Below are 142419 nucleotides of genomic sequence, written 5' to 3'. Positions count from 1 at the left end.
TTTATGAAAAAAATACTGGTTGCATCACATCATTGACCCAAATAATAATCAGGAATTATATCAAACATTCAACTATAATAAAAACAATTTTTGACTGGAATGGGACTTATAAAAAACCCTGACATTTTTGGAAATGATGTATAGAGGCTTTTTGCACTTAATGTCAAAGTGAAAACAAATCTCTGTACATTAACATATTTTATTGCATATTTCAATGCAGTGACTTCCATGGTTCAACACATATAATCAAACCATAACTACACTCATTACTTAAAATAAAAAGCAGGAGCTGAGTTTGGAAACAGGTCATATTTTATTGTTGCCATTTTGAAAATGTGCAGCTCTGACAGTGAATTTTCTCAACAGCTCTTGATTCCCTCGAAGGTTCTCTATCATTTTTCAAATCCTATGTTACAGTCAAAATCTAAACGCCTACAATATCAAATGTATAAAACAGCACGGTGTGACAGTACTTTTTTTTTTTACATGGTAAAAGAAAGAAATATAACAAATATATTACATTATGTTGATGATGAGAAGACAATGACCTAAATGTTCCTGTACAAATCAATTTTTAAAAATCGGACACGTACAAGGGCGGTAAAACTCAACAAGCTAAGTGAATGCACACATACATTCAGTAGTGCACATACACCCATTCACACACTGAAAACACACTGTACAGTAACAATAAACCTAAAATGATGTTCCGAGAAAAGATTAACGTGTTCAGTAAAATGTTTAGTTTAAAAATATAACAATTAGAAAATTAAAAGAACAAGGTTTTTAAAAAAATACACTTTAAAAACATGTTGACACTAGAAATATTTTCAGATGCCAAAGCAGTGGCTTAAATTAAATTCTGAGGGTCGCTCCTTTAAAAGGACCATTGCAGTCAAATCTGTTGACTTGTGTTGCCAGATCCAGACTGATCATCATCCTCCTTCACTCACAGCCCCGGCATGATGTAGGCAATGTTGTCCAACGTATTTGACTGAAATGAAGAGAGAGAAAAATGTTAGAAAGCTGCAATAAAAAGGATCAATGCAGAGTGTGTAATTTGGAAACTCTCACACAACGTTCAGAAATGCAAATACTATACCAGGACGTTTCGAGGACATCCGTTTAACTGTGGTATCTGTGCTGTGAGGCAAGTCAATGGGCCCAGCGCGCACAAGATGGAGTCCAGAAGCACAGACAAACTCCCAGACACCGCCACCATCCCCTAACACGAGAAAAACAGCCGTCATATGCTTTATTTTTCACTGCATATTAGTGAAACATCTTCAAATTAAACATCAAATACAAAATGTGGTGCACAAAACTTAAATGTCTGTACAGATGTTATAAAACAACAAACACATGGTCTGGAACTGTGTGCATGCATGCTAGTGGTAATTCACCTCTGTTTCCTGTAGCCGGTGACCAATCAGGGACAGGGACTCTCCTAGCAGCTGCAGGTGAGCTGCTGCGTCGATGGGATCCACCTCTGGGACCCGAGCTGGGGACAGGGACATGGTTCCGGGCGTTTTGTTGGGTGACACCATCCCTGTTCCTACTCCAACCACTTTGATGAGGAAACATGATTTAAAGACAACAGTAATGAGACTACTGAGGTGATAAATGCTTCTGAATCAGCTGAGTTAAGAGTCAAACGCACCTTTGCTTTTGGCCTCGCTGGAGCTCTTGTGTTTGACTGTGGTGGCTTCAGCTTTGTTCTGTTTGTGCTGCAGATACTGAGCCTTCTGCCTCCAAACCTGCACAGGAGAACAGGGAGAAAAACACAGGATGTTTAGTGCACGAATGCAACAGCAAGCATGACAGTGTTGTTCCATTAAACTGGATGGATTTCCATTTATTTTTCCAGAATCAGTTACAAATAAGGGAAAAAAACTTACTAGCTTGTCTTTTTCAGGCATCGCCTTCCACACCTCTGCCAACTTTTTGCTTAGTTCACCAAAGACTGCAGATTAGACATATAAAGATGTTTACAAGGGGTTTTATTAGGCTGCATCCACACTATGAGCTTTTGCTATGTATACGCCTAGCATCCGCGCTACTCCAGTGTTTCCAAAACTCTAAAACGAGGACTTTCGAAAACGCTGCTGATCCCGTTTGAGTTTGAAAACGATGCAGACACCCACCCCTGACTCATCAAGCCCTTGTCAAGTGACCAACAAATGACATCAGCCTTGACTCCCAGAGGTTAATTCAACATGGATAACAAATAACAGGTGTTGCTGACATTTTCATAGCTAGCAGCTGTGGTGCAGTTAAATTCTGCATTTTATAACGCTACTGTCTATATGTGCGTGAAGTAAGCTATTGTTTGAGCAATGTGAGACGATTCCCATGTCCAACAGTGTAATTTCTAATTTCTATAGTACATCAGTGTTCATGTGTTATGCATTATCAGGCGTGTTAGTATGGGTGGAGATCATTTTTGAAACGGTGCTAAAACACTAGTGTGGATGGAGATCGTTTTTGTTTTAAATCAGCATTTCAAAAATGAAAACTTATAAGTGTGGACGTAGTCATTACAAGGGAGTAATACTGTATGTCAGAATATGACCTACCTAGTCCTGGTTGTTCTGCATTTATATTGACCCTGTACTCCTTACAGAACACCTGATATGCTGTTGTTATATTCTTCTTCTTGGGCTGTGAGAGGATAAAGAAAAAAACAATTTTAAGTAAGAAACAATGAAGCACAATTGAGAAAAATGACATTTAGAAGCAAAAAGCTGCTGTTATCTAGCTGGTAAAATTAGTTATTGAAATTTCAGCACTCAAAAAATCTTTTATTTTGACAGTTTTGGAACTGTAAGAAACATGAGTGAACCGTATCTCACCTTATCTTTATTCTTCGTGTGCCTGTCCCGTTCTTTGTCCTCTTTCTTTTTCTTCTTCTCTGTCACTGTATCATTAGCTTGGTGGTGTGGAGGGATAGGCGCGCCCATGGCGTACATCGGACCAACAGCACTGTGAGTGACAGTGGGATGGGAGTGACTGTGGCCCTTCAATGAATCTGGTGATACAAGTCATACAAAGATAAAGAAAAGGTAATGATTTGTGGGGTTCAAAGTAGAGCTACAATGACTATTTTGATAATAGTAATTGTTAAGCTCCTTTTTTAAGCAAAAATTACAACATTTTGATGGTTTCAGGGTCTCGAATTTGCTGTTTCCTCATATTATCTTTGAGTTTTGGACTGTTTTTTTTAAATAAAATAAGACATATGATGATGTAACAGTGGACTCAAGGAAGAACATTTTTCACTGTTTTGATGTTTTATAAACCAAAACTTTTAATCAGAAGACTTATTGATAATAAAAAATAACCATCAGTTGCTGCCCTAAAAATATGTCTTTGTTTTGGTAGCATTTAAGTGTTTAGCGTTTAAAAACTGGTAACTCAAATGCTGCTACATAGATGCTCAAATTTTTGTAAAAAAAACAGACTTAGGTAAAGGATTAGTTCACAACAAACTTTGTATTTGTAAACATTTGTATTTTGTTCTTTAACACGTCGTAAACTCACCTCCAAGTCCTTTGCTGTGCTTCTTGTCCTTCCCACTCTTATCCTTGTCTCTGTCTTTCTCTTTGTCCTTTTTCTTCTTGCTTTTCTTGCTCTTCTTCTTCTTTTTCGACAAGTGCGTGTATGAATCATCTATAACCAGCTCACCTGCCTCCAGCTCTGCCCCAGACGAAGAGCTGTCATCTCCCATGCCACCTCCGTAATGACCTGTATAACATAGAACACAGAGATGGATATCAATAAATAAAACTAGTTGTAAATATTTAAAGAAGTATATTGGGACTAAATAGCATCACTTACATCCCTATGAACCTCAATTTAAGCTTTCTTACCTTCCACCTCCACCTCTTTCCCCACCACAGGCAGTGGATCTCGACTCTGCTGTGTTTTCTTCTTGGGTGACTTTGAGGGCTGCATGCGGTCTCTGTCCTTCTCTTTCTTTACACCTCCTTTGGATGAGTGAGGTGGGAAAGGGAAGCTCTCTCCTTCCTCTTTCTCCGGCGACATGATGAGCTTCATCTTTAGCCCGTCGGCCTCGCGCAGCGTTAAGGGCTCCTCTTTGGTGGCGCCGCCGTGGAACAGAGACGACTTTGAGGAAGAGGAGGAGTGCTTCTTGGAAGAAGACGACGACGAAGACACGGGACGGGAGTGAGACAAGGAGCTTTTGCTTCCGCCGCTGCTGCTCTCACGCTTGCGGTCCTTGGAGGAGTGCGAGGAGAAGGAGGGGTAGGAGGGTTTTTTGTGCAAATGGGGGTTGGGGTCCGAACCTGTGGCCAGGGGAGAGGTGATAGCCTGCAGGAGGCCCATCGCTGTATCTGTCGGGTGGGAGGATGAGGGGGAGGAGAGAGGTGGGGAGCGGTCTGCAGACTTGTGTTTCTTTTTATGGGGTGGTGGGCCTGTGCCATCATGGTCTAACACAGATAAGAGAAAAGAAAAAAGTAAATACACTTAAAGAATCATTTTTTATTCAAATACAAGCTTATTACAATGTATCCACCTCTCACCTCTGTAATAGTAGTCATCACTGTGTTTCTTCTTTTTTTTATGTGAGTCCCCTCCCAGCATGAAAAGCTCTGAATCCTGATTTGGAATGACACAGAAGCTCAAAACATTAAAATATGTAATAACACCATAACCAGCAGCATATATTACAAGCTCTCTGTACTAGTAACATATGATGTCATAATATTGTAGACAGATTACTTACCTTGGGCCGCTTCTTGGAAGACTTGCGGACCTGAGCAGCGATCTCTTCCTCCTCCCTGAGCAGATCCTTGTACGACCTCCTCTTCTCTCTCTGGCTGCGACCAGCTACAAGACCCCTGTCTCCCTCCATCCCCATATCTAAAATATGTGGAATGACTGTTATAATCCTATTTTAAGCACATATAATTGATAATTAACAGCCAATATGATGGGTCTCAGCACTAAAATGGATATTTCTGATAAGCATGTACAATAGGACCACAGTAGATCTTCACTACAAGCAGACATTACCCATTCCTCCTTTGCTCTTGATCTCCTCAAAAGCCATTGTTCCTCCTTTGTCAAAACGTTCACTTGTCACAGGATGTCGGTGACAACATTAAGGCAGGATACTGACCTATTAGGTGACACCAAGAAGGAAAATGTCAATGCAAGTTCCAAGTATGTCATATCTATCATCTATCATATCTATGCTAGCCCTCCAAAAAATGAAAGTGAGAGCAGTTAAGACAATAACAAAGTGGGAAGCTTTGCCATTTTGTTACACGAACCCGTCAAAAATATTTAGCTACACCTAAACAGCTATTTGGTTGCTAAAACTATTACTAATTACACCAACACTGAGCAGTCCAAGCAACACCAGAGCTGCATGTAACCAGGACATGCTCAAAAGTGGAGAAGTGGGTCAGTGATTAGCCGCTACTTGAGGAAAAATACCATTTGCGTGATATTACAGTCATTCTCTAGTCACTCACCGATATAAGAGCACAAAAAATTTGATAGCAAAACAAATTCCCGCCTACTTTCGTAAAGATACACAAACACACCCCCTCTCCATTCACTTTGATTCCCTAGCTTCCCCAACATTTTGAGCACTCGGGTCCGTCCTGACCGACTGAGCTCTCATCTTGCCGGTGAAAGCGGCTCAGGACAGTCCGAGGCTTTCACCCACAGCTAGGCCGCGGCTGCCTTAAGTGGACCATAAAACTATGGCGGACACGTATTTATACTATGCTCAAACACTAGGAGGTGAGGAAATAATATGTTTATTAAACTTTACTACCTCTATGTGGTTGTCCAATTTACGCGGGTCCCGTCGCCATCTTTTATTTTCGGCGAAGCAACAATACGTGTCCTGAGGAGGGAGGGGCTTGGGTGAAGCAGCCACTCAGCGCAGAGGAAAGTAGCCATATTAGCAACATATTCACTATAGACTATACAATGTGGCATACTGTTCAAAATTACAACTTATTTTATATTATTTATGTATATAATATATTCAAATGCAACACAAACAAAGATACCATGAAGTACCACAGAAATAGTACTAAAGCATTTGTTAATTAATGACTAATTGTACAATAAAACAATTGTACAATTTTACACATCAGTTAAATAATTCATAAGTAAATATGCTACATTTTTAAAAAGTGATATTTTAATGGCCTATAAAAATAGTAATTATAAAAAAGATACATAGGTAGACGGATAAACAATTCAATGTATTTATTCAGATATATTCATCTTCCAACAACAGTCAAATTCCATTTTTACAGTACAGTCCAAATCCAAAACAGAACATGCAATACAAGAGAAAAAAGGCAACGTGATACAAAGATGCTGTTGATAAGAGGAAAAAAAAAATACAACATGTGAAACAGCGTACTCATTTAATGAGAAATGTGTCTAATAGTTATCACAGAACTTGGCTAATAAAGGCAGGCAAAAATAGAACATGTCAGCAAATACACACAGCTATGACTCTCTCTCACACACACACACACACACACACACACACACACACACACACACAATAGAGAGCCGACGTCCAACTGCACATCTGGTCCACTACCTTTTTTTATTGTTATCTTTTTATGGAAAGCTTTAATGTGATACAAGATTTTTTTTCTTCATATTCTGAGCTAAATGGGCATCTACTGCAGTGGACAGTAAAATAAGAGCATCATTTTAACCAAGACATAAGTAATTTTGTAAGCACTGGACAACAACAGCTTCCCACTATTTGTTAAATGCAAGCACAATAATAACTGCGTAAAATAACAATGGTTACTTTACTCCAGTACCTTAGTATTGTGGACAGACATTTAGTTTCAGTTCCACGTTCTCTAGTCCGCTCAAGGCTAGTGGAGCAGAGGCTGGCTTGAGAGGGAGCAGGACTTCAGCTCTCTATATGCTTTATCTTCTACCTATCCCCCAAATTCTGTTTCTGTAGGCTGAGTGATGTAAAACTGGCCAATAAATCAGTCACTTCATCCACCTGAAAAAAAAGCAAAAATAAAACACAATCATGTATGAGATGGTGAAAGAAATATCCATCTAAAACAATCTCAGTTTAGTTACAGCATACATCTAAATTATGATGAATGTGAATCTGAGAGGCGTTCAGGCAGCATGTAGGTCTCACCTGCTCTTTGGTGCGTGTTTGCTGCAGCTGTGTGGAAATGTGCTCCAGCCTCTCTTTAGCTTCACTCTGGCCCATTAAGTTCAGATATTCCCTCAGCATTTGAATGATCTGTTAGGTAAAGATATAAAAAAAATGTAGGCGATAGTAAGCTGTGTAAATCACCTGCATCTATAAAGGAGAGAAGACGCTTTTCCATCCAGGACCATCAGGATCTATCTGTACCAAATCCCCAAATCATGACTCAAGCTGTGCAAGTTAACTCTTCCTCTACCTGTGTGACTTCCCCTCTCAGGGTTTCTAAGCTGCGCGAATCCCCCTCCTGCAGGATGTTCAGCTTGGAGCGAGCTAGATGCAGAGGGGTCCTGCCTGCTCGGTCGAGGGCGTCCACACGGGCTCCTGCACAGAAACAATAAGAACACAAATCTCTCAGTTACACTGTCTTATCAAATAGTTTTAATGAATACTCTATTACAAAGGAACAATGGAAAAATAACAAATGTACAGCTGGGAATTACTCAAATTATACACCAGTGCCACAGAAAATATTTGTTTCAGATTTGCTGGCAAGTGTCCAATTTAATCATACACTAGGACACTTAAAATTAGCACTGGTGGACAATTTATTATCCTTTCTAAATCAGTGCTCATCAATAGTTAAACTTGTGTTATTAAACTGTCATTTCCTGTTTAAAAGACTAATTATGTTGAAAATAGTTTTGAAATGGACAATGATTTATATGTTTTTCTTTTCATGTTCATATTTAGTAAGTATTAAGTTACTAAGTCACTTTATCTCCTAAGCACTACAGCTGTTTTCATATCCACCGTGTCTAGTATGTATCCATATCAGGACATCACAAAGAACATTATTGCTCTTGTATTATTAATAGTACATTATGATGTACTGCTATTGTTAGTAGGAATGTAATATTAGTGTTCCTGCAAGAAGGGGGGGGGGGCAAATAAAATGATTGAAAAAACAGACAGTGTGTTATTGCACATATATCATGGTAACTTATCTATCTTACGTACACCAACATCTATGTGCCAAAATGTAATTATTGTTCTAAATATGTACGAGAACAAGATGTTTTCTAGCCAACCTGAGTAGCTGTAAGAACATGCTGAAGCTTTAAGAAAAACAAACCTTTGATTTCTATCTTTCTATTTGAGTCTAAAATGTTCAAATAAAAAATAAACATACAAGATTACATTTGCTGCTGACTGAGAATACGCTTCACCTCCTCTTTAATGCACATCCAGTTGTGCATTATACCTTACATAAGCTCTTTCATGGGAACAGAAACCACACTGGAGATTGTCCTGCATAGAAAACGCTTAAAATGTGAAACTGTGAGTGACACGCACACACAAAGAATACAAAACCACTACGGTGTTCTCACCTCCTCTCAGCAATGTGGTGATTACAGGCACATGGTTGGTACAGGCCGCTGCAGAAAAACAGATTGTAATGAGCATGTTGCAACACAAAATACACGATTAAAGCTGTTTAACCTTATTACATGTAAAAAATATCACAAAAATCGGATGTTACGTTTATGTTACTCTGTAGTGTATCTGCTCATTTCAACAGTACTGAGCCTAATGCAGCTGCACAGATGTGTGTCACAATGAAACCAGAGTCATAGGCATGATTGACCACAGTGCTGCAGTCTTTACAGGTCACGGTTATTGTTCTGTCTTACCCAGATGGAGGGGGGTGTTCCCAAGACTGTCTCGCTGGTTGGGGTCAGCGCCGTAGCTCAGCAACAACTGCACTGCAAACATAAGGCAGGACATTGTTCTTGATGATCTTGAAAGCCTTGATTATTGCATTAAAATAGTAATTCCTGTTGATGAACTGTGTTCATTACTTTTATTCCGTGTGGGGGTAAAACTACAGGGTCGGTTTTGTTTAGTTTATTGTTCAAGGACATAACAGCAATACAATAACCATTAGTAACATACCAATGCTCTCATTGCCATTGCAGGAAGAAAAATGGAGGGCTGTTCTTCCTTTGTCATCTGCTGCACAGGGGTCTATGTCGTCTTGCAGGAGCTTTCGTACTGGAAGAACACAGGTTTATTAGCAAAGAAAAAACAGTCCCTCAAGTCATTTTCAATGTGTCACCTCACTGTTTGTACCTGTGTCGATGTCATTGCTGTTCGCCGCTTCCCTCAGTCTTTTTGCAGCTGTGGAGATAAGACATTCAAAGTAAAAGGTATGTAAATATTTTTGCTTCATAATTGGATGAACAGGATCAGATCGCACAGCCACCAGAGCAACAAACAAAGACTGCATTCAGAGAAATAGGTGGCTTTACAATTTACATTATGTAGGAACAGGAAATTATGACACAGATGTTATTAACCAGTCCCTACTGGTCAGGGTCAAATTATACCCATATTTGAATTTGAGAGCAGTAAAAACACCCTAACACTTTTTTCTTTTAGTCTCAAATTAGATGACTCTTCCTAATGTGATCCAGAATGTACATCTAACATGGAAATATTTCAACCTTTTGTTGCGTTCTTTAATTCAATTTAAATTAAATACTTATATTCCCCTATTTTATTAAAAATAAGACAATAATATATGGTGATTGTAAATGTTTTTTTCTCTATAAACAAAATGCATAAACACTAAAGAATCAACTCTCTGCTCTCTGAAAGTTTCATGAAGGATTTATCACACATTAATCTAAGATTGATGTAGGTATTTGTGGTTCAGTAATTTGGGGAAGTTGGTTATCATGACAGCCTAAATGTTAAATGTCGTCTTCTGTAGTGATTTATGATATTACATTGCGATACAACTGAGTCCTCACTTTGCCTGTTCAGTAATATTCAAATTACTGATGTGTTATCTAAAGGACTAACGTTTTGTTTACATACTGTATGGAAGCACGGGACTCCTAAACAGAAAATATCGTCATTTAAATATCAATATGAAATTATCGTTAAAAAAATATCGTCACATTATCGATACCGAGCCAGTAAATAAAAATATTATTAGATTTTAGCTTGTATTTTGTAGCTTAAATGTAGCCTAACTCAAACCTAGCTTAGTCTGTCTATTACACACACACACACACACACACACACACACACACACACACACACACACACACACACACACACACACACACATACAAACACACCCCTACCTTATTTACATGTCAAATGAACACACAATGTAACTGTATTGGTCACATTAGCTGTCTCTTACCATAAATATCTTTACCAATAGGACCGTGGTTCCGAGCAGCTTTGTGGTGCCGCCTGGCCCGGCTGCTCCCCGTCACCTTCCCCAGCTTGCTCGCCACACCACCGGCTGCCACCTCAGCTCTCCCCGGCTCCCACAACAAGTGCAGGTACCTCAGTTCTTTGTCGTCTCTCTGTCCGACTCGACCCAACACCACCTTGCCCTCCCCTATCCCACTTATTCCAAACCCGACAGCGGTGCCACCGTCGTCCATCCCGTCCACGTTATTACCGCCATGCACTCCGTCCTCCCGGGTCTCGTCTCCGGGCTCAGGCTCCACCATGTACTCCCCCTCCGAGCTGGAGCGGTCGTTATCCGAAGGTGTCGCAACGATTGGGCTCCACCCGTCCATACTTTATAGTGACATATGGAAGAAGTGTTTACACGCCACACGGTTCTTACTAGTCCTGTCGAGGCAAAAAGGAAATAAAGCAGTCGCTGATATCAGGTCTCAACTTTGCATTGGCTCCGTCTGGTGCCATCGCAAGACGCGTCAACACAGAAACCCCCCCATTAAATTCCTCGCATTCTGGCTAATAAGTAATTAAATAATAGTGGGTACCTTTCCTTCACAGCACCAAAATGTCCCCTATTTCACATTTTCCATTTCATCGAATAGCAACAGTAGTAAAAAGGCACACCCATTGTACAGTCACAACTTCAGAGCAGTAACCACCAATCAGATCCCGCGTTGTTAAATCGCTCCCGTCCAATAGGATTAAGGCAAGCAGGCAGCCAATCACACACGTGTAATGTAATAACCCTTCAAAACACATATTTATGTGGATAAATAAAGACAAATCTTTATTCACTCTTCAATGTGTGTTTGATTAGGTGTAAAATGTATAATGCATAATTATTTCCACCCTCCACCTTTACAGCTTCAAATACACAACCATTCACATCTGGATACATATGAAATATAACTATAATGTATATCAATATTCTGTGAGAAATCATAATAATAATCATAATATTAATAAGGGAGCTTTCAAGGGACTAGGTGACTCTCCAGTGATAAGCAGCAGGTAGTTGGGGTCCCCAAGAGTTCGGCAGATAATTCTGAGGGGCCATGAGATGATTAACAGAAGAGGAAAATTATACACAAAGTTTATTTTCAGACTTTCCTCTAATCTGCCGGATAGTTTATACATCTTCAGGGCCCATTAACATTATCAAACTAAAGCAAGGAAAATCACTCTTTGGTTGAAATAGTTCAGTGGTGACGAGGGTTTGCAAGTACAGACCTCACAAGCCAAAAAGGTTAGGAACCACTGATTTGCAGGATGGTATTCTGTCAAAGTATTTGGTCTTGTGGATGGAATTATTAATATATGGGTACTGGAGGTAGAAAGTATGAGGAACCTAAATGGTGCCATAGGCATAGCTTTAACACGCTAAGGTAAGACAATCAGAAATCAAGTTTCAATCCTGAAGACATGGAGGCTTCAGCTTGTGCCAGGTATTTGGAGAACGCATTGTCAGTCTCTGATGGGTCCGCATCCTGCTCAGTAGGCATGAGTCCCGTGCCGAGAGAGTACTGCCTCAGCAGACTGTTGTGAGTGACTCCCTGCTGCTTCAAGTATCCTTGGCGGCAAAACAGTGGCGGCTTGCGGTGGATAAGGGAGAAGCGGAAACATGATTCTAAAAGACGAGAGAAAACAGGAATAAGTCACAACAGCACTGGTAGGAGCGTGGCTCAGAAATGCAACATGCTTAGAAGTTTCATTTTTGATTGTGATTCAGTGTGAATGGAACTTTCAAGATGCAACTTCCCACACTACTACAAAAATATCATTAGCAAACTAATGGACGGTACCTTGACTTTCTTGGTTCTTCTGTTTGACCATTTTCCATGTCAAACTATTTCCACAATAGTCATTAGCAGAAATGTTGAAAAACCCAACACATGCATGGTCATCCTCACAGTTTTGTGGGAGGTTTTTTTCCTGCGTGGGAGTGCAGATGCCCCTGACTCTTCTGTTGGTTAGTTGCACCCTTTAAGGCTGGACAACTTTACTGTTTCCACCAGTATGAGCAGTTTAATGGCTTCACATTATTTCCAGATGTAACCAGCCTAAATAAAGAACACCTGTGTGGGTGTGTAGGATAGTTAAAACTATTTAATATATCAATTGTGAATGTCAGGTTTCTGTCAGTTTCTCTACTGACAGGAGCCACAGTTTACTGGAATGCCTCATCGCTACAATACATGTTGTGCTTTCAGTTAGGGGCATTTTCGGTATCCTGCTAGTGTCACTGAACACGTGAATGAGACAATAAACATTTTCAACTTTCTACAACAGGCAGAAAATCACACCCACACATTATATAAATTAATATGTAGGTTAAAGGAAGGTGACAAAAAGTCAACTGCAACATCCCAAGAAGTCCTATATTACTGTACTGATGAACTGCAGACATCACACATTTGTAAACGTTCAACATCATTGTCCTCAATTTGTTGCCACATGTTTTGCAAAGGGGGGTCATTAAAAATGTTAGTTTACCTGTGTTTATTTTCTATACAAAAAATAACATGGATTAAAAAATAATAATTATATATATAATTTAAATTATATTTATATTATATTTAATTTAAACATTTGTGTTAGTTATATTTTGTTAGTATTTGCAGGGAAAACACTTAAACAATTTCCCATTTTATTGATTACGATTATGCATATGTATTATGTCACTATTTGTTTCCTCACTTTCAATAACAGTTTTTAAGCCATGTTCATTGCATGAGGACCTTGTTTACTGTAAAAAATCTGAGCATTTTTTAGTGAAAAACTGAGAATGATGAGCCTCATATCTACAGTTTAAATGAAAGAACATATTTAATGTGGATAGGAGCAGATTGGCTGTCAATATGCTGCTTTACCTGCATAGAAAGCTCTGAGGTCAGTCTGGACACAGTGTTCCAGGAAGCGCCGCAGTGGCTGGATGTGTGATATGGGGCTTTCCCATTCTGCGAGAAAGTCCTCAACCATGTGATGAATTGCTTTGGGCCTAGGTAAAGGCCAACCACGGGGACGGAGCTTCATTTCTTCCTCTAGGAAAAAAAATGACTTGTGTTAACCATAATACAGAATTCATTACATGTTAAAACTGCAGTGACTCTTTTCCTAAAATGTACTTTAACCTTAGCATAGCAGCAGGATTCTTACTCACCAGTAGGAAGTGTTTCATAGTAGTACAAAACCGGGTGCAGAAAGTTGGATTTCCAAGCTTTGGTCCAGTCTGTTACTGCCCTGCCACGCCCCAAATAGTCAATCTTCTTCTTCCCGTACTGCATGACCAGAATGATCAGTCCATGTTTGGACACCTCATGGCCCGAGACAGAGGAGAACTGAGGCAAGGCCTGGAGTGGAAACTCTTCCACGTATTCACAGTGAGAGCTTTGAGTCAAGAACAGAACAAAGGATCAAAATATGATGAGCATGGAAATAATTCAACTGCAGCTTTGTTGTTAAGATTTGTTTGCTGGAAAAAGGTCAGGTAATGTCATTTCCAGCATAATATCAGTATGACAATAATGAAGAACAGCATAATATGTAATGAGTACAGAAAAGTGAGATTCATAGGATGAATAACCTGTTGTTACAATTCATCTAATTACAAAATAATTAGACTTTTTCTTTGTGAATATCAACCACTTTATTATTACCTGTAACATCACAATAACATCCGCTTACCCTCGAAGCAGTATGATGTCCCCAAGTATCTCAAACATTTGGTATGGCCCAGAGGCTTCGCCAATCCGCTTCAGAATCCAGGATTGCAGTTGTGTTGTCAACAGTTTTGTAGATGGCCACCGGTTGCTGTGGTAACGATGTTCAAGTACACGATGTACAGCTCGCACTGTGGTAAAGGATCCAAACAGCTCAGTTAAACATCATGTTGATTTTAAGTAGAATTGATGCAGCAAAAAGGACTGCCATACATGAATGCAAAACAGGTTACCTAATTCATCTTAATTCCAATTGTGACACATTTTTGTACTGTCAATTACATTGTGTGGTTAGAATCAGGCAATATAGACCAAGATGTGATGGCTGTGGCAGAAACAAGGCTGTGCATGAATAGTCAAATGCTCAAAATGTCACAAAATAAATATCTGTAGGACTTTCACCTGTGTAACGGAATCCATGGATGAACCCTCCAGCAGATGAGCGGTAGTCTCTGGAGTGGGCAGCAGTTCCCAGTACAAACAAACCAGGGGTGTCTTCACCTTCATACCATGGTGACAATGCTGGCAACCTCCCTCTTGCATTTGCACTGTTCGGTGGGCAGGCAGAGCTAGGAAGATTTAAAAAAACCTTTATATTATGAACAAAAAAAAACACAATTTTGAGTGTGTTTCTTGAGAGGATAGTAATGCATGTATACTGACACAATACAGTTAGACTACCATGTTACATGAATCTACTTACCTGTCAAATATGCTGTAGTTGAATCGGAATCCAAGGCATCGAATCACTCGGTCGTAGGGCTTTCGCATGGAGAAATTGTCAATGTGATACCCCGGCAGTTCTTCAGCTGTCACATCAGAACTGTTCTTTTCTTTCTCGTTCTGTATGTACTTATTTAAAGTCACATACAACTGTCCCTTCTTCTCGTTGCGATGTTTTTTTCCGCCTGATCTCCTGCTGCCTTTCTCCTTTCGTTTAACAATCACTATTTTCTCCAGCTGCGCTTCCAATAAGCCGTCAAGGGACTTCAGCTGGTAAGTGTCTATTAGTTCATTATTCACAGCTCTGACAAAACAAAAACAACAGGTAAATGTATGTTAATAATACTAAATACTGAAAAGTGCCAATGCAGAACAGTTGGTGAAGTTGATATGTGCAAAGTAGAACAGTATTTGAAATTATTATTTGATTTTTTTTTTTTTTTTTTTTTAAATATTCACATATTTAGACTGCTGTAACACCTGAACACTAGGGTCCAGTTTCTCAGACGGAGATCAAGACTAGTCCTACACAGACAAGAGTCTGTTTCATTGAGAAACAACTCTAATCTTGGACTACACTTAATCCCTGCCCAGGAAAATGGCCCACATGTTGCAATTGAGAGTAAATGAAAGCTAGCAAGCAGAGAGGTCTACACAGTTAGCTAAAAGTAATGGTTGGTTCATTTAAATAGAGTTACAAGTAAAAGATAAACAGTTATAGCATAAAATAAAAGTTAAACAGTTGAAATAGTTAGCTAAAAGTAAGTTAAATGGTTCAAATAGTTAGTTAAATTAAAGTTAAACAGTTGAAATTAGTTAGCTAAATGTAAATAATTAAACAGTTGAAATAATTAGTTAAATGTAAGTTAAACAGTTGAAATTAGTTAGCTAAATGTAAATAATTAAACAGTTGAAATAATTAGTTAAATGTAAGTTAAACAGTTGAAATAGTTAGCTAAAAGTAAGTAAAACAGTTGAAATAGTTAGCTAAAAGTTAAAGATCAACAGTTAAAATAATTGGCTAAAGGTAATAGATAAATTGTTAAAAATTCAAGTATGAATCCAAACTATACAATTGTATAAACAATGTTTGCATCAAAATCCACTGTTATAAAGTTCATAATGTTAACAACATCCAATTTAACATGAATTCAAATTAACACATGTGGAACATGATGGATGGTGTTGATAGGGCTGTTGAAGTACATCTAAAAAGAAGAGTGGTTGGAAACCACTGATGTAGATGTACAATTAACCCTAACCTTCATAGACAGAAAAGATAAGTAAAGAAAAAAACAAATGCTTAGTTTTACCTGAGGTCTCCCACATAATGTGTTTGCCAAGCCAGTCGAACAGGGCTGCGACTGACCATGTGGACATGACTTGCTCTTCCAAGGATGTTCTGAGCTGTTTCAAAAGCAGAGTTCCCCTTGCCCAGAATAAGTACGAACTGGTTCTTGTAGTCCTCTGGGTTGGTGGAGATGGACTCATAGCCCTCAACCAGGTCAGAGCCGACAAACTCTACCTCCTGAGGAACCCACAGACCTGTGGCTACCAGAAGGACACTGAGGGAGAGAGGACACCACCACAACATGATCTGCAATCCTTGAAAGTCTTTCATATGTAAAATATGCACCTCAGGTTGAGAATAATGCAAAATACCTGCATTTGTAGTCCATCCCATGTTGATCAGTCAGGATGTAACTCCTGCTGGTGGCTGACTGCATTGCCCTGATCCTTCCAATATCCACACCATACTGGACCCTGAGCCCGAGCTCCTTCACATACATGGACAGGTAGAGTGGGAAGGTATCAGCTGGCGGGTAAAACTCACTGCTGACTCGCTTGAACAGGAGGTCGGGTTTATCGCTCAGCAGCGAGTTCCAATCATGGCGCAGGTTGAACTCTCGGTTCTGCCTTCCTGTGTAGATCTTGTTGATGCTAATGAGCTTCCTGTGTCTGGGATACCTCAACACACAGAACAGAGAGGGTGTGTGTCAAATGTGATTCAGGACAGAACAACAGACAAGTACCATGCACTTCCATTGCCCCATTATGCCCCAAGCTCCCCTCCCCACCATATGAGAGGCTTTCACAAAGTAACCTACTTGTTAAAGAAGCTGCCAGGTCCTGAGTTCCTCTCCAGGATGATGTAGTCTCTTTTAGCCTTGGAAAGGAAGTGACCCATCTGAAGCCCTGCAGGCCCTGCACCAAGCACGCAGTAATCATAGTGGCGGGTGCTGTTGTGATGTTGGTCATCAACAGAACATTTGACAAGGCCAATCAGGATGAAGAAGATAAAACGAGGAAGGCTCGAATCCATAACCTGCTGGACATGAGACAGTGCAGTACAAGTGTCTAAATAGTTACATGATAAAAATCACACAATCAATCAATGTAGCAATAAGGAGAGAAATAAAAGATAGTTGGTTCGATTCCCGGCCCCTCTGCATGTCGATGTGTCCTTGAACAAGATACTAAACCCCAAATTGCTCCCAATGGCTGTGCCAGTGGTGTGTGAATGTTAGTTCCTCCTGATGGGCAGGTTGGCTCCCTGTGTGGCAGCCCCTGCCATCAGTGTATGATTGTGAATGTGACATGTAGTGTAAAAGCACTCTAAGTGGTCAAAAAGACAAAAAAAAGTAAATGGACTGTATATACGTACAGTCTATTTGCCATTTACTGCATTGCTGCTGTTTTGACCAGGGCTTCCTCGAAAAAGAGTTCTTATAATCTCAATGGGAATCAAATGGTTAAATAAAGGTTTCATAACAATAAAAAAAATAGAACAATGTACCACCATATAATCTTTATGGATGTTGCATTTAACATCCTGCTAAGACATATATTTGGAAGCCAACAACAAAGTAGGTTTTACATGTGTTTTTTCAGGCTAAACTATACAAAGCTTGCTTTAAATGGACTTAAAGGTAGCTTGCATGGGCTTGTGGGTAATTACTGGCAACTTTCCTCACATCCTTCTACTCTGGAGCTTATACACAAATTCAGCATTCAAGTAATACACACCAGACTACACAGATAGGTAATGATATACAGTAGCGACACCAAACAGACAAGCGGGAAAAAAGCGCCCTAGGCTCGGGGTAAGAATCCCCCGGCTCTCCATGAACTCTCCAGCCCATGTTATGTCACTGTGTGGAGGATGCGGCGGCTGCAATAGCCCGCTGATCCAGCTGTGAGGTCGCGGACAAGTAAACGTGTAAACACCTGCATTACCTTTTATAGGAGTCGATCCCTGGTGCGCGACATCTGCGGTTTAGCCTGCAGCAAACCTGACACAGTTACATGTTTACTGTGTTGCATTTTAAAACGCCTAAAGTGAGAGAGAGTGTGTGTCTGTACTCCCCTCTGAAAATCCACTAGCTCAACCCACTTCCCCCCCAGGATGACTAAAACCAATGGAGCGCTGCTTGCATAAAAGGGGCGTGATTATAAAAAAGCATAGAAAAGAATATAGTAGAATAGAATAAAGTAGACCTAGGCTACTGCATAAAAGATGCCCTGCATTATCTGCACAGTTTCATGTGGGGGGGGGGGGGGGAGTCGGTCTAGCATTCATTGCTTAACTTAAAGAGCCCTAAAATGTAATTTCTGAACATGCAAATATGTTTCATTTTAAAAGTTTAACTACTGAGCAAGATAAAAGTTAAAGTTAATTTTCACTATATGTGAAGTGGAGGCTTGTTAATTACATGTTGAACCATGATTGGCCCCAAATTAGTCGTGATGTCACAAATGACTCAGATTTAACGATTTAACTTTCCATCTTCATCCATGGATGTAAAACCAGCCTTCAAGTGTCAAACTCTGCATATACATCATTGTGTACAGTCAAACTCAAACCTTCAACTGAAGGAACAACAAGAAAAACATGTTGGGGTTTTGTGTGTGTGTGTGTGTGTGTGTGTGTGTGTGTGTGTGTGTGTGTGTGTGTGTGTGTGTGTGTGTGTGTGTGTGTGTGTGTGTGTGTGTGTGTGTGTGTGTGTGTGTGTGTGAACAAATGCACACATTTCTTTTAGAACTTCAACACAATTTATCACACACACTTATTTCAACTCTTTTAAGTGCTTTCAACTTCAACTGAATCTTCAGCTTCCTTAAGCACTTTACCTGATAAAGGAATATCTTATCTAATCTTATCTTATACACTTTCTTCAGTTTCACTCAGCAGTTACACTGAAATGGACCCTAAATACAGCACTTCTTCCATTTTAACTGCCACTTTCAGTATTTGTAATTTGACTGCTACTTTGGCGCCATTTTCATGGTGAATGCAACTATTTTGAATGTATCTTAATGTTTTATTATTGTTAACCTATTTTAATGTTTTTCTTTCTTATTTTAAGGTTTTTCTTATGTGTACAGCACTTTCAGTTAAAACCACTGTATGGAAAGTGTTACACAAATACTTAAACTTAACTAATCTAATGATTTACTTGTAAAAGGTTTAAACAAACCTTTCTGCATTGTCTTCATTGTTACATTGTCATCACAAATGACTGATGTATTACTCAGAATAGTCTACACTGCATCTTGATAGCATCATTTACACATATCTAATGTTTTACTTGAACAATTCAAACACACAATATCAATGCAGATAAAGACCTTTACTCACCCTCATGTGGACGATGTTTGTGACTGTGAAGGAAGTAGCGTTATCTGGAAGATTATTCAACAGTTCAACAGTTCTTGTCAAACTTTTCCCAGACGAGACAGGAATAAATATTTGCTTACAAATACAAACTCCCATTTAGTGGTCTCCGCCAATAGTGAGTCCTTTACATCCAGTGGTTTGCCTGCAGGTAACTAATAAAGTCCCAAAAGGTGAAGAGGGCTGTGTAAGTCTATCTGAAAGTTTGGGGTATTTTACATTGATACTGTTTCACGATTTCACCTGTGAAAGAAAACGATTTCAGAGTTTTTATTATAGTAGTATATTCCAGTACATTATTGGATATTACTACAGATTAATAGAGTATACTACTTGTTATTTTAATAGTAAAAGACTGATCATATTTTATAAGATCATCATGTTTTGTGTGTAAACTTTTAATCTATGAGTGGCACATCGATGTATTGGACTAAAAAGTTCAATATTTTCCTCAGAAAATAAGTCAAGCAATAAAGTTCTACAAAAATCAAAATACTTAAGTAAACTACAAGTAATTTAAAACTGTACTGAAGAACAGCATAACAGCACTTACTCCTGTTATTCCTTCACCAGAAAACATGTTTTTAACTGAGCTTCTGATTTCTGCCTCATCATGTTTTCGCATTTTTTTCTGCACCTCATTTCATTTGCACGTCTGCTCTGTCATGGTAAGCTGTAGCGGTTTGAGACATGTGAGTCAGCAGGCATGCTTCCTCTTTGACTCAGCAGCTACAGCACATCCTGCATGTATAAAAGAGGCAGGACGGATCTGTGAGGCCCACACTCGACTTATCACTCAGAGGAAGTGACACTCATCAAGAGAACAAGCTCCAAACAGCATAACCAAGAGAAGACTTCAGTCTATCACAGGTAAATAAAAATACGTTATACACAATGTTGCATTTGTTTTTATCATATTTAATGCATTTTATTAAACCAAACCAACCTTTTTATTACAGTCTGCAGAGATGGAGAACATGAAGAGTGCAAGGACATATAACGCAGAGGAACCTGGCAGGTATGACCGAAAACACGGAACTCTTTCATTTTAAAGACCTGCTAAATGGCTCTGATTTTACGCTTTAAAACTTCCTTCTGAATAATTGTGTCTTGTCTGTGTCGCCCTCAGTGATTTATCGGAGCAGATTAAATTAGCCACAAAGGACACCCACATCAGAGCAGAAAACACACAGCTCATGTTGAGTTACCAGAAGGGACAGATCACCCTGCCACAGTACAAGGTAAGATCTGTTCACTAACAAAATTGTGGGCATGAAGAAAGTCCTGAGTAGTGATTAATCCAGATTATGCTCCTGCTAGGTCCTGCTGTGTTCCCTGTATGAGATCTACGTGGCTCTAGAAGAGGAGATGGATAGAAACTCTTCCCATCCAGCGGTTGCACCCATTTACTTTCCTCAGGAACTTGCCCGCGTTGAATCTCTGGAAAGCGACCTGGAGTATTTTTTTGGCTCAGACTGGAGAAAGAGGGTGATTGTTCCCGCTGCCACACACAGATACGTACAGAGACTGCGACAGGTGAGTACAAAGGAAGACATTCACTCAGTATTCAGGGTGGGCCTGTTGTGAAATGATCTACAAATGCCAACCCGCACTCTTTTTTTTCTTGTTTTTTTTCTGGCAGGTTGGCAAAGAGAACCCAGGGCTTTTGGTGGCCCACGCCTACACTCGCTATCTCGGTGATCTGTCAGGAGGACAAGTGCTGGGGAAAATCACTCAGAAATCTCTGGGGCTGAGCAGTAAGGAGGGGCTGGCGTTTTTCTCCTTCCCCGGGGTCACTAGCCCCAACCGCTTCAAACAGCTGTACAGGAGCCGCATGAACAGCATCGAGCTGAATGACAAGGAGAAGAGGGCGATGCTGGAGGAGGCGGTTGCTTCCTTTGAGTTCAACATCCAGGTAAGGCTGGGCTAAATGGACAAAATCACATATCGCAATATTTTTGACCAAATACCTTGATATCGATATTGCGATATATTGCGATACATTGCGATATTGTAGGGATGATTATTGGTGTTTTAATAAAAAGCTTACGCAATGAGATTTCTGATAAATAATCATAAGCAATGTGGATGTAATGATTAAGTGGGTGAGTTCAGAAAATGAAATCACTTTACTGTAATGTAGCCTTTAAAAACAGCAAAAGACAAAATATCACGATATTACGATATTCAATACCTAAGACGATATCTAGTGTCACATCACGATATCAATATTATATCAACATATTGATATCTTATAAGTTACCAACAATTTAGAAACAAGATTTTAAACCTTCCCATAACAACGAGCAAGTGATGAGATGTTCTCACTCTTATTGGAGGGATAATTGGTGTTTCACTTAGCATATGTGTGTAATTTCTTTTATATAGGCCGATTATCTGTTCATGAGTGTTTTTATTTGAATTTTATGTCGTGTACATTGAGATCTCTCTTGAAAATGAGATTCTATCTGAATGGGATTACCTAATTAAATAAAGGTTAATAATTAGTCATGGTAATATTGCCAGCCTTGCGTCCAGAAATTGGGAAATTTAGCATATTTAAAGTCTGAGTGTGCTTAATATGGACAATATGGAGTTAACAACCTCTGATAGAAACTAATGTGAAACTATAGAAAAGAGGAAGCTGATGTGAGCAGAAACATGCAGAGCAAGCACACAACCAACTTACTTACTCGTTTTTATAACTTGTTTTCCCGTCAGGTTTTCGATGACTTGCAAAAAATGCTGAGTGTCACAACAGACCCGGTGGACCAATCCCAGAACAACGCTGTCAACTTCCCCTCTTCGCCCCTCATGAGGATCACTGTGGGATTTTGCATCGCTCTGGCCTCCGTGGGCGTGGGATTCTATGCTTTGTAGTCTTTGCCAGCACTTTGCAGTTGATAATGCACAAACAGCACTTTACTCACATCACTTAAAGCCACAAAGGAAATCATGACTGAAATTTAGCCTCGTCCATAAATGATCAAATCACAGCTGAAACAGTGATTTACTCAACTTTTCAAATGTAATTTTGTATATATTTTAGTAAACAATATGACACGATCTGCATAATTAATTTTTTTTAATGATTTCTGCATCTATTAAAGTTAACTGTAATATCAGAATTTGAATTAAGAGTGTACAGCTGTGCTCTAAAAGACTGTATTTAAGCACAATGGTGCGTTGAGCAAATATTAGTAGTTCACAATCATAGTTTAACATGTTAGCATGATTTTATTCTTCATACTGTATGTTATCAATCTGTCATTTTGTCATCCTGATTCTCTGTATTTTGCCATCCGAACACACAGCTTCTATTGTATTTTTGTCCGTCCTGGAAGATGAATCCCTCTTCTGTTGTTCTTCCATTTTTTCCTCTTAGAAGGGTTTTTTTTATCTGATTTAAGATTGTAAAGCCCCTTGAGGCAAAATAGTGACAGTGCTAGATAAATCAAACTGACTTAATATGCCAACATTCTACTAATATGTAATATATCTATATATAAAAGCTGAGGATGATGCAATTGTTGTTTTTCCAACTATTTGGTAATAAATAAAAATAAAATAAATATCATGGTTATCCATCCTGTCATTATTCACTCAAAACTATAAAAAATAAACCTGCTGGTGGCGCTAAAGGAGAAGTCAGAGGATCATCAGTCAATAGGATAATTATCATCCACAGAGCCACACAAGTATTATTTCAAATACTTTAATTTTTTACAGAGCATGAAGACATTTGATAACACCTGTGTGTTGATACAGAGCTGAACAGTGACACCCTTAAACATGTTTTCATGGTTCTAGTATACATCAGACAGTTGCTGTAATGAGTCCAAATCCAACAGTTTTCAAACAGGTTTCACCATGACTGACATCAGAAATGAAGAAGTCCACTTTACAAATAGACAAAAAGCATGAATAGAAAAAACTATTTACATCAAGAACAATATGGATATATGTTAGAGCAGTCTGCTCTACTTGACTCTGTAGAGCACTTTTCTCTGCATGCGATGTTGAAGCTCCCCCCTCCTCAACATCAGGTGGAGGACTTTGTAGATGGCGTGCTCGGGATATTTCTGTTAAGAGGCAAACAGAAAGATACGAGATTAGAGGACTGTAAATGAACATGAACAAATAGGAGACTGAAACCTGTATTTCTTGTGTCTTTTTATTACAATCATGCTTTTACAAAACATTTCAAATGTCTTTTTGAGTGTACTTTATCTGCCCTTTATCCTCTCACTGACCTGTTTGGTGAAGTCTTGGACGATGCTGTGCTCGGACACCTGGGAGCCGATGGCAAAGCGTCTCTTCAGCTGCTTCTCGACGCGCGAGACCATTTCCTGGTCCTCCTGAGAAGTGAAGCCCTCCACTCCTACATACACACACACAAAAGAAGACATGCTTAATGAAGTCTCAACCAGGGCAGGTAAGTCAATATTTTTATCTGATGTAACTCCACAGATCATTTTAAACCTGAATGGTATTTACCACTATCACATAAACATAGATTTGAACTGTTTGTGTCACTTTGAGATAAATATTTTAACCATTTATACCATTTAACCAATACTTTAACTGTTTCTCCATTACCATTAGCTTTTCATTCATTAGTTTTAGCTATATATTTTAAACATTATAAGAATAACCTTTAGATAACTGTCCTTTTTAGGGGTAACACACACACACACACACCTGAAAGGCTTCCGGACAGCGCAGCGTCCAGCGTGGACACCTGGAAGAGTCTGAGAGCCTCGTCAATCTCTTCCTCTCCAGCTACGGCCTGCAGCTTCATCTTGGCCAGAGACTCTGAGATACGCACCACGGCCTCCAGCTGCCTGAAAATACAGAAACACGAAGGATTATTAGAGAGTAAAAGATACACATTGATTACTGATGTGTAGAAATAAAAGAAAACACATTATAATACCTGACAGTGATGGGGATGGAGGGTCTTTTGTCAGACTCTCTTTCGTGCTCTCTCGCTCCACTCCTCATCACCACGTATCTGTTTTTCAGCTTCTCGGCAGCAGCGGCGGAGAGGCGAGGGCCGCACTTACTGCAAGGGAAACATTCAGAGAGGGACTTAAGGAGGGAAGCACGAGCCATCGGTCGAATGAGGATGAATTTAGCTTGTGTGCCGTTAAAAAGGAAAATCTGGAAGACTCACGCTCTGGAATAGGCGATGTATTTCTTAAAGGTGGCCAGCGGAATCTCGCCCTCAACGCCCTCGGTCTGCGTCTGAGCGCTCAGGTGAACGTTCATCACGTGGCGAGCCAGCGTCTACAAACAGACAAGTATTAAAACATTAGATTTCCGTCAGTGTTCGTGTTGCTTCTTGAAGATTCAAAGCAGCAAATTTCCATCAGTCACACGTGTTCCTCTTTTACCATGTCTCTCTGCTGGTCGTGCTGGTCTTTGATGATGAAGATCATGTCGAAACGGGACAAGATGGTGGGCATGAAGTCAATGTTGTCTTCCCCCTTTGTGTCGTCCCAGCGGCCGAACACGGAGTTGGCGGCGGCCAGAACTGAGCAGCGAGAGTTCAGTGTGGTGGTGATGCCGGCCTGGGGAGAGTCAGCATGTTAGTTTGCATGTCAGAGTAAGCAAACCGAGCTTTTTAAGTCACATTTAAACAGGCGTTACCTTGGCGATGGAGATAGTCTGTTGCTCCATGGCTTCGTGGATGGCCACTCTGTCGTCTTCTCTCATCTGAACAACACACATTTAAACATTTTGTTTTTAATCTCAGGGCAGCGATGAAGTTAAATACACGACTCCTGCTTCTCAAAGCTCTTCTTACCTTGTCAAACTCGTCGATGCACACGACTCCTCCGTCAGCCAGCACCATGGCTCCTCCCTCCATGATGAATCCACGGGTGTTAGGGTCCCTCAACACAGAGGCAGTCAGACCAGCAGCACTGCTTCCCTTTCCTGAGGTATAAACCTAGCAGCACAAGCATCACACGATAAATGATGAGGTCCAGTCCATTTAGATTTGCAATGATTCTCCAATCTGTAGACAATTCATCTGCACCTACTTTCATAATCTTATAAGCATTTAAGTAATTTTTCAAGCTATAAAGCCAAACATATCCTGATTCAAGGCTCTAAAATGTGAGATTACGTTGCTTTGTGACCAAATATATTTAATATTTGGGGGTTTGGACTGTTGGTTGGACAAAATAAGACATTTGATGATGTAATCTTGTGCTCTAGGACAGGTTTTAAAGTGGAAGGAGGGCCTCCAAACAGTTTCAGGTAGGGAAAACAAAAAGTTATTACAATGGTTATCTAAAAAGGAGATCACACAATAGTCTAAATGTGTGTGATTTGGTTAAAGAGATACTTCATAGACATTTTTTCCACTTTCCCAAAGTCAGAAACTAATAAATACCTTCAGACAGACTTTTTACTTATGTACTTTTTTATATAGTCTTAAGTTATGTCAAACAGCAACATTAGGCTCTCTTGTCTCAACTGTGGAGTTACTACAGCAGACGTGTCCAAACTATTCCAGAAAGCTCCATAATGTGGCTGCAGGTTTTCATTCTAACCAAGCAGGAGGATCTTTTTGTAAGTGTCTGACGGGAAGCTAAAATGATTCATCTATATATATCTATTCATCTATATCTAAAATCAAGAAACTAATCTGGATGAATCGATAGTGAGAAGTGATAATGCAGCTCTATTTTTTATACATTAATGCTCAGGAGAATGGATAATTACCCCGATAGGTGAACACCTCTCCACAAACTTGAGCAGCTGAGACTTGGCTGTACCAGGATCTCCCAGCATCAGCAGGTTGATGTCTCCCCTGCGTGTGAGACCATCGGGCAGCCTGGAGAACAAGGAAGTTAAAGCATTAAATAACACGCGCGGGAGAAGATTTACAGTTACTGATTTGGAGCGTTGATTTTTCCCTGTAGCCTCACCTCTTCCTCGAACCTCCGAACAACAGACAGGTGATGGCCTTCTTTAGATCGTCGCTGCCGTAGATGGAGGGAGCGACGGAGCGTGCCAGAGAGCCGTAGATGTTAGGAGAAGCAGCCAGTGCTCTCAGCTCCTCTTCTTCCTGTGGAGAGACTGATCCAGTAGCACCACGACCTGGAAGAGACAAAGGAAAAAAGAAAACATCTTACCAGGGCCTCTAATTCTCTTACTACATGCTAGAATCATATTTATCAACACATGAGCAATGAAATGCAGAAATTCCTCTTTACCTGCTCCTTCTGTGTCAATCTGGATGCCGACCACTCTCAGGTAGGATGCACGGATGCCCACGCCGGAACTCTTCTCATTGCCTCTGGCCTTTACAGTAGCCATCCTCTTGATGGAGTAGATTCCCATGATGGTCACTCTGTTCCCTGGCACCACCCGGTCACACAGGTACCTGAGAGGAGGAGGAGAGACCCAGAGTTAGCAGTGAAATAACTGAAAACATGAGCAAACCCTGCAATATAGAGATCAAATATAACATTTCCCTGAGAATCTGTGCCTCACCTGTCACAGTAGAGCTGGAGATGACGAGGCATTTCTCCGTGCGGCACAGCATCCGGAGACTCCTGCAGGCGGAGCGTCTGGAAGTCGACGCAAACGCAGCGGTCCGGGATGATGAAGTAGGGATCAATGGGACACTTCACCCTTCCGGGATTATCACTGACAAAAAAAAGAAAAGAGAACATTTGTTGGATGTAATAAAAAACCTATGGCGAACAATATCTGCATCCCTAAACTTTCAAATTGCCTGTGTGATAAGTTTAAATGGTGATTTTTACATACAGGCGTCTTCATTCATTCTTATTGTATCACTGCTCTGGACGGTCATACTCACGAGTTGCACTTGCGTGGCAGAGCGTAGCCCTGCAGGCCTGGAGGCAGAGGGATGTTGTTCATGATGGTGCGACAGTTGCGACACTGCAGACACACCCTGGTGGCCTTCGCACGCACCGCCGTGGCTGAGATGACGATGCCGTGAACCTTCACCAGACGGGACACCTGCTCGGACTACACGAGGAGAGAAATGACAAAAAATGTGATCAAATCTGCAGCGATAACTAACTATAACAATATGATACACAAAAAGGTGTGTAGGTATGTTTTACCTTGAGGGAGCGGATGGAAGCCTGATGAGCATCACTCTTCAGCATCACCTGGATGTCCTGCACCGTCTCCTCTCCAGCAGGACGGGGGCGGGTCACCTCGTCGGCTACCTCCTTTGCAGCTTCCTCCAGCTGGAGATCAGATTGTAAAGATTAGAGCATTTGGACACGGAGAGATTTCATGACATTACTAGTCAAAGAATGGACTGCACTGATGACGTACCAGTGGCAGATTCTCTGTAGGCAGCTTGTAAAGACAGTCCGACAGATCCTCGTCAAAGCTGGCAAGATCCTCCATCTCCACCTCCATCCAGTATTCCCCCAGGGTGTAGTGTCTCTTCAGGTCATCTCTGATTGTAAAAACAAAAACAAGCATGTCACTTAACAAAAATAGATCTAATGCTAATAGACTGAAAGATTTGACAAGTAGCACTGCAAGCTTATTTAAGGGATCGTCACATTAATCAAAGCTAGTAAAAACAAACCACCATGCATGTTAATTAGATTAAACTGCCCATGATGACAAAGAATGATTTATTTACTACTCAGAGCATCAGAATACACATTTACTGTTTTAGTAGCAGAAGCAAAAATATCCTATAGCTTTTAGTCTAGTGTGCATTGGGAGCTGGATACTACATTTCCCATAATGCAACACAATGTAGTTTTTCATCTGAGCCTTCTCCATGCTCCTTTTTGTCAAGCTCCACACTTTCAGTCATTCTCTCAACACTTCTCAAACCCAAACTGAGATGACCTTTATGACATCGTCATGGTTACACTCAGATTTATTAATATGTCCCTCAAGAGCTACATACAGCATTATAACTCTATACAGTAGTGATCATCACAAGTTAATTAAACTTTGTAAAAATAAGTGTAAAATAAGTGTCTGTTAACCCACTGGCACTCAGGTTATATATGCATCGTTTTTGTTTTTAGCTAATGAGCCCCCCTCCCCCACCTAACCCCCACTTCACTCCAATCATTTTCATGCAGTCCCTAATTATGACATCCCTTTTAACGTTTGTTCACACGTGCAGCCCGGTAAAGTCACCTGTATTTGTATGTGAAGCCGGTGCGGTCGGTCCCCACTCTGAACTGCCGGAGGAACTCACGGAACCGTTTCTTGATATGGGTCCTCTTCTGTCCCCCTTCATCCAGGCCGGCTCCCTCTCCTCCTCCGAAGTTGTCACTGTAATACACTCCCGCGTCGTCAAAGCCAGACATGCTGAAGGAGGTCGGTGAACAAAACGGCGCGAAAAACACGGGTAGGATATTAGTTTATTTCGGTTTAAAGTAAAAACCCTGATAGATATCCACTGCCAGAGACTGTGCTGCTCAGCGGTTCAGTTCGCGGCAAAAACTAAACTCCTTCCCGTCTCTTTCCCGCGAGTCGCTCCTAGCACCGCCTCCTTCCTGCCCACTCATTGGCTGAAAGAAAACTCACCTGCTGCTATTGGTTGAAGCGGCTCTAAAGACGCATGACTTCAACGTGAAGGTGGAGCTTGTGAGCACTGATGGCGCGAAAAGAGACAACAGGACAGGAGGGGAGGAGGAGAGACTGAGACATGTGTCACAAAGAAAGCGTGAGCAAACTGCATTCAGCGTTCACACAAACATACATGTTAACGTGTTAAATAATAAGTGTGCACGCTGTTATTCAATAGATATATTTCTTGATAGGATTTAGAGTGTAGTCAGTGTTCACAATGGAAATATACTGACAAGAAAAAATAAAGGTCAACAAATTCAATATTCAAGGCCTCTACAACACTTGGGGCATTAATGAATGATATTGTAACTACTGATGACCAGTGAGACTGTCAAACAATACTCACCCATACTTTAAAAGCATTAAAGGTCCCATTCAAACATGTTTTAGGACATAAAAAAGATATAAAAATACTAGTATTTTTTGTCTGATATGGCTTTTTTAAAGAATCATTCAGTTTCCTTCTTAGAAATTCTTAAAATCCTTTCATTGTCCCTCACTGAAAGATCCAGAATCAATGAATTTGCATATTCAAGTTTCTTAATTAGATTTTGTGTAAATTACATACTAGACTCCACCTAATTAGTTGTGATGTCACAAAATGATGCTATTTATACCTCAGATGTAATGTGTGCGCATAGAAACTCCTTCAGCAGATGGATGTGATATCAGCCTTCTAGTGTCAAACTGCACAGTAAAGCTCAAACATCAAAGTGAATAAGAAGGAAAAAACACTTTTGAGTGGGGGGGGGGGGACTTTAATATTTTCCATCTTTACATATTAAGCATTTGCAAAACTGTTGTTAGCATCTCTTCAGGATAAAGGCAAAGCAGCTCTCCCTGTGAGAATGAGCTGGGTAACATTATTTGAGCTTTGAGTGCCTAAAGATGAAAGCCACTGTCAAATTTTATAAACGTTGAAAGTGTCGTAAGACTTTCTCAAATGAATATGCCTAATGAAAGGGTCCAAGTTCTTTCAATAGTTTTGAAAGTTTAATGTTGACTCTAATCAATGCTTATAATTTAAGGTTATATGCCTAGATGCTTTACTACATTTGTTAAGATTATCCTCACAGTCATCAAAACCACCACCTGGGGAAAAGGTGTATGAGGTGAAATGAACCAAAATAAACTGATCCATTATCAACAGTAACAATGACTCCATAGAAACATGTTCTCCCTCATTAAAACAAATGTGTTGGAAATATGGAATTAAAAGCCCTTCTTCTTAAAACACAAACATCTACATGTTAGCAAAAGTGCTTTATTCAACCAAGCCAACACAAAGACAACATTTACCTCTGCTGAAGTTCAACTGTAACTAATATTTCCATCAAAAGCATTCATAGGTCTTGAGTAACAGGCAGCATGATCTGCAAGGGAAAGCGCTTCAAGGTTCTTCAGTAATTCATACTGGTTGATGAATCCTTTGATTTCTGCTCATTTGTCCTTTTCATGAAACGACTCCGTGCTTTCTGCCGGTCTGGATGAAAGCGTCGACGCAGTGGTCGATGTCTTCGTCTGTGTGCGCGGCTGAGATCTGAACGCGGATTCTGGCTTTGCCCTTTGGTACGACGGGGAATGAGAAGCCAATCACGTACACTCCTGTGAAGGGAAGAGACGTGCTTAAAAAATGTCTGTGGTATTCAAGCAACTGGATTTCAATCTACCTCAGGGATGCATTTTAAAACAAGTTTAAATACAGTGTGGCTCATTCATATCAGGACACAATGCAAAGACAAGCTGCCTGATAGGACTAGGTGTAAATGAGGCATTACTATCTCACCTAGCTTCAGCATATCGTCGGCCATCAGAGAGGCCAGTCGTGCATCGCCGAGCATCACGGGACAGATCGGGTGAGCTGAGCCTGCGATGGTGAAGCCAGCCTGTGTCATATTGTTCCTGAACCTGAATAGACAGCAGATAAAAAAACATCACAGTCACAATCACAGAGGGATATCAGTCTAAGTTGTAAAGAAAATCGCAGAAATGTAGCACTACAATTGCTAAACATTTCCTTCTGTGATTGCAGGAAGCCTCCTAATCTGTACAAACTTCAACTTCGTCTAATAGGTCCAGTCAGTGCATATTACAGTTTTATCAGCTGATAATCACTTATAAGGTGCTTAAAAACTAATTTGCCAATATAAGCTGTACTGCAGGAGGAGGTCAGCATACAGTATATGGAGCTGCAGTTGTGCTGTTTGTGGTAAACCTGCTTTTGGTGTCATTACATTGAATGTACCAATCCCATCATATTATTTTGTATAAAAACCAGATTAAATAAAGTTTTGAAACATATGAACAGCATTATCTAGGTATGTGTAGAATCTCTGTTACAGTAGATATAAACAGAAGAGACTGTAACATGACATCATTGAGATAGATACCTCCAGTTTGTGAAAGTTCACCATGCTGTTTTTGAGATCAAATGTTTAATTACAAAATCTTTCAAAATTACAGGTTGCATAACTCTAAAGTCTATTTCAATAATAATTCTGAAAAGAAGATTTAATATATAATTATGTATGTTATATATGCTTCGTCCAGCGTGTAGCTCATGCTTACATAATGTGGCTTGAAGGTTGTATGTGGGTGTTACTGAACAAGGTTAAGAAACAAGATGGGAAACATGCAGTATTATATCCACCTACATATGTAGGACAACACTGCTGCTAGTACAAACACAGGCTCATTTAGTTTATCTTCAAGAACAACACAAAGAGGTTTCTAGTTTTTCCTCCTGGCTGTTTGCAGATTCATTTCCATAGAAACACTTTAGACTACATAACACATAAAATAAACCAGGCCTATCTGTTTTCCCTAGAGGGCTAAAGTAAACAGCTATATAAATTCAAATGATCAGCTTTTAAAAGAGCTTCAAGACTTGACTACAAGTTATTTATGAAGTCATTCCAAATGTTTTAAACAGGTGTAAAAAATTACACACACACACACACTATTAAAAAGTGAATCCATTTTCAGCAAAATGTTTTCCACACTGATTATCTAGAAGTAACCGCCTCTTGACTTGCATTAAACACACAAAGTCAGATAGCCCCGGCCCTCCTTTTAGAACAAACGCACCTCATGGTTTTGGCCGCCATGCTCTGTGCAATCTCATTGGAGGCGAGCAGCAGCTCTACAGCCCGGACGGCACAGCCCACCACGGGGGGAGGGAGGGAGTTGGAAAACAGGTACGGCCTTGAGCGCTGCCTCAGCAGGTCGATGAGAGGCTTGGGCCCAACTGTGTAGCCACCTGAGAGAAAACAGTTACATCACGTTCTGTTTTAGTCACTTTTTAACATTAACAATGAATTAAATAACTGTGAAAGAAATTGTACCACCGGTTTACAGTCACTATATGGAGCTTTTTAGCTTCATTTAGCTACTTATTTTGGTTTTAAAGCCCACCAATTCAAGTCTTGTTAACTATGTTTTCAGCAACCAATAACCAGACCAAATAGTGGACAGACAAAAGAGGCAACTCAAAAGTGAATAAAGTTGGAAGAGGCCAAAAAAAAGCTTATACATGACTCAAAATGAATGCTGCTGTTGCTCTGATGTAAGTAGGCGACTATTATTAACCTATACAATGATCATATGCCCGATGTTCCCCCAACAGGCCGAAAAATTAATGAATAAATGCAGCTTTAAGGTTACAGATGTTCAGATCAGCAGCAATCCACAGGCAGAACTTTGGGCAGAACTTGTGTGTTGTTGAACTCATAGGTCAGATGTAGGGAGACGTACCAGCTGCTCCTCCCAGTGCTTTCCCCAGTGTGGAGTTTACAATGTGAACTCTGTCCATTACTCCCAGGAGCTCGTCTGTTCCTCTGCAAAACACAGACAGGAGTATTATTAGTCCATCTCTTCTTACTGACACTGAGATTTACAGCTTGACAGTAGGATTTGAATTTTTTGGACTTTAGTGACACCGAGTGGCCGTATCGACACATGACTGACACATCTTGCTGCCAGCAAAAAAAATGAATAAAGAAAAAGAAAATACAGGAGGTTAAATGTCCCTTTAACCTGCTGCTCATGTCCCTTTATAACTATGACATTTGTAACGATGGGACAGGCTAAATGCTGAAATGTTCATGTTTTTCTACTGATACACCATCAATGAAACATTGACTCAACATAAAATAGAAAAGAAATTATTTTAGTCTTTTTCTTTGCATTTTTGCTTACATTAACATGTTACCCACCTGCCTCGGGCCCCCAGGAAGCCAGTGGCGTGACATTCATCTATAAACACCATGGCTCCGTACTGTTCGGCCAGGTCACAAATTCCTGTTAAGGGAGCCACATCTCCATCCATCGAGAAGACTCCATCTGTCACTATCAGGCGCATACGAGAGGACTGAGGAGGAAAAGATCAGTGGAGTGAATACTAATCACTAATCAATACTGTAACCTTTCTCTGACCCTGTCACCTCTGTTATATGGGTTTAATGCATCATGGAGCACAAATGGATCTAAAGCCCCTCAAAACCTGCTTTCACATCATCAGTATTTCTCTATAAAGCATGTTTTGGCTATTTATTAAGAGTTTAACACTCAGCTTTTTCATGACTGTGCAGATGCTGTGTGACCAGATTTGATTGAAAGCGACCAAACGAATGAAGAATTGGGGAATTTAAAGCCTGTAGTGACCAAATCTAAAGACCTGAGGAAGAAGAATATGACACACTAAGACATTTCATCATCAGCAGAAGTCCACGCACCTGAGACTCCTTGAGCCTAGTCTCCAGATCACTGAGGTCCATGTGTTTGTAACGGAGCCTCTTTGCCCGACACAGACGGATGCCATCGATAATGGAGGCATGGTTTAGCTCATCGGACAGCACTGCGTCATCCGGACCCAACAAAACCTGGTATGAGAGTCATTTGATGTTTTACTGATCATAACAGGACGATTATTTCTATTCTTGTCACAGGGTACGGGCGTGACATACCTCGAACAGCCCAGCATTGGCATCGAAACAGCTGGCATAGAGGATACAGTCCTCCCGCTCATGGAACTCTGCTAGCTTCTGCTCCAGATTTTTGTGTAGATCCTGTAAGTCACGTGTTAAACAGAGTGAACTGATTGTAAAGCCATTTGTTGTTATCCATGCGTTAACTGTTTGGTGTATTGACCACCATACCTGTGTGCCACAGATGAATCTGACAGAGCTCAATCCGGCACCATAAGTCTTCAGAGCATCGATGCCTGCCTGCACCACGTCTGGATGACTGGACAATCCAAGGTAGTTGTTGGCACAGAAATTCAACATGCCTGAGGGAGAGATTTATTAAATTAATTAATTAAATTTAAATCACTAAGATGCCCTCGTTTTCCTTCAATAGAACTGCCTCTCTGTATCGTTTGGCAAAAAGGCAGAAACGAAACAATAACGCCAACGTATCAGAACAAAGAGTGACAAAAAAACAGTGAATGGGGGCTGTTGCGTTGTCATCCACATCCATTGAACACAGTCAATTTCACACATGAGAGGTCAACAGGCCATTCATAAATCAGCAGAGTCAACCGCTGACCAAGTTCATCCTGGAAGTTTAAACACTGCCTGGCAGCTTGTACAGATCAGCAAACAGCACAGAGATTAGCAACCCTTCAGTCAGCTACTGTGTGCATTCATAAAGTCTTCTATTACAAATCAGTGGGTATGTATTTTCCCATATTTTAATGTTTCATCTTGTTTTGCTTTGGAAGCCAAGTTCATAATGGCTTAATATTAATGTTAGAAGCAATCTTTAGTTACTTGGCTATATTGTTTATTATTATATTTATTTATTTATTTTACAGTTTGTTGAATTTCTGGGAAGGTTATGCCAAAAGCTGATATGAAAATCTCCTCATGGAAAGTTGCATGACTTAAGTTTACAGTTTGAGTCCAGCATCAAGATAACACAAAGGCAGAGCCCCAACTTTAAAGCAACGAGCTAATACACTACATATATTTATACAATATGGTGCGTTTAAGGACTCATTGCTCCTGTGTCAGTATTTATATCAGGTGCTGTTACTTTAAAACACTTCCACTCACTGCCACGACTGCCGTCTACATTGATGTGAGGTCCCTGCTTGGACGTGATGATCCTCTCTGCTTTCCACGTCCCCGCTGCTCGGATACCGTCGAGCTCGCCGTTCAGCACGGCTCTGGCTTCAGCGACAGCGGCGTAGCTCCGGCTCACAACCGAGGCTGAGGGCCGTAGGGCGCCCCGGAGAGGCTTCACTAAACTCTGGGCAGCTTTTCCGAGAGACATGACGGTGCCGCCGTGTGTTTGTAGAATACGTCAAAACGTGCAAGAAAGCTGGAGAGCACAACCGTAGCCAAGCCGACAGACGTCACGTAACAAGTATGGGCGTTGGGGCGGCGGACCAATCAGATGCCAGAAGGCTTGGCAGGTGGTTTGTTTTGTCCAATTAGATTTGAGATAGTATTTACTCACTCAGTCACTGTGGAAGCAGTATGTTGCTTAATATAAACTGCTGCTACAATGTCACTTTCCTTCATTAAAAACTACATTCTCTCCTATTTTTTAAAATAAAAAAACATTAATATATAGCGTATTACAAGTAGGAGAACATATTGTATTATTTATTTTTATTATCCCTCCACCAATTCTCCCTTTAACACACTGACCCTGTTTACCCTCTGTGACTCTTACATTATGTATGCATTCAGTTTACTTAATATAATAATACATGTCAATTCATGATCAAACTAAATGTTCAATTATTATAAACATGAAATTTGCACCACATTTGTAAACTGGTAATATGTTAGTATATATATATAAGTATGTGTGCTTTATAAACATCTCTGATATATGAATGAAGTAAATCCTGCTATGTGTTTTCTGTATACTTGTTCAACTGAAGGCAAGAAGCCAACAAGTAAAATCTACTTAACACCAGACAGGAATTAAACAACAGCGGGGCTTCACTTAGTCTCATACCTGCAAAGCCATGAATTGGATTATACAAGTTGCCTTGAGAAACCTTAATGCACTGCACTTAGAGGTGTAAATGAGAACAGGAAGACTTCCAGTTAATAGTTTTAGTTTAATATATGACAGCGGTCTGCCACGACTTTTTGTTAATCTTCAAGTAAAACATTTTCACAAGGGGAATGTTGGATGTAAAAAACATCATGTAAATTTCTTCGACATCCGATTATAATAATAACAACATGAAAACAATCATCAGACTATTATAGTAATAGCTGAGCTTCTCTTACATACATGTTTAGTGTTTGCTACTTTGACAGAGGCGTTTTCTGTAACCCACCATGAGATTTGACATACATATCACAGCTATTTAATACATTATCTATGTTCCAAAAGTTGTTTTTCAGTAACTTTATCTTCTCTCCTTCAACAGCAGGAATGTAATCATATAAAATGTGCAAATGTTTGCATTCCACACATGAACAAACTCCTTGTAACAATGTCAAGTAAGTAAAAACCTCTGTCCTTCAGCGAATAACATTATTTTTTTTTAGCAGTTAAAAAAAACTGTTTGCACCCAAGTAAAGAGCAGTATACACAGATATGACGTCTTTCCTCAAATATGGGTTGCAGTTCCCATATCAGATGTGCCACTCAACCATTCATCAAAGAGAAATCTGCATCTCTCAGTCGATGGTGCAGGGGCTTCATGAGTAGTGTTAGTTTGGCAGCTTTAAGTGCAGCTTAAGACTCGGAGTGGTTGGTGTCCTGTGAGGACGCTCGGACAGAAGGCAGGAGCTCAGCTGCTTTTGCTCTTTCTGCCAGAAACTTGTCAAACTCTGCAGAAGGAGAGACACAGTATTAGATGAGAAACCACTTTATTAATCATCTAAAGAAAAATGTACATAAATAAATAAGAGAAATACTAGATAAGACAATAAGTTACAACATAGACCTATTTCAATTTTGTAGTAGAGGCTTTAAAAAGGTACATCTGTGTAGGGTTTCTATGCTGAATTGGTCTGACTAGAGCAACTGGGTGCTTTTAACACACAGTATTAAAGCTTCTAGTGCCACCCAGAGGTCAAATGCAAAACATATTGTGTGGCAGATACTGAGACTGATGGGTAGAAAATATAAAATGTGTTCAGCTCTTGGTTTAGACAGTCAGTTCAATACTAAATCAATGTTAAAACAATTTTCTCTTTTAAAAGTCAAAGTGCCCAATCTAGCATTGTGTGTAGACTAGCATTACAACAAGATTCACTGGACTTAACTTTAACATCAGAAAACTCCTCAGATACAGCAGGTGTAGATGGATGACATATAAAATACAGGATGATAAAACCTGCTCAATCAAAAAGGTAGTAAACTGATTTTCACCTTCACTGGTCACACCATCCGAGTCCTCAAAGTCATCATACTGTGTCACAAACAGAAAAGTTATATTTTATTTTACATATATAAACACAATTTGAAGGACAAATATTGTTAAAGCATATTTCTGGTTATTTTGCCATCAAGAGGACTGTGCTGAAAATGTCTAAATGATTATACTGTCATGACAGTGGAGCTCCACGTTGCTTGTTCTCTCCTGCTTTCATATCACACTAGAGGGAGCACAAGATCAGACTTTTGCCACTTCAGCTTGAAAACAAGCTTTGTGGATTTACCATCAACTCCATAACACCACCACTTTTCATGAGTACAGTAGTTTGGCTTTGTGTGCATATAATGTATGATTTTGAATAGCTTAGGCTTTTACCTTTATTGCTGTCTTTGACATATCTTTATTATGCAATTTATTTTACCAGGTAAGAGCTTGCAGAAATCTCAACATACTGTATATTATTTGTAATTGTCACAATGAAATTCAGCAAATATTTTTGCTAATAATCATTTGGTCTAAAAAATATCATTAAATGGTGAAAGATGCTCATCACTAATAATTTCCTTAAGCCCAAAGTGACATCTTCACTTGTTTTGCTTTGACTGACCAAGAGTCCAAAATATTCACTTTATGACCACATAATGAACAGAAAAGCAGCAAATCCCCATTTTTGAGAGGCTGGAGCCAGAGAATGTTTGGCATTTCTGTTTTTTTTTTTAAAAATGACCTAAAATACTTAAAATAGTTCTTGTTGATAGAACAATCGTCTAATCATTTCAGCTCTACTTGGCAGTTTGAATGATCAGAAGATGCAGTATCACAGTATGGAGACTGAACAGCCTTAAGTATCAAAAACCTCAAGCTAATGAAAAAAAATAAAAACAACATGCAAGAAGTGAATTAGTGATACTGGCCAGTGAATGAGGTGCTGAAATGAACCAGAATGATTCTACACAATGAGACTACACAAGGTTAATGTGCACATAAATGCTAAATAAAGCCAAATAACAGTGTTATTACAGTATATGAATTTAATTGGAATAAATTTAGTAATCCTGCCACTCACCTCATCCTCCAGTGCAAGCCATTTCTCAATATCATCCATTACATTGGACTGGTTGATGGGAATCTATAAAAGAAAGAAGAGGGAGGTAAGTGGAGTGAAATATGAGCCAGGGGATTAACTCCATGAACGTGTAACAAAGCAACCAAACCACCGAAAAAAGAAAAACACAAAAGAACAACCACACAAAAGTAACCAAAGCATTAAATGAAATGAACTACAGGAATGACAAGAATGTAGCACATCAGGACAGTGCAAACCAACACTTGTCATGCTCTTTAGTGGGCGTAGGCACTGATTTAAAAGTATCTTATTGTCCTTTCCTCACCGAACTGCATGCAAACCACTGTTTCATAATGATAGCTGCACCACCAAACCCAAAAAACAATCCAAAAAAGAAAAGCAATCCACACGACAGCAAATATACAACAACCTCATGACAAAAAGAAAAACAAGAGACAGAGGGTATGAAGGGGTGAATCAGTGTAGAACCAAGACACAGACCCACCATTCCCCTTTTAATCATCCAGTCTAACTTTGGTGAAGAGCTGCGAGAAGAGGCTGGGCTATCATCCTTCGTGCACAGACAGAGAGTCACAAAGCAACACATTTACTCATCTGAGGAACAGCTGGGTCAAGAGATTCTCAGCTATTTCCTGACTGAAACTGTACATGATCAAGTTTCTTACACCAAATAAGCAATCTCCACACTTATTTCAATAGCAGTCCCAAAGGTCACATCACAGATAAGAAAAAATACATTGTGTAACTAAGCCTATTAGACCATGTAAAAAGCTGAATAACATGGTGTCTTTGCCTACCGTTCCAGTGATTTGTAGCCTGCTGTCCTGAGCTCGAGCCAAGCCGTCCACTGCAACTTCACTCTGCTCGCTGAAACACACGATTGGTACCTTGGTTAGCTGCCATGTACGCTAATAATTCAGGTTAACACTCAGTGAAACCCTGGCACATGTCTTAAAAAGAGGAATTAGACACATTGAGTTTGAATTAAACCCCAAAACAGAAGATCGACATCTCGGAAAAGAGCTGCAGAATATGACTACTCTGTAATATTGCAATTATAGTAACAGAATTTGCTTCGTTATTCACACAGCCTTTATTTTGGAGTATATGCAAGTTGTGTTTACTTTTTATGTCTTCGAGGTCACAAAATTACAATTGTCTTTTTCTGTACCTTGGTCTTTCTTGAGCTGAGAGATTTCTCCTCTGTAATAATGTGTCTGAATCATCTGTTTCACTTGTGCCTGCAAGAAGAACAGTGACACGTGACAAAGAGCGTTACAGAGCATTGAACAAGTACATGTGGAGTATATCTACCATTCACTGTAGGATAATATAATATAGAAGTGTGTTTTATAAATAAATAAAAAGAAAATGTTATCTGTTTCTCTCTTAATCGCATCAACATGTGTAGAAATCCAAAGCTTCACCGGCCTGCTGTACTTAGTTACTGTTGCTAATCTATGATTGGACGATTTCTGTTCAGAGCAGGGGTCAATCATATAATTCATTTAACATAAGCACTTACTAAGTCTTGCCATCTGACTGGACAAACTGTCATAGGCGACGGATGCAAGCTCTGGTTGGCTCTCAGACGCTGTGAGATTGAGGTTTGCGAGGTTGACGTATGAGTGGCTCTGAGAGACAAAGAGCAAAGAATTGAAAGTCAACGATGTAAATATTTCTTCAAATTATAAGTGTTGTGCTGTGAAAGAAGAATAGCCGACATGTTCTTTACCTTCTGTGTTGAGTTTTGGCCGTTTGTTATTCGTCTTTCAAACCTGTGAAGAGCAGAACAGCATTATATTATCTGCAAATAGAGAAATACACCTGTTCCCCTTACTTTTTTTAAAGGGCCACAGTGTAGGATTTAGTGGCATCTAGCAGGGGAAGTCACAGATTGCAACCAAGTGAATACACCTCCTGTCACCCTGCCCTTCTGAGTGTGTAAGAGAACCTACGGTGGCTGCGAAACTCATAAAAAATACCTAAGGCCCTTTATAGAACTAGTGTTTAATTTGTCCATTCTAGGCTACTGTAGAAACATGGCAGTACAACATGGCAGGCTCCATTAAAGAGGACCCGCTCCCTATGTAGATATTCTCATTCTAAGCTAACGAAAACACAACAATTCTTATTTTCAGGTGATTATACACTAATTAAACCATACCTATGAATATTATACTCCATTCTGCCAGGTGTGTTCTACTATAGGCCACTAAATTCTACACACTGCACCTTTAATAATACTGTAGTATATAATAATAATTGTAGTTAACCTGCTGTAGCGAGTGAAGGCGGTGTTCATCTCATCATTAGTCGCCAGCAGCTCCTCAATCAGCTTCTCTTCACTGAGTCTGGGGACGATCTTCACTATCCTTTCTTGCATTTCCTTACAAACTGTGTATAACTGCTAATGACACAATCAGACAAACCATGTGTGGGTGGGGAGGGGGTTGTGGTAGGAGGGGCAGATGCAACACAAAATGTATAAAGTACGAGATCAGTTAAGGGTCAACGCAACATGAATGGATGGAAAATCGTTTTTTTGAAAGCGCAAAATACTTCACACCAACATAACCTGAATCTGATTGTTTTTACCTCCAGCAGCTCCATGTCTGCTTGTTTTACCGTGACGGGATCCAGCTGACTCATCATGTCTGACATCATAGTCAGGTTGCTCCGCACCACTCCCAGCTCTGTCTTCAGCTTTGTTACCTGGAACAGGTTAAGCACAGGTGGAATAACTCTTTGTGAAGACAAATATTGATTTCATAAGCGTGGGAGAAAGTGAGAAGTAAACACGAGGCGGCCTGAGGCATGAGACAGTATTTCAGCCAAAAGAAAGATAGCATGTGTAAAAAGAGGGGGATTAACAGGAGTAAAATGCTATTTAAATAATAAAAAGTTCCCGCTCTAATGCAGCAATGATTATCACCTGGTTGGGAGTTAAGGCATCAGTTCCCTCTAAGGCCTGTTTTAGCTCAGAGGTCAGGGGTGGAACGAGTGGAGGTTTGGAAGATAGGACCACAGCAGGAAGAGTAGTTACAGCAGGTCTATTCCCAGGCAAAGTCTGGGGAGCGAGGCACAGAAATGATCCGAAAAGAAAAGTAAAGAGATGATAGATAGCACTCAAGTATCAGGAGTAAAAACAAAGCGCGCCCAGACATGTTTGTACCTTTTTGGGAGCTTGGACGGGTGAGTAGCCGTCCAGCTCTGTCATGGGGAATTCAAGTCCCTTCCTTCGCAGGTCTTCATACACTGACACCACACCTGTCAGGTCTGGTGAGCTTCGGAATGCATCAGCCCACGCCTAGAAAAACCACTAATTATTTCCAGGGAACAAAACAAGACAACGCTAAATTATTTTTGTTCCACACCTCACCTGTACGATACCGAGCACTCTGTCGTGCAGGATAAGAGGAGGGTTGTTCCTCGGGATGATCGACCGCACCAGAACCCCCTCGATAAAATCCCTCGTTGTCACCAGGATGTGAAACTTATAGCCGCAGTTTTTCACACACGTCTCCAGGACCTGTCATCGGAAGGAAACATGGAAAATTAGAGAAAATGGATTACGAAAAATGTCGTATTTTACAACTCAAACCACGTCTGATTATCTGACGACACTCACAGTGAGCGTCAGCATAACCTCCTTGAAGTTTTTGTTCCCCACAATCCTTTTCTTAACGGCTCTGATTGCGTCTCTGGGTCTGGAATTGAAGAATTTTGAAAAGGTCAGAGGCGTGCCATGTCCAGAGCTTCTTCCTGATGCCAACAGATAACAGACACACAAATGCATACACACCCTTCCTCTGCGCTGTTGATGACATCGCAGATTTCCATGTTGAGTGCCCAGTCCTCGGACGGCAGGCTGGAGCTGGTCGCACGCTCTGTTGAGAATAAATGGAGGAGGGATAGGACACTGCTGAATAGTATGAAACTGACAATTGTTATTGAAGTATTCAGATTCTTTACTTAAGTAAACGTAACAATCGTTAAATAGAAAACTACTCATTACAAGTTTAAGTCCTGCAATTAAAATATATACTAATATTAACAGCAATTATGTTCAAGTGTGGTTCAAGTATCACAAGTGAAAGTACAAATAGAAGTAAGATTCAAAGAACAAGAAGCATTTTTACAAAGTGTAGCTGGTTTAACTACTTCATATATATATATACTGGCGTTAGTTAATATAGTTCAGTGGTTCCCAACCTGGGGGTCAGGCCCCTTCAAAGGGTCACAAGATAAAATCTGAGGGGTCGTGGGGTGATTAATGGACTTTGGATGGAGTCTTTGAGATTTTGAATACATTTGATAATTTGATCTCTTTAGGCTGCAGCTGTTTGCGGGATGTTTCAGGGGTAAACCTGATCATGTGCCCCAACCAGACACAATAGAGACATGTAAAATCCTAATTTGAAAAGTAAATAACAAGTAGCTACTTCTGTCAAATAAATGGAGTAAAAACTGTAACATTTTCATTTGAGATGTGATGTAAAAGTACCTCACAATTGTATTTCAACACAAATCTTTCAATGACTGGAAGCTGCAAATTGATATGTGGGAATTATAGTTCAATTAGAAATGTATCCAATTTGCCTTTAGGAATATTTATAAAAAGTTTGCCATTCATTTTGTCATTCATTAATGCTTTGTTCATGTTTCTCACATTATAATAGACTAGAACAAGCTTGCACAGTAGCTACAGTTGAAATCTATTTCTCCTCTCCCGACCATTTTTTAAAGTCAATCCACAAATTGATTCACTTGCATTAATGAACAACTATAATTTTCCATCAGTCAATGAAACACATGTGGCTGCAGCAGAATAAAGGCTTCATCTAATTTGGGTCAGGAGGATGTCGGTCACTTTAAGTCCCGCCCTGCTGTAAACAGACACAGTAATAACCAATCAACGTAAAGCCTCTCAGCCTCCTAATCCCGCCTCTGCTAAATCATTGTTTACCGGACGCGTCAATCAAAGCATAAGCCGTTGCTCTTCTGTCACAGTGAATAAATGTAACTCAGACTAATGATGTTAACGCTTTGACGTTATAAACCTATTAACGCGTGCAATAAAACATGTAATAAAAACAGGGGAGCAGCTCGACAGGAAACAAGAATATTGGCGGTTAATGAGACCAGCAGATGACCTAGCATGAATGCACCATTTGGTTATTTTAATGTAAAGAGGCTGGTGGCGGTTATTACAAAAACTCACCGATACGTTGTCCCACCGGAGTGCTAAACGGGTTTCCCATTAAAAACTCCATGATGAAGGCGGTGAGGGCCCAGCAAAGCACCGACGTCCCCGGGGCCGAGCCGTCTGCACCAACCGGCGGCTGCCTCCTGCACACTGCTGCTGCTGCTGCTGCTGCCGCTGCTGCAGCTCACACAACAAAGTGGGGCACTAGTTGAACTGCGTCATGCTTTAAAGGGAAAGCAGCATGCAGTTATCAGATCATGGCCGGTGTAATAATGATCATAACTGCGCCACTCACAGGCATGTTTTATATCTGCATTCTACAATAAAAACAGCTCTTTTCTATCCTTATATTAGATGTTTTGATAATAATAGTAATTGGTTTACAGCAACATTCCCGGATGATGGAGCAAAGGGGGGAGTGTCATCTGTTGCTATGAAGACTGAGGAGGACACATAAAGTATCTATGATGCTTGGGCTCATTAAATCACACAACATGTATCTTCCAATACATGGATATCATTCACAATTAGACCAATGACATCCATGAAAACCACCACAGCTTATAAAACCATATTGCACCAGTATTGCACGTTGTAGGAGGATATTTCAACAAACACACCGGCCATTTTATTACATAGACTTGTGCAATCTGATGCAATCCAATACAAAAGCTCTGTCATAAATTCTACTTTGTACTATATTCATGATTGAGGGCGTAGTGGGTGGTGATGGTGGTGTACTGGAGTGTATTATATTGAAAAGTGTTCAATAGGAAACACCTCTCTGACCCGTGAATGTATTTCTTATAAGTAAGTAGGCCATGTATATAGATATGTTTGAAACAAAACAACAGGGCCACAGAAAATATTGCAGCAGAGGTGGAGATATCCTAACTATGGGTCAGTTGCTCCAGAAATGCTGGAGCTAATAATCCCATATGGTGACTCTATAGTGTCTTTCATCTAAGCTAATTAACCCTGATGGTATCAGGTTACAGTATTTATTTTTGCTTTTGAAAGCTCCTCCAGAGCCATAGATGATGTTATATAACTGCTCTCACAGGCTGAACACACTGAACTTCATGTGCAAAATCTATGATGTGTCCATTTAACACTGGAAGTATATTTCCATATACTGTTAAAGGAATAACTCAACTCAAGGTCCACTTACTTGCTTGTTTAGAGTTCTTGACTGTAGCACCATCTTCATCAGTACATGGAGTTTTCTCAGTTGTCATTGAACTGTAGATGTTCAAGCATTATTCCATTACTTTAATCCACTATTCTGAGCACTTGGAGGACTTCTCACCATGTATTCAGCTTGAAAGTTCATTCTTTATCTTTCTGTTGACAAAATAACCACATGCAGCTCCAGGCCTTCTTGCTGGTTCTGGGGCTTTACAGCACAATATCAAGCTGAGCTTGTAAGACAACATGGACAAGAAGTCCTAAACGTGCTCATAATGGAGCCCTTAAATCACATACCACATAACTTTGTGGCCTGTCTCTCTATATTTTCAACTGTCAAATAAAAGCAAAAAATAATCTCAGAGTAATGAAAGGTTTGGACACCTACAGTTCTGTTGTTTTGTCAGCTGCTGCTTGTTAAGTCAAGAATGAACTGCTGTGCTGGACAGAAAACATACATAGTTTTGGCCATTACTCATACTGATTCTGAGTTGTGTGTGGAGTTATTGACAAAGAAAAAAGACAAAATGAAATTTAACAGATGGGATAGATCATAGGGGAGTCCGTATGGATCATAATGTGGTGTGTGTGTGTGTGGTTCTCTGCCACATGGGTGCACTGTTGGATTTCACATTTGAGCACATCAGGTTATAATGCCTGAACTCCAGGCTCACTTTGTGTTAACTGCTTTAATTATTGGGACAATGTCACATTAGAGGCGTTCAGGTGGGTTCTGAATTTGAGGTCCTGTCTTGAAGAGGGTCCCTTTGAGAAAATCTAGTTTTAAGACATTCATAATTTCCTTTTCGTGCTTGTATGCTGTATATTTCCAAATCCATTTGTGTTAAATCAAATTACTACGTAGTAACTCTGGAGGCAGGTAATACTACAGCATAGATAAACTATACACTCTCTGAAGTTACAGACATCTGAGTGTTTATTTCCATATCACTCAGAAATAATAAACTTCCAGACCCTCTATTACAGCAAGAAAACACAAGGATGAGTGAGTGAAAAATACAAGAAATTTCCATTTGTTTACTCACACAAATGTTACTTTCTCCGACACAGGGCACAGCATTTGTTGTGTTTGATCATGACCATGATGTGAGTGACTCAGACACAGTGACTCACAGCACAGTAAACAACAGAGATTACAGTTGTTACTCTCACTGCTGATGCACAACCCACTCCTCTGTTTACACCGGCAGAGATGATACAGTCCTGCCCATTACAGAAAACCATATGCGGCTTATGTGTGTGTGTGGGGGGGGGGGGGGGGGGGGGGGGGGGGGGGGGGGGGGGGGGGGGGGGGGGGATCATAAAAGAGTCGAAATTCTGGCGGTGGCACAGATGGCATCATTTCCTTCAAGAAAATATTTTCATTACATGTGAGGTTTTGCTCAAAGTGCTATCTAACTAGAGTTCATTGTTCCGTCTTCCTGCACAAATGAGGGCGAGCCAGGTGTCCTAACACTGATAATTCCAGTTCACCTGCTGTTACATTTCTTTCATCATCTTTTGAGAAATGGTTGCATATTCATGAATCTTGATTATTATTTTATATTTATAAGGTATACAAGTTACATGTACTGTGAGGTAATCCTGCAGCATGGTTGCAACCAATGTGCCTTGTCTGTTTTACCTCAAAGGTTGCTATGCTACTGTAGTAGTGTGATGCGGATATTATCACAGATGCCTGGCATTAATTACTATTATTATTTAGAGGAGTGCATTCATGGCTTTTTTAGCACAAGTGTTAATAGTATTCATAATAACTCTTAACTCACAGAGAGAACTCGGACTATTGTTGCAAATGGTTCTCAGTCAAACCTCACTTGACCAACCTTCTCAATCCTCATGCCTAAACCTAACCAACACAACCAATGAAGGAAACATGTACTAGCCAATCAGAAGCATAGTAGGGTGGCACTACATGGAGTGCATATTGGGGGAAAAAGCACTAGAAATGCCAGTGATGTTTGACCTGCTGTGTAATGGAATCATGGCTCATTGTGGCTAACCCAAACCAATGGGAAAACGCCATATTGTTAGTGGCGCAGAAGAGGAAACTGGTGCACTGTGCATGGAGCAGATGACCATATATAGAAATCTGTCACAGGCTGATGTCAGCTTGGGCTGAAAGTAGAAAAAACTATCAGAAACCCAGTCTTCAGAGCAGTCTGTAGCCAGTGCTATTTGCGTACATTTACTTCATTATTTGAGACTTTAGCCACATTCAATATGAACATCTGACACTGTTAAATGAAATGAAAAATATAATAAGAAATTTAAGAAATGATCATGTTTATAGTCAAAGTCATACAGGTATTCATACAGATTATTAATGTTATTATTTTGCTATTATCATTTTTTTCAGGGGTATCAATAAAAGTATTCTTAGTATCCAATGCACAATATAGGGAAATGTAAATATTGTGCGGTTGAAATGTCTCAGACATCACTGTCAATTTGATACCAACGTCAACTCAGGACATAAATGGATATCTTACTATTCAGAAGCATGTCACTGTCTGACAAATCCTATTCTTTCTTCTGCAGAAAATGAATCAATTTGGCTGAGCCCTTTGCTGTGAGAGGCTGGAGGACACGTTGATACCACTCATATATGTTTTCAATATAATACAAGGTAAAATAAATTTGGGTTGGAGTTTTATACAGGGAGTTTCTGAAATAAAAGCCTATCTGACTGAATCAGACTCACCTTGTTAGGATTTTTTTTTCTTAGGAACCTTCTCATTAAATCATTAGTATTGATCCAATTTCTCACTAGTACACCAGAGCAACTTCCTAATTCTCCTCCCCAAAAAGTCGACGATGGTCATATGAGAGACAGTAGTGTAAGAGAGTGTGAGTTTCAAATTGCTGTATAAAATAACACTTGTGAAAACTGCTATAGACACCTCGCAGATTTCCTCTCTGCCACCTTTGTGCTTCATTGCCATCCCTCACTTCCTCCTTCCTTCCGTGTGAACCTTTTATCACTCTATTTTCTTCCCTTTCACAACTCTCAGTAGCTGACATGTACACACAAAAAGATCTCTCATTTAATATCCCCGGAGTAAATGTCAGAGGCAATTGCCAGGAGGGGACAAAACATAAACTGCCGGAGGTCTATGCAGCCTTACATACACAGAAAAAATACCATCATTTGATTGGTCTGCTTCAAAACTGAGTCTGGGTTTATTAAAACTTTTCAAAGGAAATGTAGAGTCAAAGCTGTTAAAAAAAAAAAAAGAGAGAAAACTGGCGAAGCATGATATCACCTTTCCAGGGACCATTTAATGTCTCAGCCAACGCTGCATACAAGAACAAGCAGCTTTTTCACAAGCCTCCAATTAGAGTGGGTTGGCAGTAACTTGTCTATATTCACACTATGTAGCCCCCTGATTAGTCTTCTCAGCCTGCAAATTAAATACAGTGGAGAGTGTTGCTAGCCTGTGCACAGGTCTGTTAATCTGCAACCAACTGTGACGGCCTTTATCAGCTGCCATGAGAATGAAACCACAAAACAGACCACATTATTGAAGGAAAAGAGTCTTGGGCAAAAGCAGTGTGGGCTTTCTTTATAGTGAAATACAACAGCACAGCATGTACAGTCATCTACATATATATGTTCTGTCAGTGCTCCATTAAACAGAATTTATGAAAAGACTATAAGCATAACTAAATCCCTTTTTTGCGACAAAATAGTTTTTTTTTATATTGAATATTGAAAGAAGCTAAAAACATGGACACCAAATTTAGCTTATATTTATCTTCACATGTGCATATTTTCTATTAAAACAGAGTATTCTTCAGACAAAATACTCCATCAGGAACATTTATATGACTATGGAAAGACAGTGGTCTTGCTATTGGATGCCAAACACATCTACGTCCACTGTATGAGTCATCAGTGTGTGTGTGTGTGTGTGTGTGTGTGTGTGTGTGTGTGTGTGTGTGTGTGTGTGTGTGTGTGTGTGTGTGTGTGTGGAATATTGTGAGAGGTGGAAGATGGCAGCTGAGGTGACTTATGTAGAGCTGAAACCATCTGGTTTTCTCCTCACCACACTGAACAATTATGACTCCCTCTCCTCAGCACCATCATCACCACACACGCACACACACACACACACACACACACACACACACACACACACACACACACACACACACACACACACACACACACACACACACACACACACACACACACACACACACACACACACACACACACACACACACACATACACTCCACCAGCTCCTTCCGTTGTCATGGCAGTAACACACAAGATGGTAACACAAGGCTATGTCATGGCTTCCTTTCGTTTCTGGTGACAAGCTGAGATATAGTTAAGCATTAAATTGGAAGTAAAAGACCACCTGATGCGGTCGTAGAGCTTACAGGAAATGAAGTTTAACTGTTTTTTAAGTCCTACAAGTTCAAATAAAGCATCTGGTCTATACAATTTTAATTGATCCACTTTTATTGTAGAGGTTTCTGAAAGCCTTGGAACAAAGCTCCCTGGAGACTAATTTTGTGGATCAGCTGGAAGAAAACATCCCTAATTTGAAAGAAACAGCCTCTCCTACCACAGTAATGCTACAGGTACGTCATCTGCGGCCAAGTTGACATTCTGACTCAGAAGGTCAGAGAAAAAAAGGTGAGGAAACACAACCTCTTTGAACATGAAAATGAACTTGAAAATAATTACTACACTTGAAAAATGATTTCTAATTGACAATAAAAACAGTGTGTACACCTGGAGGATCATCTCAGCTACAGAGAGCAGATGGCCAACATCAGCTGGGAAACCATTCTGTCAGCGTTGCACAGAAATGGTGGGCATTGCATTTTATTCATAACACTCAGATGTCTCTGATGTGTGTGTGTGTGTGTGTGTGTGTGTGTGTGTGTGTGTGTGTGTGTGTGTGCGTGCGTGCATGTATTTCTATCTATGAAAGAACCCAGTTGAAAACCAGTATTGTGGGGACATTTTGGCCAGTCCTCACAACTTCGAAGGGCAACTTGAGTGTTAAGACTTGGTTTTAAATTTCATGTTACAATTGGGTTTGAGTTCAGTTTAGGGTAATGATTGGGTTAAGACATTTAGTTGTGATGATTAAGGTTAGGTTAAGGGGCTGGGGAATGCATTATGTCAATGAGTGTCCTCACTAGGATATAAAAACAAACGTGTGTGTGTGTGAGAGAATTCTTGCAAAACTAATTGCACTGCAAGGTACTACAATGTACTGTGTGCCTGTTATTAGTTCAAGACAAATATACAGCACTGAGAAAGGAAGAGCATTAAAAGTCTTTATTATAACAGCAGTGCAAAGATGATCATTCCCATAGTCAGTCGCACAAAATTATACAACATCGTAGACACAATGATTTGTGACGTATGTGTGAAAATGCTTTGTACAAAACACGCTGTAAGGCATAGTACGAATTACATGCAGCTCAGACAAAAAACTTTGGTTTAAGTTGTGGACTGATGAATCACTGAGTAGCAGCTGGCAAATGATTTCAATCACATGTACTATATTTGGAACAGGAAAGCAGGATGCACAAGGTTTTCTGCATTTTTACTTGTTTTTTCACAAAAGTGTCCTGAATATACTGCATGTCTTCTACATTTTAAGGCTACTCTTAACCAAACCCATCTCAAGACTGGCAACAATTCTAAATATCCTTCGTGTAAATAGTGAAATAATAATGTATAGTGTTAAAATGATGATGGATTAGTCTTTTACAGTCTTTTATGAATCAAAATGATCCAATTGTTTTCTCAAATGTGGTGATTTGTTGCTTTTTGCAGGTTTATATTATTGTTTATGAGCTTATATTTTACTAATCAAATGATTTGTTGATTAATAGTAATAAAAAACTGATTAATCAATAATTCAAATGATCACTAGTTGCACCCCTATAGTGTTATTATAATAATCAGCTCCCCTCAGCAAGTGGCAAAGGAAGATAAGCTAGTATAGTTTGTTCTCTGAGGGACGTCTACACTCACTGTGTCTCGTACATCACAAATGGATAATTGCACTGTCAGAGCAGCTGTTATAATATGTAATTACCTTAATGTGACAGGAACCATTAGTATATCAACAAGCTAGTCAGCTTCCCTGCTGCAAGATATACAAACACTGTATTTCACAGTAGCAAATCACATAAAGTATAGTAATACACGTCCATTACATGATGAGCACACACACACACACACACACACACACACACACACACACACACACACACACACACACACACACACACACGCACGCACGCACACACACACACACACACACACACACACACACACACACACACACATTTTCAGGTAGAATCCTGCTTTCGTCTGGGCGGCGTGTTACATGATGGAGCAGGTGAAGCCGCAGCAGTCTTTCAGTAGTGTAAGTCCAGTTTTAGTGATGAACGGCGTTGACATCTGCTGCGATTTGGACGCCGCCTTCTGATCTTGCAAAGCACCTGATTGACAAGGAGACGCAACCGTAAACTCTTATTCACCACAGCATGATCACGAGCCAGTATGAACAACACCAGGACCCTGAAACTGAAGCGGCTAAATGGAATTCAGCCATCATTCATTTTATTATTAACATCTGGCCAATGTTAAAGGCAAATATTGAAGTTTCAGCTGCAGAAAATATAGTAATTTGCGACGCACTTAGTAAATATCCCTCTGTAAGTTTGGAATCTATGAGGAAGTATGGAGATGAGGAACAATTATAGTAACTCATAAATCTTTCAATGTCTATGTGAGTATTGAATTAATCATTGAAAAATAACCCTAACCCTAATCCTAATTCAGGGATGACACCTGAACAACCAGTAGCAGTACACCCCTGTCCCAACTGTCTTCATCCTCTCACAAAAATGTCACAAGTGGAACTAAATGGTGACTACAAAGGTAACTAACTTGTTTTTATGTTTTATTGGACTCTTTGTTGCAAATGACAGCCTCGTGGTTAGACTCACCTTTCATAGCCGAGTTCTTTGGAAATCTGGACTCTAAGAAAGCTGCCATTTCTCTGTCTTCCTCTCTTTCCCTGAGAAGAAGAAGATTTCCTTTTTTAAATTTTATTTGTTACATCTTGTTAAATGTCACCGGACAGCATTTGAGAGAAACCTAGGTTGGAGTGACTAGTCCTCTAGAAGAGGATTTTAATCAACTGTGCATGACGTGTGATGTCTCCTCATTCCTTTTTTTCACATCCACAATGTATAATAAAGGAAGATGGCCTCTCACACACCCTGCAGTTTTTCTGAGAACAATCAAAACGTCAATAATGTGAATTTCTTCACAATAACAATAGATGAGGCCATTTGTCCAGCAGATCCTGTCACATGGCAGATTCAGACAGCACAGGTACTGAAAAGTGACTCAAAAGGTGAAGCATCAATAAAGTGTGAGGGGTCAAAAGTCATGGTCAGAGGACAAAAATGTAACAACATGCTAAAAGCTCATTGTTAAATTGTTAAAATGAGCTACGGCACCAATCTGAAGATTTAAGCCTTTAGAATTAGTCTTAATGAAAACCCATTGTCTTATCAACACACAGCACTGTAATGTCTGCGTGGGGCCTGTGAGTCAGTATAATACCACTTAGTCAAAGTCATTTTCCATCAATTGATTTAATGACCTCACCTCAGCCTCTCAAACTCCACGTCATCCACGAGGAAGTCTCTGGTCTCCACCAGCTTGTTGATCTGCTGCAGCACGTCCTCTTCCCTCTCCCTGTCCTCCTTGGACTTGTCTTTGTCTGGTCAAAAAAAAAAACACATGACAAGACTTAAAATACAACCCTGACAGAGTGTTAAAATGATAAATCTTACATTTTAGGACCATAAAACAGTCAGTACTATAGTCACGGACCACGGTATACATTCTGTGGAGTATTACTGTTGGAAGGTCTTTATGTGTCTCTTCAATGAAAATACAGCAAATAAAAACAGTATATATACCAACCAAAAGTCTGCAAAGTGTCTGCAGGTTGAACAGCTGGTGACAAACACCACAAAGGAAGGCAGCGACTGCTTTTTATCTTACCTGGAATTGAGACAAGTTTCTGCAGCTCCTTCTTAAGCTTTGTGATTTCTTTGCAGAGCTGAATGTCATCCATCCTACATGCAAAGAAACAAACAAAGGGGGGAAAAAGTCCCCCAAAACCATGAACAGATGCTTCACAGGAAATCAGCTTATTCTAGTGTAAAAATGATATATTACTGAAGGAATACGTTTTTTTCTTGATCTATCTGATTTTCTCTGGAACGTGACATGTTTTTCTCACGCATCAGTGTCTTAATAATGGGGAAAATTTTATTTCTACTGTCTTATTTATTATTTTTATGGATAATTAGGACTAGAGAAGATGCACTTCAAAGAAAAACATACAGCATCAATAAATATAACCTACAGTATCAAACTTCCTATGTTGTTGTATTGAGGAGTATTTGAGGCAAAAGCATTCACATTAAATTTACAGCATCTCCATCTGTGTATTTTTCACCAGGATCCTGTTGTTCCACTGTGACAGAAATCCCTACAGGCAGCAGCAGCATAATCTGATGAATGTTAAGTGGCATCAGTTTGACAGAGTGACACTGGTAGCTGTCAGTCATGAGCGCAATGACACAAACAATCCTTTGACTGGGGCTGCTTTCCCTGCAAGGCAGCCATAGAGTAAGGCATGATTTTCTACCCATCTCACTGTCAAAATGACATAGTTACTTGCAATTAAGTGCTCGTTAATATAGCCTCATTATTAAATAAGGAAAGCACAAAAAGGCTTTCAGATAAGAAAAGATCAGGACATAAGACATTAATGCAAATAAAGATAGTGTCTCTTCAAGGGGCGTAAAAACGTATAATATACTTTACATTATAGTAACAAAGTAATTTCCTTTGTACCTTTATAAAAGATGTGCTTATCAAACAAAACAACACTGGACTCAGATGTTAGGCTCAGATGGCTGTGAGATCCCTGAGTTTATTAGCTGAAATAATGCCGCTACGCTGCCCTCCGTGAATGAATCACACCTGACAGTATCAGATCTCATTTCACCGTCTGACTCTGATGCGGATTTCAAAACATCAGGAGCCTGTCAGATGAGTGTTTGTCTGTGTGTGTGTGTGTGTGTGTGTGTGTGTGTGTGTGTGTGTGTTTAAGTGTGTGGAGGAGCTGCTGTTACAGTGATGGCAAAAAGAGGAAAATGACTCTGATAGAAATATATACTCTGAGCTGTTGATTTAATAAAATGGGTTTCACTTGAGTGTACTTCAGCAGTTTATATTTCAGGATGAGTCATATGCTCCCACCCAGGAGTGTTTATTCCAAATTTATTTATATGAAAGAAGTTTTGTTCATGTCATAATCAGCCTAAAGGATGGCGCTGCATCAATCACCAAAGTAGGGCTGGTAAATATATTGATATTATATCATAATATGAGATAGACATCATCTTAGATTTTGGATATTGTAATATGGTGATATGGCATATTTTCTTTTCCTGGTTTTAATAGTACAATGATGTCATTTTATGAACTCAACAGACTGTTCTAGCTGCTTTTTACCTACTTATTCTTTATATTCACATTACTGATGTTATTTATCCAGAATTCTCATTGTGTAAATATTTAGTGAAAGCACCAGAAATCCCTCCAATACTGCTGCAATATTGATATTAAGGTATTTGGTCAAAAATATTGCGATATTTGATTTTGTCCATATCGCCCAGCCTTATCCTTACGGAAGCAGTGGTAAAAAAAAAAACTAAAAAAACAAAACACTAATAATTTTTTAACAGTGGAAAAAAAAGAACTCAAATATTTCCCATAATTTCTAAAAAGTATTGTCAAACATGTCTGGAATTGAGTTTTTGGAGTGTTTCTTGCCCAACTCTTCAAAGTCATCAAACTTTTTACCAAAGCAAATTTCCCAAAATTTCAAACCAATCAGATCTGACTGTAATTATTATTACTATAATTCTACCTCAGGAATGTAAGAGTAATTAGTTTCCACATTGTAGAGTTTCGTTGTTTTATCAAATGCCCCTCATCCCATGATATCTGCAATTACTGTCTGTGCTGCAGAGTTCATATCATACATATCAACACATGCACAGCGGGATCAGCTGGGATTGCTCGTCACCTTTCACCCTGATATATGTTGTCATGAACCACACCACTTTGATTTGATTGTGGAGGCTCAGACTAGTCATTTTAAAGGTTTGAGCAGCGATACCCCAAGCAAAAGTCATTATCCTCTACTTCTCTGATTCATCGCCATGCTACATTATGCAGTGCTGGTCGCCCCCACCTTCATCCTCACAGAAAGAGTGAAAATAATTAAAAGCAAGGATGAGAGAGAAAGGAGAAAAGGGCATCTTTTTAGATCTGAAAAAACAGTGGATATGTATGTGTGTGATGTGTGTATGTGTGTGTGTGTGTGTGTGTGTGTGTGTGCAAGAAGACCTTAAATAACACTCCTTTTTATGTTTTCTTCACACACTTTCTGCCATCATGCACATGGCTGCTCTCAGTCTTGGTGTCTGACAGTCGTGGTGCATCTTCTCATATTCCCTGAGGGACCGCTAACAGTATGTCTGTGCATTGAGATCCCTGTACAGCAGAGCTTTGCTGTATGTGTGGGTGCAGAGGACCAAACAGTGGAACATCACATGACAGAAGAGGAGCATGTATTATCCCCTTGGGGTCTAATGCCGTCACTGTTTGTCACAATGTGAAAAACCCCTCCTCAAAAAAACCCCCAGCTCCTCCAAAAACACCATTTGGGAACATTTAAAAAAAAACAACCTAGATATGATCTGTAGTTATGTGTTTGTTGTGTTTTGAGATGCATTTAAATATCGAAGAAGGAGATCTTACATGTATCTCAGCTCCGATTCTCTCCGCACGAGGATGTCTCGTATCCGCTCGATTTTGAACAGCTCTCCTTCAATGTCCCCGATTGTATTTGTGGAGTCGGCCATCGAAATGACATCTTCAGCTGAAAGAAAGACACATTCATCGGGGTCTGATGATGGGATTGTGAGATTTCAGTTCTTCTTGTGCCAAATTTATAGTGCTGAATGTAAAGAAACCCATACAGTGTACAGTAGAGTGATTTCAGGTGAAATCGAGGCTGGCAGTTCCTCCTGTCATGTGACCTGGAGCTGTTTTACAAGAACCATCACTTTATCAATAAGCAGTGTTTTTATTATATCAGCTGTCATCTGTTTAAATCTGTTGCCTGAGACAAGCCATAGTAACTCTATCATAATGTGGCGACTGCATAAACAAACAAATAAAACACCTGTTATCCTCAGGAGTCCTCAGTAGAGCAAAGATACATTTCCATTAAAGGATCAGTGATGGCATGTGAGCAGGGAGGATACCAGGATCAATATAAGCTCGATCTCAACATAATGAACTGCAGAACAACAGCAAACACTTCGACATTGAATCACAGGAAAAGCAAAGGTTTAAGTAATAACCTTTTTTAACGACATTAAATGGTTCAGTTCCAGGCTCTGGTATTTTGCATGCTGGCTCACTAGCATTACATATCGGGCATAATGATTACATACAGTGGCATAATGATTGAATACCATAGGTCAACATTTTACAGGAGTTCTCATTTCCTGAGTTAGATGAGAAGTATTGATACTCTCATCTAACTGTTAGGAAGAAAGTGAGTGAGTGTATTTCCTCTAAAGAACTATAGCAAACTAATTTATTGCATTCAATATGTTCAATAAAGCACCTGCGTTGTTTATCAAGGGTCTCGAGAGACTCTTGACATTTTAAAAACTTCCTAAATATCTACAGGTAATCCCAAAACCAATGAAATTCTGAATTGAACAGTCCAATGATCCTTGTTCAGCTCTAAACATTAACACTGTGGATCAAATGCACCATCCTGTAATGATTTGATCTGAGCTCTGAGGATACTTCCCCCTCCTGTGATTCTTACAGCATTTCAGCATCACTGAATAACTGCACTGCCCCCCCCCCTCCCCCTCCCTCCTGCAGCCTCCCACTCCTCACCAGGAGCGATGAGTCATCCAGCAGCTCGGATTGGCTTTTAATTACCTGACCTTGTATGAAAAGACATTACAATTATACAAAGTGAATCACTGGAGATATCAGAGCTGCACAAACACACAACCTGCCAAACCCACACAAGTGTCTAGTGATGCCACAACTTTATTTGTCCGCATGTGTATTACTACACACCCATTAATTATCGGTGGTTGGGTTGGTATTTCTGGCAGTGATGAGTTCCTGTTTGCATTATTCACTCCAAGCCTTACAACAGGCTCCAAGACATTTGTCAAATTTGTCCTTGGCCTTTAATGCCATGCTGACACTTTTAAATATACTTATTCTACATCAGGTTTGTGCAAATACATGTTGTCTTTAGATGTCATTCCCTTTGTGCTTCACGATATGTCTAAATCACATTTAACTGATGTCAGTAGCCTATTAGGGACAGTTTAACTATTTGTTGCCTGGGTCTACATCTGTGTCTACCATCTCAAGGCTATTTCTTACATTTTCTCTTTTTATATTCTCAATGAATGTTTGTCCATTTTCATTTTAAAGATTGACAGACATGCAGTGAGTTTGAGTGGCCAAAATAACCTGAAAATGTACTCATAGTGTTATATTTGTGGCCAAAATGAATATAGTGAGTCACAAACAGATATAATAATAATAATAATAATAATAATAATAATAATAATAATAATAATAATAAGTATATATTTTTATAGGATACATTAATTTAGATGAGCTCAGGAGAAATGAAGGATCAATACACCCTCTATCTGTATCTGAGTTAATAACCTGATATGTTTCCCGTAGATTTTGTAACTTGATTTTAGGGGTCCAACACCCATGGGTCTAAAATCCGAAAAGTTTCCTAGTGGTTTTCTGGGGATTATTTATCTGGTACCAGTGGTAGGTATATCGAAATATATTAAGAAAAAAAAAAGCTCAATTATTATTATTATTACTAGAATTTTGCTTGCCTTTAGACACATTTCACACTTTTGTATATTCAGCTGACCTGCTGTGCAGTGATTAAAATATCATTTTAATCTAGCAATTAATTTGAATTAATCAGACCATTGAACACTATCTCTGATTGTACCAAATAACATAAATATTCTCAGAAATCTTCATGGCAATTATTTAGAAATGATAGACCTGGTTGCCTTTTCTGATTCAAATAAGGCAAGAAAAGTAAATGAATTAAAATGATGCCAGTATTGCATAATTGCATTCCTGACACTGTGGGAGGCCACCAATAGGCTACATGTAGATTGCATTACTTCATAACATATATGACATACTAGGGGCAACAAGTCTAAACCCCCCAGTGTGTATAATCCTGACTACAGCCCTGCTGACAGGTGACTTCAACATGCTGACAGTGAAGATCTGCAGGGACCTGGAGCTTCATTGCTCTCTGCTGAAAGTTGGTGCTACATTATTCAGTAACACTACTAAGCATGCATCCTCTTCAATTTACACACAACACATCTGTAGTGGACGCCACTCAAAACTCACCTGGTTTCTCCGTCGCTCCGTCCACTTGGGTCATTTCCAAAGAACCGTATTGTTTAGATGATTTTCTCTCTTTTTCCATATTTCTTCAAAAAAATACTGTCCCTTTCAGACACTCTGCACAAAACAAGTTTAAACTGACTGTTGCCTGAAAATAAGTATTAGAACGTATTGGCTGAGAGTCCATGCAGCATTGTCGTTACATGTGAGGGAGTGCAGGCGGAGCTGCCAGCAGATGCTGAATCAAACCCACAGTGGTGGATCTCATGCTCAGCACTGAGGACCTGATGCAGCTGACCACCGCTCCGAGGCGCCACCTGCTGACCGACACAGACTATAACACGCCCGATGATTACCTACAGAAAGTAAGAAACGTGGAAAACTACACATGAATCCATGAAAACAGCTGACTTCTCATGGCTGAAATGTCTGGGATTAAATCAGTGGATAAAAGATTTTGAGCTTGTGAAGCTGACTTTAGTGAGATTAAGTCTGTAATCTTGTGAACCTGGAAAACACTATAAGAATTCAAGTTTGTGAACGTGGAGAATGACGAGTGTAGAAAAAAAATATGTGCAGATAAAATGTGAGCACAAATTATATCAACAGTGGTTACACAAAGAGAAAAAAACATGAAGCACTTTTTGAACATCCGAGTGCAGATTGAAAGAAAAGCAAGAAAGTGCGCATGAAATTCAGAAATTTATTCAGTCTCTTCCTCCATATGCTTAACAAACAACATCACGGACAGAATGATTGAAATGACACACATCTGATATTTTAATGGTCTGCTGCGCTCTAACCACTACAGCAGCACTCTCCACGGGAGAATCGAGGCTGTCTTTCATCATGAGTCTCACATCACGCCTGAGTTCAGCTGTTAACGACGTACTGGGGATGACTTGATTTTATGCAGCCGAGCCCTTTGCGGAGCCAGACAGATGTTCGGGGGAGCGCAGCGTGCATCTGTCTGCATGCGGGGGCTGTCGCTGGGCCACAGGTAGCACTGTCCCACACCTGGGAGAAGCGTTCATTCATTCATTTACTCCACAGCTGTGTGTAAACTGACAGTCAGATCATTCTCACCACTGCCAGAAACTCATATCATTCAAATTATATGACAGAACAAGAATATTACAAGACGCAGACTCATTATTGTTTCTATAATGGGTGAGCAATGTTTGTGTTTAAAGCAGAGGGAGGTTCAGGAATGAGGATATCTTTCTTGAATCACATGATTTGGATGGAAAGCAAACATTTATTTTGGCTGCTGGTTGCAATTTCATGTGAAGTCAGCGACCGCTTGATTATCTATTGATTGCAAATATACAAGGGAGATCATGTTAGAGTCACACACCAACATTTACCGACATTTTTCAGATGTAATACTTTTAGATATTTGCAGCAACAAGAAGATACATCATTCTTTGAGCATATTAGTTTACTCTTCACAGTATCCATGTTAGCAACAGCTTAAATTCAAATAACTCAGCGGACCCATCATATGAAACTTTATGGGCAAAAGAAAATAACCTGAATAACATTATTACTATATATATTTAGCATAGATACATAGTAATTACAGGTTTAACATTTCTAACTCAATACAACTGTGTCAAAAGTGTTATCTTGTTTCCTAACAAGTCAAAATGAACCTATTGACACAAGGTATGTTTAATACTAACTCAAATACAGGTTACACAAAGCTTTTCTGTCACATATTTGCAAACACAGATGCCCTCTAAATGTTCTGCATACAGTACCGGTCAAAAGTTGAGATGCTTTTTAATTCAAGAGAATGGGAAAGGTTTGTCCAACCAACTTTTGACTGGTACTGCACATCTGCACACGACTGCATAACACAACAATCTGAACACTCGGACGTGGGTTTGAATGTGCTGCAGGTAAATACACATCACTGAAAGCTAATTGTTTAATTATTTTTATCAGGCCACACACTGTTTAGATTCCAAAAAAAACAGTTAGTGGTGACTTTAGAGGAAGGTAAACCGACTGTGGGTGTGGTGAGGATACCAAGTGTAGTCTAGCCTCACCTTGTGTATACGTGTTGTATTTACACTCCCTGTGAAAGGATTCAGTGTTCTTATTGTCATGATGAGCTGTTGACTTGCCTGGTGGTACTGAGTCCTCCTTCTGCCCACCTATAATCCTGCTCCCTTGTTTGCTTTATAAAGAATGACTGCTTATGCAAATGTTCGGAGCTCAGGAGGCTTGGAGATGAATCCCAAAATCCATCAGTGAGTCTGTCACTTGCAGGCTGATGAAACACCAAGACAGACAGATGAGATGCCACGACATTTAATTCTAATGCAAAAGATGACATAATGAGAGTTAAAAGTCAGCATGAACCTGTTAGGGAAGGAAATCGATTGTCCCGCTATTATTAAGAGTGACATGTCTGTAAGTGAGAGTGCAAAACCATCTGACTCCATGTTGACACAATTTATTCTATGAAGTTAATCCCTTCCATCTACTGTAGTAAATGCTTTAACGCATCACTTAATGCTGTCACGCTGTGCAGTTCAGTGGTTTATCCTCCTTCCATAGTTGTTATTGCTTTTGTCATCTTCCATTGCTTTATCCAGCCAGTCTCTCTCCTGTTCAGACTCAGAGTCGCTGGCTTCACTTGCTTCAGTTGCCAAAAGGCGAGAATAGTTAATCCTGCGTTGGCGAGGAGCTTTCCACTGGAGCAGAGGCAGACATACACACCACACCATCAGACCCACTGCGACTCCTCTGAACAGCCACTCCAGCCCAAACCTCTGGACCACGAACCCTCCAGCGAAGCTCCCCAGCCCGCTTCCCAGCTCTAGAGAGAGCGTACTGTAGACCCTCCTCACACTCCTCTCAGCCCCCGGTGTGGCAACATCTTCACACTGGACACTCACAGCCCACCAGAGGGCTCCGCTGCTGAAACAGCTCAAAACCTGAGCGGGAAGCGCGGCCCACGGCCCCCACAGGAAGGAGTAATAGAAGCACTGCAACCCCAGACATGCAGCCCCCACTGCGAGCACCCGTCCTGGGCTGAGGAGCTTGGACAGTCGGCCCGCCAGCAGAGGAAAGGAGGCCTGTGAGAGCAGAGCGAGGGCTAGAGACAATCCCATGTGCAGCTCACTGCTCCCGTGATCCTGCATCTGCCACAAGAGGAAGTTATCCACGGCCGAGCCCGCCATCCCAGCCAGCAGGGTGGTGACGGTACAGAGCAGAGCACGGGGGGAGGCACGCACCAGCTGCACAGCTTTAAGTAGCCCGTTGGCCTTGTCCCGCTTCTTGTTCAGGTAGAGAGGCAGGAGGGTCGCCACGGGCAGAGCCAGAGCTGTCACACCAGCATAGCAGAAGAAATGTACGGCGCTCCTGGAGATCTGACCTGCTATGAGACAGCTTAACTGGCTAACCAGCGACCCCACTCCCACGACCCCACACGCTGCTCCCAGTAAACCCCACACCCTGGTGCTGCTGTATCGGTCCGAGGCATCGGCGAAATCGAGATATTCATACAGGCCGTCGTCTGCCGTCCACTCTAGAGGGGCTGAAACAAACTCCCACATGGACACAGTGATGAGTAACAAGAAGAAGAGTTTGTGTTGAGCGTACATCATCTTTAACCTGCTCATGAAGTCAAAATGATTCTCTTTGTCCTGCTCTGGTTGTTCCTCTGATTTAAACTTGGATCGTTTATTCCTCTCTAAAGTTGCCAGAGGGCTGGTGGTATGAAACACGACAGAGCTGCTGATGTTGGGCTCTTTAAGAGTGTTGTTGACCGCCTCAGATAACTGAGGATGAGGTGTTTTATTATCATGCTGTGAAGTTTTGTTCATCACAACAGGAGCAGATTTATTACCACCAGGTGTCTTCGCAGGAAAAGTGACCCCAGTGTGAGAATTGGCAGTTGTGTTGATTTTTGGGCGGGTTCCAGTCGATAGAGTCGTGGGTCCTACGCTACTCATGAGCCTGTGATCACCCGCACCTTGAGTCGGACCGCTATTCCGATCAGACACGTTGCAGGCGGCGCTTTGTGTGTTTACATCCGCGGAGGGGATGAGAAGCAGAGCCAGAGCGACTGCTGCCGAACACACCAGACAGCCAATGATCACCGTCCGCCTCTTGTTGTAGTGCTTGGACAGCAGGCTCGTCACGGGGCACCACATCACCGTTATGAGGTGTTTGGTCCCCATGACGACGCCGGTCATCGCAGGAGTCAGGCCCTGCTGTCTGAAGTACAGGGTGAGGAAGGGGAGCAGGCAGGCTTTGGCACAGGAGCACAGGAAGGTGAAGGTGCCTGCCAGAGCGAGGGCACGCTTGACGTTTATCTGCTTGTTCCTCTTCATGATTGTGAGACTGATGACTGGTGAGCTCACAGTGTGTCCAAATAGGTTTCACATGGAGCGGCTGATTGGATGCAAGCTGAGAGACACACACACACGGACAGACAAAGAGATACACAAGTAACATTTGGTGTTAATGCCATGTTAGTGCTTTTTCATATCCCCTTCTTTCCTCACACCTACAAAAGGCTCAACCTTCTCTAAACTTGAGGGTATTCATTCAGTAGGGGCAGAAGTCTTGTAAGTCTTCTTATTTCTAGCAGTTTATACTACAGGAAAAATACAATAGACCTAAAACATTTATTTCAGTTCATTTTAAGTGTGAATTACCAAACAGCACTTGATGATACAGATAAATGTCAATGTGAAGTCAATTGTGAACTCCAAAAAGAAAAAGAGACCAACTATACATTTTAAACTCACCCTCCATGAAGGCCTATACACAAATGTGGAAAAAACACCTGTGTGAAACAATATTTGAATGCACCTGGGCCTTCAGTCAGTGTTTATACCATAACACAAACACACACACACACACACACACACACACACTCACTCTATAAATGCTATGCAGTGCTTAATCCAAGTTAATATGTTACACAGGTTTTGCCATCCCAAAATATTTTAGAAATTTGGCAGGAGTACTAGCGAAAAGTGTATAATATAATTTTGCCCAAAGCACTATAAGCCTTATTTCCTGCTCTGAGTTGACTATCTAGTGGGAGGAAATTTTCATAATTGATTTTCTGTTTGTTTGAAGACTTTTCATTTGGTTAACTTCGTGTTACTGTGTGCTTGCCATGATCTAATACACTGCCTTTACACATACCGACTAACGTGTGAATACCAAGCTTCAGCATATCACATTTGGAACAAAACCCCAAAAAACTAACACCTTTTGTAAGTGAAAGGCATCAATTATTTTTTGTTTGTTTTTAGCAGATGCAAAGTTGTTACAGTTATAAAAGTACATTTTGATGCTTTCTGCACTTAATATTGAACTAATGAAAAGAGCCTGGTGATGCAGGAGTCCCTGAAGTCCTCCTCTCATATTATTTTGACTTAGTTTGAATTTATCTGTAGGCTATTTGTGTATATATGCATATATAAAGAGTAATTGTTTTTGTTTCCTCATTCTGCATAATTCATTTCTTGATACTCTTCCTTGATTTACTCAGAAGTAGAGTTGATGAAGTATTGCACCACCAGTTATTTTATTGTCACTTTAGTCCTCAGTATTTGCTTACAGTTATTTGTATCAGCACAGGTGAAACAAACATGCAAGTATACAAATATGCTATACAAATAAAAAGTGCAGTATTATTCTACAGAGACAAACAGATAAAAGAAACAGCTCGGTCAGTAACACCTGTCAGGCTGGATGTACCTGCTGCATATCAAGATGTAGAGTCCACTAGTCCACGTCACGTCCACTTTTTCACATAATTAAAAAAGAGAGACAATTTTTAAGATTTACCTTTTGACCTCGGCCCGCACAAAGTTCCTTAAACTTTCCTACTGGTCATTCTCCATCATCTTCTCGGTTTTCTGCATCAAAGATGAAGTCTTTTTTTGTGTTTTGAGAGGAGCGCACCTGTCGCCGTCTGGACGGTGAAAGCGCCCAACTGTACGAGTAATTTTACACCTGGAGATAAGTTTCCATGACTACAGCGCCTCCTACTGGTGTGGATGTCTCTCTGCGCCACACAGAGAGGGAAAAACAGCTCCCAATAATTTCTTGAGGTACTGAAAAGCACATTTTAACCATTTGAGATATTCTGGATAGGTTTTGCCCACTAAAGGATGCATTCATATATATATATATATATATATATATATTGCTTACACATTCCCAGTAAACCCCTTAACTTTACTTTACATATCAACCAGTAATTTGGTAGACAGTGGATCATAGTGTGGGAACCTGGAAATGTAAATCCTTGTTTAACCAGTGGCTTCAATTCAAATGTTTGAAAAGCTCTCAAAAAGTGTACTACATTTTCGTGGGGATTGATCAATTTAGTGTCATATGCCTATATATATTTAATGGTATAAGTGTGCTCTTCATTTTAAGCAACTGCAAATGTGTGTGTCTGATGTTTCCAAGAAAAGTTATTAAGCATTAAATAGAGATAAATTAAGAGAGAAAAATATACAGGTGTGAGGGTGTCAAAATGCTACAGGTGTGATGCTGATAAAGAGCATGTTAACTTTCCCATTGCAAATGAGAGAAGAATTATTTAATGTGAGTGAAAAGTATTCAGCTGAGGGTCAGTTTATTTACCAAATTTTCACATTTGAGAGGAATCAACATACATCATGAATTTATGTCACATGGTTTTGATGCTCTTATTCTCCCAGCACTCCACAGTAGTTATCCTTTTATTGGAATCATTCAAAGCACATTGTAATTATCACGGGTTGTGTATTAATATAAAGGTAATACTTTATAATACAGGTACAAAAGAATATAATGAAAATTAATACACTGATTATTATGCAACACACAGTTTGGTTTGACAGAGCATTATGTACAGCAGTATGCAATGTCTGTATACATGGAATAGACCGGGGATGTTCCTCAGTAGGTCACACCAGTGAAGGTGTTGATGGGAAGTGACAGGACTTTGTCTAGATATTTGATCAGTGGTGGCTCCTGCTCATTGCTGGATTGGATGCTGCATCCTGGGTCTAAGCATGGGGAAATCTCTATTCTGTAACAGTGACATTAAAGTGTATCAATTTCCTCGTGGTGGAACAGAAAAAAAAGTATAAAAAAAGAGATGCTGTATTGCCATAAATTACCTTTGGACATCAGTATATGTCCTGCGAGAGTCCTTGTCCAGACACACAGAGAGTGTTTGTTCCATCGTTTGGATGCTGATTTTTCGGGTTTGGATCTTCTATAAAAAAGGTTTAGAACATTTAACAACTGGCATCATAGATTCATGTACATAGATAAATGGTACGACAAATAATAGTAATAATAATTGATCAAATTAGCTAATATTATGTAGAAGTAAATAATTTCTTACTGTGTTGCATTTTGGGTTCACACTGTGAAAACTTACAGCAAGGTAATCCTCACCTACGGAAAATGAAGAAGATTATTCTTACTAATGGGATGAGTGTGGTAATCTTACCAATCTTTGAAGGCTTCTTGTTACACTGAATTGTAAACAAAATGTTAATGCAAATCCATACAAAACACCAACCTGATGTTACAGCTGCCGGCTCTGATTTCATCACCACGCCACATGTTCTGTGTGCCTCTCCCTTTACAACTTTTCGTTTGCTTAAAGAGATCTGTTGAGGATGTAAAAATAAAGATAGCCTTGGTTAGTCCAAGTAAGAATGTTGAAGATAATAATATAGATGAAATATTGCAATATTAATAATGGCTTTTTATAAAGAGAAGTGTACCTTTGTGTAACTGATTGAGATAACTGCCCCCAAAACTTCCACTGCTGATTTCCTTCGGCATCGAGATGGTTCTTCTGTCAAAGACGACACCTCACTTTACTGCATGTAACTATCATGTTAACACAGTTATTTCAGTATCCACATCCACACACAAAAAAAGAGAAACACATTCAGAAACATACTTGAAAACCTTTCTTTAAGGTGTCTGAACTCTGGGAAGTCAGCCTCCAGATGGGACACAAACACCTCCTCCACCACAGAGCTGATGCAGGTCATCTAAACACATACTGTACTTAGTCAAACTAGAAACTACTTCTGTAGCATCAGTAACCTATTTTCACACACACTTTGAAACAAGACCAGTGGCAGTATCCTGTGTGATGCTGCACTGTATACTGTGTTTTGTCCAGTAATGGATATGATATTTAAATTCTATACTTAATTGACCGGTGTGTATGGTTTAGTGACATCTAGTGGTGAGTTTGCAGATTGCATCTAACTGAAAACAATTCTCTACAGGTCATCACTACAAGCAGCCCCCTAATTTATAGTAATTAGTGGCTATACGTAAAACTAGCAATAACACAATAAATTAATACCCCATTACTCTAAATGCTTCTAATCTTGTACTAAGGTGGAACTTCTACTGCTTCTGTTAAAATATGTAAAGCCGTCTTTGCTATCTACCTCTGACATTTACATACACATGACTTTGAATATCTACAGTATACAAATGAGAGCTGCACTGTACCTTAACAGAATAGAATGGTAGGCTAACTGGCTGGAACCCACAGCGAAGGTAGTAACACAAGGTGTCCAGTAGGAAGAGGTTTTGCTTCAATGACTTGCTGTGATTAGAGTCCTGCAGTAAAGAGATCAAAGAAGAAAGAAGGTATCAGCTGCAACCATGGATGTAGACTGTTGTTTTAATCTATTTCTGCCTCATGTGGCCTTTTGCCTAGTTTTACATCTATTTCATCCTTTAATCTCCAACATACACATTAACAGCTAATGAGATATCAAGTTACCATTTCGGCAAGTGTCGGGATTGCAGTTCCCAGACTGTTGATGTTGCTGTTGTACCATGGGTCCACTTTTCCCAGTAAGGAGGCAACAGACAATCTGCCTTCATCCTGATATGGGAGAAATAAGTTGCAGGGTCATATATAGTTTTCTAAATTCACACTGGGCAGTCAGTATTGCTTTCGGTGACTCACAGGGGAACTGAGTGAAGGCTTCATATCAGTTACTGGGATGTAATACAACTGTAGGTTCAGTTTCTTGGTCAAAAGGAGACGTTTTGACTCTCTTTCTCTGTGGGGAAATGTAGGTAAACATGTAGAGAAAAGCTGAGTATACTAATGGTAATACAGAAAATGTTTGAAATACATAGACATAGAACATATGAGTATTTTTCCACAGCAATATTTGGAAGAGGGTATTCACCGGATGGAGTGATAAGCCCTGGTAAGCCTTCCCAGCACCCGGTCGTCCCCCATTACCACTACCCGTGCTGTGTGACGCCGCTCTTCTTTAAGCATGGGAGAGCTTCCAGGAAATGCTTCTATCTTCTCCCTCATTAGGCTCAGTTGATCTGGCGGCTTCGTGCTCTTTATGGCATTTCTCCGTGTGAATACTGGAAAAGGATTTCTGTCTGTAGGCTGCTCTGTGTCATCAAAGTCACTCTCCTTTATATCTCTCTCTATCCCGCTGTCTTCAGACTGAACTGAGTCTCTTTTGTCCTTCTCTTCTTCGTCAATACTCGAGTTAAGGCAGGAACCCAGGGTAAAGTTTGTCAGAAGATTCCCTTAAGGGAAGATACATTTAATATGCATTTCAACTGCAGCAGCAGCCTCTGTGACATTTATTTAGTTGTGGATGTTGTATGAACAGAAACATATGGTAATGGAATATTTTGTTTATCTGCAGGACTCACATAGATCCTCTTCGTTGTTCCACAAGAGGAAGTTGATCTCCGGAAAGGGCATCGTAGTGTTGCATACAGAGCTGTAATCTACCTCGGTTATTTCTAGGACAACAGGGTAAAGATAGCACAAAAATCCTGTCAAAATGTTATTTTCTCTGCTCATAGTAATGCGCTAGAGTTCAGAACACACACCTTCGTTAGAGGCAGCCAAGATGTCTCTGTAAATGTGTTGTAGTCTGTTGAGATAGTCTGCACGACCACCTGCTCCGTGCTTTATGCTCTGCTCCACAGCAAGGACCACTTCCTGGAAATATTTCTCTACCATATGGTCTTCTATAGCCTGGAATACACAAAAGACATTTGTCTGGGTGGTAAACAAAACAAGGAAATACTGATAACAATACACAAATGTGTGCAGGTTGACCCAAAGTCTACACAGCCTTGCTAGCAACTCTGAAAGGCTAGTGATTAGGGTTAAATGTGTAATGTAATGTAACACACATCATACATTCATACAATTATCTTTCTTATGAACTTATCAACTAAGCCAACTCATTCTTTTATAAAAACGATTCCAGTTAATTGTGTAAAATGTGGTAACATTTGCTTATTAGTTGCACTGTGTAGGATTTAAGAGGATCTAGGACTTGGTGATATGGCCAAAATCTCAAATCTCCCCATATAGGTCATTTCATATCCCCATAACAATACCTATCCCAATATAGCATTGTATAATGTGTTGAATAAATACAGTAGTTGGTCTAGGGGGTTCCCCAAAGTTACTACATTCATCCTGAAGGGGGCATGAATGTCTGTACCAAATGTAATGGCAATCCATCCAATAGTTGTCAACATTTTACTTAAAATCACAACTCAAAACCTCTTGGTGGTGCTAGATCAAAAGTCAGGGACTGGGGACCATAAATGTAGCAAATTGTAACTGAAAATATTTTTGAGATATTTCAGTCTGGACCAAAGTGAATAATGCACATGAGCCATTTCCAAAGGCTTTGTCTACTCTAAAGGGTCTTCATAAGCCTTCCTACCCAAAGACTCTGAGCCAGTCTGGAGCTTTGGGATGCTGTCTCCAATGCCGTCTGTAGTGCACGAAACACCAAATTTTTCTCCTGAGTTAGTGTGTCCCTTAGCAGGCCAGATGCCTCCAATTCTGCTCTTACTGTTGCTTCCAGTGGAGCAGAAAACACAGCTGGGTCTGCAAGCACAAACACCCTGGAAGAAACCAGCAAACAGGGAATCAGGAGACAATATTTGTAAGAAAGAAAAAAGTTTATCTGGTCTTAAACTGTGCTTCAAAGTCACTCAAAGTATATATACTCACTTTTCCTGCATAGTGAAATGTTTGCTCTTCAAGTTCTGCTCTGCAATTACTCTCCTCTGATATAAGGAGGCTGTTGAGTGAAGGATTGTCCTGTCAAGAGTGTTTATTCGTATGCATGGTATTGTGTGTATCTGATGTAAGCTGTCTGAAAATGTGCTCATTCATGCATAATACCTGGTGTGGTTATTTCCATCTTGATGCTCCGCAGAATGCTCAGGGTCACAGAAGCGTAAGGCAATGGGAAGATGAGCAGTTTCATCAAACACTCGGACGCTCTCCGATGAAGCTTGTTAGGAATCATGTCACCTGACTGGAATACAGAAAAGCAAACCAGTAAAACAGAAAATACTGATAATAATACCACACACCATCTACACACTATTTATAACTGTAAAAAGCTCTGCACCGTTAGTCTTCCTATAAACAATGTCATATTGTCAACTCAAGAGTCACACAGGTGTGTCTTACCTGAATAACCACATAATAGAGCATGTGCAGCACTGGGATGACATGAATGTGCAATTGTGTTTTATGGATCTGTAACAGACAAAACGTTACTTTAAAATCAGCTTTTGCACCTTTAAAAAAAGAAAGAAGTATGAAGCCAAATAAAAAAAATACATCCCTCATCTACATAGAGAGAAACACTCAACCAACTCAAATCTATATTGAGTTTCAAACTTGACAAATCTCAAAGTAGAACTGAGGGATGAACATTGCCTACCCTGTTTAGGATCTTCTCCAGCTCTTTGAGCAGCACTTTGATCAGTAAAACGCTGCAGGATGGATGAGTCTCCACCTTCTTCTGAAGATTCCACCTCAGCATTCCTGCAGACAGACAGTTTACATTTATATATAAAATATATTTGGTTTTGCACAACACAAAGTGTGTCGAGTGAAACAAGATTAGGCATTAATCTTATTATTACTATATTTTTTTATTACTACAAATCCAACAATATTATCATTTTCATAAAGTGACATCAGCTTGATAATATGTAGAGATTTGACCTTGAAACAGGCTGAAGCCAGTTAAGGTTTTTTAAAGTTCTACACAAAATTTTATTTTTAAGTTGTGTTGTTTGCTAATGGTTAGATGAAAATGTTGTTGCCACCCTTATTTGTCTGCTAACTATATGGCTTAGTTGAGCTTGGTTACAGAGTTGAAACAGGTAACCTGGTTCAGTCCAGAGAAAAAACTAAATCTACCTGGCAGCCCCTCTAAAACTCGTTAATTAACACATTTTATCTTGTTTCCTTAGCCGGTAGAAAATAAGTATGTGTAAAATGTATGTATGTGGTTTTATGAGGAGATATTTCTTGTCTCTGAGCAGTTACTAGGTAACCAGTGGAATCTTACTGCTCCTAGCAAAGAAATGGGTTGGTAGTGGTTGATTCCCTCATAAAACAGTGAATTGTCATTTTCACATTTTGGTTTTTGTAAGAATCAATGAAATTAGACCACATGTTTAAATTAGTGAACCTCAGAGTTGCTGGTAGGCACATTTTGTTACGTTTGGACTGAGTCAGACAAGTTTTTCCAGTTTTGCAGTGTGCTGGTGGTAGCTATTAAAGACGGACATGATAAGGGTATCAATCCTCTCATAACTCACTGCCAGAAAGTTAATAAGAATATTTCCCAAAATACTAAACCTTGTTTTAAAGTACTTGCACCAGTAAATGTTACTTTTATCTAAATAATAAGCTAATTCATTTCCTTTGTTAGTTGTAATCAAACTGGTTTTCCTTTAGGTGCCTTATTCAGTCGTTGTTACCTGTCTGGGAGGCACCTCCGTTGTCTGTCTCTCTGAGGAGAGCCTGGACATTGTTGTACAGGCTGGACTTCACAGTTGAGGAGAGAGCCACATCAGCTAAAAATGCTTATCAATATTATCAAAAACAGTTAGTACATTCCACCACTCACGATCTTCAAGCTTTAACCAGCACAACAAGTTTATTGGAACATAATAATAAAAGCACCTACCTGTGGCATCAACCATTTTTTGTTCAGCAACTTGGGCTCCAACCATGAAAACCAAGAAAATCTGCCATATTCACTTTCAACAGATGTCAGGTATCCCCTGTCAGTAAAAGTTCAATAATGACCATGTTGCATTTGTCCCTAAAACTTTTAAATTAATTACTGAGGTTTTCTAAGGGTACAAAAATTGACAAAACTTTTTACATGACCAATGATTACAAACACACAACTAAATCTTAAAAAGGTCAAAAGTGACGCCAAATCCTCCAGCATCAAGCATATGCGCAAGTCTAAGGCAGACAATAGATCTGATACACTGCTGTGCAATATCTTCATGTTTTCTATGATATACAGTACCAGTCAAACTTTTTGGTCCAATATATTATATACTATATTAACCATTTAACGGGCAGGAGTAGAAAATGATATTAAAAAAAAATAATGTTACTACTTTATATTCCCTGGTCAATAATATCACACATACTAGTTTCTAAACTTATTTTTATCATTTCTATCAAAGCATAGGCCACACGCTTCAGTTCAGCTCTACCAAAGTGAGGCACATACAATTGAACAATCACCTTAACCAACAGTGTGTTAAAGAGTCTGTATCTCCTGGTGCACATTGCCTGTTTAAGGGTTAAATGTTACAATGAATAACCAGACAAATACGCTTTATGTAAATAAACTAACAACAGTGCAAACTTACCATTTGAGCTTCTTTTCTTACAATTATCCAAAGAGGAAATTGAAAATGAATGACGATCGTCTGCTGCTGCTACATGTGGGTAAAATAACTGGATAATGACAGGCAGCATTTACCGTTTGAGTGAAACAGGGTGTGCGTTACTGTTAAGAGGAAGTTCAGGAAAGGCATTCACTGTCTACATGGTGAGAAAAGAATGAATAAACAGAGCTGATTGCAATAGGATTTTATTGCGTTCGTGTGTCAAACTTTATAAAAACATGATAAAATGTATAAAAATGTATATTTTCTGAATCGTATAAAAACAGGTTTTCAATGCTTTCACAACAAAATAAATAGTTTATTTTATTACACATTTCTAAAAAAAAAAAAGTTTTACTGTTACAGCTTAACAGAACGTACACAATAGTAATCAAGTAATGAGTTGCTGTCATGCTGTTGTCAGCAGATCATTTTTAATAGACAAACTGTCTCTCAAAGCCCTGCAGAGACCGTGACAACCTGTGAACAAAGACATTTAATACTTGATAAATGCAATACCTGAGGAAAAGAAAGAGCAATCTGAAACACATAAAGCATTATTATACACTCTATGTTATACACAGCTGAAGTTCACTACATCCTCGTCTGGATGGGTGAAATAGTTGGAGGCTGGACAAAATTATTTAAACATACCTCACACACACTCCTACCATTAACAATGTAACACACCTCTATCAGGGCTACAGGACGAGTCGTAAATAAATGTCGGTCAACTCAGATAATGTCACACTTATTATAATTTGCTCCCTGCTTTGTTTTTCAGTATATGTCTGCACCATATCAAGTGTCCATCCTGTGTTACGTGCCTGTGTAAATGATATATAACGTCCATGGTTTGATGAAGTGCAGTATGAAGTGTGTCAGGGACACGAGCCGGAGAAAGATGTGATGGGAAGGCAGAGCAGCGAGCAATAGGACGGGTGCAAAGGCTGGACTTGGCCTGGTGAGGGCTTGTAGGACCTCCAGTCTGAACTGCTTCCTGGTTTACAGCACAGAAACACTTCACACCTGCAGACGAGACAGAGCATCACTGCAACACATGTCTGATGAATGCATGCAGAGACTATGACTCACATGTAACATTATAGATCTGGAGTGGTGAGCGGTAACCAAGTACATTTGTTAAAGTACTGTGCTGGAGTACAATTTCAAGCTACTTGAATATTTCCTTTTTATGCCACTCTACACTTCCAATCCATGTCTACTACATCTCAGAAGGAGATAGTGTACTTTTTACTCTCCTACATTTATCTGACAGCTGTGGTTTCTAGTTATTTTTCAGATAAAACTTTACTCACAAAGCATAACATACAATACATTTGCAGAAAGTAAAGCTGCCTACCTTTTTAGCTTATGACCCTTCACAAAAAAGCAGAGTAGTTGGGGCCCCTGACTATGGTTGTTGGACATTTTTACTTGTAATGGAGTATTTTCACATTGTGGTATTGATACTTATACTAAATGAATACTTCTTCTACCAATGGAAACATGAAGTGTTCAGACTAAAGATGAAATGATATGACCGTCAGTGGTGATGCTTTGTTGTACCTGGTGACACTTTGGATGAACTTCTTCTCATCCTGATCCAGACACACAGAAAAAGTTGTTCCGTCACCTCTGCCGTTCACCTGCACCTTGTCCACCTTCACCTCTGACGTCAAGATGTGCTGCCAGAGGAAAGTTAGAGAAAGAAGAAGTGTGAGGAGGGGGTGTTTCAGACGGAGGGTGTGCGTTAGATTGTGGGTAGTTTGAAAGTGTAAAACCGCCCTTCACCTGGTTGTAGCTCTTTTTAGACTTGGGGCACTGCCTCTTCAGGACTTCTGTCATCGTCAGCTGCAAGCTTTCTATTCTTGAATCTAAACCACAATGCAGACAAAAGCAAATGTAAGGCAAACACAAAAGTCACCACAAAACTCAATTAAAATCTGGCATGTGATGAAAAGAATGTGACAAACCTAGCTGCTCAGGTTTCCTGCAGGCTTTATAAAGATTGATAGATGTGCAAACCATCTCTGTTTGTGTCCACTGGCTCCTCCCACTAACAGCCACCTGTTATCATATGTAGACACAGCATATTTAACAATAGCTGTGGCCGTGTGGTTTTATATATGTGTCATTGTTTGTGTTGCAGGAAATCTGTGGGTGTCAAAGCAGAAACAATACCTTGTTGTAGGCAACACTTAGTGTTAAAGGAACAGCCTCCCGTTCTCGATCAATCCCAAACCTTTTGCTGGCGGCACCTGCAAAAAGAATAAACAACACATTAGACTATGAATGTGTCTGCTTTTGGGGACAAATTTCAGACTTAGGTTAAAATTGAGACCAGTTAATCAGGGACAGCTTGTCCAACTGGGGACAAAAGCTCCACCCCCAATTGGAAAAGCTGATTTTTGGGTCAGTAGTCAAGATTACGGTTTGGTTAGTCCCCAAGAAATAAATGTAAGTCTATGTAATGTCTCAAAAAGCGACCATGGTCTGATGTGTGTGTGTGTGTGTGTGTGTATGTGTGTGTGTGGCGGCTGTCTGGTTACGTCTGTCAGTGTGTGACTCACCCATAGCCTTAACAGCTCTGGTTCCAGCGGTGTGCCCAAGCTCCAGAGAGTGAATAAACACTTCCTTTCTCTTCTCTCCTCCAGCCAGGGTCAGCTGAGCGGCAGGAGAAAAAAAAGATTCTATAAGCAAGTGAGAATTTGATACTAATATGTTTTAATTAATAATCATTGTGTCCTTTCACATTTAGTGAGAGACTCTGTGTGTGTGTGTGTGTGTGTGTGTGTGTGTGTGTGTGTGTGTGTGTGTGTGTGTGTGTGTGTGTGTGTGTGTGTGTGTGTGTGTGTGTGTGTGTGTGTGTGTGTGTGTGTGGTGCTCCTCTGACCTCAGCCTGGTAGAGCTGAACCAGAACAGGCTGGTCTGCATTTCTGCAGTAATAAAGCACCATGTCGGCCAGCAGGGGAAGACGCTCCATGCTGCCATTACTCACTGAGACATCACCTTCCTTAGCCTGGGTGACAGGAATTTACATATGATTTTCAGTGAATACAGCCTATGAACTATTACAACTACTGTATGTATGAGATGTATGATTTGTGGTAATGTTGAATTATTTGGTACCGTGCAACAGCAGCATTATGAGTCTAAATTATATTTCCCTCTGGGGCAATAAAAGTCTTATCTTAATCTAATCTCGAGTATCTTAAGTAAGTATTAACCAATGGCTCCACCCACAGCCATTAAAAGATCTTCCAGCCATTTAATATTTCCCCTCAACAAAGTTGGTGGACTTGTGAGAGACACAACAAATTACAGAACAGTCTAATTTGATCTCCACTTTTAGTCCCTGTTTTGAATCAAGCACTTAACACACTAAATCTCTCATCTCCTATAAGGCAGCTTAAAAGGCTCTTTTTTTTTAACTCACTGGTCACTTGAGCTACTGCCTTGTCTTGATGTGTTAATGTACAGAACAGAATGAGGAGGTGATACCGGTGTGAAAGGTACCTGACAAAGGACGCCTGAGGACAGAGTGAGCAGACTGAGGACGTTCCGCTCATACCAAGGATCCATCATGCCCAACATCCTGGCTATATCAACTGTACTGTCTTCCTGTACGCTGTCATTAGACTCCTGTCACAATGAGAGAATAAAACATTTCCTTTTCATGTCATTACAGTATCCTATCAGCGAGTATGAAAACAAAGTTGGGTTGACCCCTGACCTTCTAGAGAAGTGCTGCGTGGTATTTAGACCACCTTTCTTGAGAGATTATTGAAACATACAGTGGGTTTCTGTAATAATCCTCACTAACTTTTGCATTTGGCTTGTTAGACAGTGAGAAACATGTGACCTTTATTATAAGTGATTGATTAACATTTACAGCTGTAACTTCCTGATGGTTTCTTCTTAATGACTCACATACCAGAGTCAAAACCTGGCAAACCAAAAGTAATTATTGGTTTATGACTTATCCATAAAGTATTAGTGAATGCTTGACTAATTATACATCTCATACAAACTGTATCTTATTAGACAGTGGTAATGCACTATGTATTCATGTGTATATTTACATATAAAGTCAAAGACTGAGTTGACCATTATCTAACAGTGACAGATGTTCTCACCACAGCTTTAGTTGAACTTCCTGTCAGCCCCTCAGTTGGTGTGTGTCCTCTTGTCGGGCTTCCTGTAGTTCTCTTTTTTGTGGGAACAAAGTAAAACTGCAGTCTGCAGGTTTTTGTGAGCCGGGGACATTTGCTCTCTTTCTGCTGCAGGTCTCTGTATGCTCTGGCCAACCTGCCAGCTTCCTTATCACCTCCAAACACCACAACCCGCACCAGGGTAACCACGTCTGCCACATCGCCCTCATCGCAGCTCAGAATCGGCCTCCTACGGATGCACATGTGCTTCTTGGGGGAGAGAGGATCTAAAGTAGACGGACTGGGTGCCTGCGGAGGACAAACCTGCTTGAACGGGGACTTGGCAGATTTGAGGTGTGAACCGGTTCTTTGAATTTCTTTATGCAAGTCACCATGGAAGCCCATGCTCTGCGCACGGCGGCAAAGGCTAGGACTGCGGGGAGCTGCTTTGAAAAGCATGGAGATCCCTAAGAGGGACCTGGACTTCTTTTTGGGTTTCTTCCTGAGCTTTGGTTGGCTATCTTGTCGTTCTGTTGCGTCCTCATGTCCCGTGTCCTCGCTGAAGTCACTCTCTATACCTGATGAGCCAGACGGCGTAGAGGCCATAGTCCAGCTGTCCCTTGAAGAGGAGGACGTGGTGGAGATGCGGTGGTTTTTAACGTCGTGATTTGTTTTGTTTCCCTCCAACTCGTCTTCCTCGTCCACACTGGTGTCAATATTATTATTATCATCATCCTCTTCCATTGTTGTATTGAGGAAACAGTCTGTAGATGAATCGAGGTCGTACTCTCTTGCGAGGATGTCATTCAGAATATCTAGATGAACATAAAGAGCTTAATTAGAGCAGGAAGACATGAGGATGTACAGCAAGTATGAACAATGATTGTGTGGAAAAAACTCAGATCTTAAAGTCTGAATATATCTGTGTTGAGTTGTTAGAACTTGACTACTTACCAAAGTTATCGTTTTCCCAGGAGCATGTGTGACATTTGGGGAAGGGCAGCATGAAAGTCTCAACAGCTCCTAATTAGAGGAGGTGATGCTGAGGTTAAGGAAGCACTGCTGTTTGAGTTCAATCTTGAAAAACAGGTTAAGCAAACAAACTCTGTCCCAACAGGAAATAAGCACTTTTCCTCATTACAACAGCCTGGACATGACATTAACCTAGTTTGTCTTTGGCATTTTATATTTGTTTTCCCTCCTACCGGTGTATGAGCGGCTGTCAGCAGAAGCAGGAACGGTGAGGCTTTCTCTGAGCCTCTCCATGCTGCGTTGTAGACCTTGTTTAGCTGTGCTGAGATCTGCTGTCGTGGCTGCCTTCTCCATACTGTCAGCCATTACCTCCAGGAGCTGCTCCAGCTCTTCAGGCTGCTTTGCCTGGAGGATAATTGCAGAGTTTGTTTTAGCAAAAAAACTAGGAAAAATGTACAAGAAACATAATAAATAGAAGACACACAAAAGAGAGAATTGTGCATCGACAAAGAGGCACTTGGTGTTGGTTGGTCACCTGCAGGGCAACGCGGAGCTCATGCAGGTCATATTTGGTGCCCAGCGCAGCTTGAAAGCCCTGCAGGATGAGGGTGACAGTGACGTCTCTGTCGGACTGTTTGGTGCTACTCAGCTGCTCGGAGACCGACTGGATTTCTAGGGGGATGTCCTCATCTGGGCTCAATAAAAGAACCGTCCTAATGGAACACACACGTGCACCCATATCATTGGTAAAAGTAACAGAACGCTTGTGTGCATCCTGTGCTTGATATGAAAGAAGGACGCCTGACAAGCAAAACATTTATTTGGGTCAAACAACTTATTAGATCTGGTTTGGTGACAGTAAAGAAGAGCGGTGTAATGATATATAGACTATATAAAGCCAAACTGCCTACAATTAGCATGACAAAATAAGAGAGATTTATCTTTTAAATCACTGTCAATTACAGCTGAGATCTAGCATTTTGCCGCTTGTACCACAATACTTTGTTTATTAAGATAAAAACAAAGACTGAATTGACTATTCACATATGAAACATTTAAAGTTAGTGGTTAAAAGTGAAAATTTGCTAAAGTTAAGCCAGTCAGTGATGTCTTGTTATTTCATGCGAGATGGGCCAAATGTTTTTCATGACAAGTAAAATTTGATTTACTACAGACACACACAATGACAGCAATGAGTGAGTCTAATGAAAGAAGGAAGGAACTTACATGGTTTTAGAGCAGGGGATCTCAGGGGAAACCCCCTGCTCAGTTCTCACCAGTCTTTGAAAAGAAATACCTACAACGAAAATAGAAACAACTTAATATATCTCTGTGGGTAAACATTGCCCCCATATGGACAAAGTCATGCATGAACAGTGTCTAAACTACATTAGCAACAACAAAACCTCCCTTTCTTGAAGGAAAGCAACGAGGTGGCATTCAGCCTTTTTTTTCAGTGCTACCTGGTGCTCTGAGCTCCTGATAGATGATATTCAGCAGGCGTTTACTGGCAGAGCAGCATGGATCAGGCCAGGACAGGAAACTATGAAACAGCAGGTAGGCCTCCTGCAGCACATTGCAGTCTGGAGCCACGTAAGGAGCCTGCACGAGTCAGAAAGGAAACAACTCAGTTTCAAAATGAAACACATTTAATTGCACAGTTAATATTGAGAGCCTCTTCCCCAAATCTGAATTGGAAAAGAGTCTGTGCTTGTTCCTCTATTATAAGTTATAATGAATTACTTTTAGGAGAGTTGAAGAGAACAGGAGAGTCAGAGGCACCACCTGTTCATACCGACACTGCTCTAGCACCTGTAAAAGAAAAGAAAAGAAAGAAAATGAATGCTGAACTGAAACACACTGTCATTCCTCATATTGTATGGACAATGACGTTGGTGTTCTTTCTTTACCTCTTTTGTTTTCCTCAGAATTTTTTGCAGAAGTATGAGGAAGTTGTGAGGATCTCTCTTCACCAGTTCCTCCAAACACCAGCGGTTTATGCACAGTCCGGCTAGTCAGAGAGACAAAAAAAAAAAACAACAACCACTTTATTTCTCCTTTTAGGTTTCATTCTGATGAAAGGCAGTAAAACACGCTATTTCGATAATAAACAAGTTAAAACCTTATATTTAGAAAGGTACTGTACTAAATGGCAGCAACAGGATTACATCACTTTCTCTGAATGAAGCTGTTTCAGTAAATATTTCAAAACTGATCTTGACCTTTAGCCAGCATGGAAGTCCCTTATGCTGTCTGTCTCTCTATCACTCATTCTGTGTCACCACTTTCAATTCCCATTTGACTGTATAAGATGAACAATGTGTTCCCTAATAGTTTGCTGGTTGTGTGTTTTTATGAGTTAACAGTTTTATTTTTTACATTAAACAGTTTATATTCTGTTGTGATATTATATTGTTATCTTTCACAGAAGTTCCAGGACTATGAGGACTTTATGTTTATGTTATCTGACATCATATTTTCAGCATTATTTTTGGGTTACAGATAAAAGCAGGTCTTGAAATTGGGTCTTACCGTTCCAGAGTTGTTTGTCAGGAGTGTTGAGGCCGAGGTCACACAGGCAGCGTTCAAGAACATGCTCGATACGATCCTCCGTGCACGAGCTCTGCTCCATCTTCTGTCTCGTCTTCTGCAGAGGCATCACAACATCAACCATAAAACCAAAAGGAGGCCCAAAAATAAAAGGTGGAATTACACCCTATTTTTGTGTTCTGGTAAAACAATATATTATCTATCGTCAGTAGTCCAAACTTCCTGTTAGTGCTGCTGTCAATGCGTTATATTCATTATTTTTCCTCTCCAGAAAGAAGCAAGCGTACCCTAGAGTAAAAGGCTCATTCACATTAACACAGATGCAACTGCAATAGTCTACAGCCACTGTGTCAGTGCCCAGAATAAAGACTGCCACTTCCTACTAAAACCAGTGACTCACAGACTGTGTGAGTGGACCGGATATGAGCCAGTAGAAAAAAGCAGTCACAACTTCTACTTTTTCATTCAAAAAAATCACCAGCTGTCTCTAGATTTTATATGACTCAAACCTGGCATGGAAATGAATCTTACCAAAGGACAACTTCCTATTTGATCGTTTTTTTTTTTAATTGAATGTAAATGTCACTCAAGGTACAAAAGCCAATCAATTAGACTCCAACAATTATAAACAGAACATTAGGTTAGCTCACACAAGACTTGTGGTTAGAGTGCACGTGCATTTGATGTACAAAATAAAACCACACTGACCACACAATGAAATGGAAGTTTTTAGAAATGAAAACATTTCATCAGGGTATTTAAAGGCTTAAAAAAGTAAGCAAGTTTTTCCAGGGCAGGGCCTGCCGCAGTCCCTTTTGACATTATTTCAATAACTTTTAGGTCATACTCAGACTGCCATGAGTTATCCCTCTCAATATTAATATTTCCCTGTGGACTCTTCAGTCTATTTCACCTCCGGGATGTTGTTGTGTATATGGGAGCTGTAATTGTCCTCAGCTGTGGCAGATGTGTCACTGACCAGTGACAAATGTGTGAAGTAGCACAACTGGAAAACTGGGGTCACCTGTGCCCATCAAAACAGGAAAGGGCCTTCCTGAAACCATTGATGCAACAGAAATTAAACTGATCCTTTAACATATTTCTTTAGACAGGACAGGGCAACAAACTGAAAGCCTCTCTAGCTGAAATAAACTGCTGATTGGTTAAAGAGTGTGCACAGTATTGTGACAGACCAGTGGTTCCAAGCATTTTGTTAGATATGAACTAGCAGCCTTATCAGATAAACTCAAGTACCCCTTCATCAACACAATCACACCAATGTGTCTAAGCTGGAGTTAGATGTTTCAACTATTCATCTATGACTTTTAGCTAACAACCTCAACCATTTATCCATTGCCTTTAGCTAACCATTTCAACCATTATATTCTTTAGCTAACCATTTCAACCATTATATTCTTTAGCTAAACATTTCAACCATTATATTCTTTAGCTTAATCCTTACCTTGAACTAACCATTTTAATCATTTATCAATAACCTTTAACCAAAGATTTCAAACATTTCTCCTTTACCGTTAGCTAAACATTTCCAACACTTAACCATACCTTTATCTAAAGATTTCAACCTTTTTATCCATTAACTTTAACTAATTATTTCAACATTCATCTATTATCTATAGCTATTTGCTCCTTACTATCTCCTGATTATTTCAACTGTTTATCAGTTAGCCATCTGTTTCAACCATTTTCCTTTCAGCTTTTTCAGTCACTTTCAGCTGTCTTTTTAACTGGCTGTAAGTGACATTTAACCAAAATTGTTGTGTTAGTCTAAAAGGTAGACAGAGTTTGAACTCCCTATCTGTAAAACAAAAAAACATACATACATACAGTACATTAAACAATGTAGATAAGCATATGGTATGTATCTTAGGGCAACACAGACAGCAGCTACCTGGCATACCCAGGGTCAACATGTTACCCTGACAATTGTCTACTGAGGAAGCAGGTGTTTGCTCCATTGTGTACAGTCAGGCGGTATTGTCCTACCCTGGCAATGCATAGTGTTACCACCACAATGTTAAAATAGTGATCCCTGCAGGGGCTTGTTGAAATATTGGCATTACTGTAATGTAAGTGTTGCTTTAATTGCACATGTTAAAGTGTAGCAAAGAAGGAAAGATGAGGAAGGGGAATTAGAGGTTACATAGGTATGATGCAGCTTCCCACTTTACTTTAAAAACACCTTAGTCATAATCATTCATTTTGCTTTCAATAAAAAAAAAATATAGTAGAATAGAATTCAAACTGTTTGAGGAACTCCTTTTGGTTCCTCGTGATCATTAAATACTTCACCAAACATGCTGTTTGTTGAGTAATCATAAGTGCACTGACAATAGCTTTCAGCAGTTTATAAGAAGGGGAACAGGAAATCTGCAGTGGTTGAATAACACTTTGCAGTAACAGTATATCTGATGCAAGTGGTGGAAGAGAGGCTTGTTCCTACTATAGATAATATATGAAATGGTAAAATATATGAAATAGCCTAGCTGTCTTATAACAGACATGAGACATCTGACACAGAAACATGGAGCATACTGTACATAAGTAGAAATATGCAACAAAAGCAAATTAAAGAATGGATTAGCAGAGAGAGACATGAATCTTACCTATAGCTGCATTTATCAGTGTCCTAGATCATCCCTGATCAACTACAGCTGAGGCGCACCAGTGAGGGGAAACTATACAAAGACCACATCCTCCTGTGTTGATGCTTTTCAAAAATAGACCCCCTAACTGCAAAGGCAAAAAAACATGTGCTGCAAAACAGGAACTCAATGAGTCTTTATACAGAGGTGCTTGACATAAGACTTTCTGCTCATGTTGTAGGAGGAGTCTTTTATGTGACAGACCTGGTTTGACACAGTAGAGCTCGTTTAGAATAGTATGCATTGTCTGGGTTTGATGGTGCAGTGCAGAGAAATACTTCACTTACAACAGGAAAGAAAAGCTATTTTTTGTTATGTTGAAATAATTTATTTCATCATTTTTCTTTCAAGATCATTTGAGGAAAAAAAAAAACTGACCCCTTGACCTGAGGCAAAACTACAGTATACTAAATGTTTTGTATCATGCTTTCAGGGTGTCGGTTTTAGAGGGTGAGGGAGTTTAAGAGCTGGGGGAGTTGACTATGAGATCAACTCTATACAGTTTTTTAATTCAAAACGTCCACTTTGATGGAAGACAACAATAATGCTTAAGGAAGTGCTGATATTTTTAAGATATTTTGAGTTTAAAAAAAAAAAAGTTGTCACAGATGCATTGCTCAAAATGAAGTATGAAGAACAAAGAGTCTCAGCCAGGAAATCAATGACTGTATGAGTGAATTAATGCAATTAAATTTGATGTTCGATTAGAAATTAAATTCAGAATAACTGATCCATAGGTTATTGGTGCAATCAATGGATCTTTTCAGGACATTTCTGTTCTCATATGGCAGATGATAGATCACACCAAAACAGGAATCAGGAATCATATACAATACTAAGGAATAAAGTAGAAACAAAATCAGTGAAAGTTTACTGTTGACCTTTGAGAACAGGTATGTAAATGAAAAATGAAAAGGTCCACTCAATAGTTCATTGGAAATGTCAAAACTGACTTCAGTGAATATAAGTCCAATAAACTGGTAAGTGGACCTTTGAGCTTAGTTTATATTGTCCAGCAACATGCATATTAAAATTTTGAGTAAAAGTTATTGAAATCATCTGAAGCACTTCAGCTATATTTGTAGAGCTATGTGTGTGTGTGTGTGTGTGTGTGTGTGTGTGTGTGTGTGTGTGTGTGTGTGTGTGTGTGTGTGTGTGTGTGTGTGTGTGTGTGTGTGCGTGCGTGTGTGTGTGTTATCAGTGCAGTTCAGGGAAAAGTTGTGAGATGTTGCTTTACAGTAAATACATGCCGTACAGTAAATGTGTAAATCAGTTTTGTCTCAGAACCTTTCAGAGACATATAAAATGACTTGTGCTCTGAATAATAATTTGCATCTATTTAGTTTTTCCACGAAAAAAAAATCAAATATCTTTCTACCTGATTGAAAAATACAGATTATATGTGTTGCTGAATTTCAAACGTTTAGTCTGCAACTTCACTGAAAGCCCATTTTCAGTGTAATTGCACATTGAGGTTGCACACTTGACTTTTCGTGTCAAACTCTGCACATATATCACACTCTCTGCACAGTGAAGCTAAAAAATCTAAATTAAGCAAAACACATTGTGAGTGGAGGACAACTTGCTTGTCAGGAAATACATTTACTTCCTGCAAATGCTGCAAAATGACAAGCACATACAAATGATTTTGTACATAATAGTTGAGGGCCAATTAGTTGAAACCACCATGAAGATTTCCTCTTTGAGCTGACAAGACAGAAGCCGATTTCCTTTACACACATCAGCTGATCATAAAGATAAGGCTTGAGGTTTAATGCTAAAAACTTGTAGCCAATTAGGTAACTGACAATCATTTATTTTTTCACAATTCATCAATGACACAAAATTGTCCTTTTTTTGGGCTATTAATACATGTGCTGTTCTTTTGCATCTTCAAATCACAATATTTAATTGCAGCATATCTATCAGTGGCTGCGCAAAGCAAACCAAAACGTTGCATTTAAAAAAAAAAAAAACATGTAGTACTACTAAAGTACCGGAAGATGTCGCTGCTCCCTCTCCCTCCGCAGAGACACACAAAAGGCTCCATCTCCTCTCCTCTGAATGAGCGGACCCCCTTTTTTCTATTATAACAGAGAGGGAATGGGACAGACAGAGATAGAGGTGAGCAGAGGTGTGACTGAGTGGACAGACAGAGGCAGGGAGACTCAGAGCCAGCTGGGCATTTGCCATATTTTTTATTTTTATTTGGGCATTTCCAAGAAAGGGGGGTTGAAGAAAAGCTGAACCATAGCAGTAGTTTTTCGTGCGTAAACGGGATAGGTTGTTCTCCAAATTCTTAGGAGTTCTGCTACACTTTCAGACTGTGGAGTTTATTTCGAGGTAGTGTCCTGGGTGGAGTTTTCTTTGCCTCGTAAGAATTGTTCACACACATTTAGTAGCTATGTTACACGCTTCACTAGTGCGTCCAAGTTTTCCATCTCTCTCTCTGAGCATAATTTAAGTGTGTTCTTGTTTTGTGCTTTCTTTATTATTGTCACTAATAATTGATTTTTATTCATTCTGATGATTTTAATGGTCTTTTTTTTGTCTTCATTATATTTCAGCGCAAGAGTCACTGCGGTGCACGGATTACAATGCAAAGGATTTTGGAGGTTTGGGTCACCTTGGTGACAGTTTCTGCGCTGACCGAGGGGGTTTTTGGAGGATACGGGCTGAGCATGTTTGCTGCACAGTCCTCTCCTCCGGACCCCTGCTATGATGAGAACGGGAATCCTCGGAGATGCATCCCCGATTTCGTGAACTCAGCCTTTGGTAAGGACGTGCGCGTATCCAGCACCTGTGGCACCCCGGCCGCCAGGTACTGTGTAGTGACCGAGAAGGGAGAGGAGAGGACGAGGGACTGTCACACGTGCGACGCCGGGGATCCCAAGAAGACCCATCCACCTGCGTATTTAACAGACCTCAACAACCCTCACAACCTCACCTGCTGGCAGTCTGAAAACTACGTGCAGTATCCGCAGAACGTCACCCTTACCTTGACGCTTGGGAAAAAGTTTGAGGTCACCTATGTGAGCCTGCAGTTTTGCTCACCTAGACCTGAGTCCATGGCAATCTACAAGTCCATGGACTATGGTAAATCCTGGGTGCCGTTTCAGCATTATTCGACTCAGTGCAAGAAAATGTACAACAGACAGAATAAAGCGACAATTACCAAGCAGAACGAGCAAGAAGCCATCTGCACGGACTCCCACACAGACATGCACCCTTTGACAGGTGGGCTCATCGCCTTCAGCACGCTGGACGGCAGACCGTCGGCGCACGACTTCGACAACTCCCCGGTGCTGCAGGACTGGGTGACTGCCACAGACATCAAGGTGATCTTCAGCCAGCTTCACACTTTCGGAGACGAGAACGAGGACGACTCGGAGCTAGCCCGAGAATCCTACTTTTACGCCGTGTCGGACCTGCAAGTAGGAGGAAGGTGCAAGTGCAACGGACACGCTTCAAAATGCGTAAAGGACAGAGAGGGGAATCTGGTTTGTGAGTGCAAACACAACACGGCGGGACCGGAGTGCGACAGGTGCAAACCTTTCCACTATGATCGACCCTGGCAGCGCGCCACGGCCAGAGAAGCCAACGAGTGCGTCGGTAAGACATCCCCCTCTTATGTCATTTAACTGTGGAATAATTTTAGCATTTGAAATAATCTTTACTAATTATATCATTTAATTCATGTCATACATGCTGTTAAAATAAATCAAATTTAGTGGTCATAATTGTCCTGCAGTTAGGCGCAAAAATGACGCACCAGCCAGTTATTGATTCGTTCACGTGAATTTATTATTTATATATGTTTCTCACTGGAAATGAAACGCATAATTAACTCTCCTAAAAAAAATACATTAATTTAATTTCAAAAGTCTTTTTTTCCCAAATAACTGTGTGTCCTTTAACCACAGGCCGAGATTAAGACGTGGTGACCTTAAATTAGAGTATAATTGATTTGATTGTGGTTAAATAAATGAAATAAAGAGAGGAAGGCTTCGTCCGTCAAGCTTGGGCTGAAATCTCATGACCTCAGTGATAAAAAAAGAAACATCCTGATTTCTAAATTCAAACCAGGGTTTAATTGTTATTTTAGGTTCACATTATAAGCTACTATTAGGTATTTGATTGAATTACTTCGGAAGTTAATCCATTTTTTTGCTGGTAATATTAGAATTTGTGTAATTACAAAACAAAGAAAACGTGTTGATACAAGCACAATAAACCAAACATAAGCATGTAAGAAAATTAACAAAATTCAGTTGAATTTAGGCCTAAAAACTGCAAGTAGTTTAAATTAATTGTTATGTATTATCTTTATTAAAATTTAAACACATTTTGAAAGATACTAAACTAAATAAACACAATTATCTTAATAAACACTGTTTGAACAGTGTACTTTAAAGTGCCATATTTCCTGCCTGTTTTGAAAAATAAGACATTTCAAGTGTAGTTTCTCAAACTGCAGGCGTTATAATTTGTTAAATAACATCACTGTATGCACTTTGTTGACCTCCGATTTTTATCAACATCCTGACTAAATTCCCCAGTAGAAAAAAAAGAAAGGGCAGGAAGTCATTTTAACAAACAAGTGCGCCTGTCCGAATGCGTAATTACGCTTTGACCGGTGTTTCCGACTGTAGTAGTGGTTTAATAGGAAGGAAACATTGCAGCTGGAGAGATAGACTGCAGGGGCGTGTTGTGTTTCCATAAGCAGGTGCTATTACAGATTGGATGGGTGATTAAGGCGGTTTTATTGACATTTTTGGCACGTAGAGTATAAACTGCCACTTTAGAGCTTTTCAGGGAGGAGGACAAAGCGCGAGGTAATTTGAAGCCAGATCCAAGTTTTTAATCGGAGCGAGTGTATTAGCTGTGATGCTTATTTTCAACACAGCAAGGGGTGGGGGGTGGCTTATATCAACAGCTCAAGCCCCCCTGAGCTCCAGAGAACCAAACCTGGAAAAGTAACAAGTTGCGACAATGCCACGGTTTGCTCAACCAAACGGAACAAGTGAACAAGTTGTTCCCCTTGGCCTCCGCCTTTCGCCCCTGCAAAGCCAGCATGTGAGTGTATTTTACTAAAACAAAAGGTTGTCACTTGTGGCATCCATCTCGCTGTCAGTGGGAGGCCCCCCTTTCACCATCTCCCTTTTTGTGTGTGTGTGTGTGTGAGCGGTGTCATCAGATAAAACCAGACTGAGCTTGTCTTCCAAAGGGGAAATAATAAGGGTGGCCTGACACCTTAGCATGAAAGAGGACCCAGGGGAGGGGTTGTTTCCATTAAGCAGTGGGTCCATATGGTCTGGCAGTGGGGATGCAGAGTGGTCGGTGCTAATGATCTGTCTGGATTCCTCCTCTCTGCTCTAAGACATGAAGATATTTGGAGAGGAGTGAGCGTGTGAGGTGTTATGGGAGAGTAGTTGGTTTCACTCACGGGCAGCAGGCATTAAGGAAGTAAGACAAAGTCAATTTCCCATGGCTTTACATGCAGGGTTGCCATCATTTTGTCTAGAGGCATTTGTGTTGGCAGCAGCAGCCTTCACATTCCGATCAGCTGTAGCTGCATGACTTACAAATATGTTCACGAAACATGCAAACGAAAAGCAGTAGGCTTGTTAAACACGATGACACATGATCACGTCTGACCTGTTGAGCCATAATTATTTATATGAAGGTATGAGAAAGGTTGAGAAACACACATATGGCCACACGTCAGGCCCTCCTGTCCCAGGCAGCTGCTTCATATTCTCTCCATGTTCAGCGTAGCACTGACCCCTGACAGTCAGGCCCCCTCTCCTCTCCGGCCTGACTGATGGGCTGTGAAGGGAACTGTGGGAAACTTTGGCTTGCCAAGTGGGTTTTGAGGCGGGTTTCAAATGGTAGCCTCGGTCGCTCATACATGTAATTTTGCACTTGTTCAATTTCGACTTTGTTTTTGCTGTCGCCCTGCCATGCCATGTCCTGTTTTATAATGGCAGCGAGTCAGCTGGAGGTGAAATCACTCTTGTTTCTTTAACGCTTTTGATGTGCTTTCAGACTGCAGCCCCTCCTCGTGTCTGTTCTCGCCGGCTGGCAGGCTTTTATCTGGCCTTAGTGCAATCTGTATGTGATAAGAAAACCATTTTGAAAGAGAAAACTTGTAATTTCAGCAAGCCATCTTGTCTTGTAGGTTAGAAAATCTGTGCATCTTTCAGCAGAGTGTGTACCATTTATTAAACGTACAGAGAAATGGTTGTGAGGAAGAGCCGACATGTTTGCCACCCACGAGGTAGCTGAATTAGGATATGATTGTATCAATTGCCTACTGGCTCTGCTCCCAGTCTGTGCAGCACATACTCCAACGACTCTAAATATAGAGTGAGAGTGCAGAATATAAAAAATCGTCAAAGAACCGAAAGGTTTTTTAATAAATACTGTGGAAGAGATTGGAAAGTGTGAACACATGGGTGCATTCTTAAAATCAAGCCGCGTATAAGTCTTGTAATGAGTCTAGACACATCATCTGCCGTGGCAAGACTGACTTTAGAAAACAGTTTATTTTTCTTTTTATGCTACAACCCACTTGCATGACAGCAGCTCAGAGAGAGGAAACACAGGCAGGAAGAAACCAGACCCTTATAGTACAAGACACCACATTTTTACAAAACCACTCCACATCTAAGGTCAGCATTTCTGTTTGCTTTACGATGGAGCCACCATGATGATTTGAAGATGTAGACTGGCAGCGTCTCTGTGTTGGACTTTTCTTTGTCCATGTAGCTGACTTTGACCACTGACACTGTCTTCTGCTGACGGTTATTGTGCCTCCCCCTGGTTTGCCAAGTCGGGCCAGGCCAATCCCGCTCACCATCTGGGTCTCATTTCAGCTCCGCGGCAGCAGCAGCGCATGTGACGGCAGAGAGGAATTTCTGTAAAGCATGATGTCATAGATATTCTTGTAATAGAAGTCGGACTCTCTCGCTCGTTCTTTGGTGTACCGGCTCCTTCATTGTGGTCCCTCTCTCCTCCTGTTTCCCGCTCTCCTTTGTCATTCTGTGTCCCATCGCTTTGTGCCAATGCCAGGGGATAGAGGCAGTCATTTCCATTTAATTTGCAAGCTGAGACATATTTGAGGGTTTTGATTTTTCACATGAATTTAGTCAACAATAGCCAGAGGATACCGCTATTTCTAGGGCTGTTTTTATTATGTTGGCTTCTGTTTTGATGGGTTTCTTTGTTTAAATTCACCACCATGATATATTCTACAATGCAATATTGAAAACAGCCTGTGTGTGCAAAGTTAATGTGTCTTAACCAAGAGTTATAATGAAGATGCTCCAAGATGGTTTGGTGACAAAACTGATTATGGCAGAGTCCTCACCAGCTTAACAGGCTCTGATATTTAACACCACTCTTGGTATGCAAAGAAAAAGTTTTTCATGGGGGATGAATAAAGCAGAACATACCCAAATTCACTAAAATCCAGTAGTAAACATATAAAGACTTGGGTCACGCAGGGGAAAAAAACTCATCTGAAAGGAATATTTCCCTGAATGAGAGAAAACACAAAAATGAAAACAAATAAATGTGATTATAAGCGTCTTGCTCTTGTTATGGGTTGTTTGTTTGGATCTCCGCTAGTGATAAACAGGGTAACAGTCATTTTCCCCGATAGCTTCACAACAACCTTAATATAACAAATTTCAGATGTGCAGTGCAAACAGTCTAAATAAGACCGGATCACAACACTGCAAATTGCATTTCATAAAGATTACAAGGAAATAGTAGTTGAAGAAGTGAAGAGGAAAATAGGAATAAACACAAATATGTGGAAAAAAGTAGATACTAGGTTAAAACAACCTGGAGTGGTTAATAGGATGCAGGTGTGTTGCAGGTTAGGAAACATTCAGGAACATTTTTGGCGCTACAGTACAGCAGCGTGGAAAGTCCGACGCCTTTGAAAATCCCTTTTGGAGCAGAGTACCAGTTAGATGGACTGATGAGTCTCAGTCATCTAGAACATGTCAGCGCTTGAGTACAGCTCAGGGACTCTGGGGTGGGAAATTCAAATGGTTTGATCGATGGGAGTTTAGAGAAAGTAAGTGCAAGACAGGATGTAGTTATACCCTGAAGACAAAATATATTAAACCAATCAGTTTCAGTCTGCAAAATCAAGTATAAAGCAGACTCATGTGCTTTTTCTTATAAATATGAAAATAGTATAAAACTTTAAACTATGAAGACTCGCGTGACAGCCCCATCTGGAGACCAGCAATGGCAACCCGGAGATGCATTTTATTGAAACTGTTACAAAAACTACTGTCGCTCACAAAGGTCGAGGCGATTTTTGTTGTCACTAATGGCGTCCTTACACCAAACGATTTTACTGTTGCAAATTTCTAATGTCGGAATGAAATTGCGAGAGTTTTGATAGGCTAGCCTTTTTTTACGTCTTGACATTCCGATAAAATCAAACATGTTTAATATTTCGGAAGTTGCGAAGTATATCGGAAGTTCTTAGTCTTGCCTCGTGCAAATAGTGAAGTTCAATGATGTGAACATTGTCATCAACCAATAGGTGCACTCTCTCCAACTGGGTCAATAGCACACATGGTGGGGACTCCGTGGAGGCACATCCTTGCAGTCCCTGTTCTCTCAACCACGGTTGTGTCCACATTCTGCGGTGACCGCTTTATTTTCTTTTTGGATGGTTTTTCAGAGCAAACCACTGCACACACAAGGGCAACTGTGGCCAAAATCTGCTTCTGTTTCTGCTCCATTGTTCAACAGTTTTTCTTCTTGTAAATTTCCACCAGGAACAGGATGGGAAATAATCTCAGTCTTTCTCAATCCCTAGTCTTTGCAAAACATCCAGTTCATGTTCACAAAGACACACAGATGGACCGAGATTTGTAAGAATAAAGAATTAGATTTTCCATAGTTTTAAAGTTAACTATAAAGCTTTTTGCATTAGTGTTGAGATTTTAGATAAAGTTGGAAACTATACTTATTTTATTATCTGTTTTGTATCTTTGTGTATTCCTGCAGTTTCATGCACCCGGTCTTTCCCTTTTGAATGTGTTATGGGACGCTTCAATACCTGAGTTTTTAATGCCAAAAATAACCAAATTCAAATTACTTTTACTCTAAGTATTCATTCATGTTTGTTTTGTCTCATATGGCATGCCATGTGAGTAAAATGCCTTAGGGACTGTCTGAACATGATTGATGTGGGGGTGGGGAGTTTGATGTTATGTTTGACTTTTAAAAAAGTCCTTCCCCTTGACTTGCAAAATAACTGAACACACTCTCCCTAACATGTCAATGTAATACAGCAGTATTGAATTGCTTCAAAGGGTTAGAGCACACAAAATGTAAGATGGCCTGCATCAATTTATATCATAATATAGTAATGGAGAAATCATTTTCATATAGCCACCAATCAAACAATAAAAACTGAGATAGCACATGTCAAATTTATGGCAAACATATCAAAACTGTGAATGTTCCAGACATTTTTTAATATAAAGCTGCTGAACAAACATTTATCACTGACACAGAATGAGAGAACTGGGCACATCCTTAACTTGAATTATATCGTCAGCTTTATTATGACACATTTAACATTTTTTCCTTTTTGTGAATTTGGAATGACTGTTTGGAGATATAATGTTTTAATAACATTCCAGTGTATTCTGTGTTTTTCAAAACAGACATACTGCCCCTGTGAGCTACCGGTAGATTAGGACTTAACATTAAAAAAAAATTAGACCCTCCTCCCATCATCAAGAAACAGACCATCCCTTTTTCTTTTTTTTAACCAATTTTCCCTTCTAATAACTTTTAAATAGTCCTTTTACATAGCAAATAGTTGTTTGCTGACATCTAGTGGGGCTGAATGTCGTATATTGCACCTTTAACTGAGTGTTGGCTGCCTGGATGGCAGGAAATTAATCTTAAAACTTACAGTGTGTTTTGGAACAAGGTTAGTAATAATACAAAATATACACAATTTGCAGTTAATGGGCTAAAACATGCACAAAGCACCATGCATTCCTATAAAGACATGAAATAATGGACTTCACAGAGCCCTTTGGTTCTTTGGCCCTCCTCCATTGTGAGAGCAGCTTAAAAACATGACAGCTAGACATGAGGGATTCAATGTCTTGCTTAATAATACTTCAACATGAACAATGTTACAGGGATTCTTGTCCAGTTGGGTATTGATTTCCCGACATTTTCCTTACATTTAAAAAACGTTGCAAAAACATAATACATTTCTACGATTAAGAGATAGATTGATGTTCACTTACACTAATAACAGTATCCGTCATTTTAGGACAAATCCTAAAACATCCGTTAACTCTGTCACAATGTGTCACAAATGGAGAACAATACTTCTAAAATTACTCCGTCCCCTTCACTCTTTCTTACAACACAAGCCTACGTGACTTGGGTAAGAGGTTTCTCTGTATACAACCAGACCGTAAAACAAAGAGATGTATTTTGGGGATCTCAAACAAAAAAAAAAAAATCTTATGCTCTGTTACAATCCAATGTCCTCTGGGTAAAGACTGCATGTTTTGAGGATTTTGTTTTGTTGAGCTCATAATTCAAGACAGACATGAGCCATTTGAGCCAGAAAGGTTTCACTCAGGCTTTTAAGAGCATACTGAAAAACCTTGTTCTGCTGTGTTGTGGATGGCGGTTTGGAGAGGTGACTCACTGTTTTGAGAGGAGAGCGTTAGCTTTGATTTAATGTCCATCATGCATGGGCTGTTGGACATCATAGTGCGAATGCTGACCAGTGTGGGACATATGCAGAAAACAGCGACTTTATTCGACACATACAGATCAATTAACATTTGATTTAAACATGAAAGCTATCTGCTGGCTTGAGACAAACATGCTCAATGACAGATTTTGTCTACTGATGCCCTTATTGTGTCATCATTATTCACACAGTGAACAGAAACATTGACGCATGTTGTGTCATTACCAGGGATATGAATATGAATAAATAATTCAGATATGAACCAATAATGATTAACAGAGTGAGGTTCATCTTCAAATATGTTTTCATCAGATTTCTTCAGATGTGCAGTTCAGGATAAAGCTTGCACAGATGTTGCACAGGTGTTAGTTTTATATCATGATTGATATTGAAGCCTGATATCTTGTGAATTTGACAGTAGAGTGAAACTGATGAGCTGAAGTTAGGGACCGTCTTAAAAGTGCACACACAATGGGCAAGAAAACTTTTCAGATTTTGTCAATAGCTTTCTGAACTTTTTGAAGATGCTTTGAACCACCTTTATTTTAATGTGGGACTCTTCCAATTGCATGTACATCCTCCATTTAAATTTAACATGTTGAATTATTACTCAGTGAGCTATAATGACCTGTTTTTTGTTAGTCCTTAGTTATCATTTGTAATCATAGAAAATGGCAGACCAAATATGCATTCAAGTGGTCCTCCTTCCGGTATAAACACAACCTCAGTTGTCAACAATCATGAAATATGGCCCACTGTTACCTTCAACTATTCATTTTCACCCAGAACATTAACATTTATACACTTTTTCTTGAGATTCACTTAAATCTGACTTTATTATATGTTTTAGTTGAGGTTCAAATACAAATTTTGTTTGATTAATTTAGTTTAAATGTAATGGGGTTTTTTTTAAATCTTTGAGAGCAGCTAAACTTATACATACAGTACATGTATGGGAAATGAAGGCAGTAAAAACACTGTAATACAGAAAATTAAGCCAGTCAGTTTTTAACCACTTTGGGTGGAGGCACCACCCATCCCTGCTATAAATCTGAAAAAAGATACAAATACAGATTTTCTTATGACTTTAACAGATACAGCTAGTAGCCCTGTGTTTCAGCCCTACTCACTGATGTACTTATTTAGTTTGAGTGACCTAAAATGTGACCAAAAGTACAATGCAATTATTTGGGCATCAACTCTGTTTGTCTGTACACACTTAGACACCACAGACAACACTGTATGATGCACTAAGTGGATCCTGAATGCCTGGGACAGCTCAAATTGTTTGTTTTCTTGGCTGTTTATTTTGATTTGTTCGTGGGGCGCCGCATTGCGGCCACTGCCAAGATGAAATGGACGTACATGCTTGTGCGTATGTGTGGATGCTCAATCTTTTGTGTCCACCGTCTGTCTACATGCAAGAGACAGGGGGCTTCCAGGGTGGCATCAGGACCACCTAGTGCGTGCGCATCGAGCCCCTTTGAGGCGCTCAAGCAGGGCAGGCTGGGAATGATTAATGGGCCAGCGGAGTGACACGCTCCGCAGCTCTGCTTCAGACCCCCAGCCAGATCCCCTGCTGCGCTGCCACCCGACACAGCCAGCTCAGTGACAGCACACAACACACGTCCTCAGTGTCACTTACCCAACTTACCCCCGGTACCACTTACCCCTCTCCCCCTAAAAAGCATTAAGGAACTCATGCAGTGGAGGCATAGCTAAGCTCCTTTGGCTGTGGTACTATCCTCCCTGCTGCGCTGTCCACACAGGGGTCTTTTTACTAGAAGACAAAGACTGACAACTAGATCAATTATAGCAGAAGAAAGTCTTGATCCCTCTTAGGATGATACTTACAGTATGTCTGCTGGAGCAATCTTACAGTTTAAGGTAAATATTTAACAGTTTGGAGCCTTGTGTGTGCTTTTTTTGTATCCCATCCATCCGTATTAACTCAGTAACATTATTTAAATCAAATGTGACTGCTGTTTAATCCTCCACCAAGCATCAGGAATGTCAGCTGCTAATTACTGCATTTCTCTTTACATTAGCGGCCACTTATCTCCAGAACTCTTTAAAACAAACAAAGTGTAGACATAATAAGCCAGCCTTGAAAAAGGAAATGGAGTTGTTGGTTTCCGTTTCATATTTATTTTTCCATATAACTTCTGCTTGGGCCTCTCCAGTAGTCTCTCTTTCTCCATAATGGATTTCTACATCCCGTTGTGCTCTGCCTCCATCTCTCACATACCCCAGCGACCAATTCTTCTTTGAGAGAGAATGAGGAACCACTTATTGGATTTAAGGGGATATCCAGCAGGATAGATAGAGGAGAAGGGAGCATGCTGGCTACCAGACATCGGTCCCTACGCGACTATAAATATCCTGGGGTTCCACGTCTGCTCAAAGGAGGGAAAACCTGGGGATTCATCAATTGCAATCCTCCCTTTGCACACAGTGTGTTTGTGTGTATGTGATTGAGGCAGACTGGGAACATGGAATCATCCACCGGCAGGAGGATTAAACCGCCTTCCAGTCTTCCATAACTCTTCCAGTCATGAGTGGGCATGTAGACAGAGCGGTCCGCCTGTTCCCATCCTCTCCTCATTGCTTGTCTAGGTCACCACGGCTACTGTGGAGCAGATGGCTCACAACACCTTCACTCGCCCACACCAAACAGTGGAAACTGACTTCCTTCCTCTCCCGATCGACGAGGCTCTATCAGAGACATGCAGCATATCAGACGGTTTCCTCCCTTAAAACCTTGGGTGCTGACTGTGTGATGTAAACTCAGGGAACGTAAAACAGCTCGTATCACGCACACATCTGTGTATATGTGTGTGTGTTGTGTATGTGACATGTGGTTTATTTACACAGACAGTGAGGCTCAATTTCTCATGATAGCAAGTCGGAGATAACACGGTGTATCTGGTTCCCACTTTGGCAGGCAGCTGGGAAAAAGAATGATCTCAGAGCAGTGACCCCAAAGACCATGTTAGATTACACTGTGATGTACAACAGTCCTGGAGTGGCCTGGGCTCTGTTAAAGCAGGTTCTTATGTTCTGAAGTGACAGGAACAGATCTGAAAACACCTAAACAATGGACCAGTCACACTGAGCAGGTATTGTAGAAGATACAGATGTGAATGCAAATAATTTGGCTAAATAAGGACATTAAAATCGTATTTTCCATTACTATTAAAGTGATTTACCAGTACACTTTCATAATGTTGGGGGAAATGTGACAGATTGATTAAAAGAATAGTTGAAAAGATACAGCAAAGGCCATGACATCCTGACTTTCATGGTGCAACTTTGGAACATACAATTCCAACAATGCAACTGCATAGTGTCATTTGTGATTACCGTGATTAACTGCCACGTCTTTCAAATTCTTGCCCCGGACTGAATTTTAAGTCTTTAAAGTTTAAGTAAGCCTAAACTGAAATCCCCTCTCTTTTTAAACTTTGGAAAGCTCCCTTCGGAGACGCAGATGACATCATACAACTGTTTTCACCAGCTGAGTAGTACTCCCCAGGATGAGTAACCTGAGCATGATGTGAATTAGTGAGGTGACCCTATAAATGAAAGTGAGATGAATTTGACGGTTTGATTGACAGCAGAGGCCACTCATACTGGATGTGTTTATTAATCTGAGGCTCTGCAGAGCATTTGTTTTACTCTTTAATCATATAGTTGAAGGTTCACTGGGTTCCTCCTAAGATTGCCAGCGGTTTGTGTGCTTCAGGAAGAACCAAGCCTTTTCCTCTTCAGCTCAATACCATGTCCTGGAAGCCACCTAGCAACCAGCACAAACTTTGGGATAAAAATGAGCGCGGTGGTATAAAAACCTTTTGCAATGTCCTCTCAGTGTTTCCATAAAAACAATCATTAACTATTAATTCCCTAACTTTTTCCTACCTATCTGGAGAAAATATGACCATCATGTGCCGTTTTTTCCTGAGGTGTTCCTCAGACTTTCTCTGTTAAGTCACATTATGAGCTTAACACCTGCTTTGATTTGTGTAGAGAGCACACCCCATATTAATGCAAGGAGTCTCACATCTAACTGTATGTAATGTTAGTCACTATAATTGAATTTTGCAAGAGCTGCCTGTCCTTTGTTTTGCCTGCCCTCTTTCCATTTACACCTTAGTGAATATAAATCGGGGAGAAAAAACTCATTCTTGTTTAGATATAGGGTTAATGTTGATGCAGTTTCACAGAGGAGAGATATTTTTGACATGGGGATGTGGCTTGTTATAAATAGGTCCTTGGAGAAAACAGGAGAAAAGCACAATAAACATGCCGCAAGAACGATGGATTGTCACCTCAGCTTCATGATTTACAGCCTAGTGGCTTCCTGCCTCTTTCCCTTAGTCCCACTGCATGGGCGAACACAGCAGCGAATGCGCGTGCCGGAGTGTTAAAATAACCTTCCTGCTCTGTGGGGAAGATTTGGACCTCAGCCTAACATCGGCCAGCAAAGTCCCACAGCAACCTGGCCCTGTTTAGATGTGTAGTACAGGTTTAGTCTGGAGAGCGCCCCTTCTGACCACAAGCTCAATCATACTGCTTTCATGCTATGTCAGGTTTACTGTTAACCATTCAGGTCAGCCTCAAGGTAATTACAGTAAGGATAAGTGGGTTATTTTCAAATGTCTCTCAAGTGTATCAACACTCAAACCAAAATTGTCTGAATGTACTCATAAGATACAACAAGTAAGACATTTAGAGTAATTTAGATGATTTGTTTCAAAGGCTGCAACTGAAATTATACAGTGCCACCAAAGACAGAACTACCCACACATTTTGTGTTGTTCTATCCACCTACTAACCTTGTTTTTCATGCTAAGTAAACTTGCATTAAGAGCTCCTGCCATTTTAACAGCACAAACTCTTGTTAATGTCCAGCCTGTCCTCTAAATGTTAAAGTGATAGACAATTATGAAGATCTTAGCAGTGATTTCAACAGAATAAATGTTTGTTATGTTCGATGTCATGAATGCATAGGAATCTAGGTGGAGTAAATTAAAATGTATGTAAAGAAATGGGTAGCTAATAAAATGACATTTAACATGCTAATATCATTGTGCATATAGACTTTAAACTGAAAACTAGCATTACTAGCTAGTGCTACTAGCAAGCGAGCAGAAAAGTTGGCTAAAAGTAATGGATAAATGGTGAAATAGATAGCTCGAAGTAATGAATTAAGATCTTAAATAGTTAGCTAAAATGTATGGTTCTTATTAGCTAAAAGTATTGGTAACTCACCAGCAGTTGAAATAGTTAAAAGTAATGGAAAATGGTTGAAATGCTAGCTTAAAGATACGGATAAAGAGTTAAAATAGATAGCTGTTGAATAAATGGTGAAATAGAGCCACTGTTTCAGAAGGTGCTTTCTCATTATATATTCCCATTTCAGGTTTTTCAATGATATACAAATTTTACTCAACATAGAAACACGGGACATGGGTCTGAATACTATAATACCCGCCTATAATAGCCGCCTTTACTATGGAGAGGAAGTCAGAGTGGTGAATCAGAGTAGCAAATTCAAAATGTTTCATTGTTAAATGAATGAACAAAAAACTGACTGCTGAAGATTTTATTGCAAGTTTTCTCAATGCTTTTGCTTCTGCCTGCCATAAGTGGGGCACCTAAAACTGAATTTTAAGCTTGGTGATTGGATGTTCCTTACCAAAATGCACCTAGTTTACCTCCCCCTCAAAGAATTTACGCATACAAGCTTTATGTTTAACATTTTATCAAAGAACCAGGTATTTTCTAATGCGGTTGTTCATGTTTTCTTTGGATGATTCAGTTGGGAGAGTTTCATGCAGGCTCAAGCCTTAGAAGTCCTCCAACTGTGAGTCATATCACATAACGCAACTTTTACTTTCTGAACTGGGGCTGCCTGAAATAGCACCGCCCACTTTGCAACTCTAGAGCTAAAAGTAATGGATGGTTGGAGCGGTTAGCTTCTGCCACTAGTGGTATGAAACAAAATTTGTCCAGATGAACATATTTGGAACAATGACAGGTGGTGATAAAGGGGCACATGAGGTCATATGACAGGGCTGTGAGGATTTGACTGAAAAAAGAAAAGCCAACCTGCTTTAAAAAAACAAATTAGTATCCATGCAATCCGCCTATACACATACAGTAAGAACTTCCTTTAGAAATAGAATAGAGAGAACAGAATCTGCTTATCAAGCCTAATGACCGTGGACCTTTTCATCACCTTTCCCATTACATTGAGGAAATAAACTTGGAGGAAGGAAAGGAGCAGCACTCCTATCATCCTGTTTCCACACCTGCACTGATGGAGCACTCCGGTTCATTCATGAAAATATACAAAGCATCATACAAAAATACACAGATATATCAGAAATTAATAAGCTATTATGAACTTATTACTCAAGAGGATATTTTAACAACAGTCACAGCAGGCATGACGCAGTTGCACGTCTGTTCACACACACACACACACACACACACACACACACACACACACACACACACACACACACACACACACACACACACACGGAGTAAAGAGGAAGTATTCCCCAGTTAACGCCCCATGCTCCTGCCAACCAGTGACAGCAGGATGTTCCTCCACCAATCCATCAGCTTTATGCTTTAATTTTTCATTTTAAGTCCAGTCTTGTTTCCTCCAGTGGTCACTCAGGAAGCAAACCTCACATTTGATAAATTAACTTGTTACATATAAACACATGACCTCGGATGCAGGGAGGATCAGGTGTGAGAGAGACCTTGAGAACAGGCGTGGACTTCTGAGGAAAAGCTAAGTAAAAAATAACTAATAACAACATGAAAGTACATGCTCCCCATTACACGCCCTTTTCCTCTCTTCTTTGTGCCATTCTTTCTCATTTTCTCATGGTATTGTTGCTTTATTACCAAGTTTACAGTATAGAAAAACAAGACAAATGGCTGATAGAAAACGGGTGACATGCAACAAAGGTCCCAGGCGAGTTTTTTCAACTGGATTGATGCAATTACACGGCATACGTTCCAGCAAACTGAACCAGCAGTACGCCCACTCCCGCCTCTCCTGGACCGCTCCCAACCCTGCAACAAGAGGATAAATGGGCTGAGATATGCTGGCCATTATGCATTATTATTCATAAGAGAGGGTGTGTTTTCGTTGGCACCACCTCGGAGCGACTGTTTAGAAAGAGGAGTGAATAACTCTGGTCATTACTGATTGCACAATTACACAATGTTGCTGCTACAAAATGGCAGGTCTTTTGTCTTGTTTGTAAAAGGATTCATGGTAGGCTCACATGCTGTGTAGAGTGTGTGACATGTTTTGACTGTACTTGTTGCACATGCAGTACATTATGAAGGTATGTAATACTTATGCAATACAATTTAACTCAGATAAATGTTGTTGTGTGTAGCACTGAGCCTATACAGTTAGTATGCAGATCAACTTTATCAGTAAAGCCTACTGTTCTTGCTGGAGTCATCACTAACAGGTCATTACCGTGGCCCACACACAGCTATTACCAGCTAATCTTAAATTTCATTTTCTAATGGTGCATTGCGTGAGTTGATGTCACATCGCATTACCTAATGACATATACTGCACTGTGAACGAGCTCGGAGTGCTACTTTGGCCAGGCTGACTTGGGTGGCTGTTTATGTTGAGGCAGTGCATTCCCCGTTCGCCAGGCAACCGAACGGTTTACGAGCAGTTACTCACACAAAAGCACGGGGCGGGCTGATTGCTCAGCTAATTGATCTCCACCAGAGATCACAGGGCTGCGCTCGTAAAGAAAGGGAACGCCTCCCATGACATCAGCGCATGCTGCCTGGCAAGACAATCCGTGCAAGTTAGTGGAGCAACTTATTCCCACAGTGAGAGAGAAAGTCTGCAGAGAGAGTCTCATGGAAGGCACACATAAACACACACTCATATATGCAACTATTAATCAAGAGTTATTTGGTTTTGTGCTACTGGACCAGGGGGGTTGGTGGCTTTTAGAGATCAGAGAAATAAAATAACATAAATATGAGCTTCAGTTTGCAATGGCAGTGGAATCCAAACTAAAGTTTAGATTATTCTTTATACCTGCAGGGGAATTCCATTAGAGGTTAGAGGTCAGACTAACCAAGCTCTAAGCAAGCTGATAGGTATTTATTGTCTTCCTCAAGGACACAAGAGTGATGTGACCCAAGATGAGAGCTTGAGCTCAGATTGTCCAGTTAAGGAGCTAAACACTTTGCCCCCTGATATCCTTCTTACAACAGACTAAATAATATGTGGTGGAATAATTTAAACTTCATATACTTCACTATTAATTTATGTTTCATTTTGTATTGGAGCTGCCAAAAACTTGTTGTGGCAGGGATTAAGAAAAAGTTTTCAGGTACTATTTTTGATCACTTCTACACACAAATCAGTAACTTTTCCCTTGAATTAATAATCATACCCTCAATTAACAAATTTACCTTGATATTTACCTGGCTCTTAGCAGATTTGTGAAATAAGAACACTATTTCATTTGATATAATCTTCTAAAAACATTTTTCATGTTTCTATTCAGCCTGACTTCTGGTATCTTACAGATGGCAGATGGAAGGATGATTTTATACCTACACTAGAGCTAAAACCAGACAAACAGATTTTTACACAGATGTAGGAACGTGCTCAGGCTTGGGTGAGATTGAGATGGCTTCAGGTAGCCTTTCATCACCTTCATCATTAGCTCAGCTTATACCTTTTCATTTCTTATCTGGTCTCGGGGCACAAAGTGCACTCTTGTGTGGTTTGGCAGCTCCTCTGAGGTGAAAGGTGAGCTGAGTGATGGGTCATTATGTTTCCCTGTTGGCTGTTATGGTACCAGAACGGACACAACTCCCCATAGGGAACTGAGGTGTTGCTGCCAGATTGGCCATGATGGCATCATTAGATTGATAGCATCTGTCCTTATACAAACAGGCAGATGCAACTAAACTGCTCTGTTAGCCTCTGCCCCCGATGCCACTTCTGAAGAGGACAGTAATAATGGTTCTTGTCAGTTTTTCTGTGCTGCCTCAGACAGTAGAAAAATCAATCTGATGTCACTTAAAGATTTCTGAAAGGATGCTTTGAAGCTTTTGCATTATTGCTTGCTACATCTGGTCACTTGTTTCCAAATAATCTCTTGACATGCAAATTTGTTATTGACTTTGTATCTTAGTGGCCTGAATATCAGATATTCTTTCTTGAAATTGCCGTTGAAAAGGTTTTGGTGGTATTTTATTTAAGGACTATACATTTTACATATTCACTACATTAGATATTCTTTATGGCTGGAGAAAATTGTTACACTTGCTCCTACAGAGAATGTTGCACTGTTGAGTGTTTGTAGCCTTGTGTGTTTATACTTTCTGAAGGCTCCTGTAAAATACTTCTGTGCCTCGAAGGAAATAAATTCCCAACAAGTGAAAAAGGGTTGAAAAGTCATTGATATTTTGACTGAATCATCAGTCGTGCAGCCAAAAATTACCACCAGGACAGAATGTGATGGATAGGAATGCTAATTCCTGAAAAATGCTAATAGTCAGATTTTTTTTATTGCCAAATATATGACAGGACAGAGTGCATGTTAGCATCTCAGGGAAACGTTCTTCTACTATCTTCATGAACTATTTATGCAGATAGAGGTGTTGCAAGCTACTGTATAGTCACTTCAATCCAGTCTGAGATTTTCTTGAAGCCACCATCTAGTGGCCATTAAAGGAACTGCATCATAAGACTGGAAGACATCTTGGCTTTAACTTTCAATTGTTATTCACTTGCCACATTGACTTTACTGTATCTTTCCTCTGGTTTTGTCCTCGGCAATAACTATAAACTCTTAGCACTAATGGCTAGTTTTAACTAAAATATGTATAGGCAACGATGTCAAGCCATGATTGAGGGCTATGATTTTGCAACTCTTCATTCCTACCAAAGACTAAAGCATCTTTTCATGATTACCTTCAACCAGAACAGATGAACCAGTATTTGATGTTGTCGTTGGTCGGAATGGAAATCAGCATAAGCTTGGCGCTCTGCAGCACATGGTTGTGTGTTCCTGTCCTAGAGGGACAACAGGAGCAATCTGAAGTAAACTGAATGGGATGGCGTGATAAAAAGGTCTCGTCCACAAAGCTCTGGCATCGGTCCTGTTCAGCAAAGGGGCAGGTGCACCAAAGTGAACCCAGTAATCTCCTTTTTCAAACATCCTCCTGCATTTAATGTGTGTTTCATTAGGGCCACGTCACATATACTAACTCCTCATGTTCCCTCTCACTTGTTTGTCACAGCCATGCCATCTCCTCTTTGACTTGATCAAAGATGGTCTTAAAATCTTTCTCATATTGGCACACTGTTTCGATGCTTTATTTGCTCATGTGTCACCGAGGTGACGGGGTTTGCAATTGATGAAGCAGTTCTCAAGGGTCATTGTGTAAACCTGTTCTGTTAGAAGATAGAAATCTCCTTGTAACAGCTCCAATGGTTTTTCTTTCACTGTTTACATTTTTGCCTCAATTGAAATCATCAAAAGCAGTCCGGAAACTTGTAAAAGTATACATCATCTGGGGAAGCTTGTTGCTCCTTTGTTGTTGTCCTCGCCCTCATCCAAATCACAGCTGCTGCAGTGATGTGTGATTGAAATATTTATTGTGGGAAACGTGCGTCGGGTGGAAGCAGCCTGGAAGCAGCTGAGGGTGACGGATCATGGCACTTGCTCTTTATGTTTGTGCAATACCGAGTCAAACGTGCTTCTTCAGAGAAATTCCACCAATGTGTGTGACAGAAAAGCTTGTTTGTTAGAGTATTGGCTCCAGTAAAGATTAGTCTTACTGCACCCTTTTAGAGTTTATGACTGAGAAATACTAAACCTTCACAGCGGACATTATTTATGATTTATTTCCACCCTTTCAACTATTACAACTATAGTGTGCCATGTGTTTTATGTAGTATGATGTGATCGGTGACTCTCAGTGATGGTTTTATAATCCTAGAAAGTAACTACTTCCAGGGAATAATGCATCACTTAGTCATGGATACAGCATCTCAGTTTCAAGTTAGCCATGACTTCATCAATTAAATCTCCATTAATGTTCAGCTTTTTGGCAACAGTTTAGATTTTAGCCTGCAAATTACAGTGCAATTATTTAGTATATTAAGGAGAAGTGTGTTGATATTGCAATGAAATTAATTGTCATATAATGTATTTTAAAAATCATGTTATGCTTATAAAATACTTCTTAATACTTACTTCTATAAAATAGTTCTGTGTATGTTTTAAATGATGTTATAATACTGGGGAACCTTAATGTACTTTTAGGATGTTAGAAAACAACCTCGAACAGGCTTTATGCCCTGTCATATCACTACTGGTTGAGATAAAAAATGTAGACTACTACAACGACAAAGCATTCAAAATGTGTGAGAAAGCTTCCTTAAAATAGTGTGAGTGCCATAAAATAAAAAAATCCTTAGTTTAGTAATTTCCTGTTAGTATTTCAATCATACCCCATACTGACAGATTACCAACACTGTAATCTAAACCATTACCTGTTTTTTAAAAAAGGACATGGATATTAATGACACTTCTGAAACATCACCCACATATACTAGACAGGTGTTATGCAAGCATTGTATAATCTCTACATGCTGTGAAGTGACACCTCAGAATCAGGTATATTTGGTACAACATCAGCAGTATATGTGTATGAGAGCTCAGTCAAGATGCGTAGTGGAAAATCTACATCCCCTCCGAAGGACCGCGCGATACTAACTCATAGATGCAGTTAGCGCATGTATGCGCCTCTGAAATATCCAACCACTAAACCAACTGCTGACATAAAAACATGGTGCTGTAATCTGTTAAGTGTTGTCTTTACCCATGATCACAGCCTGCGATGAGAAGTGAACCTTGTTTGATGTGGCACACGTCATCCACTCATGATATGAGTGACTGTACAGGATTACACACAATGAGAGAGTAATTGGTCCTGCATAAACAACAGTTGTACTGGAATTCAATCCTTCCCCGTCTCTGAGGAAGCAGGGCATTCTTCTCAATGCATATCACACACAAACCCTGCACACACATCGTATGGTTAAAAATCTGACACCTGTTGACAGGGTTGGCGAATTTCTACCGCTGCAGTGCCGCGTTCTTCAAACCACCCATGACTAAATTTCATCAGTGATCATCATGTAGAGATGTGATTGTTTCTGAAGTGTGCTCTCCTCTGTAGACGGAGCGAAAAACCGCCTCCACCGAGCTGTGGGATGCGTAATTTCCATCCAATATGCACACCCACCACGAGCGCCTCCTTCGCTAAGCCTGATAGATGGCACTTGAACATAAATAGATTGGAATAGCATAGCTCTAAGTAGGCCCTCGAAACCAAATGAAAGCAGACCCAGAAAAGACACCTTGCTACTCTGGATATCCACTGCAAAATCAGACTAAGCAGCTAGTTTGCAGTAATCATCCCATTGTAAACTCACTTCATATTTGGAATTTCAATGTGGTTTTTCCACCAATATACTGACATATAAGCAATTGTGAAATTGTAATTAGTAACATTTGTATATTTGCACTCATTGTTATTTGTCTGCTATTTATGTGGTGTAACAATGACTTTCCTTGGATTTCCTATTGTTATAGCTTCTGTTTTTCTTTGTCTCTTCACCACTACTATTTATTCCAAACAGATGGCTGCTGCCAAAAACCCATTATTTCCTGTGATCCAGATAGATTTACCTACTGGCACAGAGTGTAAGAAACATACATAGAAATGGTAAAAAAGATTTCATGAGCTACACATTGACTGAATTGTTTTTGTGAGAGAAACATGAAAATGTCACATATTATTTGTTGTATTTTGTAATACCATCTTAGGAAGACCTGAAATAAAGAGCTTGTTGTTGAACAGATGTTCACATTCTGGAAATTCTGGCTCATCATTCAGTGATTTTAAATTATTGAAAAACAAAACCAGAGAATGTTACCTGCCCTGACTTAAATGTTTCATATATTTAGTTATTTGTCTGACGGATGCTGTGAGCTGGCATTAGGAGTCTGCTCCTCTAAACACGGCTTATCAGCGCTCAAGCTATTGTCACTGCTGGACAACTTAAGCGGTGGCTGTGTGAGCAGAGCGGGGATGTGTGAATGAGATAGCACAGTGCTCATTAGAAGGGCCTGGGGACAGCTTTGGAGATAGCGTTTATTAATCTCATGACACTGTCACACACATAGAAGGCAGTATATTTTTACCTGTGAGACAGACCAGTCTGCAAAGAGACAGATTCAGATTGAAATTCTTCATCACTTGTTTGTCTGCGCTGGATTGAAACATGAGAAAAAGATAGAAATTATGATGTATAGCCCACTTTTCTTTTCCTTTTTTTAAAATCTCGGGCTGTCATTTAAAAAGTTATTGTGTTCTTTGAAGTGAGAGCTGCAGTGTTACAATAAACACATCTGTTTCTGGATATTTGGGAAGATTAAAGTACAGTACCAGCATCGTCTTCCTTCAGCGCCGAAGACCTAAGAGCATTCCAATTCCTATTCATGAAATAGCCCCCTTGCATTTTTCCTCACACTTCCCTTAAGTGGAGATAACATCTGGGATAAGAAGGCAGCAAAGAGCAAGAGGGAAAGGGAGGAGGGAGTGTGTGTGTGTGTGTGTGTGTGTGCGTGTGTGTGTGTGTGTGTGGGTGTGGGTGTGTGTGTGTGTGAGTTGTTCAAAGCTTAGTGTAGTGTGCAGTGTGTTCGATCAGCCCTGGGGAGGGAAGTGTGGGAGATAAGCCTGTGAAAGCTGCCAAACACCTCTGTGTGTGTGTGTGTGTGTGTGTGTGCGTGCGTGTGTGCGTGTGTGTGTGTGCATGTCTGGGCCCCCCATTCAGAAGGGTGTTTCTGAATCCCAACCACCTGCCATCTTCGGTCGCTCATGGCAGGTGTGAGTCAGTTCGTACGTGATTCAGACCACTGGTGATCGAGGAGCATATGTGACAGTCTTATCGCCTACATCTCCCAGTAATAACATTAAGACGGCGCATTGATGGGGAGATTACCGAAATGTGAGCAACTGTGAGGGCTGCCCATATGAGTAGAACGTGCATGACTCAGCCTAATAATGGAAAAAAGTGACCTACAAGACAAAACTTTACTTGCAAGGAGTAAAACTCAAAGATGTCAATATTAAATCATTTAATAAGTAATTATAAGATAAATAATCACATTAATAAACTGTTAATAAATTGTGTAAAATATATAAAAGAATGATAATTTGTAATAATTAATAATGAAAAATAGTGACCAACAAGACAAAACTTTACTTGTAAGGAGTAAAACTTCACTTAGAGTCCCAAAGGAGTCAATATGAAATAAGTACATTTAAGTACTTATAAAATAAATAATCACAACTTATTATCAACAATTATAGTAGAGTTATAGGAGTTCATTTTCATTTAATTATAGAGATATTGATTTCAATATTCCCCTTTTCAAAAGTTTGGCTTTTTAAAAAAAAAATATCTCTGTGATAGTTTGATTTCATGTCACTGATGTAAATAAACACAATACACACTGTGTTTGTGTCACAGTGTTACAGACATCAGCTAGCTGGTTAATTCAGAGTTACTTGGACACATTTTGATTGAAAGATATGAAGATGAATCCTCAGAGGAAGACATACAACTCTGAGAAGAGTTTAATTACATCAGCAGCTTCTAGTTGATTGATTCCGTATTTCTTTTACATTGTAGTTGCCCTAGCTACGGGATCTAGCTGGCTAAATTTGGTAGCATTTGTTGGGTTAGCTATCTTAAGAGAGGCAGAGAGCATGTGATTGGCTTAGGTGAGATGAGGGGCGGGCACTGCTGACAACACCAGTGTCATTTGTATATAAAAAAACAAACAGACTTTTAGATATATATATATGCAATTTTGTATTATGGGAATGATAAAATAACATTTCACAATAATGAGTGACGTATTAATAACTTCCTCCAGTTACACAGAAATTCATTTATATATTTTACACTACTTATTTACATATATGATTATTTATTTATTTAATTTCATATTGACGCTTTGGGTTCCATAAGAGAAAGCTTGGTAAAGGCCTAAAATCATATCAGTGCATCAGTGTGTGAGGATTATGAACTTAAGTGTCAATATTAAAGCGTGAAAATAGCAGTAACTATAAATCACAGAACACACCAGCCTCTCAGATGTGTGGGAGAGCGGAAGAGAGTTTTCCTGCCTGACATCGCCACAGTTCAGAGGTTAAATTCACAAGCAGGTGGCCAAGCGAAAGAGAGCCTGAACCAGGACGTTTCCTTTAGAGGCTCCATTATTCTCAAGCCAGACCAAAGCAGGCCGAGCCACGCCACCTGTTCCTATAACCTGTTGTGTGAATACGACAAACTCATACCAGAAGATTGAGACTTTGTGATGTCTTTCAAGTAAATGCATGTTCCCAGGATCCCCAGTGACTGCATTTGGCTCCGCACTTTCGTAATGGAACATGTGTAAACATTGTGTGTTGAGCTCATAATTGTCAGATAATAAGCTCTTATTTCCAAAAATATCGACTTTTCAGGAGTTAAGAAAAGCAGTGCTGTTTTTCATCTTGATGACAGTGAATTTGGTTTTATGAGAAGGGTTTTGAGTTTCTCAGCTGACAGGGGACTATGTAACCACGCAACTGGAGGGGAAAACATAAAATCAGCAAAACTGGTTTTCACATCACAACAGTGCCACATGGGATTGTTTAAAATGAGCTGTTAAGAGTACCCGAGTTGCAAAATGTCAAAGTAAGAGTTATTATAAGAGTGTTCATCATCTCTCTCCCTCTTTCTGTCTACTCAGCTTGTCATTGTAACCTGCACGCCCGCCGCTGTCGTTTCAACATGGAGTTGTACAAGCTGTCGGGCCGGAGAAGTGGTGGAGTCTGTCTCAACTGTCGCCACAACACGGCGGGACGCCATTGCCATTACTGCAAGGAGGGTTACTACAGAGACATGACAAAGTCAATCTCACACAGGAGAGCTTGCAAAGGTAACAGGACACGACAAAGGCTGCACAGTCGCCCGTATTTATATAGTTAAAGAATTAGCATTCAGTTCCACACTTTCCTTTAAAGTTAGGGTTGGGAGAATTGTTTTTATACGCATACCATTCACTTGCTTGGTTCCACACTTCAGGTATTAAAGGAATTCTTTCAAAAGTGCGAAGAAAAGCACCCACCTGTCTCAGTGTCAGCGAACTGACCCGTGCAGCTCCCAAGTTATTCGGGGTCTTCTGTGGATCCCTGACAAGACAAACATAACAAACAGAACAGAGGTGTGAGCTGATCCACTGAACAGAGCAGTGGAAACAACTCGCTAATCATCACTCACCCCTATTCATACTTGCACACATACAACACATACACCCAGGTGTGAACACATACGTCAAGTTTGAGACCAAGCTGTCGAGGATTAATGTGGAGTGAGACTAAATCTGAGCTCCTTCTGTCTCGCAGCATGGCGGAGAGGAAAGACAGTCTCCTGAGGCCCTGTGCAAACAAACTGCTGTCACTCAGTCACTCTGGATAAACACTCACAGGCAAAATATCCCATAGATGCACAAAATACCTGTCTCTGTCTATGTGACAGAAACCAGCACACATATGCACAGACATGTACAGTACGCTTGCCTGCAAACACTGACAAACAATGATGTTAATGTCTTAAATCTTCCTGATTGTTTGTGAGTGTGTGTACTGTTTTTCCCCTAAATTTGATGTTTGATGATTATTTTTTTAAAGAGGGAAAATTCTGTGATGTTAGTAGTAAAAATGAACAAAAAACTTTTAAAATGTTACTTGTTTTATGGCAGTTTCTTTGCACGCATGCTGCTTTTGAACAATATTACTGAATGCCATTGTACATTTACATCCCAGTCTCTTCCCACATACTAATAACAAATGAGTAACTTTGGGCAGATGCACATATTGCAGTATTCAGCCACATCCACTGCCGAGCTGTGACTGGCTGGTGAGATGCCTATCCTCCCCCCTCCTCTATGTCCTCAAGCTATTTGAACACAGGAACAACAACATGATACCGACTGTGTGCCACGACTGTCAACTCTTAATTCACTCTGACTCTCTCAACTCAAAGCTAAGGCACAAGCAGCAGGGCCTTTTCAAAGTTTGTCTTTGTGTATTTTATGTCAAAAACAGTCACGGATCCTTATTAAACAGAGCACATGTGGTAGTGTTGTGCTGAACATAAGCCTGATAGATCATCTGCACTTGTGCAGCTCAAAGAATGACAAATGGTTCTTGGCAGCATTGTTTCACTCTGCCAGCCTAAACATTTTCACAAGCTATATTTGGGGAGGAGTTGGGTTCAGTCGGGTGAAGCTGGGAGCAGGTCAGTGTAACAGAGGTTCTCACTTTGCCTAATGATGTAGCAACATCCATAGATCTCTGCAAAGTCTTTCCAAACAGCTGGATCAGTAACCTGAATACCTCAAGCCCCTCTCCCCAACCCTACATATACCAAGCTTAGTGCTCTGGGATCAAACCCAAACAGCTTGATTGCTGCCTTTCACCTCAGGTGACAAAAACAGGCCGATGTGACATCAGTTAGAAACCACTATATTTATTGTTCAAATCAGCCAACCATCCCACTCTGCTGTTGTTGGACAGGAAATACAGCGCTGCGCCAACACAGCCAGGGGGAAGTCTGCTTTCATTCCCCATTCCTTAACACCCCCCCTTCATCCTTTCCTCACCAACACTCCACATCTCAACTAAATTTCCTTTCAACGATTTTTCTTAATAGATGAAACTTAAGTTAAAAAAAAAATTTAAATTTAAAAAAAAGACTGTACACTGTACAACGCCTACATCTCCAGTGGCAGCGTGGAATGCCTCATGCTTTATTTCCCAGATTAACAACTTCACCCCTCATCAAGCGCAGTGTAAACATGGCTCTTGGAGAACCACAGTGCACGCCCCCTGCCCCTAACAGTTTGTTTTTTTCCCCGTCCCCTCGTACATTTTGGCAGCCTAAGCCTTTAACTAGGCACAGCGAGTCCACAGAGATGAAGCTGGTAGGCTACATGGTTCACTGCACCGCACTCCCCCAAACTCCCTCAACAAGCATTCAGCTCCACAGGCCCCCCACTGCATGTTGAAATTAATTACTGCCTCTAGTTTGTAGTCACCCCCTGTAAAGGCAGCGAGGGTGCGGTTTTGCATTGGGGGGGTCCACTTGAGACTGTAGTTGAAATATGTCAATCTAGCTGTTATTACAACAGTCTGACATTACATTGCCCTATAAACCTTATTCACTTTTTAAATGCAAAGTAAAACTGTATTTGCAGCTTTGAGTTGTTTGACATATTGGCAATAGGCCTCTTACTGAAAGTTAAGATGAGAGATGACAAGGTCGATACCGACTACTGCCTGGAGACATGAGCGCTACCGCCAGGTGATCAATTAGTTCAGTTTAGAATGAAGGAAGAAAACAGAGAGAAATAGCTAGCCTGGCTAACCGTAAAGGTAACCTCTAAGCTTCACTAATTAACATTTTATATGTCATTCGTTCTATCTTTGTCCAAAGAGTAAAAATCACAAGTTGTGGTTTTACGGACGGTTATGACTAAGAGCAGAATGCTAAGCTAAGCTAACAGCTGCTTGCTAGCTTTTTTTGAATAACTGAAGTTTTTATGTCATGTCCAGGCTAGCTTCTGTTCCACTAGCTTCTGTAATTCAAACTCTCATTCATCATTTCTTTAAGCTGTCCTTCTGAAAAAAGAAAAATCCTGGGTTTTATGGTCCATATTCTAAGACAAACATCATCCACAGCAACATGTGCAACTATTAGTTGAAATCTTTGTGATTTAAGTTATGATCAAAGTTGGGATTAAAGATGACTTTATTAGCATACAAAAAACAACAGCTCCTATAAAAATGTACCTGCACTGCGGCAGAGATTTGCATCATTGAACTTCCATATCGATAATATTTAAAACACTCTCTTCAACTTTATTTTGTCAATTTTTTCGCTGTAATCTCTGCTTTCTAAAGTCATATACAAAGCCCATCCTCACAAGAAAAACAACAGTATAGGTCTAAAATTCAAACTGGTGAAAACAAGCAGCGGTTATAATTATAAGATGATTTTGGTTGGGTGGATGGCCAGATAGTTAGATGGCAAAATGTGGACTTTGCTGGACTGTCTGCTTCATGTTTCCAACCATCCACCCATGATGATGAAGGTTGCAAAACTTTAATAAAGTATAAACCATGTTTCCAGTGATAATTTTAACTCAAACCATAATCTTTCACTAACCCTGACCAAGTGGTTTTGGTGCCTAAACCTAACCAGACCTAAACCACAGCATTGTCACATCATAAACATCATTATTTTGTAACAGTGATCTGTAACGGTTTTGGAAAGCAGCCTATTATGGTCATATGGGTCGTTCTAGATTGCATTGCTACTGCCGCTAGATGGCATCAACATAACTATAGCTTGTTTTTTGCCAGCTGAATTATAGATCTATACTGTCATTTAATTATGAGGATGTGTTGCATTTATATCTTTTGATCTTCTGTGTCCTGTAGTTATTGCAGACATGTCTGAACTAGCTGTGACCCCTCAACTTCCCAATGGACTTTTCAATGGCCTCCTCTACAAGCTGTGGCATTTAACCTGCAATGGTCTAATGAGAAATAATGTTCATCAAAGGCTGCTAAAAACAGAAATATTGAGTAAAAAACCATACTAGATTTTTTTTTCCACCTCTAGACATATTTAATGAAGCACACAACATGCTGTTGAGTCAGAGTAGGCAAGACTTTTAGTAATTTGTGTTATTACAAATGTTAATGTTCAGTTTCACTTAAACTGGACAGAAAGCCGAGGAGTATCAATCATGTATTAAATTTTAGCCCTTGAAACTTTTATAAGAAATTTGAAAAATAAAAAACATGCCCAAGAAAACACAAGTATTCATTTTTTAGATTTTCTTTTTCATTGGTTTTTGGTGCGATCATCATACAGTAGCAGCCAAGAGAAAACCTTATTGGCAGAAATGGTTAGAGTGAATAAAACATCTCTCCATGATGTCATGGTTAATTTTTTATAGTAAACTACGTTATGTGATGATGATTTTATTGCATATGTAGTTTCCATTAGATAGCCCTCCGTCATTTTTATGCAAAGAACAAAGTCACGATGAAATCTCTTGGGGAATGAACTGAATCCTTAAAATATTTGATTTCAATTTAAAAAATACACATGGCAGAAACTTTTATGATACAAATCAAGAAGAACAAGTTAGACCCTTTAAAAAATGTTTTTTATAAGCATCTCGTTATATTCATGAAGCTTCATAAATTCCAACTAAAAGCAACTCCAACCTCTGCTGGACCACTTCAAGCAAATTTCAAATTACTTTGCTGGTACATAACACATGCAGAGCTAATAGGGAGGCTGGGCTTCCACTTCAAACACTGGCTTTATGGTAAACGTTTGGCAGAGCGCGCACACACACACACACACACACACACATACACACAGAACGAATTTCTCACATTTAACGTGCGATCCTCCCAACTAACAGCTTAAACAGACTTTGAAGTGCGTTCCACTCGTCCATTAATGGGAAACATTATTCAGGCAGTGTTTGCAAGGAACTCTTTGCCAAAAAGCTTTACATTGGAAACTCAATCTGAAGAGCACACAGTCTGTCTGATCAGAACGCTGCAGAGGACACAAAGCCTGCTCTCAAGAAGCTCAAAGACACGCACATGCCTTACACATACCCACATATATTCGCTCTCAAAAGTGCACACAGTAGACCGATATCGTGCTGTGAGAGTGAAATACTACGATTAATCAAGTTATTTACTCTTCTGCGTGCCTCTGAGAGCAGACTTAATGAAGAGTCCTATGGTCATTATGGGTGCAGGGAAGCAGTGTAATTTGATTGAGGTTTTATGCTGGTCCAAGGCCCAGTTCCCCATCTGTGATGGTCTGGAAGGAAAACACAGTCTACTTTAATGTGAATGATTTCTCACTAGGTTTTAGTGCTAAGAATACTTTTTATTGTATGGAATATGTAGAGTCAGCAGAGGACAGGCCAGAGACATACTGTAGCCATTTGAAAGATGATATTTGTTTTGTAATAGCGTTGGTCTTGTAAACCACTCACGCTTTCATTTTTTCAACTCACATGTTGTTTACTTGGGTACAGTAGAGTTTGATGTTTTTGTCCTCCCCTCCACTTTTTTTCTCCCTCCTTTCCTACCATAGCATGCGATTGCCATCCAGTTGGAGCAGCAGGGAAAACATGTAACCAGACAACAGGCCAATGCCCCTGCAAGGACGGAGTGACAGGAATCACCTGTAACCGCTGCGCCAAGGGCTACCAGCAGAGCCGCTCTCCCATCGCCCCCTGCATCAGTAAGGCCTCTTTCTACCACCTTTGAACACTGAATGCTACGATTATTTTCACTGTCTATTCATCTGATGATTAGTTTTTGATTGTTTAGTCTATGCAATGTTACAAAAAAATGAAAGAAAACCCCTATCACGACTTCCCAGAGCTCAAGATGATCTTCAGAGCTTCAGAAGTCCAAAATCCCAAAGATATTCAGTTTACAATTACATATGACAAAGGCATTTAAGAGGCTGGAACCGGAGTTTTTGCTCAGTCTTGCTTGAAAAATGACAAACGATTAATTGATTATTCAAATGGTTGTCAATTATTTTTCTGTGGATCAACTATTTTGTTAATCAGCTAATCATTTCAGCACAACTGCAACTCCTTTTAGGGCATCTCCTACTGCTTTATTAATGAGGGATACTTTGTAGTTCATCAATTGTTAACTGACAACTTTATTAATGATAAACAGATCATTTAAATATGCTTTAATGATCAATAATAAGTCATTCATATGAAAATATTTGGGTTGAAAAATGGTTGATTAACTAGTAGTTAAGTAATTTACTAGATTAATTAATGAGCTCTTCGCCTCATCATGCATGAGGAGTGATGTAAATCCAAATATGGACAACACACAGATAATATAGTTCAACTGCACACCTGATTGGTTATTATAAAGAGATGAGACATGGCATTTGATTAGTGACATAAATGAAATTAGTAAGATAATAGTTAGTTTTTATTATCAATGTATATAGTAACAATTTATGAATTTATTAACTGTTAATAAAATAATTAATTGCAACCTAAAAAACTATGAATAAATAAAAGGTTTTTAAAAAAAAGTTGATCATGCTCAGTTGCTTATCCACACTAAGCCAAGTTAGTTCAGCCAGATCCTACAGTACAGGATATCTAGACTCCATCAGCGATAGCAAATCCCGATGTGATGAAGATCCTGATCCTGAAGTACCCCAGGACAAGACCCGAAAAGGACAGGACAGGCTTGTTATGCATAAATTCATTGCTCACACTCATCTTGTGTTATTTTTATACCCCTGTTCCATTATTTTGGATAGATATTTGGCTGTTTAAACCAGAGCCTGGATAAACAGACCATTACAGCTCGCCTAACATGGCCTTGTGTGCCTTGAACACTGTTAACGGTCCGTCTAGCAATAAATCCCCAGAACGAGTCCAAGGGAATGATGGCTGATATGTTTATTGGCTGTATCTGCTGCCTGCAGATTCCAGGCCCTCGGCAATAAACGCCAACGCCTCAGAGAAACAGAGATGGGTTGCTAGTGGCTGCTTTAGCTAGGAGCATCAAGTAGCTGGCTGTCATGAACAGATAAGACGTCTGGGAGGACATGTAGACACTAACAATTGGCCACTATGTTACTGAGGTTGACATTTCTGATAAAGTCATGTGTGGAAATTGGACAAGGTCTCTGTGGACCAAGAATCAGAATGATACGTTTGGCCAGAATCCAGAGCGATAATATAAACCGGTGAACCGGCTGGAAAAGGATTTCTTTAATTTTGTGGGGAAGGTTACAAATGTGGTGTAAAACTTGGAGGAAATTGGGTTCTTGAAGAGTAGAATATATTTGGTGTCTCATATATTTTTTGAGATAATGTCTTTTGGTTTTAATAGTGTGATATTAAATTTTTGTGATATCTAACTCCCTGCCAGCTCTGACTTTAACAAGACCGGCGGCCTTGGCTCTATATATGTACAGCATACCACAATCAGGAGGGAGCAGAGCATTAATAGGAACCTCACGCTCTCGCTACACACTTTTCAGCACATCTGTGTGTCAGAATCAGCTGTCATGAACAAGACATCCCATTAAATATTTTCCTAAGTGTATTTATTATATGCTCTGAGGTACAATTCTGCTCTGAGGGGAATGACTAGGAAATTGAGCTCTGTGTATTTTATTATAGTAAAATCATAAGTTTTATTGTTTGCGTTGTAATATGATGCCAATCTGAAATGTGCATATATTCCTCTCCATCACAGAGATCCCAGTTGCATCTCCTACAGCAACTTACAGCAGCTACGAGGAGCCATCGGGTGAGTAACACATCTCTGGGATTGAAGTCATATTTTCTACGACACCATCTGTTTTCAGGATCTCAAGCACAATTTCGTGTTATTGCTGTTTTAGTGATTTTTATGATGTTATTTATCATTTTTTAATCACTACGCAGCTAAATGAAACCAACTGCTGCTTCATGCATGCAATTAAAAGTATTTCTAGTTTTTCCATCAATCCTCTACAACAACAACATAGCCTCACTCCTCAAGCAAACACTCGTCGGTGAGGTCTGCCTCTGATGTAAACTCCAGATATTTTGTCAGTGCTCCCTGTGGCCTCATTGCCGGTATGCCCAGCAGCCTCCCCCGGGTTTCAGCCCTAATCTGATTACATGCTTCATTTGCAACAGTTTGTATTTCAATCAAGGCTGGCTGCGCAGGCAGTGAAGCCCTGCCCGACTGCATTGTTCATGTGCTCTGACAGGGGTCTCCATGTTGGAGTGCTGACATTAAGACAATGTGCCATGGTGATGTGTAGCTTTAATTTTTGGGGTGTGTCCTTTAGTGGCTGATTAGGACGGCTATTCTTCAATGTACTGACTAGAAGCAAACAGTCTCTGAACTTGTTGCCTCAGCTGTTTAGGTATTTCATAAATTACAGCATATTTATTAGTTTTACAATTATAAAGGATTTGTTGAATAGGCTGAGTCACTTCTAATCACCAATCAGTATGTGACGAGAGTGGCGCCACTGACTTCATTGAGCTTTGTTGTGAGCCCAACTTCCTACTATAGTGACTGCAGAGGCTGTGTGGAGTTTGGATTCCTGTCAGAAACTCTACACAGACACCACCCTCCAAATTAGGAGCAGTGTGGTCCCCAGGGACCCCGCAGAATGAACGTGGCACTGCTGCAGAGATACACAAAGGGGGCGTTTGTCCTCGCAGCAGGAGATTGGACCTTAATGAGAGTGGTGGGTGTAAGGGCCCAGACAGTGCAGCGATTGCGTTAAGGGGCTAATGGGCAACGTCAGTTATCAAAGGGAGGTATGATGAAGGCCCCCAGGGGCCAGTGGGAGATAAAGAGGCCCCCCGCCCTCACCACTTCATTTACATGGAAATCAGGCATGCTCGATATGGACTCGTCAAATTCATTTACTTTGGGATTTCCTCTTTTCATGTTTCTCCCGCCACCCCAGAAAGCAGCTAGGCATTTCACCAGAAATGCTTTCTCTACATACATGAATTCGATCCTCATCCCACATCCCAAACCGCTCTTTTTTTTTTTTTTTTTTGAGAGAGGGAGGAGAGGGGCGTTTTTTTCTTCCTCCATCATTACCCAGGCAACCTCATTCACACAGAGTATAATGGGGAAGAAAGGGGAAGACTGGACAGAGGGCTGGAAGAAATAATGAAGTTTGTCCATATTCAGGCAAGCTGAAAGGTTCCCTCTCTCTCTCAACTGCCCCCTCCTTTTACTTCAGACTGCCCAGCCCAGCTTTCCCACCCCCCCCAGAAAAGAGCACAAGGCTTATTGCTCTGGGAGAGGCAGAGTGGGGGTGGGAGGGGGGCAACACTAGGATATGATCTGGTTCCAATTTGTGTCAGTCAGTGGAAAGTGGAGAGAACAAATGATTTCAATTTTCAGTTTGGCCTCTGGTCCCACCACCAGCTTCCTCATTACAAAAGGTACCTGGCACAGTGACAGCACGACGGCAGCACCCATCGATAAAAGCCCTGTGGCACCCAAACGCAGGTACACATACACGTGTAAAAGGGATACCATTGGATTCCTTAGACATTAATCATAAGTCTGTGCACTTTTTTTTCATTGCTGTTCTTCTCTGCGGCAAGCTATTCTCTTTTCAGGGGGCCACAGGACATTTAGCCCCCGCCTGTGTCAGAGTTTTCACTTTCTTGCCTCATGTGGCTCAGACACTCCTAAGGGTCCCTGCTAATTTTTTGTAGGTCACTAGCTAATTTCCCTCTGTGACCTTCTTTTGTGCGGCGTGACCTCAGTAGCCCTCAGAGCTCACACAATGCATGCCAGGACACTGACGAGGGAGCAGGCTGGAGTGGAAAAGTTGTGAGGAGTATAGTAGGAGTGTGTTGACCGACACAGGAGGATATGTGTAAGCTTTAATCCGTTTCACAGTGGCACTTTAAAGCCATCTTTAAGACCCTGGGGACACAAACAATGTGACGCAAGAGACCACATGTAAAAGTCCATCCAGCTGCAGTGTCTCCTGATGACTAAAACACATTTTTTGATGTTATAGGACTAACGTTTATTCATTCTGTCTCTTCCATCTCTGTTCCCTAGATTGTGAATCTCACTGTAAAGCCTCCAAGGGAAAGATGAAGATCACCATGAAGAAGTACTGTAAAAAAGACTATGGTGAGTGAGTCTAATAATGCAGGAATGTGTGCCGCTAGACGTCAGCCAGCAGTCAATAGGTCAGATGTCTCAATTATTCAGCAAGGCCAATCCACACCCTGGTGCTGCTCTCTGTGTTGCGGTGATGGCTTACTTACATAGCCTTAGGCCATGTCCGCTAATGCTAATTCATCTGAAAACATATCTTTTTTCTCTGTTGTGGGCTTCCATACATACTAAGCTGCTGTTTCCCATCGCTAGGTTTTCAAAAAGTACCCAGAGTGGATGACTTTGAAGTGTGGACAGGAAAAACTGAGCCTTTCAAGATGTATCACTCTCAGCCAACCTTCTTTCAATTGCAATTGCTAATTTTGTATGCTGATAGAGTTGATTTGATCATACTTTACAGGTGTTATCATTCACATATCTTTCTTTTTCTGTTGTCTGGAATCAAAATAGTGATTCAAATGGAAAGTCTTAATGCAAATACGCAGAAATTGCCGTTAGCATGAGGCAGCTAGTAGCACTTTCCTTAAAGGAATAGTTATACATTTAGGGAATACACCTATTGATTTTTTGAGATGATAATATTGATACCACTCTCACACCTGTATGGTAAATATGTAACTTTAGCAAGCAGCTGGTTAGCTTAGCTTAGCACAAAGACTGGAAACAGGGCGAAACAGCTAGCCTGGCTCTGTCCAACGTAACAAAATCGGCCTACTAGAACCCAATACATTCAGTTTGTTAAATATGTATAAAAAGTGAAGTATAACTGCAGTTCACCATTTTATGTGCCTGAGTATTTCTTGACTGGGAGCAGTGACTTCTGATTGTATGGCAACTGCCAAGAAAAAAAAAAGTAATATAACATATTAATTAATGAGCTTTAGGGGTGCTTGCAGGTGGGTTATGTTAACATTGGACAGAGTCAGCCTAGCTGTTTCCAGTGTTTATGCTAAGCTAAGCTAACTGGCTGCCATTTACCATATTTTGTAAATCTGAACGTGGTGTTGATTTTCTTGCCTAGCTCTTGACAAGAAAGTGAATAAATGTATTTCCTCAAACTATTCAAACTGTTCCTTTAACTGGTGTACAGGGGAGTAGCATCAATTGGGGTACTTGAAAATGGCGCTGACAACTTTTTGCTTAAAATAAAAACCAATAAATGATTAAGTGGACCATTAGATAGAGTTATAATGTGTAAATGCAAGTAGTGCTTAGACTCCTCTCGCCCTACAACACCTCTGCTCTGGCCAGTTGTAAAACCGTCAAAGTGCGGATGTTTGAACTATAGTAAAAGTATGGTAGACTTGCACCCTGTAGACCCTGTAGAGGCTCTAGAAGAGGAACAGACTGCACAAGCACTGTGGACAACAACAGTTCGCCCAGCCCAGTCAGCCTGAGGCTTTTGGCAAAACTTTCAGGCATTTTAGAGCAAATCCCAAACTGATAAGAAAGGCCAAAACACACAGCAATCACATTATGTTGTCAATATATCCACAGAACAAGTGGTCCAGCTGAAACACATCTAAAATTATAGTGCTAGGTGGAAAAATATCACATTACCGGGTCTGAAATCATATGTTAAAACACGGTACCACTAGAGTATGCCGAAGACAGCTGTGCCTCACAAATTTAATTGCCACAACAACTTGAAACTAGGAGGAAATTTGACATTTTTATGATTTGATGAATGATGATACGGGTCCATTTTCCATCAACCAAAACCACAGCAATGGAAGAGCATCATACCTGTAATTCCAACACAGGGGGATATGTGTATATAACACATTGCACTATCCCACTGCGTAGCTCTATTCTCACCCACATGGCAAATGATCCATTCCACCCGTTGGATTTTCCACACCATTAATCATTGCAATTTAATGGTTTATCTGTTATCGGTGGATTCACATCTGTAAACCACACAGAGATTTTTTTTAAAAACCTTTGAGGTAGATCCAGTGTTACACAGAATATGCTTTCCTTCTCAGCCAAGTCTTTGCAAGTGTTGTATGCTTTAAAAACACTCCTGCTTGAGTGTGCTTGCTACATTTCTCTTCTCACTAAAACAAGCTGTATAATCAGTAACTTCTCCCTTATATCTCCCTTTTTTTTGTTGACCATCATATCAGTCATTCCAATTACTGTGAACAGTTAATGTAAATTTGTGCGACTATTTGTAATAAATGTTCATCACTGTTAGGCCTGCAAGCACGCTTTCATCTCCCCTGATGTTGATCACTTTCAGAGATGACTCACTTGTCTTTCAGTCAAAATCATCATCAGTCTGTCAGAAACAATTTTATATACTTTAAACGACATCCAACTGAAAATTGTCCAACTATACTCAATTCCCCTTGCAGTTGAGTAGACAGTAATTCAGGCCATTTGTTGCATTTGCCAGGAAGCCAAACGCAGCCATTATTCATATTTCCATTGATTTAAATCTTAATCATCAGAGCTGAGACCCACCCTACATCTATAAATCAGTCAGGCTGATTCAAGCAAAGCAGACGGTTCCTGTTGGTTTTCTTTGAAGTTCCTCAGAAAAGTCTGGAAGCAGATGATTCTGTCTGAACCGCGCTCAGGCGGTATGGCAGACATCATCGCTTAGCATGCATTCCCTTTGCCTAATTCATTTCTCAGGCCTGTCGCCGTGCTTTTGTGGGGCTTCAGAGTCTCTCTCTGTTCTTCGGGGGGCCACAACCCCCATGTGTGAGTGGTGATGCAGGCCCCTGGGGGTCACGGGAAGGGGCCCTCTGTTTAAACACAGTTGTGCGCTCTGCCGGCACCGAGCATTCCTCAGGGCACAAACAGGTGGTAAATTAGGCAGACGGTGACGGATTGCCACCCCGGAGAGAAAGAAATATGTTTTGTTTATTCAATTTTTGTTTTTCATCACTGGCGTAGCTACGGAGACGGTGGACACAAAGGGATTATATTCTCGCCTGACACCCTCCTCTGCACACACGTACCCTCCCTCTCCCTGCCACCAGGAGAACAATGAATCAAAGGGCCGCCTGTTTACCGACGCTCCGGGATAGTGCTCAAAGGCAGGGCCTCCCAGCCTCCCCGGCCACCCCTCTGTGCTCACCCAAGGGTAACAGGTCCCTGATCATTCACTCAGCTGATAACCAGAGGGGACAGGCGCCTCTGTGCTGTAATTAAGCGAGTTCTAATTTCATTAGCCCTTGCTTTTTGGTGGCGTGCAGTGTCAAGCTGCAGCACACTGCCCAAAGAAGATAAACCCAGTGGGAAGTTTGGCTATGAGGGGAGGCTCACTTGGCAGCTATTGTGCAAGCGCAGGACCATCTCGCACTTATCTCTTCCTCCACAAAACTGCTGCTTTTCTGTCTCACCACAGTGTCAGCATGCACTATTTTGTAATAGATTGTTTGACCCCGTGCGCCCATTCTTTCTCTGCCGTCTATTTAGCTCAAACCAAGCGGCAGAAGGTGTGTGCGTGTGGATTTGTGTGTGTTTAAATACACTGCACAGACTGAGAACATACTTGAGAGAGAAAGAACGAGAGGCAGACACTGTGCCCGGATGCTGTAACTGAGTCTACTCCAGTGAGTTCATCACGGCAGCTCGTTAGAGGAGAGCGCTATCTCCGCTGGATTCTCACGCTGTGAAGTTGGATGGGGCTCTGGGAGCAGAACCCGGATAGCTCATGAGGTCGGAACATATCCCGATTCTCCTGGAACTTTTTTCTGTGGCTGGGAAGACAAATAGTGGCCCCTCCTCCCCCCCCTCCTCACACACCCTTTATGTGTCTGGATGAAGGAGAGGGCTGCAATGAATGGCAGGGCTGTGAGAGCTCGCTCTACTCAGCCCAACAAACCTTCTTTCTTCTGAAATTGTGTGCAATTTGCTCACACCATGCACTGACAGACACACACTCAAACACACTACTCCTCGCGTTCATTCTTGGCAAGTGATAGGTAACGATAAATGAACGCCGAAAGTGATAGTGTTCAGCCAGAAACGTAAAGAAAAGGCTAACTTTTTTATAAGTGAAATGCCTTCAACAACCCCACAGTTTGTACAACAAAACGTTAAATGTGTTGGAAATGGAAGATAAATAAATCCAAGAAATGTTACATGCATTTACAGATTTCTTGAGTGCATCTTGAGTGTTTCCCATCATCTAAACCAATCCTCACCAGATTAGATTAATTCTCACAATTGCAAGCGAACCCCCACTCGCACTTAACATTAATAGCACATTCCAAGCTAAACCCACGGTGTAAAGCACTTCACTTCAAGCACAGATTAGCTCCAGCGCTGTCGAGCTGTTTGCCTCTTGTTGCAATCAAAGTGATGAAGTAATAGTCGCTCTGTCTGACAGAGAATCCGGGCAGGGGAGCTCCTCCGAAGGGAGGTTTTACTAATTTGCTGGTATGAAAATCTCTGCTGCAAGTGGTGCTCCAATAGTTGCCAGGTTCAGTTTGACGTAGCCTGAGGTTCTCAGTGTTCAGATGTTCAAACTCCAGCTTAACACCTGATAGCACAATTGTTTCAGAAGTTATATTGTTAGCAGATGTGGCATTTTTCTATAAAAATTCTCTGTTGGCCATTTATTTATTGCAAAATAGAACCCAGTATCTGCCTCTTCCTCTCTAAACCCTCCTGAAGGAAGTGTTTCACTGCCCCTCATATGGAAGTGTGCTTTCAGATGTTCTCCGCCAGCAACCATTGTGCTTGCGCAGAGACTGCTATGGCAACTATTGCTGTAATAGGAAGCATGTTCAGGAGGAGCACAACAAGGAAAGGTCATAGGTCAGGGATGAAGGGAGGGTGGGGGGGGGGGGGGCTAGTGGCAGCAGCTGATACGCAGCAAAAGTCAGTCATTTCTGGGTCATGTTTAAACAACGGCTTTGAGCAGACCTATTATAAAATGTGATGTGTGTAAATAAAGGTGTTATAGTTTGTCAGTGGTTCCCAAAGTTTTCTAATGTACCCTCACAGTCTTCTCAAATGAATTCATGTTCCCCTTAATTACTTTGTGTTCAAATTGTGTTCATTTCATTTTATTTAAAACTGAATGTTATTTAAAACTAAATAAGTGGACATTAGTTGAACTGCTAATGAAGTCAGTTTAGTTTGCATTCATACCACTACAACTTGGACTCCTGAAGTTTTCCCCTTTGTCCATTACTTTTAGTTAATTACTTTTAGCTACTTCAACCATTTTCTTTACTTTTAGCTAACCATTACAACATTTTAGCTAACTGCTTTTAATGTTTTATCCTTAACTTGTAGCTAACTATTACAACTCTCCATCTGTTACTTTTAGCAGTTTATTTTAACCACCTTTCTCCATTACTTTTAACTAACCATTACAACCTTTCAGCTAACTGCTTCAACTTTGTATCTATTACATTTCTATTACAACTGTTCAGCTATTACTTTTAGCAATTTATTTCCTTTTTTAAAATTGTTTTAGCTGTCTATTTGAACCTCCTTTCTCCGTTACTTTTAGCTACTTCAACCATTTTCTTTACTTTTAGCTAACCATTACAACCTTTTAGCTAACTGCTTTTAACTTTTATCCATCACACTTGGCTAACTATTACACCTCTTCATCTTTTACATTTAGCAGTTTATGTTAACCATCTTTTCAATTGATTTATCTGTCATTTTAACCTCCTTTCTCCATTAATTTTAGCTAACTTCTAAAGGTTTAGCTAACTGGTCTAGAGCTAGACTTCTCTATTTCCTTGCTTGCTTGTTGCTATGAATCACTTATTTTTGCAGCTGATTTATCTCTATTTGTTCTCTTCTCCTCCACCAGCTGTCCAAGTACACGTTCTAAAAGGGGACAAGGCTGGAGAGTGGTGGAAGTTCACCGTCAACATCATTTCTGTCTACAAACAAGGTGAGCACCGCATCCGCCGTGGGGACCAGCTGCTGTGGGTGCGCGCCAAGGATGTGGCCTGCAAATGCCCTAAGATCAAACCTGGAAGGAAGTACATGCTTCTGGGTACAGATGACGACTCTCCCGGACAGAGCGGCGTGGTGGCGGACAAGGGGAGCCTGCTCATCCCTTGGAAGGACCTGTGGGGCCGCCGACTGAGGAAGTTCCAACAGCGCGACAAGAGGGGAAAGTGCTAAAAGTAGCTCGAGAGGAAAGAGAGAGAGAGAGAGTTATTGAGGGAGAGGTGGAGGCAAAATAACGTCTCCACTGGGATGAATGCAAGGAGGAAGAGAGGATGAATTAAAAAAAATAAATGAATAAACTGGAAGAATAAAAGATAGAGAGACACAGGTGAAAAGTAGGAGGGGTGGGGGAATGACGGAGTGCTGCTGCTCTGAGTTGGAGCGAAGAGATTGGTGTTTTTTTAGGAACTTTTTGAAGGAGCTCATTCTATGGTTGTTCTGTTTCTGTTCGTCTTTCAAGGTTTGTTTTATGTGTAATTGCAGAGTTTGCACCTAACAGATATGTCACACCCCGACGATTTTACTCATGATGCCATTGTTTTTTAAAGTCCCTTGTTCAGTTGTTTTAAGGAGCAATGCATCTACTGTATCAGACTTTTTGTATGTTCAGAGGATCTATTTCCACTGTGCCGTGTAAAGCATAATCGAGTTAATCGAAGACATTGCATGGCATTGAGGGATTCCACTCATGTATGATAAGTTGCCCTGATAACCTGCCAAACTATTAGTAAGCTTTTAACCACAGCTGAAAGTGAAAATATTGTGAAAGTGTTCGTAACTGTGGTATGAGAGTGAAAAGTAAAAACCTAACAGGTGCCATTTTTCCTGAGAGCTCCCTGCTCATATGCGAGTTTTACCTCAGAGAAACAAACTGCCATAACGATCCTCTTCTCACTCTGCACACATACATCTCATTACAAGCAAGTCTTTGCTAAGCGCTTATTGATATATCGCCAGTATGTTGTAGTTGTGACCTCTGCAATGTAAAGTAACCATATGTGCATACATAGACATTATGTTTTGTAGATGATGCCATAGCATCAACTAGATGTAGAGTAGATGTGTCAACCATGCACTTATTTTTACTAGTCAAAAGTTTTAGAACATATGAGATATGTTCACATTTTTAGAGTGGCATCCAAAAAGAAAAAAAAAAATCCCGTATTGTACCATATGATGCAAAATAAAAAGAAGAAGCTGTATACTTTAAACCCCACTTGCCCGAGTGGGCTGATTCATCTGGCTGACAATAACAACCCTATTCAAATTCATCACAACTTCAGAGGACTCAGAGTTTAGTGTTTATTCTCTAATACAGGACTAAATGTAACTGGATACCCCCAAACATTTAGCAGCTGGTTTGAAAATGAATGGAACTCATTTACAGCTGACTGTCAAAGCATCTCACTTCATTAAAAGAGAATATTGCCCTATCAAGCAACCCTCAATACCACTGACATAATGCATGCTCTCTATTTACTGTAGCTGACTGATAGCTAACAATGATTGTGAATTATGTACACATTTTATTTGTATACAGTACTCAATGTTGTGGGGAAAAATAACCTGTGGAGTGATAAAATATCACAGATGTTTATTGTACAGTGCATTTAGCACGCTGTGTCAAATGTTTCGTCACCTCAAAGCGACTTTTTGAGGACTGGATTCCATTATCAAGACTTGGTACTCGACAAAAAGGCATGACTGATTGTCTACATGTTATATAGCTGTATAGTATTACTTTTTGTTATTGTTGTTGATGTTTTTGTTTTTGTTTTTGTTAAACATTAACTAGCTCTATCTCCATGTGAACTTAACCAGAGTTTTAAATACTAGAGATTTAATAAATGGAAAGACAAATAAATGAATGTCGGACAAACTTCTCATGTTTACCTGAGTGTGTGCACCCAGAGGATCTCTCACAGACTAAGAGAAAGACTATGACGTTTACACATACACAAGTACATACTACACACATGCAGGGCCACATCCAAACACACACACACACAGATATACAAATACACGGGTACACCTCAGTACTCTGTGCATCATACTGTATGTATTTGAAAATGACAACATGCATATAAAGTCTCTGCCAACACATTTTTACCGACACATTTACATCGACTCATTTTACAGGCATTTGCAGAAAAGGTACTCCCTACCAGACTTCTGCTCTCCATAAATATTATATCTGAATAATTATCTGCTTATGTTTATACATTGGCTTGTAAATGTTGTTTAGCAGTGTCCATTGCAAATGGTTGTGTAATGTCTTGTAATACTAATATATTATGTTTATCACAAATGAATATATTTAATGACACATGAATCAATGTGGCTTTTGTGGTTTTTATTTTTGGTCTTTTTTTTTATTTTTACTTTGGTTACTTTTTTGCATTGAATTGTAGATGGCTGTAATGAAAAGTAATACATGTTTGGCTATTGAACAGCCTGATAGAAATGACAATTAATTCATCTGAAATAAAGCTGTGTTTAAAAAAAAAAAAAGAAAAGAGGATGATCCAGCTGAGATTACATTTTTAGTTCTTTTCTCCTCCTATAATCAAAAAGGTTCCATCTTTTCATTAATATTGCAAAATGCCAGCCACATGCATTCAATTGTAAGCTACCAGTGCTTTTTGCTCTTTTATTGTGTCACTTTTAATTGGGTAAAATTTTGCAAAACAGAAAAAAGAATAGCGTATGAATTGTTAGACCTACCACAACATTATAATAACTCAAATGAAATAAAATAATTATTTATAGGCTCCCATAATCATATACTGAAGGATGTTCTCTGCTGAAATGCAAGAAATGTAACTGTCAAACATGTTTCTTTTAAAACTAACACATTTCATAGTAAATGCTACAGAAAAAAGCAGAACTTTTACTTTTGATGTAGCAGTATCCTGACGTAATGTTAATCTTGACCCTCTCTCAACTTGGGCTGATAAGTGAATTCTCTTAAGGATGTTGCCAGCGTGACAGAAAACTTGTGAAACCAATAGTTAAGCATGGGAAGTAAAGAAATTAAAACATTAGGCTGCCAGAGAACTTCAGCTACGTCCTGCAGCACTGATCACCATTTGTGTTGGATCCTGTGCCTTTTATAAACTTCATTGACAATAAGGACTGGCTGTAAGATCGCTATAATGCAGGCATATTACTAAAAGGGGTGATATCACCAATGTGCCTAATCCAAACCGCAGATGTTATTGTTGTAGCCGGGAGGTTTTGGCATTAGTGGAAGCTCTTAACTTATTCCTAGGGGAATTTTACACAAAAACACAAAATTCTGAACTTGCTCCAAACGAGAGTCCATCTGTCTTGGCTTGTGGACAGGGTATTGATATACTGCTCCTGCAATGCCCAGTGCAAAAATACTCCAAAGGGGCCAACCAATTATACAGTCACTGCTGAAAGTTTAAGCTGCGTTCTGCATTAATATAAGGCCACCAGGATTACTGGCTATAAAACGGCCCCGACTGTTGGTAAATGAAAAGAAAGAGAGAGGGATAAAGAGGTCAGTGCATGATCATCCTAGAGAAAAGACATCTTATGTTTTGCCGCTAGAGGTATGTTTAACATGTCAGTTCAGGCTCCCTGGATTCTTTGCCTGCAAGACATAAACAGCTTCACCTCAGCTTATTAAGGGCATCTGTTGCACAAGATCACTACAGGACCAGGACTGTGATTTCTCTCATGATTTGGGCGGGATGGGAGAGTTGAAAAGAGATCTGGGTGTGTGTGAACTTCCCTCTCAGTTTGAGAAAAAGATGAAGCTGTAACAACAAACACACAGACAGACATGAAAACGACCGTAGCTTTTTTGGCATCGGGAGGACATTCACAGTGGACTGAATGCGAGGGGTCAGGTTTCCATCACGTCTCTGCAGCAGCGACTCGGAACTTTCCGCACAGATGAATCCCCCCAAGTTGCACCAGTGCCATTGTGTCCGTGTTAACAGTGAGAGTAACCCCCTCATTAAACAAAGCTCTGGTAGGGCGGCGCTGATGATGCGACACGCTGAGGTTGTCCTATGTTTGGTGGCTGGGTGGCCCTCTGCCCTTCAATTGTATGCTGTGCTGACAGCTGCCAGGAAATGGAAACTGCAAGTGGTTGAGTGACACGGCTTAACTCCCAAAGCACATCTATACGTCTGATTGGACAGGATGGAAAATACGTTGATTTCTTTGTCAGATTGAGCCCATAAAAATTGAATTTGTTGCCCATACCTTATTGCTCCTTGTTTTTCCCTGAAAGGTAAGCATACGTGTTACAATTCCGCTGTGGCCGTCTGCATAGTTGAAACAACATCCCATCAGGGATTATTTGACTCTCATGCGTTTTATAATTCTGTAGGGACAAATCCAGTATGCTCCAAGGTCCTTAGACCCAAATGGCCCCAAACTTGTAAACCAAATTTTGACAGAAAAAGTTCAAAAGTATAGCTTTATTTGTTGATATCGCTTCTCTTTTAAACAAACATGCATTTCTTAAAGCTGATTCCTTTACAGCAAAAGCCATAAACACAGAAATATATGGACATATTTTAATTTAATTAACCCAAAGCTCCTCCATTGAGAAAAGTGATCAGTGACCATGTTGGGACAGGAAGCGTCACAGGCAGCCTAATCCCATTCACAGACCCTCATCAACAGGCCTGATAGAGCATTCAGTAGGAGAGAAAAACAGAAAGAGGGCGTATTCAAATTGTCCAATAACAATCTAATTAGCAAGTAATTACAGTGTATTGACAAGACATTCATTAACTTCAGTGTAAATGAACAATGTTTTAATGACTGTTATTGGTGTTTTATTGCACATGGCGGGAGAAAACTAATTATTGCGTCCGCCCAAATGAGTAGAGCGCTGAGAGGCCTGTGATACTTAAGTGGATTAGTTGTTTGGGAAGCAGGAGGAACACCGGAGAGGATCACAGAGACTGATTTGCATCACCCAGCAAGCCATAAACCTTTAGCGCCACCATTTCTAATCTCTATTCATAGAACGGCCCTGCACCTCAGGGGAAGTGACTGTCGGGTAAGGACTTCATTTAACTTCACTTTACGAGTGTCACCACGTTTTCGTTTTAGTCACAACAATTTCTATCATTTCAGTCAAGCCCAACAAGTCTGATTTTATGCATGAGATCTCTACTACCCCACTTTGAGCTGGAAAACTATATGCAATCACAGTCTTTTGTTTTTTCTGAAACCCACTTGGCCTCCTGCTCCTTCTTCTTAACCCTCCGTAAAACCAGAGCTGCACCACAGATGCTGTTTTGTTTGCTCCTAAGCACCCAGCTAAACAGAGAACAATAACACACTGTGTTTTCTCAGCTGACTAAATGTATTTCCAAGCCCTGTTTGGTTCTCTTGAGGATGGGAAAACAATCACGATTTTCAAATTTGGAGCAATTTCAATTTTTAATTAAGAAAATTGCCAAAACATATCAAATAAACCATCAATACTATGAAAATAAACCTCAGGAATTTGGCTTGACGAGAGTTTTTCGAGGAAAAAAATATTTAGCACAATGTGAGACACCAAGACGCTTCCCTTTCTTCAGTGCTGAATGCTTTTCACTTGTCACCTATTTGACTGCAATCTATAAACACAACCAGGTGGCGTGCTGAATTTTCCACTCTCCCCCCCTTTTTTGTTTTTAGCGCAGACTTCCATCCTGTGACGGCCACTCTTTTGCTTCCCAGCCCTCATTCACAGTCAGGATGAAGCAGAGTGGGGGAATGAGGCTCCGTGAAACAAAGAACGAAGCACCTTTGGAGATGGAAGGAGGGCTTAAAGAGGTACTTGATATCAGCCCAGTGTGTGACCATCACACACACACTCACACATGGGGGCACACACAGGCAAAAACACACAAAAAACATATAAATGCACGCGCACACACACAAGCAACACACACACACACACACACACACACACACACACACACACACACACACACACACACACACACACACACACACACACACACACACATACATCCAAATCTATTACACCCTCTGCATTTGACACTAACACCTTTAGTGCCCTCCCAACCCCCCACCCCTTCAATCACTTATTCACTCTCTCCCAAACTCCCTCTCCATTTCTCTCTTTCTTTCAATGCACACAGTTCAAAAGCTGTATTTCTGGCTTACTAGATTGGAGCACAAAGGCTCTTCTTATGCATCCTGGAGAAGCCCCACTAGAGAGGCCTCGATCCCATCCTGGACAGGAGAACGCACACAGACAGTGTTAGTCCTCTTTTTTTCTCATTACCATTTCCATACAGGATTAAGCCACTTGGCTTTTGGATGGTGTGTACTATATTTTCTAGCCACCCCATCCCCCTCCTGCATTCTCAAGGTTCGAGTTAAATGATCGGTAAGACAATCAGCTCATAAACTAGCTCTTTTTAATGTCTATTCACGCACGCTGCCGGGTCCAGAGTATGCCAGAGTGGATGGATCTCATTGGAGTCTGCGCCGTGAGGAGAGTCCTTCAGTTGCCTCACAGTAGTGCCCTGTTTTCACCCTCCAGGCTTTAACCGGGACACCAAACCAAGTTAACACTAAAGGCAGTTTGATATGTTAAATGCCATTGAAAAACAACCATTCTGGGATTGAGGTTTATTTATTATTGCTGATAGTCCCTTTTAATATGAATTATAGAATTCAATTTTGTCACAAATAATATCAATAAAACATTCAGTAAGTTATGTGAAAACTTATGACTAATATTCAAAGAGTCAAAGATGATTCTTCTGTTTAGACTTCTATTTCAACAGAGGAAATTAGACAAAATATGAAAAGGGGACAGTGAGATGTGTGGAAATCTGGAATTTTCCTCCTCACTACTTGGCCTCCTTTCTCTCTTCCGCCCCCCCCCCCCTCTTCCTTCTCATCCGAATACATTAATATCTGAAAGTGTTGGCTCGGACCAAAAATACTCATGGACTAAACAAAGTCCAGAGTGACTTCAGGGTCTGGGATCTTCAAATAAACCCTGCCTCGGTGTCATGGGGACCAGGAAGTGGAATTAACTGCTATATTAGCTGACCTTCATCTTGTTGTTTGTCCCAACCTGCCTGGCTGGGCCCCGGGCTGGCCCGTAACCACGGTCTCCAGGCCCAACAATGCGGGCATTTCCCTCAGCGAAAAAACACAGGCCTCGGGGGTTTACTGAGCAAACAATATGAGCCCTGCCAAACACTCCTCGCTCCCACATTTCACAATCACTTCTTCTATCGCCATTTTTCCCTCTTTGCTCTTGCCCATCCATGGAGCTCTGAGAAGCTACCAGACAGTTCTGGGTCGAGTGTGAAACAGAAAATGTAGGAAAACAGAGCACTGACTTATGTTGAGATTTAGTGTTAGAATAACCATTCATGTCGGCGGGGTAGACCTATAACTCTCAGGATGTCTTGCCTAAGTTTCCAAAGTAATTGGAAAACTTTTTTTTCTCATAAACGACAATCAGAAAAGGTTCCCTCCTTACGACTTACACTTGACTCACTGGTCAAGACATCAGGATATAACGAGGGAGTGGTACTGGCTCTTAAAAGTGAAGCCAATGCGGAAGTGCCTTAAAAACCTGCATTATTTCTAATGGCCAGCAGGGGGAGACTCCACTGGCTGCAAAACATTGTAATATAGAAGAATTGTATATAGAGGTCTATGAGAAAATGACCTTACTTCTCACTTGATTTATTATCTCAGTAAACAATTTCCACATTTTTTGAAGACTTCAATCACTAGTTTCATGTCCTCTCCAATACAGTATAATGTTCATTTTGTAAATTTTGGCCCCATTTGGAGTAAAATAGATGATAAGGCAGGGTATTCTATGATTTAAGCAGATTCTATGAGTATATGTATAGCTCTCTGAGAGCTGTCAGTAATTTCCAGTTTTCCGGTTTTGAAAGTTAATTGTAACATTTTGGTTGCCTAAAAAAGTCTTGTGTGTGAGTGTTTGGTTGTACTAGGAAACCCTCTTAGGAGCTGTTGAATTTTCTGTTAAGTACATTTTTGTTTTAAGGCAGTTTTTCACTTGCCAAAATTAACATCCCAATTAGTATTGCAGTTTATGTTAAATAAGCACCTTAAGGTTAACTCCACCGTCTTTTCCAAATATGGTCATGCCTGGCTCCAAAACACCAAGGTAGTGATTGCCAATTTTTAATTTTGGTTGTTGTTGTTGTTGTTGTTGTTTTAATGTATTCTGTTTGTCTTTATGATGGTATTATTTATTTGTTTTGTTCTTTTCTTTTCTAATGCTTTTGCTGTGTAGTATTTTGTTCAGGATCCCCTCGAAAACGAGATGATACATCTCAAGGGGTTATCCTTATAAAGAATTTAAAAGAAAATGCCAAACTCAAGTCTTCAATATGGCAGTCCACAAACCAATGGGTGACATCATGGAGGCTATGTACACATCTTTTATACAGTCAATAGGAAATCAATATTCATACTTTAGGAAAACGTCCAGAGCATGAGCAAAATCCCTGTGCAATAAATCATGTTTAATGAAAACTTAATTACACACTGCAACTATATGACCACAAACTGTTGAATTTCATTTCAACACAGTGTTTGCTTTAGAGGTTTGGGTCTGCTTTCGCCATTAGCCAGCATGTTGTTCCATACAGAACCTAACATAAAAGCAGAGTAAAAGTGAAGTGGTCCTGTGTTGCTAGTAAATCAGGCTCCTCGCTTGCTCAGATTAATACAGGAAGACATCAAACAGTCAGGAAACAGAACTGTGGTATAAAAAGCAGTGGAGAGCTTCAGTGCAGAAAAAAACGCTCTTGTTGCATGGCCATGACTTTTTGTATTTCCTGTGATTTAAAAAAAAGCATGGTGTAGTGTATCAATTGGTCTCAGAGGAAGACAAATCGATGTCAACAGGAATAAAAAATATAGTTAGATACTAAAATATGATATTTCTGAGGTTTGTGAGGTTTATAGTCCAAGTCCTGCCTCACAGGGTATTAAATAGTGGATGTAGACTGTCAGCAAGATGACAAATATCAGCGCACAGGATCAAAGCAAGAAGAGGGAAAAAGCACCTCCTGTTTAGAGAGGGGGTGTGATGGTGCTGTTTGGTCAACTGTGTATATGTGTTGCCTACCTGTGCGTGCTTGCATGCGGGTGTGTGATTCACAGAGGGTGGTTGGATTCAATTTTATCGTGGCATCAAAGTGGGGCGGCAATCAAAAGCCCAGCATCAATGCATGGATCAAACACATCTCAGTCACAGCAATCATCCACAGGGTTACAGAAGGAGGACCAGGGTCAGACAGCCCGCCAGGAGGAAATCCATTTACAGATACCTGGACTTAAAGTGATCACACACACACACACACACACACACACACACACACACACACACACACACACACACACACACACACACACACACACACACACACACACACACAAACACACACACACAGATTCACCTTCAGGATGTTGACCTTGGACTTCTTGCTATATGATTATGAGGATTATTATTTGAATATTTTGATGGATATTTTCAAAGAACGATCAACAGAGGTCCAGTAAACCAGGAAATATTTCAGTTTTGTGTTATGTATCAATTTGCAATATAAACCAAGTTTCATATCTTACCCTTTATTACATTTTTGTTCTACAAAAGTGTTGAAATATCTAAGTGTACACTGACATATATGACATATTGTAGAGCACCAGTGGGGCTGGACGATGTAAACTACAATCTATCATGTTAAAGTCAAACATTGATCACAAATGTAAAAACACAGACAACAAACATTCTGTTAAATAAATGTTCTCTATCTCGTGTTGGGTCTGTTCATAAGATCTGGTAATGGGCTTTTATTGGACATTTTTTGAGTATGAAAAACTTATTAGATGCTGATTCTATTGGTGATTGAATATAGTTCATTGTCCAGAACAATCAGGCAGGGTGGTGATGCTGTTGCATTTTTAGTGTCCATCACAACCTCTTGACTTTGTATTGAAGTTCTTTGAGAAATTAACAATGTAAAGGGGCTGTCTTTTGTAGCACAGCAAGCTAGTGAATCTCTGTAAACTGAACTGTGTTCCTGCAAGTACACAGTGGTGTCTGCCATACAAGGAACTACTCTCCAGAGACTGAAAACATGATCGCTATTATTAGTCTTTGGAGCGTTTCTAAAAAAACGAACGTGACCATAACCTTTGTGGCAAAGAAACATGTCACCCAGTGTTACAATGTGACTCTATTTTTAATACTTTTTGGAAAACAACAAAGGTCTACAGCACAGAGTAATACGACACAATACTTGTAGGTAGGATGAGTTCTATATTGGTTTAGTTCTGAACATATAGAAAATCACTGGCTGATCCACTGTGGTGCTTTGAGCATAATCTGTCAGCAAGCTCACAATGGCAATCCTAACATGTTTAACAGGTATAGTACCATGATCATTATCTTAATTTAGCATGCTGACATTTACCAAAGTTACTAAACCAAAGTATTGGACACACTAATTTTGACCAGCTGATGTACCAAATTTCATGGCAATCAACAGTTGTCATTACATTTCATTCAAAACCACAAATGTAAAATGATGGTGCCACTAGAGGAAAAAGTGGTATTTATGCTCTGGGGGCCATGACATTGCCATCATTGTTCACTTATGCTTTTAGCTACAGCACTTAACAGCCACAAAGTTTTAGTGTCATCAGGTGGACTATTTCATTTCAGGTCAGGCTTCTCCTAACACTTGTTGCACTGTGCACAGGATTAAATGTGCAATAAGGGATCTTTCAACATAAGAATAAAAAATTCCTTCAGGCCTATCTAAGGGAAAGTACTATTATCCCCACTGTGAGCAACTGACCAGAGGCAGAGACCGTCCAACCTTTGGCATTACATTCATCCTCTGTGGCCAGGAAAGCAAAACAGCTCATCTTGAGTCACACTCACTGCTCATCCAATCCTGTTTGAGATTCCTGAGTGATGTGGGCTGTCTGTCTGCTTCCATCTGGACAACAGCTCCTTTTTCCATGATGAAAGAGAGGACTGAATGCGATAAAACTGCATGGGAAATCAATGGTTTGGGTTTTTTATCAAAAAAGACACCAGTGACACCAGACGACTGTGAAAAACTACAACAGGCGGTCATGTCTAATGCGAGACCTGCCACACAAGCTTGCAGTGCATGCCCACTCAAGATAACTAACCATGCCCGTAAATCAACAGGTTCCAAATTTGTTTTGCTTGGGAAAACAAGCACTCCACGTCCAGACCAATTTAGCAGCTCATGCGGTTGAAGGAAACGTTGATAAACCGAGTACTTCTAATGACACGAACCTATTATCAGAGTGTGTCACTGCATATCAATGCATGCACATCCCACAGGGGGAGGTGTGAATCTTTTAGCACCCTAATAAGCTTTGTCTAGACGCATATGTCCATCAAATTACTCTCAATTAATATATTAAGTAAATAAAAGAAGCTTTTGATTATATCAGTGAAACAATATAGTGTTTAATGCAGATATATCAGTTAAACTTTTGTCTGATTTGTTCTCTTCTAAACACCCTGATATTCACCAAATGTTTATCTAACTACTTTCATATGGAGCTTGAAGTTTTACGGTTAGTCTTGCAAACAATGGATTAAGATGGAGACACATTTTATTTCTTATGTTCTTGTCATTCTATGACTCATTCTCACCTCTGTCTTTGTTATTAAGTGATCATTACAGAGGGCTTGCTGACCTCTTCCTTCACTTCTGCTTGTTTTTCCTCATGCGGAGAGCCTCCATCTCTGTCAAGTGCGGAGAAATCACTCTCTGACACTGAGGTGGCCTCCAGACGCTCAATCTCTGGGGTTTACTGAGGATGTGTGCGATCAGTCTCTGCTTTGATCCAGGCCGAGCTCTAGGATGTTATACACAAGCAAGGAAGAGGGTGGCGTCGCATTATCTGTGTTCTTTGGACAGCGCCAGCCTTCCGGTTTGGACTGGACAGAACAGCATGGGGACTGGTGACAGACACATTCCCCCTAAAAAAAATACCTTTCACATAGAGTTTTCTCACCAAATTACCACTTCACACTGCAGTGTGTCTATCAGGATGAGAAGGCAAAAAGGAACTTACATTGGCCAGCCCTGTCATGATATCTATCTTTTTAAAGCTTATAATATACCTTTTATTGTGTCTCTAGCCACTTGACAGCATCAATGCTTGTGGAGTTATTGAGTGTTGCTCATTTTGTGTGAGATTTACAAGGTGGCTATTAACACTCACTTCTCATAAGCCTGAGTCTATAAATGAGACGTACATGTTGCTTGCTGACACAATAAAAATATGAGTTTTTCTTTGTTATGACAACAATACAACAAATGAAAAAGAATGAATGCTGTGTAAGACATTTAAACCCTTATTACGGTTATTTGTCTCTTGATCCTTTATCCTGCTGCTCATTTAGGCTTCAAATCCATATCATAGTAGTAGATTTGAAAACAAGAATGTGTAATGATGCTGATGTTATATGAGATTTGACAGATGAGCTAATGACTGGCCATTCTGTGTCAATTTGGAGGAACAGTCGAGGTCAAAACAATGTCCAGACCTTGACATCCACAGGAACAATCCTTCCGATGGAGCAGGGAGGGATTACCGGTGCGACAGCTGAATCACATTGAAAGATGGTAATCATTAACCACTTTGAATAAGACGTCAGATCGGAGAGGTCAAGATTGCGTCAATAATACATCGAACCGCAGGCACCAAAGTCTGTACGTGACTTTTACTAGGGCAGGCAGATCATATGGAATAGATAGATGTGAGCCACAGATCCCTTTTATTAGAGTATTTCACCTTTGCGTGCCACATCAATGAGAGGGAGTGAAAACAGTCTCCGTGTAGACTCAACAATCTAAAGGTGTCTGTGTGTGTGTTAGAGAGCATTCCTGCCTGTATAAAACCAAATGAACATGTGTATCTGTATACACTCATTTCTATGTCTAGCATGCGTGTCAAGCTTGACTGGGTTCCTCTCTCTTCTCTCCAGGGGAGGTGTTGTGGAAAACTGGTTGGACGTCTCTCTTCCCAGCATCTGGCTCTTAGAAGTGTCTGCGAACACATGGGCCCATTAGTTCCACCTCCGGGTGGACTCCCGCCTGATCCACACTGATGTGATCTCACAGGGGCCCGGGCCAGCCCTCCCTGGGGACCCATAACCACCCAGGCACCAGAACAAATAGCTCAGCGCTTACGCACACTTCTTTATGGCAGGTGATTCCTTGCCCTGTTTCCAGAGCATGCAGGAACTTCAAAGTCTTGCAGTCAGACCGTTGTTCTCACCCTTGGCTTCCCCATCTCTAACCTGCCACGTAGTTGGATTCTTGGCCACAGCCAGGGTGAGGCATACACAGGGTGAGGTCACTGAAGTAGGTGTCTAGGTGTGCTTTGAAGCTAAAGAAAAGGCTTAAATAATCACAGTCTGTTCAAATGTACGTTGGGAAAGAAATTAACTGATTCATTCTCATCTCTTGTGTGTTCTAACCAGTGGTGCAACACAGAGATAAAATTATTTCATACCGCTGATGAAAAAAGTGTAAGTAAACTTCAGTTGTGCATGTCACAAAATCTAACTCAAGCTAGACCAAATGAATGTTTAAGCGACTAGTTTGTCATTTTGAGAATTACGCTCAGTCTACCAGAGTTAGATGAGAAGATGGATACCTCTAATGTCTGTGTGTTAAACATGAAGCTACTGTATCACCTGCAGCTGACTAGCTTAGCTTGACACAAAGAGTGGAAACAGGGGGAACAGCCCGTCTATATGTCATAATCTATTTTTTTTTTTTTTTTAAATAAATGGATTAAACAGGGTAACAGTGTATAAATAAAATGTGTAGTTGTACATTTTGGAAAATACTGGACGCTTCCTGGAGTCTTGTTGTTGCTGTGAGGTTGCCAGGCAACCACTGGAGACTCCAACTTCTGGAACCCTGAATAACAGTGCTCTGCCAAGAAATCGTCCGGCACATAACTTTCCTAACAGAAATTTATACTAATAGTTTTCTTACAGAAAATGTGTTGTGTCTGTTGATGGCTTTACCTCCTCTCAAGCATTGTCTATATATGAGATGCCGCATGGCTCTATTCTAGGACCAATTTTATTTTCTCTTTATTTACTCCTTATGGACCACATTATCAAATAGCATGGTATGTAATTTCTATGCAGATGATACCCAGCTGTACTTGTCCTGTAAACCAAATCAACCAAATCTAAATCAGTTAAGTTATTTTACCTGTATAAATACTTTGCTGTGGTTAAGGATTGGATGGCAGTAAATTTTTTTCAGCTTAACTCATGGCCAACTTCTGCCTGCTCTTGGATCTCTATCTCAGCATGTGGTACCCACTGTTAAAAAAGAGTTATTTTAAACCAGAACCTCACTCTCATGTCCCATGTTAAAAGGTTAGCTCAGTCGTGTTTTTCCACTTAAGAAATATCTGTAGAATTAGATCTTTTATTACTTTTAATGATCTTCAACGAGTGATTCATGCTTTTATCACTTCTTGTCTGGATTATTGTAATGCAGTGTTTACACGCCCTGGCCAAAACGTGATTGCAGAGCTCCAGGGTGTCCAAAATGCAGCCGCCAGACTTTTAACCAAATTATGAAAGCATGACCTTATCCCCCCCCCTATTGTAGCTTCCCTTCGCTGGCTGCCCTTTCCATTTTAGAATTGATTTAAAAATGTTGCTTTTGACTTTTAAGGCCATGAACTGTATGGCCCCAAACTGCCTGGCTGAGCCTCTAAATCATTACTCACCAGCCCGTAGCTTGATCCTTGATCTTGATCTTCTGATAAGACCCTGTTAAGCTATTTCCCAGTCAAGGCTGAAGACCAAGGGTGACAGGGCTTTTGCTGTTAGCGCTCCAACCCTTTGGAATAGCTTTCTTGAGGAACGCAGATTAGAAAATTAACTGCTTCCTTTTATATCATCTTTCTACCATATGGCTTTTGCTTAATTATTTGACCTTATTTTATCTGTTAATTTTATGTTTATTGTACCCATAATTTTAACATTACCTTTGACTGTTATACTGTATGTGTTATTTTATTTGTTGTCTATGATTTTTTATTTGATGGTTTTCCTGCTTTCTTTTAGATTTGTAATAGTTGTTTTTGAAAAGTGCTATCCAATTATTACTATCATAATCTCATGTGGAACCACAAGAAAGTGAATTACTGTTTATTATTTAAAATGGTACATATGCAGTTTGTATTGATAAACTATGGCAACACTCAAAATTGTAAGTCATTTTTTAAAACAAAGTGTCCTTCATTTCATACAGAGTTGGACAAAATCAGGCTTCTCATTGCTTGGTGTTTCATTGCCGTCTGAAATGACATTTTTCTCTGGCAGATTTTTGCTGGCTTGAGCTCTGTGATTTGTCTGAAAATGCTGTCTCTTCACATTTTAATGTATCAAGCTGACTTGACAGAGAATCTTGGAAAAGGGATCTTCAATATGTACTTGATGGCTTCACACATATTGTTGTAAAAGACTGTCCCAGGCGTCAGTCAGCATCCTCACCAGATGATGATGACAGCATTTAGGACTGGTTTCCTCACAGTGGGGAAAACACTTAACAGTGGATGTGCTGGTCATGAACAGGGCTTTTTAAACGTAACCTACAAACTGATGTAGTTAATTCATGATGGGCTTCCTCAACACTGTTGATTAGTTAAGAATGAATTTTTCTTTCCTGTCCATCATGTTTTGACTTAAGCACATAGTGAAAACTGTTTGACATGGTCATGTTGACTGGCGATTCAAGTGCTGAAAGATGGGCCAGTAGGAGGCAGACAGGAGGAAATGGATGGCAGAGGGAGAGATGCGTGAGGAGTGGAGGTTATCCACCAGCTGAGGAAACATGACGGCTGGCGGGTCCAAGCTTTTTGTGGTGAAAATCAGCTCTGGGGCCAATGAAAATGTTTGTGTAGAAATTTTTAAAACTTCCACAGAGGAAATAAGAAGACACTCTTCACTGACAGGAAACATACATCCTCTTACACACACATTACACAGACGCAGCAAAGGACAAATTCTTCCTGACATCATGGGTAGGACTCGGTTGTGAATTTGCTTCCACTTCAAAAATGTGGCAGAGTGGCAGAGTTAGCAGTTGAAATCTATACATATTGCAGTGCATGTGATTGTCAAGTTGGCCTCCACTGTTTTCTATTTATCACCTGTGTACTCCACTGAAGCCCTAAGGAGGCCACTAATTTAAATGCCAGTGCGTTGCTTATCTAACAAGACCAAGAGCCTACAGCATAACTCTGTAAGGCTGTATTTAAGAACTTGTATTGTTAGTATGCTACCATGCTCACAATGAAAATGCTAACATGTTAACATGTTAGGATGAGATTAAACATCTCTAATTTTACCATGATCATTATCTTTATTTTGTGTGTAAGCATGCTAACATTTGCTATCTAGCACTAAACACAAGGTACAGCTGAGGCTGTTCATTGGTTTTTCTTAAGTATTGTATTGGACAAATGTAAAGTTTTCGGCCTGATGGTGACACTAGATGAAAAGTCAGTGGATCACCAAAGTAACTTCATCTTGGGGGTGGAATGAATGTCTGTACCACATTTCAATGCAATATCTATTAAAGCATTTCACACAAAACAAGTGTGAACCTCATGATGGTACTAGAAGAAAAGTCAGAGGTTCAGGAAGTCATTGGGATTCATCCTCTGGAAACCATGAATGTCAGTATAAAATTTCACAGCAATCCAGTAAACACTTGTCAAGACATTTCACTGAAAAACCGAAAATGCCAAACCTGCTGGTGGCAGTGGAGGAAAGTAAGGATTCATCATCTGGGGATGATGACTGTCTGTACAAAATGTCATGGCAATGCATCTAACAGTTGTTGAGATCTTTCAGTCTAGACCAAAGTGATGGACTGACACACAGATCAACTGATGCTCTTTGTACTCTTGGTAACTTGTTGCCACTGTGGTCCTGCAAATCAACAACCATCCATTTCTTTAAAGACTCTACTTCACTCCAAGTCTCTGCTCTCAATTC

At 40.2% G+C, this 142419-nt stretch overlaps 12 protein-coding genes across 14 annotated transcripts; 2 read left to right on the top strand and 10 right to left on the bottom strand.

Annotated features, from left to right (window-relative positions):
• Positions 1 to 310: 310 nt before the first annotated feature.
• On the bottom strand, positions 311 to 5869 carry hmgxb4a (HMG box domain containing 4a). Its single transcript, XM_062439568.1, has 13 exons — positions 5807 to 5869; positions 5035 to 5140; positions 4745 to 4881; positions 4542 to 4617; positions 3870 to 4448; positions 3541 to 3744; positions 2853 to 3028; positions 2577 to 2661; positions 1899 to 1963; positions 1661 to 1757; positions 1404 to 1567; positions 1103 to 1225; positions 311 to 994 (listed from the first exon to the last, which is right to left on the bottom strand). The coding sequence occupies exons 2-13, from the start codon at positions 5069 to 5071 to the stop codon at positions 950 to 952; spliced, it is 1788 nt and encodes a 595-aa protein (XP_062295552.1). The 5' UTR covers positions 5072 to 5140; positions 5807 to 5869; the 3' UTR covers positions 311 to 949.
• Positions 5870 to 6234: 365 nt separating this feature from the next.
• On the bottom strand, positions 6235 to 11041 carry ankrd54 (ankyrin repeat domain 54). Its single transcript, XM_062439567.1, has 8 exons — positions 10398 to 11041; positions 9314 to 9361; positions 9137 to 9235; positions 8875 to 8946; positions 8572 to 8619; positions 7440 to 7564; positions 7169 to 7276; positions 6235 to 7021 (listed from the first exon to the last, which is right to left on the bottom strand). Exons 1-8 carry the CDS (start codon positions 10783 to 10785, stop codon positions 6947 to 6949), a joined length of 963 nt encoding a protein of 320 aa, XP_062295551.1. The 5' UTR covers positions 10786 to 11041; the 3' UTR covers positions 6235 to 6946.
• Positions 11042 to 11268: 227 nt separating this feature from the next.
• foxred2 (FAD-dependent oxidoreductase domain containing 2) lies at positions 11269 to 18253 on the bottom strand. Of its 2 annotated transcripts, none has more exons than XM_062439566.1 (10): positions 18130 to 18253; positions 17001 to 17218; positions 16555 to 16860; positions 16206 to 16457; positions 14873 to 15196; positions 14572 to 14738; positions 14135 to 14300; positions 13611 to 13837; positions 13321 to 13491; positions 11269 to 12077 (listed from the first exon to the last, which is right to left on the bottom strand). In XM_062439566.1, exons 2-10 carry the CDS (start codon positions 17213 to 17215, stop codon positions 11845 to 11847), a joined length of 2061 nt encoding a protein of 686 aa, XP_062295550.1. In that variant the 5' UTR covers positions 17216 to 17218; positions 18130 to 18253; the 3' UTR covers positions 11269 to 11844. The 2 variants fall into 2 exon arrangements, with proteins under 2 accessions (XP_062295550.1, XP_062295549.1); XM_062439565.1 differs by having other exon boundaries at positions 17001 to 17221; positions 18130 to 18246.
• A 1996-nt stretch (positions 18254 to 20249) lies between these two features.
• On the top strand, positions 20250 to 23078 carry hmox1a (heme oxygenase 1a). Its single transcript, XM_062439564.1, has 6 exons — positions 20250 to 20437; positions 20527 to 20585; positions 20697 to 20808; positions 20888 to 21103; positions 21210 to 21482; positions 22289 to 23078. The coding sequence occupies exons 2-6, from the start codon at positions 20536 to 20538 to the stop codon at positions 22445 to 22447; spliced, it is 810 nt and encodes a 269-aa protein (XP_062295548.1). The 5' UTR covers positions 20250 to 20437; positions 20527 to 20535; the 3' UTR covers positions 22448 to 23078.
• A 226-nt stretch (positions 23079 to 23304) lies between these two features.
• Positions 23305 to 29022, bottom strand: mcm5 (minichromosome maintenance complex component 5). Its single transcript, XM_062439563.1, has 16 exons — positions 28733 to 29022; positions 27899 to 28025; positions 27679 to 27807; positions 27408 to 27580; positions 27077 to 27232; positions 26797 to 26966; positions 26509 to 26680; positions 26303 to 26414; positions 25377 to 25520; positions 25220 to 25285; positions 24964 to 25140; positions 24744 to 24856; positions 24504 to 24632; positions 24269 to 24411; positions 23821 to 23948; positions 23305 to 23649 (listed from the first exon to the last, which is right to left on the bottom strand). Exons 1-16 carry the CDS (start codon positions 28903 to 28905, stop codon positions 23548 to 23550), a joined length of 2214 nt encoding a protein of 737 aa, XP_062295547.1. The 5' UTR covers positions 28906 to 29022; the 3' UTR covers positions 23305 to 23547.
• Positions 29023 to 30414: 1392 nt separating this feature from the next.
• gcat (glycine C-acetyltransferase) lies at positions 30415 to 35516 on the bottom strand. The gene is made up of 9 exons (XM_062439562.1): positions 35227 to 35516; positions 34327 to 34457; positions 34135 to 34236; positions 33904 to 34050; positions 33385 to 33539; positions 32924 to 33006; positions 32258 to 32429; positions 30957 to 31078; positions 30415 to 30775 (listed from the first exon to the last, which is right to left on the bottom strand). Exons 1-9 carry the CDS (start codon positions 35444 to 35446, stop codon positions 30624 to 30626), a joined length of 1284 nt encoding a protein of 427 aa, XP_062295546.1. The 5' UTR covers positions 35447 to 35516; the 3' UTR covers positions 30415 to 30623.
• Positions 35517 to 36276: 760 nt separating this feature from the next.
• On the bottom strand, positions 36277 to 44020 carry tom1 (target of myb1 membrane trafficking protein). 2 transcript variants are annotated; one of them, XM_062438703.1, is made up of 15 exons: positions 43835 to 44020; positions 42416 to 42500; positions 42242 to 42320; positions 41993 to 42142; positions 41786 to 41920; positions 41546 to 41680; positions 41209 to 41325; positions 40887 to 41020; positions 40346 to 40388; positions 40136 to 40244; positions 39782 to 39851; positions 39408 to 39477; positions 38590 to 38652; positions 37517 to 37556; positions 36277 to 36972 (listed from the first exon to the last, which is right to left on the bottom strand). In XM_062438703.1, exons 1-15 carry the CDS (start codon positions 43884 to 43886, stop codon positions 36878 to 36880), a joined length of 1377 nt encoding a protein of 458 aa, XP_062294687.1. In that variant the 5' UTR covers positions 43887 to 44020; the 3' UTR covers positions 36277 to 36877. The 2 variants fall into 2 exon arrangements, with proteins under 2 accessions (XP_062294687.1, XP_062294688.1); XM_062438704.1 differs by lacking the exon at positions 41546 to 41680.
• A 7370-nt stretch (positions 44021 to 51390) lies between these two features.
• On the bottom strand, positions 51391 to 58696 carry zgc:171844 (uncharacterized protein LOC100151763 homolog). The gene is made up of 6 exons (XM_062439439.1): positions 58618 to 58696; positions 55930 to 56050; positions 53092 to 53165; positions 52690 to 52804; positions 52020 to 52090; positions 51391 to 51509 (listed from the first exon to the last, which is right to left on the bottom strand). The coding sequence occupies exons 1-6, from the start codon at positions 58694 to 58696 to the stop codon at positions 51391 to 51393; spliced, it is 579 nt and encodes a 192-aa protein (XP_062295423.1).
• A 715-nt stretch (positions 58697 to 59411) lies between these two features.
• mfsd6l (major facilitator superfamily domain containing 6-like) lies at positions 59412 to 64560 on the bottom strand. The gene is made up of 2 exons (XM_062439028.1): positions 64438 to 64560; positions 59412 to 63039 (listed from the first exon to the last, which is right to left on the bottom strand). The coding sequence occupies exon 2, from the start codon at positions 62961 to 62963 to the stop codon at positions 61158 to 61160; it is 1806 nt and encodes a 601-aa protein (XP_062295012.1). The 5' UTR covers positions 62964 to 63039; positions 64438 to 64560; the 3' UTR covers positions 59412 to 61157.
• Positions 64561 to 65541: 981 nt separating this feature from the next.
• On the bottom strand, positions 65542 to 71649 carry pik3r6b (phosphoinositide-3-kinase, regulatory subunit 6b). Its single transcript, XM_062439352.1, is given in 19 exon segments — positions 65542 to 65674; positions 65766 to 65863; positions 65996 to 66048; positions 66176 to 66266; positions 66384 to 66457; positions 66566 to 66659; positions 67135 to 67245; positions 67412 to 67509; positions 67570 to 67697; positions 67830 to 68190; positions 68320 to 68412; positions 68503 to 68650; positions 69357 to 69540; positions 69650 to 69719; positions 69824 to 69959; positions 70118 to 70186; positions 70374 to 70477; positions 71440 to 71520; positions 71634 to 71649. Coding segments are annotated over 19 exon segments (2142 nt in total).
• A 907-nt stretch (positions 71650 to 72556) lies between these two features.
• Positions 72557 to 82729, bottom strand: LOC133999475 (phosphoinositide 3-kinase regulatory subunit 5-like). The gene is made up of 18 exons (XM_062438666.1): positions 82658 to 82729; positions 80016 to 80130; positions 79394 to 79494; positions 79227 to 79295; positions 78947 to 79085; positions 78711 to 78780; positions 78019 to 78196; positions 77717 to 77888; positions 77466 to 77534; positions 76497 to 77326; positions 75877 to 76002; positions 75254 to 75379; positions 74931 to 75024; positions 74542 to 74618; positions 74334 to 74427; positions 74152 to 74234; positions 73927 to 74045; positions 72557 to 73386 (listed from the first exon to the last, which is right to left on the bottom strand). The coding sequence occupies exons 2-18, from the start codon at positions 80113 to 80115 to the stop codon at positions 73239 to 73241; spliced, it is 2595 nt and encodes an 864-aa protein (XP_062294650.1). The 5' UTR covers positions 80116 to 80130; positions 82658 to 82729; the 3' UTR covers positions 72557 to 73238.
• A 2552-nt stretch (positions 82730 to 85281) lies between these two features.
• On the top strand, positions 85282 to 125483 carry ntn1b (netrin 1b). Its single transcript, XM_062439137.1, has 6 exons — positions 85282 to 86308; positions 109361 to 109549; positions 114808 to 114957; positions 116967 to 117020; positions 119307 to 119381; positions 125164 to 125483. Exons 1-6 carry the CDS (start codon positions 85294 to 85296, stop codon positions 125481 to 125483), a joined length of 1803 nt encoding a protein of 600 aa, XP_062295121.1. The 5' UTR covers positions 85282 to 85293.
• The last annotated feature ends 16936 nt before the right edge of the window (positions 125484 to 142419 follow it).

This window comes from Scomber scombrus, chromosome 18 (genome assembly GCF_963691925.1).
Source record: "Scomber scombrus chromosome 18, fScoSco1.1, whole genome shotgun sequence".
Lineage (NCBI taxonomy): Eukaryota > Metazoa > Chordata > Actinopteri > Scombriformes > Scombridae > Scomber > Scomber scombrus.
This window is presented reverse-complemented; position numbering and strand designations above follow the sequence as displayed.

Bases quoted from the DNA above. Each gene is read 5' to 3' on its own strand.
- foxred2 (XM_062439566.1), bottom strand. From the start codon at position 17,215: ATGGATTCGAGCCTTCCTCGTTTTATCTTCTTCATCCTGATTGGCCTT. The intron at 15,197-16,205 runs GTAAAACTAAGC...TTGTTTTGTCAG, and splicing joins CATTATGTGGGAGACCTCAG to AGCTGTGAATAATGAACTAA. The intron at 12,078-13,320 runs GTAAAGCAGCAT...CTCGTCTTTTAG, and splicing joins CCTCAGAGCTTTCTATGCAG to AATCATGTTTCCGCTTCTCC.
- mcm5 (XM_062439563.1), bottom strand. From the start codon at position 28,905: ATGTCTGGCTTTGACGACGCGGGAGTGTATTACAGTGACAACTTCGGA. The intron at 26,967-27,076 runs GTGAGGCACAGA...TCCTCCTCTCAG, and splicing joins CTCCAGCTCTACTGTGACAG to GTACCTGTGTGACCGGGTGG. The intron at 25,286-25,376 runs GTAAGAAGAGCT...TGTGTTGTTCAG, and splicing joins GCATCGACGAGTTTGACAAG to ATGAGAGAAGACGACAGAGT.
- zgc:171844 (XM_062439439.1), bottom strand. From the start codon at position 58,696: ATGGAAAAAGAGAGAAAATCATCTAAACAATACGGTTCTTTGGAAATG. The intron at 53,166-55,929 runs GTAAGATCTCCT...CTTTGCATGTAG, and splicing joins GAATCGGAGCTGAGATACAT to GATGGATGACATTCAGCTCT. The intron at 52,091-52,689 runs GTGAGGTCATTA...TCTTCTTCTCAG, and splicing joins GTGGAGTTTGAGAGGCTGAG to GGAAAGAGAGGAAGACAGAG.
- tom1 (XM_062438703.1), bottom strand. From the start codon at position 43,886: ATGGAGTTTTTAATGGGAAACCCGTTTAGCACTCCGGTGGGACAACGT. The intron at 42,143-42,241 runs GTGAGTGTCGTC...TTCCGATGACAG, and splicing joins AGGTTATGCTGACGCTCACT to GTCCTGGAGACGTGTGTGAA. The intron at 41,921-41,992 runs GTGAGGTGTGGA...TGGTTTTTCTAG, and splicing joins GAGTGCTCGGTATCGTACAG to GCGTGGGCTGATGCATTCCG.
- mfsd6l (XM_062439028.1), bottom strand. From the start codon at position 62,963: ATGAAGAGGAACAAGCAGATAAACGTCAAGCGTGCCCTCGCTCTGGCA.
- ntn1b (XM_062439137.1), top strand. From the start codon at position 85,294: ATGCAAAGGATTTTGGAGGTTTGGGTCACCTTGGTGACAGTTTCTGCG. The intron at 109,550-114,807 runs GTAACAGGACAC...TTCCTACCATAG, and splicing joins ACACAGGAGAGCTTGCAAAG to CATGCGATTGCCATCCAGTT. The intron at 117,021-119,306 runs GTGAGTAACACA...TCTGTTCCCTAG, and splicing joins CAGCTACGAGGAGCCATCGG to ATTGTGAATCTCACTGTAAA.
- ankrd54 (XM_062439567.1), bottom strand. From the start codon at position 10,785: ATGGACGGGTGGAGCCCAATCGTTGCGACACCTTCGGATAACGACCGC. The intron at 9,362-10,397 runs GTAAGAGACAGC...TTATCTCCACAG, and splicing joins TATTGGTAAAGATATTTATG to CTGCAAAAAGACTGAGGGAA. The intron at 8,620-8,874 runs GTAAGACAGAAC...GTTTTTCTGCAG, and splicing joins GAACACCCCCCTCCATCTGG to CGGCCTGTACCAACCATGTG.
- gcat (XM_062439562.1), bottom strand. From the start codon at position 35,446: ATGTCTCTCGGAAAAGCTGCCCAGAGTTTAGTGAAGCCTCTCCGGGGC. The intron at 34,458-35,226 runs GTGAGTGGAAGT...TCTCTCCCTCAG, and splicing joins TGTAGACGGCAGTCGTGGCA to GCATGTTGAATTTCTGTGCC. The intron at 34,051-34,134 runs GTATGTCACGCC...CTCTCATACCAG, and splicing joins CCAATGCTGGGCTGTTCGAG to GTTTTGTTGGGTCCGGATGA.
- hmox1a (XM_062439564.1), top strand. From the start codon at position 20,536: ATGGAGAACATGAAGAGTGCAAGGACATATAACGCAGAGGAACCTGGC. The intron at 21,104-21,209 runs GTGAGTACAAAG...TTTTTCTGGCAG, and splicing joins ACGTACAGAGACTGCGACAG to GTTGGCAAAGAGAACCCAGG. The intron at 21,483-22,288 runs GTAAGGCTGGGC...TTTTCCCGTCAG, and splicing joins CCTTTGAGTTCAACATCCAG to GTTTTCGATGACTTGCAAAA.
- LOC133999475 (XM_062438666.1), bottom strand. From the start codon at position 80,115: ATGGAGCAGAGCTCGTGCACGGAGGATCGTATCGAGCATGTTCTTGAA. The intron at 79,296-79,393 runs GTAAAGAAAGAA...TTTCTTTTACAG, and splicing joins TTCTGAGGAAAACAAAAGAG to GTGCTAGAGCAGTGTCGGTA. The intron at 79,086-79,226 runs GTAATTCATTAT...TGACTCGTGCAG, and splicing joins TCTCTTCAACTCTCCTAAAA to GCTCCTTACGTGGCTCCAGA.
- hmgxb4a (XM_062439568.1), bottom strand. From the start codon at position 5,071: ATGGCTTTTGAGGAGATCAAGAGCAAAGGAGGAATGG. The intron at 4,449-4,541 runs GTGAGAGGTGGA...TATCTGTGTTAG, and splicing joins TGATGACTACTATTACAGAG to ACCATGATGGCACAGGCCCA. The intron at 995-1,102 runs GTATAGTATTTG...TCTTCATTTCAG, and splicing joins GATGTCCTCGAAACGTCCTG to TCAAATACGTTGGACAACAT.